General features: G+C 38.4%; 4 protein-coding genes and 1 long non-coding RNA gene across 12 annotated transcripts in view; 3 read left to right on the top strand and 2 right to left on the bottom strand.

Annotated features, from left to right (window-relative positions):
- The window catches only part of LOC140225307 (uncharacterized), a 197936-nt gene extending 179616 nt beyond the window's left edge, over positions 1–18320 (top strand). Inside the window, exon 2 of the long non-coding RNA XR_011900429.1 lies at positions 17489–18320. This is a non-coding gene — a long non-coding RNA (uncharacterized lncRNA). The remainder of the gene's footprint in view (positions 1–17488) is intronic.
- Positions 4522–18272, top strand: LOC140225306 (uncharacterized). Its single transcript, XM_072303750.1, has 6 exons — positions 4522–4815; positions 6315–6538; positions 7772–7986; positions 9115–9402; positions 11030–11363; positions 12796–18272. The coding sequence occupies exons 2-6, from the start codon at positions 6323–6325 to the stop codon at positions 14347–14349; spliced, it is 2607 nt and encodes an 868-aa protein (XP_072159851.1). The 5' UTR covers positions 4522–4815; positions 6315–6322; the 3' UTR covers positions 14350–18272.
- Positions 18321–18914: 594 nt separating the features above from the next.
- LOC109037956 (116 kDa U5 small nuclear ribonucleoprotein component) lies at positions 18915–39761 on the bottom strand. Its single transcript, XM_072303749.1, has 16 exons — positions 39630–39761; positions 37405–37532; positions 35419–35639; positions 34280–34551; positions 32833–32957; positions 31710–31834; positions 30471–30662; positions 28912–29138; positions 28006–28133; positions 24137–24330; positions 23112–23278; positions 22759–22938; positions 22186–22363; positions 21546–21717; positions 20861–20972; positions 18915–19518 (listed from the first exon to the last, which is right to left on the bottom strand). The coding sequence occupies exons 2-16, from the start codon at positions 37522–37524 to the stop codon at positions 19016–19018; spliced, it is 2916 nt and encodes a 971-aa protein (XP_072159850.1). The 5' UTR covers positions 37525–37532; positions 39630–39761; the 3' UTR covers positions 18915–19015.
- Positions 39762–62173: 22412 nt separating this feature from the next.
- Septin4 (septin 4) lies at positions 62174–124227 on the bottom strand. 7 transcript variants are annotated; one of them, XM_019045071.2, is made up of 11 exons: positions 124077–124227; positions 123777–123940; positions 108878–109225; positions 75379–75555; positions 74759–74851; positions 72772–72937; positions 71726–71876; positions 68040–68205; positions 66600–66753; positions 64424–64505; positions 62174–63739 (listed from the first exon to the last, which is right to left on the bottom strand). In XM_019045071.2, the coding sequence occupies exons 2-11, from the start codon at positions 123919–123921 to the stop codon at positions 63620–63622; spliced, it is 1602 nt and encodes a 533-aa protein (XP_018900616.2). In that variant the 5' UTR covers positions 123922–123940; positions 124077–124227; the 3' UTR covers positions 62174–63619. The 7 variants fall into 7 exon arrangements, with proteins under 7 accessions (XP_018900616.2, XP_018900617.2, XP_072159852.1 ...); XM_019045072.2 differs by having other exon boundaries at positions 124073–124197; XM_072303751.1 differs by lacking the exon at positions 108878–109225 and having other exon boundaries at positions 124077–124225.
- Positions 124228–125046: 819 nt separating this feature from the next.
- Positions 125047–137642, top strand: LOC109032778 (ketosamine-3-kinase). 2 transcript variants are annotated; one of them, XM_019045068.2, is made up of 7 exons: positions 125047–125204; positions 125485–125657; positions 127943–128248; positions 128993–129046; positions 130806–130962; positions 132415–132589; positions 137287–137642. In XM_019045068.2, exons 2-7 carry the CDS (start codon positions 125499–125501, stop codon positions 137357–137359), a joined length of 924 nt encoding a protein of 307 aa, XP_018900613.2. In that variant the 5' UTR covers positions 125047–125204; positions 125485–125498; the 3' UTR covers positions 137360–137642. The 2 variants fall into 2 exon arrangements, with proteins under 2 accessions (XP_018900613.2, XP_018900614.2); XM_019045069.2 differs by lacking the exon at positions 125047–125204 and having other exon boundaries at positions 125411–125657.
- The last annotated feature ends 2517 nt before the right edge of the window (positions 137643–140159 follow it).

Raw genomic sequence — 140159 nt, 5'->3', positions numbered from 1 at the left:
TATTGCACAGTATCAGACGGAATTGAAGGCGCACTAACGTATGTAAATTCACTGGCATCCGTAGAGTCCTGTAGATCGTACGATAAGCGACTCCTGTTGGATGTGGAATAAAAAAGAAATGACATGAATAATTTTAAAAAAACAAAACAACGATTCATTTCATAACGGTTGAAGAGCGAGCCGATTAGTTAATGCTTTGAATAGCTGACAAAATTTGGAAGAAAATGGTATATAAATATGCTAGGATTGCTCACAAATTGAAGAACATCGGATCTCGGAACTTTGGAACGCTTTCGGAACTTGGCTGACCGCGACGAGCCGGATCGCGCGTTGACGGGTGCGCCGCGAAAACGTGAATGGGCGCGATGTTCACGATGCTGTGTCTTCCTCAGTTTTTAAGCAAATGTAGCATATGTATACACCATTTTCTTCCTAATTATGTCAGCTATTCAAAAACATTAACTAAATCCGGGACTTTCTCTCATGCGTAGCCGCTACATCAAAAAAACCGCAAAAAAGGCCTTTTTACGCCATTTTTTCAAAATGGTGGAAAATGCTCACCAGTTACGCGGTAGGAAACTTCAGATTCGGATTTAGCGACCCAAAAAACATATAGTAAGCCAAAAAAATCGCTGTGTACCCGAAATTCCAGGTAGCCTCATTTTTAGCTACCAGGCGCCTGGACTATAATATTGAAGTAGCGTCCCGGTGTGGTTTTTCGGCTTTCACGTGCCACTACTGCAGTTTCGACCGTGAAGGCCGGAGTGTAAGGGCGCTAAAGCCGGGATTGTACTTCGCAAAAAGATAATTTTTGCAGAATCATTAAAAATTAAGAAGCAGGAATATTTTGAGTAAATAAGTAAAGGAACTAAAATCTACAATATAATGCAAAACAATTTGGAAAATCTCGTCATGTAAATACAGAAGATTCGCAAACGCCTTCAATTGAAGCGTGATACCTCACGCGTTCCGGAGTGTTCAAATAGTTGTATCCCTGCGCCTTAACAAGGCGATAGAAGTTTAATATTGAGGCAACGTCCCCGCGTTGTTTTTCGGTTTTCCTGTGCCGCTACTGTAGTTTCGACTTTTAAGGCCGTGGTATAAGGGCGCTAAAGCCAGGTTTGTATTTCGCAAGTGGAGAGCCAAGTTCCGAAGCGTTCCAAAGTTCCGAGATCCGAGGTTCCTCAATTTTTGAGCAATCCTAGCATATTTATAAACCATTTCCTTTCAAATTTTGTCAGCTATTCAAAGCATTAACTAAATCCGGGACTTTTTCTCATGCGTAGCCGCTATATCAAAAATACCGCAAAAAAGGCCTTTTTAGGCCATTTTTTCAAAATGACGGAAAAATGCTCACCAGATACGCGGTAGGATACTTCAGATTCGGATTCAGCGACCCAAAAAACATAAAGTAAGCCAAAAAAATCGCTGTGTACCCAAAATTCCAGGTAGACTTACCAGGCACCTGGACTATTTAGACAATAGACGTAAATGAAACATTCAAATTGAACAATCGAACTGTCATTATCAGTTCGTTAGCAGCACATTCAAATAATATATTTTATTGTATCTTGGAAAAATCATGGCAGATTTGAAAGTGTTCATATTCGTTTACTGGTTCAAAATAGGCAGTGAAAAAGTTGCAACGTCGCAAATTGAGGTATGGATATTTTTTATTTCACCGTCGGTGATGAGGAAATGTGTAACTAGGTACGCACGCGTTTGAGTGTAATATCAGCGGCAATCGTGGTCTTCTGCCGTCAAGTCGAGTCGATACTCTTGAAGGCGCTCTGAGCAACTATATCACCTCGGAAGTATTGCACAGTATCAGACTAGATTGAAGGCGCACTAACGTAGAAATCTGCCATGCTGAGGAAGAACGCCATACAAGCATCCAGGCGTTTCCATATTTCCTCCAATTAAAAACTTTACTGAAAATATCCCAAATATTTTGCCTTCAATTTTTCAGACAATTTTGTCAGCAATTTGATCTAAAATATCTAAAAATTTCAAGGAAAAATATGAATAACATTCTTAAAAAATACACGTTTTCCTTGAATTAATTTGGCAACTTTCGAATGTTCATATGGCGTTTTTCCGTAGCACGGCAGAAATGCTAACCAATCGCAGCTCTCGCTCACTGTGAAAGAGGCTTCAGATGAAGAAATACAAGGGAATCAGTCAGAAAGAAAAACCACTGAAATACATCAACCAAGATAACCTTTTCGTTCATCTCAAATAGAATGCCATGCGACACTCTTAACCAACTGGACCGCGTTTAGCAGGAAGGAACCAAGCCACATCAGCTATTGCTGAATTTGCCTGGGGAATTAAATTTTGTACAAGAGAAGATTTGTGCGGATTCCTATGAAAATTATGAGTAATTTGCTTTGTACTCTACAAAAAATTTACTGAAATCTACATAAAAATACGCACAACCGGTTTCATGTAAAAAAAAATAAACGGTGCAGTTAAATTTAGCAATAGCTAATGTGGCTTGGTTCCTTTCTGCTTTACGCGGTCCAATTAACCCTTAGATGCCCAAGACAAGCCGGGTCAAATTAACCCGATGCTTGCTAAAAACACGTGCCCAGTGAGATTTATAGGGTCGATACAAAGGAGCTTCAGATGTAGGTCTATAAATACATCCTAAAAAAAGAATCAGACATCAAATATAAGATACGAAAAAATCACAACCGAGGATGGGAGAGACGTATTTTGGCCTCGTTTCGTAACTTTTCTCCCGACTTTGAGCGACACCTAATAGAGCGGAGCATTGAGAGTTCACGCCTCGCGCTATAGAGCCTTCAATTTTGGAGATGCAACACGGACATCCATTAAGCACGAATAGTTGTATCTCTACGCCGTGACCGACGCGCGTCTTTTCCCCTGTGCTCTTGTCATATTGTGTTTATTTTCGTTTGTCTTAGTTGGTAGTAATTTTGTAGTGGTGCTCCAAGGGCTACGCGAGCAACACGGTCAAAGATAGGAGAATCGTATTCGGGCCTCGTTTTTAACTTTCCTTCCAAATCAGGACGATATACCTCATCGACAGCAAAGAGCGGAGCATTGCGAGTTCACGCTTCACGCCTTGCGCCATCGCGCCTTCAATTTTGGAGATGCAACACGGACAATCGGACATCCATCGGGCACGAATAGTTGTATCTCTGCGCCGTTACCAACGTGCGTTGAGGTGTCTCTCATTTATGAAATTTGAGATAAGTGAAGGTCAAGTTTGCTCCAAATATGCTATGATGTGTCCATATCTTTACTCATTTAGCGATAAAAAAGAAAAGAAAAATTGTTTAAAGGTCTCTCGAGCCTTCTAAAGAGCACACGTCAGAAATTGTTATTTTGGATAGAGTTGTGTCTTGTTAGTGATTTTTTATTTTTTTAAAAAATGTTTTTGTTTTGTTTTGACAACCACCCATAGAAATCCAAAACCGGGCCAGATTAACCCCACGGTGAAAATACCAGACCACTTCCTCGGTCTCTGACATCGCAGACTATCCCGTCATAGTTTATTTTTAAAATGGAAAACTGCTCAAAATCAATTCATGAGAACTTCCGTGATTTTTCTTTTCTGCGCGAACAACTGTAAATTGTTTGAGGAATGATACTGATTGTTCTTCGTAATTTGGCAAGAAAATTGGCAAGGCCATTAAATTAAATTCAAATATGAGCGAAAAAAAGAATATTTGAAGCACTAAATTAAAAAATGTTTCTATTTTAAGAAAGAATATAGTTGAAAAGAGAATTTGCGAGAAATACAAGTAAAAAAATTAACATCGAGGTCATTACTTAAATGGTAATTAAAATATAATACATTTTGAAGAAAGCAGGAAATAAAAAGGAAAACAATGCTCAAAAGTCAGATAAAAACATAAATTACAAAATATTTCAAATCCAAATCATATACAGGGTGTCCCAGACTCTCCGTAAAAGTCTTTTTTCTCAGTTATTTCAGGTCGGATGAAGTCGTGGAGACCGCGAGGTCGAATAGGAAATCGACTCCGAAGAATCTAAATTTCACGGCCTCGCAGCCCCCTCCCCCTCCCCCGGCTCCTCTTAAAAGTAAAAGAGATGTCGTGATTTTTAAAGGTAGGGTTCCCGGCAAAATTTTGAAATTATTGCATCTAATTCAGAAAGCATGGGAAATTTTACCCAAAATTGATACCATGCACAAAGATTAATCCAACCACAAGGAATTCGAATTCGATAGCCCCGGAGCCCTCCAAATATCAATTGCTGATCGATCCAGAGGGGCTCTGAACTTGGAAAATTTAAAAAATCACGGACCCCGTGTACCTATTTTTATTTGTTTGTTTTCTCCAAACGAAACTGGGACTAGATCGTGCTGCGCGAGTTTCGCGGTTAAAATTTGAACACAGATTGATGTTTCATGAACCAACCGTCAGATCGCAGCAGCTGTAAGAAAAGAATGGAAAGCGCAAGAGGAGGGAAGAGAAGAAATGTAAATACTAGCAGCTGATTGGCCTGGAAATTCCTTCTCCTCCTTTCCAGTACTTTTGTGGCAAAGCAAAGTTGTGATGAAGAAGAATGAAGATGAAGTAAAAATGGCGATACTGCTATCAGTGTACCATGTCAGCGATTAATTTTTAGAATAAAAGTTTTTCCCGTTGATTTCGTTCTTGGTGTTTGTGGCGTAACAAATTGTGTTAACCTACCGTTTATGACTCTTCAAGTATGCGTAACCATGTCTGTTTCGAACAAATCCTTCACCCCAAATTGGTCTTCGTTCTGAGAGGAAAAAGTCTTTGAGAATTCCTGTCATTTTCTTGGTTCTCAATCCAGGTATGATTGTATTACATTTGCATCTTTTTAACGCACTTGTACATTATCTTCTTGGATGTTCTGCCTGCTTTTTCGTCTATCCTTGTACTCGTTTCTTATGTTTTATTAAGGAGCTCTTCTTTCCCAGGTTAGAGACCTATATTTTTTAATTAAGGAACGAATCCTGTAAACTTACTTATCACCAGCCAGGTGTTCCCTGGGATTTCCCCATACCACTCGCAGTTTATGATCTTATGATCTACCACTAAGCCAATCTACTCATATCAGGCCTCTCTACGCACTTAACTCATACTCAGACTCGCCTATTGCCAGTCCAAAATTGATGCGCTGTGGAGTAAAATCACAATTGCTGTAGGAGTGGAACGGGCTCTTTGTACATCAAGTCCAAAGTCAGATCTTGCTTACATAAACATTTAATGGTAATGAGGCCATCCTAATGTTCAAGTTCTTGCGTGGAGCTGATCCCAAATCAATCCTAAATGTTTTTAGTTTCTGCAGCTGATGAGTGTACATAAGAATGTAGTTGTTGTGGGTACAAATCTCTCCACCAAATCGCCCAACTGTCTCATACCACCCGGGGTGACCCGAATTTTGCCTTGTTGTTTGATAAATGCTTCCAAGCGTGGATCGAATGCGGTAATTTTATAATTGATTTGGGGATCAGCCTCTTGAACTGAATCAGTTCCAATATGTATCCCAGAATACCTTCTTAAGCTCTTCCTAGTTGTAGGTATCCTTTACCGTCAATGTTGGAAGTGTAGTGAATTTGACATTGGGTGTCCAATGTGTTTCAATACAACTGAGTCATTTTCATAGTGTTTCTGGGCCCCCTGCAACATCCAATTGAACGTATTTCTATCCAACGGAACTATGTGCATTAAGACATGAGCCCTGAGACCCACAAGAATATGTGCATAACAGAGCTCACATTATAATGCCCATAGTTCCGTTAAATTGAAATATGTCCAATTGCAAGTTGTGCCCACCCAACCAGAGGTCGTTTCGCAAATTAAATGGTACCTTACTGTTTTATTTTGGACTTGAGCAATTCAAGGTTTAGCTGGATGCTCCTTACGTTTCTTTCAGGAGGAACCTAGTCTTGAACTTCCTCAGATTATCTATCATCTGCTATTTTTCAAACATGACCATACCAGATGAGCTTCTTGGTCATAATCTTATTAATAATGATCAGCTCGGCAACTCTATATCTGCACTCTTTTATTTCCTGAGTGAGCCTCTCAAGATTCCCACTAATCTTTGCAAGGATCCCTCCCGGTAGTTTTAAGAATCCTCTAGGTGTAGATTTTCATCGGTTATACTTCACTGCCTCAAGTCAGAATTTTATGTGACCACTCCTTGTTATGCCTTTTAGGGGATCTTCCATGACTCCTAGGAGCCTGTTTAATGAAAGCAATCCTACCCTTTTGCCATACCCTAGCCTTGCTCAATTTGAATATTAATTTTTTTCTTCTGATTAATCTTGTCTCATTGTTTTACAGCAGCCACGATGGCAGAAAAAGCAACTGCAGCCATTGACGATATACCCGTTTCTCCAGAGGCCGTAAAGACGGAGGAGTCTGGAAGAGATGGGGCCTCATCTGCAGAACGCCCCAGCTCACCAGAACCTAATTGTGCTATATGTCTATCCGGTCCCAAGAACAAATCTTTCACTGACAGCTGTTGTCACCAATTCTGTTTTACATGTCTTCTCGAGTGGTCCAAAGTACGTATGAATATCTCAATTCTCTTTTACTTCCTATGTAAAGTTGGAGCCTCCATCCAGTTCTCAAGTCCTAATTTCATCACATAGTTTTACAAACCATTTAGTGAACAATCCTAATTCTTAGGAGCAAAACACAATATATTTTGACAATGGAACATGAAATATAATGGGCGCAAGAGGTATAAAAGCAGCTTAAAGAATTGCTCAGCTCAGTTTATTTTTAGATACCAAACCGTGATTTTTCGGGGGGTTTTTTTTAATGCTTGGTGGTTGGTGAAGTTACATTGGTTGTTTAAAAAATGATAGCTACAAATTTCTTTTTCAAATTTTTTGTTCCTCTCGTTCAGATGATAGGTAGGTACAACCAGATTTGCTCAACTCATGTGTACTGATAACAGATGCAGCCCAACATGTGAGATGAAGCCTCCTACTTGCGAGGCTAGCCAAACTCAGATTAGAGACTTAGATATTAGTGAAAGGCAGACTCCATATTCAAGAGAGCAGACCTTTGATATTGAATTGAGGAAAATGATTCTATTAAAAGAATAAAGCGAAAACTTGCAGTAGCCTTTGCACTTAAGGAACACCTCATTTTTAAGATCTTTCTCAAGGAAAAGTGAAAGAAGACTCGAGCTACGTCAGCTTTTGCCTGATAAAATTGGCCCCCTATTAAGCTTTGGCCTGGCTAGTTTCTAGTGAGGAATCCGTGAGTTTCTTAGTAAGCCAAGAGTTATTCTCTTTATGGCATCATATTGTGCAACCAATATTTTCCATTTTTTGTGCCATTTTTAGTTTTTTTGGTAAAGCGCTGCTTAACTTTTGAGAATCTCGGTTGAGTAGGGGTTCTTTGCCCACACTGAACTATATCTAACCGAGACTATCTAAAGTAAATCAGTGCTTTACCGAAAGATCTAAAAAATGGCAAGCTTAAGAAGAGTGAAAAATATCAGTCCTGTGAGTTTTTAATTCCAGTCTGATGCAAGTCATAAGAACGTTCATTTCCTGATTATAGAAATTCTGAAATGCTCTTAAAATTTTCTCTAAACCAAACTTTCAAGTTTCTTTTCATTTTAAATATAAAGTAAAAGCTGCCACTCATGATAAACCTGACACTTAAGTTACAAACACATGCACAGCTTAGCTCATTAACAGTTCTAATCCAAAATGAGTCTAAACATCTAATGATCTGTAAACTAATTCTCTTACCAACTCCTTTTTGAATATTTTTTCTAGGTGAAGGCAGAGTGTCCATTATGTAAACAGGTTTTCAGTTTCATTATCCACAACATCAGGTCGATGGATGACTATGATAAATATCTGGTCCAGTCAAATCCACCACCCGACCATTTACCCTTCATTCCGATGCCGAATCCTCGGTTTCCGATGCCTTCAGATATATTCGGCGATGGATATGCCACGATTGACCAATCGGAACGTTTTCGCTACAGGTAGGTCTTATTAAAATTTCTCTGTGGTATGATGTGGCTGTTGAGAAAGGTAAAGACTTGAAAGATTTTGGCTGTTTAAAACCTCAAACAGATTTATTTTTTGCTGATGGGACTGTCACCATACTGTGTAGTACAATTAGCACTGATGAATGAATCTTGAAATTGCCCTTGAAATTTTTCACTTGAAATTTCAAAAAGTTTCTGTCATTATGTGAAAAATAGCCTGAAATTTCAAATTATTAAAATTTTACATGAAAATTGCATGAAGTTTCATCCTTGAATTTTCAAAATCTTATTTTTCATGAAATTTTCAATCTCAGAAATGAATCTACTGAGAAATTGATTCCTCTTTAATTTAGTAGTTACCCCTCTGGAATCCTTACATACTCAGGAGAGCCATGATGGCCGTTTTTATGACTTTTAGGTTCTCATCTTCAGTGGAGAAAAACTAAAACGTCCTATTAGACCTCCTGACTAAAATTATGTAGACATAGAAAGGCACCACTCATTGACTTATTTGAAATCTCAAAAATTGACCCTCCGGTCTTTTAAAAATGATTACCATCTTGGATTTGGGGCATCCAATTTGACCAGGGGGCATACTTTATTTCATATCTAAAATCTACAACTAAAATGCTGAGGGAATTTTATCTTGCATGGCACCATGTGCAGATTTTGAAACTCCGAAATACCGGATTCGCAGCCCAGGGTATCTACAAGTTCGGAATTTCTGGAAAGTCCGGAAATAGTACTGATTTTTTAAAGCCGGTCCAGAAGTACTGAAAAAGTGCGGAAATTCCCCACCAAAGTCCGAAATTTTTAATTTTTGTCACATTTGAGCTAGAAATTAAAATTTTTGAAATTTTTCGAATTTTGTCAAATACTTGGAGGTACTGAAAAAGTACTGAATTTTTCAGTTGAGAAGGTAGTAAATTTCTTGGGAATGTACTGAAAAAGTACTGTTAAAGTACTGATTTTCGGCCAGCCTGTTTCAGTAGACACCCTAGCAGCCATATCATAACTATTAGGCATATAAAGAGGATACCAGGGTCAAACCTTGGTGAAATTTTTATATGATGTACAGGAGGACTGTTTCATTCTTTTTTTTCTTTTTCTTTTTTTTTCCAGAACAACCATGGTCAACTCTCTCCCTTCTTCGCATCCTTTTCATGAAAACGTACAACAACTTATCGATGCCCTTCATAACCACCAAACTCGGGATGCCCTTCGTACCGCGGTTCAACAGAGCTATAATCCAAACAATTATGTGCTACCAACAACTAGATCGTCCAGGAGACGCAACGCTTTGTCTGGCACCAGTGATTTTAGAAGGAATATTTATAGACAGAATCTTTGGGTGCGCCCACAACCTGATGTGACTGGCCGTTTCAGAGAATCTACTCCTGAGTTTTACAGGTATATCATAATGAATGTTTGCCTTTGGGTCTCTCTAATTTAGCTAAGAAATGATAAAAAGTGAGATTGAAGGGGTATTTACTGGTAAATTTTGATCAAAGCAATCCCAAAAATGGAGGTCTCAAATAATTTCTCTCCTTTCCTGAGCATATTCATTTTCATGCACTTGATGGTGCCACCATCAGTCTTCTGAAGCATGAGGGTTGCAGATAGTTTAATCTTCCCATTCTTCAAACTGGCCCTCCCATTTTATAAACCGCCTTTTTTCCCAAATTTTTCGAAGCTCTGAGGTTTTTTTTCTTTGTTCACAAGTTGCTGCAAATTTTACTGTGTTTCTAAACATAATTTCACTGAGGTTTTTGGAAGAAATAGTCGATTTTAACACAATCACGAGTTGGCTCCCCTAGTTTCTACAGCCTTTCCATTTTTTTATGCAATTAGCCTTACCATCATGATCTGGTAATCGGAAAGTTTTATGCACCCCTAAAAAAAATGTGGTAAATGTGGTTGCTGAAAATCAAGTATGCTAGAATTTTTCTTTTACTAATGAATTTTCCTCTCTGAGTATGCGCTATGTTTTATCAAATTCATATCACGTCTTTCTGTTCAGCTATATTTGCAGCAACAGCTAAATGCTAAAATACTGTGCCATCATTGGCTGTAACAATAGGGCTGTTGCACATTTTTTTTAAAATTCATTTTTGTAAAGTACATAAAAAATAAAGGAACAGATTTTGTGATCTCACAAGGATCATTGACCGCCATGTACATTTCACCTGCGATTGTTTATGTACATTCTGGTCGTACAGATACATCAGATACATCGTATGATACATCAGATTCTCGGTGGTGAAACCATGGGTATTACCCATTCTGCCGTGCTAAGGAAAACCCCGCATGAGCCGTCAGGCGTTGCCAAATTTCCTCCAGCAAATCACTTATTTTGAGGAAAATTTTTGAATACTTTTCTGCCAATTTCTCAGATAATTTTGTTTGTAATTTGATCTAACGTGATTGAAAATTTCAAGGAAAAATATTTATAATTTTCCTCCAAAATATAAAATTTTATCGAACAAAATTTAGCAGCTCTGGAATTTTCATACGGCATTCTTCCTTAGCTCGGCAGTATTATGGTTTTATAAGGAGAAAGCCAATGAGAGACGTTCTTCTCATCACCACAACTGTAAGCTCCTTTTTGCCCGTCAAAAAAGCTGTTTGAGCTTTTTAAAGTTCAGAAACGTGTTTCTCGCTAAAATTGACATTTTTATCAAGCAATTCCAGGATCATGCAACAGTCCCTTTATATTCCCACATTCATGAGAGTCAGGGAATTCTTTATCCCGGAGTGTTGCAAATGAAATCGCATTGCATTAATGAATAGTTACAGACATGGTCTTTATTTTATTTTCAACTCAGGGGAGTTTGGAATATGAAAGACTTTTTTTTTTGCAATAGGAAAATCAAGAAGTTAGAGTTTTTTAGCATAAGCTGGTCAGTATTTATTTGAATAAGCAAGGGTTGTCAGGAAATTTTGTCACATATAGTCAAGGAGTATTGGAATTTTACTAAATTTGCAACCTTAATTTAAATTTTTGAGCCTGTCTCACATTTTTTTCTTTCAATTTCAGGTTGAATGAAGCAGCAACTCATCGTTTAGTGCCGTGGTTAAACCGTGAGCTGAATGTCCTGGTACCAAACGCAGAGCAGTCAGCAAGAGTATTGGACTTGATTTTGCGTGAGATCAGGCGACATTCAATTCGTAGTACCGAATTTAATCGTATGCTCACGCCATTTATCGGTTCTCACACGCGCCATTTTCTCCACGAATTTTACTCTTTCGCCATCTCTACGTTTGACATGATCGGCTATGATTTGCAGGCTCAATATGTCTCCTACCCTGAACTTGGTCATGATCCGGATGTCGGATTAGAAATATCCTCTGACAACGACAGTGACGTACAGGTGAGAAAATAATAAATATAATATCCTTGAAACTTGTGCAAGATAAAAAATAGAGCACTAAAAATTCTTGAATAAGAATAAAGACCAAGCAAAATGCGTCGTAAATTTGAGGGAACGACTAGGAAACTGAATATAAAATATAGCAATGAACCAGAGTCCATAACATATCTATAAATTACAGTTTTCCCAAATATTAGAGAGAATCAAATCATGCACCGAGTTCAGTTTTTACAATTAAGAAGATAGATCTTGAAATAAACAAATCAATTGCTCCTAGGACACCACAACAAGTCATTGTCAGTGAGTAATGGATACATTGAAAACAGGGAAAAACACAGGACTGGCATGTGAAATGTTTTGCCACACTTACTCCGTTTTTAAAATAGAGATACCTACTAGTAAGACAACAAACTTCTTCAGTTTTCCCTTGATCGAGCGGTTTTCATATTAATTCTTGCTCATGTTCAGAGGCAAATAAAGTAAAAGCTCGATCAAAAGACCTTCATCTAAACAACTTTTTTTGTTACCCCTGTCTCGAAGCTGCTTCAGTAACAATTTGTTTTGGGAATATGTAGTAACCAACCTGGATTCAATCAACGAAAATTTTGTTGGCCGATGATTGAGAAAACTACTCTTTTTTGGAAATTTAGAAAACATTCCAAATTGGTTTCTGTCATGATTATGTTAGGAATTGAATGCTGTACTGTCAAGCGCATTAAATCCAGCTGTCAGCAACGTGCTAAAGCAAAAAGGGAGATACATACCTGAAGCTGCAAGGCGCAGCTGCCTAGGGGTTGTCTTTTCTGTCTTTCACACATGCTTACACATTTCCATATCTTCAAAAATCAAACAGTTTTTTTGTTATTATTGTCTTTGTCAAAAGTTGTGTGCATTTAGCTCCCCACCCAACACAGAGATTTATATCTTTATAATGGAGAATTTGCAGGTGCCTGAAATGTGATAAATTTAGTGTTAAATTGAACTGAACACAAGGATATCCTTGGTTCATTAATCAAACAATTATTGGAGGAGATATGACAAAATAACCAGATTTGCTAAAAACATGAGTTTGAATGGGAAATACTGCCAGAGGATGTCACCAGGAGGTACATTTTCTCACTTTTCAATCTATTTTTTTTATTATTTTTAATTTCAGAAAAATTTGTGAAATCAGCTCTGTAAGCATTCTCAGATGAAGCGATAAAAAATTCTCGTGCAAATTCTCCACTCTGTACATCAGTGTATTTTTCGTGCCATCAAGAGAGGCCATTCAGAGGAAGAGGTCCTTCCTTTTCTATAATTTAGAAATCTTTCCAGAATTTTGCTGCGAATAATCAGTACCTCTTTCTAGTAGTATTATTCATATTTAAAATCATCAGAAAGTTGTGACGCATGTAATAAATAAATAAATAAAAAATACTTTTTCTTGCAGATCGTGGAAATGCCAAGCCAGCCAAGAAATGAGGATGGTAATGCTAGTAGCTTCTTGAACCAAAGCTCTACGGTCGTCGATGATGGAAACGATTCGGATTGCATCGTTGTGGAGGAGGTCAACGCAGCTAACCGCCCAATTGAACTGATCGACGTTCTCAGCGATGGAGAGAGCGAAGCCGATGGCACTGTTGAATCCCTACCAAACCCCGAATCAATTACTGTTAATGTCAGCAGCCTATCGAGTGATGATGGCTTCCTCTTTATCGATGAATTCCCTCAAGTTAAAAACACAACTATCCCAAAATTAAAGTTGCGTGATCTACGGGAATTACAGGACAATCCCTTTCTACCATCAACATCAAGAGAGCACACTCGCAGCATTCCTAAGAAGTCTCGTGTCAGGAAATCCCGGGTCAGGAGCCTAAGCTTAGATACATCCTCATTTCACTCGGATAGTAGCGAAGAATGGCGCCCAGCTGGAAATAAAATGAAAAGGAAGAAGAAGAAGAAGAAAACCAAATCATGCTGCTGTGAGAAGCTTAAGAAGCATTGGAAGAAAGAGTGTCTGTCGACATTCAACAGTAACAGTGATTCGGATACCGCATCAAACTTAATTAGCGATTCAGATTCGGGTAGTGTCCAGCACCGAAGATGCCATCCGAAGTTAGTTCAGAATAGCATCCGCTGTAAGTCCGGTAGCAACCCAAAACGGAAGTCTACAATCAAAAAGAAATCCAAGCAACGGTTGAGCTGTGATCAAGATTTTCCCGCATCGTTTGTCAACTCGGACGTGTCCCTCTCAGATAGTAGTTGTTATTCTGGCGATGAAAATGAGTGTCCGCCAAGGCAACTCAGGAACAAATCTAAAAAATCTACTGCCAATAGTGAGAAAAAATGTGGAAAGAGTTCAAAACGGAAGACTGCATCGCTTCGAAATTCTGGTAAAAATAAAAGTAGGAAACACTCAAAAGTACAAGGCAGTTATGAAACGTCGTCACTGTTCCTGAGTAGCGAGTCCTGTAACGACTATGAGCCCACATCACCCATCAGTAGCACAGAATCAGAAGAGTGGATTCCTGCACAGCGCAAAAGCACGTGTTCGCGAAGCACTTCACTTGAGTCGGAAGGAAAATCTAAGAAGAAAAAGAGCAAATCCTCGGGTAAAAAAACTCATCAGGTCCGAAAATCAGTTATTACCCCGCTAAATTCAGTGATCAATGGCAGTGATATAGATCTAACCCCAAAAAATGACAGAACAGTTTTGATTGATGAGTCGCCTAGTTATTTTGTACCTAAAATTGAATCGTGTTCGTCACTTGCTGCAAATCCAGACAGCGACTTAGAATCGAATCATTCCTCCAGCGGAAGGCCCCGTCTGAAGAGTGTGGTACGAGTTGTGAACCCCGCTAGAAGGAATTCTGATTCTGTACCTCACTATGAGATTGTTTCCTCTTCTTTATGTGAGCCCTGTCCGGGCCCCTCAACCTCTAGGTCCTCTGAAAATTCTCCTGTAGTCTCTATCATCAAATCACTTCTAAAAAAGAAAACCTGAACTAAACACGATAATGTAAGGTGATCTTAATCATTAGTTCCTACAGACATCTTTCCATAGCATTATTATTGCAATTGGATTTTCTGTAAGGTTAATGGAAATCATTGTCATTTTTTAATCTGTCTTTATACTCCGAATGAGACTCGCATGTCTTCTTCAACCCATGTCCTCATACGTGAATAGTCTTCGCAACTTCTAGGTAATAAGCACGCACTTTTGCTTGGTACAAAATTCACCTTCAAAGCTTTTATTATGGTCAGCATTTTATCGTTAATGCCAAAATTTCTTTTTCTCATCGTTTCAATCGTGGTGTGTTACTACCGTAAGACATTGAATTAAATCGTGCTAGTTGAAATCGTACTTTTAAAGGAATGTCTCATTTAAGTAGCTGTGTAGTTTTATTGAAATTGCACGGATGAATGTACCTACTTGCCTCCAGTGTTCAAAATTTACAAATCATTTTGATTCCAATTATTAAAGACTATCAAGAGCCCATTCTTAAAGGGATTGTTTTGAAAATGCAATGTTCATCTGTAAGTGCCCTCAATTAGTAATCGGCAATAGTTAGGGGTCTTCAGTGATTAGTTAATGCTGAACAGTCGTTGCAGAATACATATTTCAACGCGTATCCGCTTTGACAAGTAATTAACTGTTTTTGAATAAAAGACTGCCCATGGAATACTTAGAACTTTTAGACTTGCTAAATTTCTAGATTTTTTTATCAATTTTCCCTACAGTCTCACGAGTAAGATAAGATTTTAAGTCGAACTTTATTCGTACCAATCTCAACAAAATCAGGCACGTTTTTTGGTAGTTTCACAAGCATGATCAAGTGGTAAAATGTAGGTGCTCCAGGAGTAACCCTCTTTTTCTTCCTCTCGTGCTGGCAAGGAAATACGACAGCTTATAAATTCAGCTCAAAACTACATACTCAGTGACAGTGCCACTTCCCTACATGAGAACATATGTTAAATTCCCGAAAAATGCAATTTTTAGACCCAATCTAATAAAAATTGGCTTGTCAAAAGTTTGATTTTAAAAGCTCATCTTACTCAGGAGATTGTAAGGGATATCCTATCATAGAATCTCGAACTTTAGTCGATAGTGAATTTCTCCGTATTCCGTGCAAGGTCCTTTCATTCTTTCCGCAGCACCTGGATCAGAATTACTTGAACATCTCCAAGTTGTCTGTTTGAAATTTTCAGTTCTAGCGCAAGAACAGAATTGTATTTAGGTTTCAGTTGCTTGATACTCAATAGTCAGTCCAGTAACATTTGCTGCCCCAGTTATTATTTCACACATAGGTACTAAGATTTTTTCCTATCTCCAATAACAAAGCGTAAATATTATAATATTTCAAGTAAAATTCAAGGAACTGCAAGGAGTTTCAATACTGATGTAATGCTTCTCATAATTTTTTTTAGATCCTTTCTCATTAGAAATGCAGTGCAGGACAACTTTCCTTCCTGTATTTTTATACTCAATTTTTTAGATCTGATAAGCCAAAAATCTTCATCTTTCCTGTTAAGTGCCATTTTTATAAGCTTGACAGTATTGGAGCATTGATATTGATCCCCTTCCTAATCCTCTATGGTATGAATTGGGGTACTAATCTCTGTCGCAGCTTTCGTAACAACAGTCACAAAATTTTGATAATCATTCTTTCAAAAAAAAATACTTAAAAAAATTTGCAACGTCATACCACAAAGGAACAGTTCAATTTTGAGAAAACCAAAAAATGCGTGGTTGCAAATAAGTAGCATCATGCCATAGAGGGTTGAGGGTATTATGTAATTTTTGAACACCCCCTCTCCCTCCGTTTGTCAGTTTTTATCTGTTCTCTCTCTGTTCATGTATCAACAGGTTTAACCTTTATTTTCAGTTTTTACCGTTCGAGCTTTATTTATTGTACATGCTTTCACCCTTAACACAATATCTTCAAAAGATTTGATATGCTTCTCATTACTCATCAGCCTTCCGGGTATCTGCTTTAAAAAAAGATTTTTTTTTTTTTCATCACGAGAAATATGTTCTGGTTGAATTTTTTGTTTGTTTGAATTTAACACACATGTTATTATTAGAATGACTTACTTAGGCTTGTTAATTTTTCATATTTTTGCTGAGCAATCAAATTGCATATGCATAGCAGAGGATCTGCTGTGTGGTTCTGTCAAACGCAAAAACATTGAATCACGTAGACCGTGCATCCTGTGTTACGGAAGACGAGACAACTTTTAAAAACCCGCAAGCCCATGAGTGTTAGCACTGACCCGCATCGATGAGCTCAAGTGTCCCAGTTGCACACATCTGCATATGCGTATTAGCGGCTCCAGTGAAGTTTTGTCGTATTGAGGCTTTTTTCTAGGTTAATAATTAGTTCAGAAAAATGAAACATTGCTACATGTTTGGTTGTAAAATTATATGTCCTAAAACTTTTCTTCTTAGGAATTTTGTCTGAAAATGGACTCCAAATGAGATATTCGTGAAAAACCGAGCACAGGAATGAATTCTTCATTGCCTCTCTGCAGTTTTTTCGAGCGATAGGAACTTCTCTGCCCACCCATCATGAGACTCCAAGAGACTTGTCTCGCTCCGCCTGTACTAAACCTAGCCGGACACACGGTCTACGTGATGCAATGTCTTTTTTCAAGCGTAATAAAATTAGAATCTTACTTTTTGACTGATAATCAAGTAATTTACTTCGACTACATACAATTAAGCTGTTGTGGGTATCATTCAAAGAAAAGAGAAAGGAAATATTAGTTTTTCTACTTTTTTTTTAAATTCAGTATTACCAATGCAAGGGACCAAGGATCATTCGACCGAAAAACAGGCATCAGTAACTCTGAGACTGTTCGTTATCCCGTAATAGACAGAATATGTTCAGTTCTGCCAGCTGATCCAACAACTCTCTTTCTTTATGAAGCTTCTTTTAGCTGGACTCAATTCATATGAACCAGCTGCTGAGAAGAAGTCCTACGTCTTACACGGTGTTTCAGCATTGCAGTGGTCTTCTCGCTCTCCAACAGAGATTAATAAGTTCGAACCCCTTAAAAAGTGTCTAATTATTTTGGCAGAACTTTAAATTAAATTATTCTACATTTCCAACAACTTGAACCAACTTTTGTCTGCAAGGTAGATTGAAATCGCCCTTGCAAATTCCGAAACACTGAATTGGACATCCGACGTTTTCGCACAAGCTGATTCAAATGGAACATTACTGTCTCCTAATTTGTTTTAGGTTCTATCATGAAGTCTTGCTTGGTCTATTTTCATTGGTTTTTGTAACTGGCAGTTTTTTTTTTTCAATAAGGAAAATGCATTGACCTCAGTGCCTCAGCATGAGTCGCCTTCACTCCACATTTTTTGTTCATCAAAAACAGCATAATTTACTCGTTAATATGCAGCTAGAGAACTTCAAACATGTAATTGGTCGAAAATAATTTTGCCACCGTACCATTATCACTTAGTGTTATTTTATGTCTTTCTCTCAGTCTACATTCACATGTGTGCAATCGTCGTACGTAACTTTCCTGCTTGATTTTTTAGTTTATTTCTTTCAACACACTGGCCATCTTCCTTTTCTATTCATTTTATCACTTCAAAACTGTACAGTTAGTTGTAAGAGCCAAAATTTCATGAAACTCCTGAAATTTCCTTCTTTCCGTCATCTCCTGTAATCATAGTAATTGAAAAGACGGTTTAGTGAAACCAATTTTTATTTTTATACTCTGTTTCCTGTGCGTTCAGGACAAACGTAGACGGATATCAGTTTAAAAGGCATCATGTAGATTTTTGTGTATATTGTGTACGTATTCAAGCGCTAGTTGTGTATAAATTGGTATTAGTGACTTGTTAGAATTGTTAATTTTGTTTTCTGTAAAATTATTTTATTAAAATCAATCGTGAATCTGCTTTTTAAACCTGTTTCTTTTTTCCATGAGAAAAAAAGTCCAGCTTAAATATTTTAATTATTTTTATTTTTCCTCCAATTTCAGTGCCTCTCATATTAAAGTACAGGGTTTCCGGCGGTCTAGAAAACTTGGAACGCCAGGGAATTCTACAAGCAACATTTAGCAGAAATCAGCGTAATGTAAAGGAGAATAAAAATCTGACCAGAAGTTTTGTCCAAAAGTCAGGGAAAATCAGGAAGTTTGAAAATATCGGAGTCAGCGTAAATCAAAAAGACTCCTGACCGGACAGGGAATTAGACTATGAGAAAATTATGGAAACCTAAAATCGACTCTCTTTGCCTGTTCACTTGGAACCTAACTCTAATTTTGTAAAAAGTCACTCATATACCATAATTGCTCAAGATAAATATAAATAATTTGAAAAAAATTATGCATTGAGACTTTGGATGGAGGCTGTTATTAATAAACGAGAAATCAACAACATTTGGTCTCCGACAAACTGATAAATATTCCTCTTACTTCTCATCTAATGAAAGTGATATAGGAAGACACTTCTCATTAATTGATATTCATGGCGTGATCATAAGAATACAAAAAAATAATGTAATATTCATGATCTAGGATGTTTCGTTTGGAAATAAACAAAATTGGTTCTTTAAGTAAAAAAAGAGAATTTATGGCTCTATTTTTATAGTACACATACATTTCTATTTACAAGGAACATCTGTAAATTTAGATTCAATGGGTAAGATTTACATGGGGTAGTTGAGCAAGACATCTTGTCTCGCCAATTCTAACAACATAGGATCGTCGAAGAATTTGTTGATCGAGACATCTTCACTGAGTCCTTTCCGCCGACGAGTTTTGATCATGAATTCTCGAGCTAAATGTGTTGCTGGCTGTGGCTCTAGGGGTCGGATCAAAATACTCTTGTCCAGCGGATCTCCGGGGACAATTTGCCAGTGATGAAATACAGACAGACAGAAGGCTTGACCCTGGGTGTGAGTTCTCAAATCTGTTTCAAAGCCAAAGGAATCAATCGCTGGAATGAAGGCTTTGATCGTGTATAGCGGTGACCCAGGGACGGGAGCATCTTGCGTCACATGACCTCTTCGCTTTGCAAGGACAGTGTAGACGGCTGAAACGCAATCGGCTGGTGCTTGGACTTCTACAAAGAGATACGGCTCCATCAAACGAGGGGTGGCCATCAGGAAGGCAGAATAAGCGACTCTTCTTGCTGTTGGGATAATCTGACCTGAATCGGGTAGAAATAAGTTTATACATGGTAAGGAAAGTGCTAGATAAAGACGTCCCTAGTAGTAGCATAGGAACTGCAAAAAAATCTCTTAAAAAACTTGTAAATTGTAATTAAAAAACTCATAATGAAACAATGAAGATTTACAAAGAAGGAAACCCTTTTTGGAATTTTTTTAGGTACAATTTATGAGAGGTCAAATTTAAGTACAATAATTATCTTTAAAAAACCCTTAGATAACTCTTAAAATTGATACACTGGTTTTTAAACACTTTTTTGCGTAAATTTTACTTTATAAAATTGTTTTAGCAAATCACGTTTTTTAAAAGAGTCATTTAACACTTATTTAGTTACATTTCGCCTCTTGTGAATTTTACATTAACAAAATCCCAAAAAGGGTTTCCTTCTTCCTGAATTTTGACAGTTTCTTAAAAACAAATTTTAACGGCAGTTGCTAGTAGGGTTTTTTCATCAAAAAATTTTGGTAAAGAGGATTTTTTCCAAGGATTCCTTGGAGCATTTCTAGAAAAGTACTTCTGCGAATTGGAAAGTTCTCCCTCAATCCTAAATTATGACTTGGTGGCAAAAGTTCCATACCATTGTAGGTGTACGAAAAGTAGACAAGTAACAAGATCCTGCTTTTACACAATGCTGCTTTTTTTAAAAAATGAAATGCTCTTTACACATAGTATGAGTCACTCATTCCCAGGAGTGCTCACTGACACAGTGCGGCATCTTTATGGACGATGCGGACAAAAATTGGTAAAAGACACTTAACTTTAAATAATGAAGATAGTAGCACCGACATTGGAAAAGTTTTTGGCACTATCAAAGCAAAACACTCGAGGAATAAAAAATGAACCATCTCATGATTTTTTGCATATTTTTCGAGAAAAATTTATTTGAAGTTGGCAATCTTGTATCAGCCCTAAGTTAACAATGTAAAAGCGACGTAAAACACCCGAACTTCAACTTCAAATATCTCTGATAGTCACAAGATCTCTTTGGAAGAATTGAAGTTGGATACCTGAGGATTAAGAAAATGTCAACCACCCAAAGAATTTTGCGTTTCAAGCGAGAATTCTTCATTTGAAGTTGACATCTTCTTCCCGTGTATTTCTTATGGACCAGTGATTCTCGACCCATTTCCGCGGCCACATTCTACCCAAATTTGAACTGTTTTTCAGTGAAAAATTTGAAAATGAACCATCATTGTGAGTCAGAAATATCTTTAAGATGAGAAACTCCGAAAAAAAAAATTCAGATGTCGAGTTGTGAATTTTTTATTTTTGTCCACAGAGGGCCGCACCGTGTGACGGGTCCGATGAGAAAAAATACATACCTCCTCCTCTATGCAGTGGTTCAGAGGCTACGACAGCGTCTAAAATTTTGAATTTGACATTTCTGATTGGCTCCTCACATAGTGGACCTTCTCTCGTGCCCCACTGAAAACCCTGTAACATAGAAAAGATGGAAGTTGAGAAAGCGGATCATAAGTCTGCGGAGAACACAATTAGGGCCTAGGTAGCTCCTGTTCATCAGCTTATTGAACAGATAAACAAATTCATTTATCGTAAACACACTTTTGGTAAAAGAGAGACATGATTTTTTATAAAAAGGTGAATATATATGTTAATAATTAATATGTCTGCTACACGCATCAAAATTCATAATTCCCTCCTTCATGACATCCATCCTTTAAGCTCAGATGATCCAATTGTAGTTACCGAAATTTTAAAACTCTTTAACCAATTAAATTAAAAAATTTAAGGTTTCCTGGTCCCCGACGTAAATAGCCTGGATGCTGATCGTCGTAAATTAACTAACTAACTAACTAACTATCTGTATTGGCTCACACATAAAACGCGATTCTAAGAGATTTATGAATCGTTCCTCAACAATATTTTGTGAACTCGCGAGATTAAAATCATGAATACAATTTTGTTTTCTTTCAACACTAAATAGCACTAAAAATAAAAAAGAAAAGAGGAGATGCATTGGATAATAGGTATTAATGCTATACTTACTTGAACGATGGAATCTTTCACTGAGCCAAGCAGTGCCTTGTCTACTTCTGAGGGTAAGGTGTCATCCACAAGGATATTTGGTCCTGTCGTATCAGGTCCAAAAGCCCAAATCGAACGAGCAGCTAGCAAATCCCAGTCGTATTTAGACTGGAAAAATTCTCCGATACGTTTCCTGATAAAAGAAAACACAGGAAAAGTTTGGTGAGGAAAAAATGATACTTTATTGATGGGATAGGCAGAAAAAGAACCATAATTAAGGCTTATAATATTCCGCTTAGCAAAAGCCTTCACATCGATCCGTATACAATTAGAGGTTTAGATGGATACAGCATCTTTACACTGTTTGTCAAGGATTTTTTTTTTAAAGGATAAGAAAGGCATAGAAAGAGAAAGGAAGATATTATTACAGGTATTGAAATCATTATTCAAAGATTTAAAATTGAATTTGTACAAAATCTGGCCATGACAGCCATCCATGTGGATAATTTCTTCTACAATGTTTTTGAGGCAATGTGCAGTTCGGTTTGATAGCCTATAAATTATGCAAATCAGAATAGAGGTGTTTTCAGTCCTAAGTATGTTTTCACGAAAAAAAGAAAAGATGATGGATCGTGAAATAAGATTTTAAGAGGGTACTTACTTGTTCCAATTAATATTTACAACTTGATTTTCAATATCCTCCGCTAAGCCTTTTTCAAGAGGTTCAGCAATCATTGTAATTTTATTTCGTTTATTTGGAGTTTCAGCAAAACATTTCAATGAGGACGTTTCGACTACAGTTTCACAAAAAACTACAACAGGATCAGCTACTTTGATATCTGTGGGGAAAGAAAGAACAATTTGAGAACAATGTTGAGGTATATCAATGCAAACTTCTTTGGATTATTCATAATGATTTCAGTTGAAAACTGGGATAATTTGCAGTATCCATTTGGATTAGAGATTGCGCATGAATGCTTTAAAAGCGGCAAAAATATTATACCTCCGCTCATCTAAGGGCAGAAATGTATTTTGGCATGAGCTTTGAAACCTGAAATAAGATAGATTGTTTTAACTTCGAGCACTTCTCTAGATGCCTCAGATTTTGGACTTATTAATTGGTCAATCAACTATTGAATGGTTCTTATCGCAATCGTGGATTCGCCTTACATATTACAGAATGATTTGTCATACTGTGACACTATTCCTAGAACATATGATTCAAGAAACTTACCAATTTCAGAGTACATATTCCGGAGGTCATGCATCACACAATCCAAATACAATTCTCCAGTGCCGAGGACTACATGTTCACCCGATTCTTCAACTTTGGTGCCGAGGAGAGGGTAAGACTTATTCACTTTTCGCAACCCTTCTAACATTTTCGGTAACTCTGAAGGGTTTCCAGGCTCCACTAAAACATAAAAAAAATATTAGCTGGTTGGATATAATGAAATACAAGGGAGGTAAACTTGATAAGAATTCGAATTGAAATTAACATGAGGTTAGATAATATAAATCACACAAACTTGGGGGCTAGGAATATACATAGAGGTTACATACTAATTCTGCAAGATTATTTCTTACCTGCAATTTTAATGACAGATTGCGTGTTGAATTTGAGAGGTTTGAAAATATACACATCTTCTCTTGTGTTGATGTCCGTGATTGTTGATGTTTTGACGATGGGCTGATCGATTCCTTCGATTAAAACCCAATTTCCGGCTGGTACCCTGTTCAGCTCAACTTTGTATCTATCAAAAAGAAAAAAAAAAGGTTTTCATCAAATAATGATGGGATTTCATTTTCCACTCGAAACATTGATTGAAACATGTTTATTTTCACCGTACAGTTTTCCTAGGGAAGACCTGGATTGCATTTTGCAAGAAGGAACCAAAAGTATTCCAATGTCGCTAAGATTGTGCAACGTTTTTGACCTTGCGAGTATAAACTGATCATTTCAGCAAGCTTTATTTTTACTCCCAACTATGAATTCAAGACAAAAATTTGCTTTGTAAATATAATTGTTTGCATGATTTCAGTTATTTTTTAAAAAGAATGTAAGTTACACAATCCTAGCAACATTGGAATGCTCTTGGTTCCTTTTTGCAAAATGCAATCCACTTATATATCAGTGAATACTGATATTAATCAGTAATATCAATACTGATATCATGATCAGTGAATACAGTGAATAACTGAGGTGAATGTGATATGATAACTCGATTAAAATTCAAATAAGAAAAATGTTAAGACATGGATAAACCTCAGGCTTCAATGTATAAACCTGCACAGAACCTCAGTCCACAGGGTCAAAATTTTCGAAATTTTTGACCAGTTGGATGGACAAACTGGATTTTAAAATTTTAACAGAAAATGTTTTTCACTGTCTTAAAGTATAAATTGTGAGAAATCAAGACCAAAGGTCAAAAACTTCCATAGATGTCTTTAGAATTTGTCAGGTCAGAAATAGCAAGAAGGTAGTGCAAATTTTCATGGCATGATCTAAAATACCAAAACCCAGTCATTCCCTGGGCCAAATTTTTTTCCTCAGTCCACGATAGATTACTCTCAATAAACATTACTTCCTTGCTTTCCGAGAAAAAACTAACCTGGCTTCGTATATCCACAGCCTTCCCACTGTTAAAATTCGAGAATCCTCTTCATCTGTCAAAGTGTAATTTTCTCCAAGGATTCTGACTTCTTGACCTGCATGCAAAGTGCCGCTCATCACTCTTGCTAGAACTTGGAAGAATGTGCATTCATCCGTCGGGTACATCTTTGTACTGTGCACCATTAGAGTTCCCTAAAAGCAAGCAGATGAAAATTATTTCAAATAGATGACAGATCTCTGTTGTTCCTACCGATTGAAAAATCCTGACTAGAAAAATCTGATAGATCTAATTATACTACACATTTCAAACAACAATTTACACAGGGACTTTTAAAAACAAATCATCGGTTTTGTACTTATTCACTTTAAATAACTCCAAGAAATTAGCCTTGACAACTACTGATCCATTTGCATGAAGAAGAGTGTTGACAGGAAAGGTAAAAATGTCATTGGTTGATTATTTTTACGTCAAGATAAATCCAAAAAGAGATGGAGACATGGAGGTACTGTGGTTCTTTTGGCTTACATGTGTGGTGTGGTTATTGTTGAAAAGATTTCTAGAATTTATAAATTTTACTTAAGACTTATCTGAACCTTAATCTTGGTTATTTTATTTGTTCAAATTATTAAATCTAATTTTATTTATTTTTCTATTTTTATTTCAATTTTTAAAATTAACTACTATGAATTTTATTTTGTTTTTAAAGAGGGTTATTCAAAATCGGCGATTTTACCCTACGCTTGGATTTTGCCCGGAGTTGGATATGTTGTTCCCTATCACAAGACACGCCTTTTTCCGGCATTGGCAAGTTCACCCGAAATTTTTCCCGCGCGCTACAGCGTTGCCAAGTTGAAAACAGGCAAATTCCGTAAGTGGCATCAAAATTGAGCTATGAAGTTGCGGTTTTAACGAAAATTCTCTAAAAATTACGCACTTTTAGGAAATGACCATGTTTTTAATGTCGCATTAATTTTAACATGCATTATTGCCAAATTTCCGATTTTTAAATTCGACAAATGTTACATATCCGCAAATACCCAAAAAAGCTATCTTCAAATTTGAATAAAAAGTTGTCTAATCGATAGTTCGTTCGATTCCGCATCCATCGATATATTATAGCTCGCTGGGAAACTTTTGGTTCGCGAGATATCATCATTTTTGTGAACAGCTTTATGGAGCGACGACGCTTTTTGAGTCCGGGCGGATAGAAATTTTAGCCTCCAAAAACACCGGGTAGCATTAATTCCATGGTTTCCTATGTAATTTTTGGCGCTGAATCCGAATTTGACCATTTCATAAAAAAATTGTCACCAAGATGTTGCCAAATTTGGCAAAAATTGCTTAAAATCGGCCTTTTTGGCGGATTATAGCCTGTGACTTGCCAGGAGTTGATCAGACGACAAAATTGGTTATTTCCACAGTTAAAACTCGTTAAACTATCTACAAGCTGAGTCAAATTCTTTCTGCTCACGGTAAAATTAAACGCGCGACAAGCAGCAAACTGAAAAAAAGACACCAAAATTGGCGCTTTTTGCGGTTTTTGTCGTAAGTTTCTTGTTTTCCGATTAAGAGAATGTTTCTTGACTATACTAATGAACAACATGAGCAGAATTTAATAAAATTGAACAATAAAATAAGATCGAACATATTCCAATGTTGCCAAGCTTAAACAAAATACTTTAATTTTCGCTGGTTTTTTCGATATTATTGTCCTATATTCTTTGTTCACCTCTTATTTTTAAATTTTATAAATGTATCTCTCTTGCAAAATAATACACTTCTGTAGAATAATTTAATTTTCAACTTAGATATATACTAATAACTAGGGTATTTAGTTCAGAGAGGAAAAATTCATAAAATAGTGAGTTTTATCGAATCGTGTCAATAAACCACATTTTGAAACAATAATGGAAAATTTTCTGCTAAAAATTAATGAATAAAATGTACTCCTCAGACTGACTTCATTAAAACAAGACAAGACGCATTGCAATATTGCCAAAATTACGTACAAATCGTTGAATTTTGGCGGTATTTGACCGTTATTATTCATTACCCTATATTTAGTATACAATTTTATTTTATAATTCTGAGATAATGGAGTTTAATAGAAAAAAGTAACGACACCAAACTGAAGAAGACGCCCAGGAAAGGACAATAAGGGGCTTAAAAAGGAACAAGGGCGCTCCAAATTACTGAGGACCTGTGGGTGGACAAGGGACTATGGCGGTTAGGCGTCGCGGGGCCCGAGAGACCGCTGTTAAAGCGGCTCTTTATCTATATATGTAACAATACAATAGTTTGTCGTTACACTCGGCGTAATTCAGATTTTCCTAAGAAACATTCTCTTAATCGGAAAACAAGAAACTTACGACAAAAACCGCAAAAAGCGCCAATTTTGGTGTCTTTTTTTCAGTTTGCTGCTTGTCGCGCGTTTAATTTTACCGTGAGCAGAAAGAATTTGACTCAGCTTGTAGATAGTTTAACGAGTTTTAACTGTGGAAATAACCAATTTTGTCGTCTGATCAACTCCTGGCAAGTCACAGGCTATAATCCGCCAAAAAGGCCGATTTTAAGCAATTTTTGCCAAATTTGGCAACATCTTGGTGACAATTTTTTTATGAAATGGTCAAATTCGGATTCAGCGCCAAAAATTACATAGGAAACCATGGAATTAATGCTACCCGGTGTTTTTGGAGGCTAAAATTTCTATCCGCCCGGACTCAAAAAGCGTCGTCGCTCCATAAAGCTGTTCACAAAAATGATGATATCCCGCGAACCAAAAGTTTCCCAGCGAGCTATAATATATCGATGGATGCGGAATCGAACGAACTATCGATTAGACAACTTTTTATTCAAATTTGAAGATAGCTTTTTTGGGTATTTGCGGATATGTAACATTTGTCGAATTTAAAAATCGGAAATTTGGCAATAATGCATGTTAAAATTAATGCGACATTAAAAACATGGTCATTTCCTAAAAGTGCGTAATTTTTAGAGAATTTTCGTTAAAACCGCAACTTCATAGCTCAATTTTGATGCCACTTACGGAATTTGCCTGTTTTCAACTTGGCAACGCTGTAGCGCGCGGGAAAAATTTCGGGTGAACTTGCCAATGCCGGAAAAAGGCGATGTCTTGTGATAGGGAACAACATATCCAACTCCGGGCAAAATCCAAGCGTAGGGTAAAATCGCCGATTTTGAATAACCCTCTTTATGTTGGTTCCTTTTAGCATATTTTCATTTTTTCTTATCTTTTATCTTTTGCTTTGTTTATTGATTATTTATGAAATTATTAAAAAGTGATGGCTTCCTGAAAATTTTTTGATAGATTAAAATGGCAGTTATGTGTTGTATAGTGCCCTAGTGCGCTGTAAAATCAAGTGGTACACACATACATAAATGCTGCCATTAAAACCAGGAATTTTGAACTTCTTGAGAACAATTCTTTTGATCAGTTCAATAACTTCTACATTTACAGAATTATTGTATCGACCAGAATGCTTCACAAAAAAATGAGAAAAAAGACATCATCAGATTCAGAGGGATGTATGATATGCAGAACCTTGAGATCCTAGATAAAGGATCCTTTTTTGGATGGTTCGGAAAAATTCAGACAAATGTAACCTCAGCCCTTTTTTTTTTCCAAATATGAGGCATGGTTACAATTCTTTAGGCATTCCCTTGAATTGAATTTAATTTTGTTCAAATTGTTTGTCTGAAAAATGTCCAAAACTTTTTCTCAGGATTTGGTAAAACCTGAAAAGGAATTTTTTTTAAGTTCTGAGGCTATGTAAGTAGAATAATACAAGTTGAAATTTATAAAGTAAATGCAGGAAACTTTGAAGGTTCGAAAGGTCATAACTCACATTTGGATCACATGCTATCATATCTTCTGCTAGAGGAGTGTCAGTTGGACCTGTGTAAACTGAATTCACTTTGTTTGCGGCATTGGCAACGGGAGATGGTATATGTTGAACGCACATTTCCACAAAACCTGCAGCAGAAAAGTTTGCATTGATGTTAAAGGCTAATTTTCTAAAATAATTTAAAACTTAATACAAATGCTCAACTTGGTCACAACGTTTAAAGATGGTGAAAAAAGTTTAGGTTTAGAAGCAATGCTGATCGAAAAGAACAAACTTTCAAAAGATCACTGACACATAGAATTTTACACTGGTTTGAACTGTTCATCCAAAGCTTAGGAAAAAGAAACGGTGAATTTTGGTCTAGAGTAAGATCAGCTTCAACTTTTAAGTAAACAGCCTGGAGGCACATTAAGTATAGATGTCTATGCTTGAAAAACTCTTCCAATATTCTTGAAATGAAGCTGAAATGACCCCAAAATTTGTGTGGATTGTGAAAAAAACATGAATACTGAAAAAGACTCATTATCAAGATTTTTTGGAACAAATTCTGTGCAAGCAATTTCGGTTGAGTAACTGATTTTTGGTCAATACATGTTGCTTACATGTTACAAAGATCTTGAAATTAAGATTTGAATATATGACAACTCGCCGTTTCCCTCGCGAAAGAACGTAACTTCATTTCAATGTTGCCAAATTTCCTCTCGCAAATTGCATGTTAACGAGGAGAATCTTGGGCATTCCCAATTGAAAATTTCATGGATTTTCCCTCGATTTCATGCAAAAATCGGAAGAAATTTTGATAAAAATTGCAAAGGTGTAACTTTGTAAAATAAATTAATTGTTTCAGTCGGTTTGGCAACCTTGGAATGGAGTTAGGTTCCTTCGTACGGGAGACGACGAACTTACCACTGAAATCTTGCAAAAATCGTCCACAAACTAGCCGCAAAAGAGGTCTAATATTGATTTTCATTTCTTCTTTGGTGAGTCGGATCCCTAATTCATCTAAAACTCCAGGTAAAGTGGTGTCCACATCTCCCACAACTTGTGCAAACAATTTGTATAAAGGCTCCAAAATAAATTCTACAAAACTCCTCTGCGCACTCCCATGGGGAGGTTTCTTCGAGAACTTTCGCCTGAAAAACATAAGGATATTGGTGCATAATTCCAAGTAGTGAGAGACTTGAATCTATAATTGAGAATTTGATTCAGCCGGCAAACAGTCTGCACAGAATCTGGTTCTTAACTCAAAAATTAGAAAGTTGGGGGGGGGGGGGGAGGAAGCCCCAGTATAAAACTTAATAGAGTTCGATTTGAACATCATTTTGTGATGTAGGTTAAAAAGAACCAAGGTGTTGCGGTTAAAACTTTTTGATCACGGGATATCTTTTGGCTTACGCCATCATCAGAGCTTTAATATCTTTTAGAAACATAAACAAAATCACATTTTTCTGTTTTAAACGATACTTCACATCACGGATATTGTGGTGGTTTCCAGGATCTTTCAGCGAAAGATTCTGGAAACTCCATGAAACACCCTCCAACCAACCTTGTAGGAAGGCTCCACTGCGTCGTGGGTGGTATGCTCGGACGACGAACAGCAAGCCAGAGGCAGGCTGAAAGTGGGTCGCGCGGGCATTACACCCGTGCAAATGCTGAGGATTGCATGATGTGACTTGTTCTTACATCAAATTAAGCGGATAGAATGTCTGATCGTGGCCGTCTTCTGCCCAAAAAAGTGACGATTGTTCGGCCAAAATTGCTGACCAATCAATCGTCGGGTTTTCCGGCTTAGAGTGCGAGGACCGCCCCAGGCAAGTTTTCCAGAGTTAGTTGCGTTTTGAATCCGGGTGAAGCGTGGTTCTGGTCTTAGCTGAAGTTGGTGTTTGGCCCGTTTCTCCCCCCGCAACCCCTACAATATACTTAAGATATTACCAAAATATGACGTTCCCTTAATTTTGACAATATCACAAGTATATTCTTGATGTAAAGTATCGTTAAGAACTGAAAAATGTGCTAATGCTTATGTTTCAAAAAGTTATAAAAGCCCTGATGATGACGTAAGTTGAAAGATATCTTGGTAATTAAAAAGTTTTCACCACAACACCTTGGTTCTTTTTCACTTACACTGTATAAAACTGTTCGAAAACTCTTCTTATCCAACTTCCTTTGTAAAATTGAATTAGAGAGAGAGAGAGAAAACAAGGAAGAAAGAAAAAAAAAATCCTGTAAGCTCCACTTACTGAGCACTTTTGTACGAGTCAATACTATTCTTGCAAATTTTTTAATCAAAATAGACAATAAGTGCTATTAAAGGGAATAAGTGTGGCATTGTTAATTTTTTATTCTACCGAGATTTAAATACGGACGACACATTTTGGTTGGAGATCGAAACAGAGGACTTTAAGCTGTAATGGCAGAAAACTTAATTCGTGATTTACTGAAAGACAGTTGCATTTTCTACTTACGTTTTTGGGTTGAAATACATATCACCCCAGAGACGTCTCGCGAACTCCTTTGGATTTACGCTCGGGTAGGACTGGGCGTAGAGACTAGCAAATGAATGAAGGGTGAAGCAAACTGCATACTGGGTGGATGCAAAACAGACATTACCGACCAATGGAGAAATGGTGAGAGGATTTTCTGGGTCTGTGTACAAGCTAGAGAAACATACCATAAACAAATTGAACGAGAACTTATAACAAAAACACTAGACAAATAACTTAACCATGATAGACTTTGCCCTTACAGTAGAGCGTTTAGCACCTAGAATTTAATAATCAAGTATGCTCCATTGTTTGGCACACATTTTCCAGGTCTTCCCTCCTTGTCTGCAGAGTTTTTCCCATATTTTTAACTTTTCAACTGCATTTTCAATCATCCTGCATTTGGCAGATCTCTGCCACAAGTTGCTTGCTTACTTGAAAATTGTGCACTATAGCAAAACTTTTGAGCATTTTTAACTGAAGCTTTCACTGATTTTCATACTTATTCCATTTAAAAATCAGCACAATTTTGTTCAGAAACTGTGCAATTATATTCTTACAAAAATGTTGAGTTGTTCAGATAGGTTCTTCGCCTTGGAAACAATAATTTCTCCTTGACAAATTATCTATTTTCAGATGAAAGAGCATGACCCTATTCCAATAATGCCAAATTTACTTACAATCAGCTCTCTACAGCAGGAATGAATTTTGGGATTTGGAACCTGGGAGACACTCATTTATGCTGTAGCTTAGTTCAGTTCTTAAAAAACCAAAAAATGAGGGGTTGCAATCGATGCCATAGGGGATTAAACGAGTCAAATTTTTGTAGGAATATGACTGTACAATTTCTGAATAAAATTTTGCTGATTTTTTGCAAGGAATCAGGAAAAAAAATCAGTGATATTTTCAGTTAAAAACGCTTGAAAGTTTCATAATCAACGTGCTTTCTGTCTGCATTGTCCCATTCAATGCTCACCCGTCCATGTTTGGAAAGATCTCATTATTTCTTGCTGATGCATAATCTAAAATCATCAAAACACAGTTCTGTGATTAAAGCAACTGACCCATTTTGTAGAGTTCGGAAGGTTTAAAAAAGACTAAAGGTAAACAAATCATGAAAGGTTAAAATCTCGGTTTTTGAAATTTTACTAACTTTCTCAGAGGATAAGAAAAAAAGTAAACAAAAGCTCTTGAAAAAATTTTAGAGAGAGAAGTAATTACCTGATAAGACCACTGACTTCGTCCACAATGTGTTTGATTTTGTAGTAAGCATCTGCTGGGGGAAGTTTCAATTCAAGCATTAACCGGTCTATTTTATTGATGCAAAGAGTGATGGCCATCTTTTCCTGTTAGAGAAAAAGGACATTTCAGCATTAGTGGACATATATAGATATTTTCACTTGATATTGCAATGGATCACTTGCAATTTCCGGGGAAATTGTGTGCGTCCTTTGTACCAAGAGTTTTGGGTTTTGGATTGCAGCGAGTGATGTCTCATGGCCGGCTTTCAGGACCGGAGCTAAGTTCGGCCAGCTTCAGCTTTGACTCTGGGCAGTCGGCTGCACGTTTTGGAAGAGCGTACATTTGCCGAGGTCCGATGCCCTAAGCACTCTGAGATTGGCCTGCTTAGTTGTGTGGAGTGCATTTTTGTGGTCACAAAAATCGTGTGTTCATCCGTGTTCTGTTACTTCATAGAGGGAATAAAGTGTGATCCCCATCAGAGACGTGTTAGTGGTTATTTCCCCTATATAGAGCTACGCTGCGCTCCCAAGGCAGACAGGCTCAGGGCTCCGGGACCCAACACCCAACTCACCCTGGGTCCAATACAATATTCAGAATATTCTAAATTAAAAAATTGCTGACCAGTACATGTTTAGCGAATATTGAAACCTCAACTGAAAAAAAGCAATGCTTGCTGAATAAACTTTTTTTTGGAGAAATAGAAGTAGGTAATAAAGCGAAGGAAAAATCTGACAAATTTTTGAAAACCGTTTTTATCCATCTATATCACCTCAAAGAAAGAGGATACATAGTTAAACAGTAAAACCTTGTTGCCATCTCATTTTTCAGACTATTCCTTCATCCACCGCTTCCTAATGTTCCATTCTTCGTTGATATTCATTATTCCTTTGACCGTATTCCTCCCCCTTCAAATATATGTGAAACCTAAGAAAAGCAATTTCATCAATTTTGCTACAGTTGAAACAGTTCCACTTTTAAAGTAATCACTTCTGCTTTAGGATTTAAATAAATCGATATCATCACAATATTCAATGAGATTTTTCATTCTGCACACTTGCAAAACTGTAGAAAGGCTTGAGCTACGTTTCAAAGGTGCACTTACCTGAAGTGCATGCTTGATTAACCGTTCAGTATTTAACATGACACCCTCAGCAGCATCCACAAAAATTACGACACCATCACAAAGTCGCATCGCGGCAGTCACCTCATCCGAAAAGTTAACATGTCCTGTAATCAATTAAATTACGTTGAAGAGTTATTACTGCAAGTGCAGACTAAGAGAGTTCTTTTACTCAAAAGCTTACATTCTGGGGAATTAGAGGAGTAGTAAATCTTGTAAAAGGATACAAATTTTGAAAACTGACGAGTGCCGGTCATGGTTACAATGTGCTTTTACCTTTGCTTTCAACTTTATTACCTTGAGTCACACGATCAAACTGAACCTATTAATCTATCAATGTTAGATTTTCAGGATTCTGATTGGTCTTGCTATAGGCACCAAAAGCCTAGATTCTGAAGTTCATGCCCCATCCACCCAATGAAAACATGATGCTCTATCAAACTGAAGTGACGCGCGTCAATTTGATGGCTGTGCGCACAGGCTCTGATTGGTAGGCAAACAACCAATAGCAACAGCGACCTGGTTGAATTGATAAGCTTAATTTGGTCACAGGACCCAGGCTCTTAAGTGGGCAAAAGCGGCTCCAATATAAGTTACAGTGATCAATTTCATAAGAGTTGCAAATTCACAGGCTCATATTCATATGGCTCTTTAAAAGAGAGGCATCAATATTAGATACATTATCTGTTTTATTTCTTCTTTATTTTTCTCACCTTAAAATACTTTGAGGACTAACCTGCTACGATAGAGTACATATAGTCGTAATGTAAGTGGGAGAGCTGGCGCCACTTTTAAGTATTTTCCAGGTCTCGAATTTTGAGACTCCTGTGTGACACACTCCTGTGTTTTTCGATACATTATCGATTTTTTGCGAAACACGGGTACCCGGCCATCGGATGTAAACAAACAAGATAGGAATTACCACGTATTCCATATCACCATTTTGGATCGAATATGTATCGAAAAAGTGACCCGAGCTCAGCGCACACCAGGCTCGGAACTCGTCGAGCAGAACATGGGGCCAGCTCTCCCATTTACATTAAGACTATGTATTCTATGCCTGCTACTTGAATTCTGTCCCCTAATTGCTTCTCAGCTGCCAGCCTTAGGCTACCCTTAATTGAGGTCATCTAGCTCCAGCCTTCTTGGTCAGGATAAGAGCTATAACCATGGGACCACAAAACATTGAACACTTCTTATTTTTAATTTTACTTTTTGTTGATGCAGTGTTTATTTCAATTTATATTTTCTACTGATTATTGCTTTAATGAAAATAGAGAGCTTTCCCTAGGTTTAGCACAGGACACTATCTTAAGTCAGTTTCCATTAGAGGCATCTGGCATAGAGAAAAGATCAAGAGCTGTGCATAGGAGGAAAAACTCAATGCAAGAACTCAACATTCTAGATAGGTAAAATTTAAGTAAAGTACCTGGAGTGTCAAATAGATTCATCAAGAAGGATTTTTGTTTGACGTCAGGTAAGACAAGCGTTACAGGCGTAGCTTTTATGCTGACGCCTCTTTCAGATTCGGTGAAAAGGGTATCTGTATAACGTAGGTTTTTCTCATCTTTCAAGTCTTGGAATCTGGGATGCGTTTGACGGATCAAGCAATCGATGAGTGTAGTTTTGCCATGGTGAAGGTGACCAACAAGAGCTACATTACGGATCAAATCAGGCGTATCCATCATATCCGCTAAAAATCTGGTTTAAAAAAAAAAAAAAAAAAATTATTACCTCATGTGGTATGGAAATTGACAGAAATAAATTTCATTTATTTAAGAGAGGAATCAGGATTTTAGGAGAATATCCAGACAACCTAAGAGTAATTTATTGAGGACCTAGATCTAAAAGTTCAAAAATACTTAAGTACCTAAATTCACAAAGCGATTTCCATGGTTTCCCCTTGGACTGTGGCAGGTATCAAAACTTACATCGATTTTCATTAGTTACATTCCGAAATAATTGTATGGGCAATAATTTAATCACATTTTTTTAAGTTCATGTGAAATAACAAGGAATTTTCTTTGATGTAGGCTACTCCTATTGTGTACGAAATCAGGGAAAATATGGAAGAAAATACAAAAAAAATGCCCCAGATTACAGGAAAGGGATTAAAATTTAGCACTTCACATGGTCTAAACTTGGTACACTAAACTGAGCTTCTTTTTGATAACCCAGTTATTCAATACTTCAGTATTCTAATCCAGTCAGAATTGAGTTTTTGAGAAAGGAAAGAAAAATTGACAAAAAGTGGTTTCTAAAAGAATATTGAATATGTAAGTGGTTATTGAGTTATTTTTCCAATTCAATGACAATGTTTCACAAATACAACAGAAACTTGGCCAAGCTTGAGCATCTTGGTTACTAACAGAGCCTACAACTAAATTTTTTTCAATCTCTTCTTAGTGGTTTTGATTGTTCGACTATTTCGATATCCGATGCAGCCCTTCCCACAAATTATTATATAATCAGGGTATTAATATAAGTTTAAAATGATGAATGATGGCATGCAGATTTATCTTTTTCCAATATTTTGACTCCATTTTCATAATGATTCTTATAACTTACTCCATGTTGTAGACAGTTTCTGGTAACTCTTGTTCTTTCAGTTGAAATTTTTTCTTTTTCACGGGCGCTACGAGTGGAACACTTAGAGCCTGCGTATCTTCTTCCTGCACTATTGTTTCAACTTCTGGCCCAAATACTTCTACTGCAGATGGATAGTACCGTTTATCTTCATGAAGCACAACAGCCATTGAGTTCTCATTCTCTTCATCTCTGTCTTCATCCTAGAGGTAAAACAAGATTATAGAAAAATTGAGGATTCTAAGAAAGAAAATATAATAGCAAGGAGGACGGACAAATTCCATCTTCTACCGGAAAAATGATTGCTGGAGCAATTACCTTGGCGCTACAAAGTTTGTTCTAAAAGAAAGACTCATGACAAAAAATTGGTTAAGGATTTGAAGAAAGAGAAAGGTAGATCCAGGAAAATATGTTCAATGCTCTAAGGGTTAATAAAAAATTGTAATTCATCAGTTGGAAAAAGTACTTTTTGCGTTGTTCCATTGGCGATAAAATTGGGATTTAAAACGGGAACCGTTCTTTTTTCCCATAAACCTACTATAAAGGGGCCGCGTTTAACAGAAAGGAACCGAGCCACATCAGCTATTGCCAAATTTTATTGGGCAATTTAATTTTTTACAAGAGAACGTTTCTATGGATTCCTTTGAAAATTTTAAGGAATTTGCTTCGTACTGTGGAGAAAATTCGCTGAAATTTGCACGAAAATCCGCACAACCGTTTTCATGTAAGAAATTGAATTGCCAAATTATATAGGCTGTCCAAAAAGTACCGAGACTGGTTCCATAACTCAAAAACCAAGATAGCTAGAGGCTTGATCTTGGTCTCATTTGAAAGATCAACTCAATTTCTATCGATTGAGACCAAAATCAAAACTTTCGGTCAAGTATTTCAAAAGTTACAACACTGTTTGTAAAAAAAATATCTGGACCCCCTACCGTTTTTAATGACTATTTTCTTTTGCCGGGAACACTCTCTAAATTATTAATGATCAGTGCACAGTTCTTTTGAAACTAATCATGGCAAAACCTGATTGATTTGGAAACACTGTCAAGCCGTCGTCGTCCGACTACGGGTATAAGGGTTCAAAGTCCACAGGGAAAGAATCAACCGTCGGTCAGCCATCCCTAAAAACCCGGGAAATTTTCGGCAGTTGTTGACAGTTCACAGTGCGTGCGTGGTCTACGCTGCAGATAGTGAGTGATTTTGTTTCTGTGTTCTAAATTTTTGATACCATCATGGAAAGAGATGAAGCAGTGGTATCAAAAATTTCGAACACAGAAACAAAATCACTCACTATCTGCAGCGTAGACCTTGCACGCACTGTGAACTGTCAACAACTGCCGAAAATTTCCCGGGTTTTTAGGGGTGGCTGACCGATGGTTGATTCTTTCCCTGTGGACTTTGAACCCTTATACCCGTAGTCGGACGACGACGGCTTGACAGTGTTTCCAAATCAATCAGGTTTTGCCATGATTAGTTTCAAAAGAACTGTGCACTGATCATTAATAATTTAGAGAGTGTTCCCGGCAAAAGAAAATAGTCATTAAAAACGGTAGGGGGTCCAGATATTTTTTTTACAAACAGTGTTGTAACTTTTGAAATACTTGACCGAAAGTTTTGATTTTGGTCTCAATCGATAGAAATTGAGTTGATCTTTCAAATGAGACCAAGATCAAGCCTCTAGCTATCTTGGTTTTTGAGTTATGGAACCAGCCTTGGTACTTTTTGGACAGCCTTTGTAAATTTGGCAATAGCTGATGTGGCTTGGTTCCTTTCTGTTCAACGCGGTCCAAATTCTATTGCCTTTAAAAACCAGCTGAGACCTACACTTGATAGGAATAATTTGTTTTCTCTCACCTAAGAAGTTTGTTCCTTAAGTTAAGGCATGTTTTTTTCCAGGATGTCTACTCACATGAAAAATTACATTGCTTAAAAAAAAAAGGGATTACCTACTTGAAATATACTTACATCATAATCTCGTCCATCATTCACTTCCATACGCTCTTCTTCTTCCTCCTCTTCTTCATCATCTGATTCCAATTCTGGACCAATATAGTTTCCAAATTCATCATACAAATCAGCGTCCATGATTAAAACTGTTAAACAATAGAATTACAGCTTTTAGTAAAATTCGGTGAGCAAAAATCAAGGGAGATAAACATTATTTTCAGTCACAGCACATGCAAAAATAAAATATAAATTGGAGTTTACACCAAAGTAGGGATTGAGAATATGACATGCAAATCCAGAGCAAAATCTAGACGACAGTGCATAAGACTGACTTGGTGGCTGCTCTGCACTACGCATAACAAAACTTCCTGATCAACTCTGATTAAACACGCAATTGCTCCGTGTGCGGTAGAAATGCACATTTCGCCCCTCATCACAACTCTTTGTATTACCTCTATGATATTGATTCGTCATAAGTATTTGTCTCATACAGGTTGAATTCGCAAATAAATCATTTTATAAGCTTCGGCTCAAAGAAACGCATATCTCATGGAACGCAATGGATGATTTGCAATTATTACTTTAATTAAGAACAATAAATGTGACAACCAAGATGAAAGATCCCTTATCTTCCGACTCGTTAGTCAACTTATTTGGCATTTGGGAGAATCTCTGTCATCGACAAGCTCTCCATTTATGTTGAATCTTTTGATTGTACTTGTAGCGGAACAAGCTACCTTTGAGCTTAAGAAGATTAGAAAAAAGATAAGATTAATTAATGAAGTAGTTTTAAAGTGTGCGACATGAGTTTTAGAGGAGTACTAGTGTTTTAACTTGCGCTGAAGAAGGCTGTAGGGCTTTTTTTTTATGCAGATCGGAGTGGAACGCGGTGGATCGCGACAAACATCGGTATTTTTTTATTCCGTTCCTCAGCATGATCCAAGCGTTTCAGGTGGATCAGGGTGGAACGCTGGATCGCTCTTCCGAGGTGGGGCGAGCTCGCGATCCACTGTGATCCTAACCTAATGCGAGGAAGTTGCCGTCCCCAAAAAATCAAAACAATAACAAATCGAACCAAATTCCAAGTTTGGATTTTAGGGCTTTTTTTTTATGCGGATTGCAGTGGATCGCGATGAACATCGGTATTTTTTTATTCCGTTCCTCAGCGTGATCCAAGCGTTCCAGGTGGGGACCTAGGTGGATCAGGGTGGAACGCTGGATCGCTCTTCCGAGGTGGGGCGAGCTCGCGATCCACTGTGATCCTAACCTAATGCGAGGAAGTTGCCGTCCTCAAAAAATCAAAACAATAACAAATCGAACCAAATTCCAAGTTTGGATTTTTTTATCACTTGGAACACTTGGATCGGTCCGGATTGCTCAGGATTCCGATCCAGTGCGTTCCACTGCGATCCACCCTGATCCGCGATAAAAAAAAAGCCCTTTTTTTATCACTTGGAACACTTGGATCGGTCCGAATCGCTCAGAGGGCTTTTTTTTTTATCGCGGATCAGGGTGGATCACAGTGGAACGCACTGGATCGGAATCCTGAGCGATCCGGACCGATCCGAGTGTTCCAAGTGATAAAAAATCCAAACTTGGAATTCGGTTCGATTTGTTATTGTTTTGATTTTTTGGGGACGGCAACTTCCTCGCATTAGGTTAGGATCACAGTGGATCACGAGCTCGCCCCACCTCGGAAGAGCGATCCAGCGTTCCACCCTGATCCACCTGGAACGCTTGGATCACGCTGAGGATCGGAATAAAAAAATACCGACGTTCATCGCGATCCACCGTGATCCACTGCGATCCACTGCGATCCGCATAAAAAAAAAGCCCTCAGGATTCCGATCCAGTGCGTTCCACTGCGATCCACCCTGATCCGCAATAAAAAAAAAGCCTTTATGCATCTACCTAATCAGATGGTAGAGACAAATTTTTTTTATATTGTATTGACGGGTTACAATTTAGTTGCCACCAACATTAGGATGCAGAGAATCACCATGATTTATGAAACCTGACTAGAAGGAAAAATCCCGAGCTGAATTTCTGATTTCACTCAGGGGAAAAACTAAGTGTTAGCCGGCGAAATCACGGAAAGACGCACACGGGAAGCACGTTTTGGGGTTTTCAACTCGATGGAAATACTACATAAGATAAAAAACTTTAAATAAATAATCAATCTAAGTGCAATTGAAAACTTAAAAGAAAGATACAAACTTTCACAATTGATAAATTGAACTTACAAAGTTAAATATAACGATTAGAAACGTCTAAAAAACACAAGCAAACATCGATTTTGTAAACATAACCTTCAAAACAACGCGCTGCCCTTAGCGACACCTAGCGGATTTTTCCAATACTCACTTGTTTATCTAACTTCTGCTAGAGTGCAATAGTGCACTTGTGATAAACTCAAAAAATTATGAGTAACTTCCTAGGGAACAACCCCCCCCCCCTCCAAAAGGTAATCTTTTACAGGTGTCCCATAAGTCCGTACCCCCCCTCCCCCCTCGTAACTTTTGAACGGTTATTTAGATATTGAGCTGCGGTTTGCGCCAAAATTCTTAGGTTTTTTATGTTCTTTCTAATAATGTATCACAAGATAGGGGTTACCATTAGAAAAAAAAAAGTTGGGGGCCCCCCCGCAACCCCTGAGGGAGGGCCAAAAATTTGAACCCCCCTAAAAGATGGTCCCCTTTGAGATAGAAACATCCCCAAAGTTTCGTTTTTCTATCTCTAAAGGGCCGATTTTATCTCTCAGTGTCAGGACGGCGCTAACACCGGTGTCAGGTAACACCCGTTTTAGCTTGACACGGCCGCTGACACCAAGACCGATTTTAACTCCCCGAATTCAGCCTGTTTCACAGGACACGCTCTCGCTAAAGACCTTCCTGCGTAAATTCGAGGTTTCGTTGGAAAATCGTGTCTGTTCACATAGTTTCTGCTGGGTTTGTTGAGGTTTGAGGTTAGTTCGTGTCATTATCAACCGTGTTTATTACTATTGTTGGGTTTGAGGTTAATCACGTATACTTCCTTATGCCTTGCTTGGGCGTGATGTTAGTTTTGCGTAGTTTCTCATTTTCCTTGAAACCTTTCAATATTAGAGGAAAATGGGACCTTTTGCAAAGGCCGTAAAATTTTCTATCGGTTCATTTCAAAAAAATTACAAAACAAAAAATTCTTGTGACAAAAAAGATGGGTTTAAAAAAAGCCGCGGCTAAAATTCTCACGATCAGCGACCATTTTCCTCATTTTCCTTTAAACATTTCAATCTTAGAGGAAAATGTTATAGGACCTTTTATGAAGGCCGTAAAATTTCCTATCGGTTGATTACACAAAATTTTCGAAAAAATAATTTTTGAGACCAAAAATAACGGTTTTAGGTAAAAAGGGTGGAGACAAAAATTCGTATGATCAGTGACCTTTTTACTCATTTTTATTTTAAACCCTTGACTTTAGGGGAAAATTTTATACGACCTTTTTATAAGAGCGTACAAATTCCTATCAGCTCATTACAAAACAATTCCAAAAATCTTTAATCTTCACTCTGAAACTTGGCTGGAACACGTTCAGATCAGACTTGTCTAGCACCGAGCAGAGCCGCGATGCAATTCTTTGTCGTGAACCCACCCGGGATCAGCTAAACACCGGTGTCAAGGCCTGGAACACAGCTCCGGAGGCGTGTCAGCCAAACACCGACGCGCACCCCCAAACACGGGTTTGACACGCAGCGAGAATCGACATAAAATCGAGGTTTGAGCCAACACCGGTGTCAGACGCTGATACGGCTCTGACACCGTCTTGACACGGGGAGATAAAATCGGCCCTAATTTTTGACCGAGTTATGATAGGTCAAAGGTCAAATTTGACCTATTTTCAAAAAATCATGACTCCGGTTCAAATTATCGTAGAGAAGAAAATAAAAAGGGATAATGGAGCAAATTGTAAGCACTTTGAAGTAAAAATTACAGAAATCACCTCTAACTAATTTTAGGGGGGGGGGGGGGGGGTCGGACCCCTAAATACGTCATATCGAAGGTCATACAATTTTCCCACGAAATGAACGAATATTCCCCAACATTGCCTCAACATCACCACGGCAAGTTCAAAATTAGTTCAACGTTGCGTTTTCAAGTCCTCCTATCTCGGGAAAAGTTAAAAAAAAAAAAACCAAATTTAAACCATCAAATTTAATCACCTTAGTTTTCGTTTTTTTAAAACTTTTCCCGAGATTGGACGACTTGAAAACGCACCGTTGAACTTATTTTGAACTTGCCGTGGTGATATTGAGACAATGTAGGGGAAAATTCGCTCATTTCGCGGGAAAATTGTATGACCTTTACACTGACTTATTTGAGGGTTCGAGCCCCCCTTAAAATTAGTTAGAGGTAATTTCTGTAATTTTTACTTAAAAGTGCTTACAATTTGCTACATTTCACGTTTTATTTTCTTCGGGTTCAACTGTATGTAACAAGGGGGGGGGGGGGGCAGCCCTTGGGCAGGGCCTCTTGGTTGCCAGGGGGTCAAAAATTGGTCCCAAAAGCTCGTCTTGACCAGTTTTTGACTGTTTCTCGGCTCAGGAAGTCTCGCCGAGAGTCGAGACCGTACGGAATCGATTCTACGCCTCCAAATACGTAGGAGTCGACTGAAATCTCGAATTTTTTTTCTCAGTCCAAAATCGAGGAAAATCGACAGTTGTTACATGGACTAAATTTTTAGCGTCAAAATTGAAAGTTCGTCGATCGAGCAAAAAGCAAGCTAGGCCGCTTGGAATTGACTAGCTGAGTTCGATTTTCGAGTCGGCAAAGTTCCGCGAGTCCCTCACTTCGAGCTATCCGCTAAAAACGCTCTAGAGAAAGAGTCAAAAAGTGGTCAGAAAAGCTCGTTTTTGACCAGATTTTGACTGTTTCTCGGCTTCGGAAGTCTTGCCGAGAGTCGGAACTGTGCGGAATCGATTCTACGCCTCCAACTACGTAGGATCCGACTGTAATCTCGAAATTTTTTTCTCAGTCCAAAATCGAGAAAAATTGACATGGGTTCCGTGGACTAAAATTTTTCTGGTCAAAATCGAAAGTTCGCCCATCGGGCCAAAACTAAGTAAGCTCGCTTGGAATTGATCCGCTGAGTGGGATTTTCTAGTCGGTTCCAGAGGGGGGACGGAAAAAGCTATTTTTGCATCAAGCTCTTTTAGTCCATGAAACCCCAGTCGATTTTTCCCGATTCATTCCGATGAAAGAGAATAATCCGAGATTAGTATCAAATCCCATGTAGGTACTTGGAGGCGTAGAATCGATTCCGCATGGCCTCGAGGCTCGCCGGAGCTTCCTGAACCGAGAAACAGTAAAAAACGAGTGTTACTTTCTTGACGTTTCGGGCATGGTCGAATATCCGCGATTGTCAAGTCTGATCGACTCGTGAAGCATTTTGGACCGGAAATTCGGACTCCTCGACTCATTTTATGGGGGACGAGCTTCATTTCAGCCCGATCTGAGAACTTTCGATTTTGACCCGAAAAGTAAAACTTGCATGGTTACCCGACAAACACAAAATTTCAACAACGAAGCTGCTGAGAGTAAGGTAAGTCTCTAAAGTATAGGAAATCTAAGTAGTCCTTGAACGATGAACTTTTTTACAGGTTTGTAGAATCTTTTGGGATTTTGCAGTGCTTCCGCAGGGCCGGATTTATACCCACTTGCCGCCCGTGGGCCGCCCCCTTTTCATTTGTTTTGAAATATCAATACAAACCATCAAGTGAACAAGCCGGAGTAGGAGGGGTGCATAAGACGTGTTTGTTCGTGTTGGGCACATTTTTTTGCGAAAGCCCTGTCAACACTAGCCAAAGTTCACGGAACATAGCGCGAAAGTTAAGTTCTGTAAACCTACCTCTGTGTGGTCCAGGCCTTCCATTTATAAGAAATGAACGAACAAATTATGAAAGAATAAATATGAATGTGGTTTAATAATTTTAATTTCCGCCACCGCGCTAACCGCACTGTTTTTGACGAAATGCATTAAGTATTCATACAGTCTTGTAGGCACTATGAGTCTCACGCCAACCGCTGCTGACCGCACTGCGTTTGACGCAATGCGTGAGGTATTCGGGGAGTCTTGTAGGCGCTAAATGTGTTTCATGCTGACTGGCGCGGCGCACGAAGGGCTTCTCCTTTTCAACTCAAATCCTCGTCATCCTTGCTCTTATTTGCGCCACGCCGCTCCAGGCCGAACTGCGTGTTTGGTTTCTCTCTCAACTATACCAATGAAAGGCGCTGTCTCTTGTATCGCTGAAAGACGAACGAATTCAACGCAAAAAATTCATCACTATATGTATACTTTAACTCTCAGGAAATGAGAGATTTTATCGCCTTTTCTCGTTTTTAATTTTTTTTTCTGAATCCGTTTTTTTTTTATACCTAAATTTGAAATTTGCAAAATTTGCCGCCCCCTAAAATTGCCGCCATGGGCCGCGGCCCATGTGACCACCCCCTAAATCCGGCCCTGGATTAGGGACTGAGGAGGAACATTTTGACGATGAAACTCCTAAGCCACGTACATCGTTTGCGGTATTCAAAAATCTCCGCTCCCATTTTACTTTGTGGCGGAGAGCAAAGCAATTTCATTCCTTGGATTTTCCACACAGTTTTCTTCACGCAGACGAAAAATCCCGGGGTTTTAAAAAATTGACGTTGAATGGTTTTCATGATAAAATAATGTACCTATGACAGGAGGTCTGCAACGTTACAAACTGAGATACGTGGCCTCGTAGTTTCACCGTCTATTTGGGTTCATTACTACGCAGATCGATGTTAATGTCAACCTGCGATAACTATGAGAGATGAACAAATTTTCACTTTGAGTGCGTCGTTTTTCCAACTTTTTAATCCATGAAATCGAAAAAAAAAAAAAAAAAAAAAAAAACATTTACCATCCAATTTTTGTTGTTACAGAGAGGTTACTTGTTGGCAGCCCATGTTTTGCCGTTACGCATTTATTATCTCTATTACGCATTAAAAGAGATACATCTAGTAGCTTTCAGTTTGAACCGGGTTTCAGGTTTGAAGTTTCATTTATTCATAAAACTTAGGTAATGTTAAATGTGAAGTTTAACGTGCTTTCAGACTTAAAAATGTTTTCTCGACTTTGAATTTTAGCCAGGACACGATGTAAGACTATTTGTATTAAACTACCCCAAACTCTTCTCTTTGCAAAATGCGGCATAGTAACTGGTAAGTTCCTGCTGAACTTGGTCGAATTCGTTGCTCCTATGGCGTAAGGGTGTATCTCAAATTCCGCATGAGTCCCGGCACAGTGGTTTTGAAGCAAAAAAAAAAAAAAAAAAAAAAAAAAAAAAAAAAAAAAAAAAAAAAAAAAAAAAAAAATGCGACAAAAATGCGACAAAAATGTACCCAAAAATGGTTTGCTCGGGGTGAGTCCATGGTACGTGCACACTTAAAATCGCGAAAAAATCAAAATCTTGGCTAGTGCTATTTTTGAAATACGCGCTTTGAAATTTTCATAGTAAATGGAACTTCTCTACTGATCTTGATCCACTTTTTATTTATTTGTACATTGAATCGGTGTTGATCGGTTCACGTTCTTATTTTTTGTTCGAATCAAGTCGATCGAATACATGCCCCCTCTTTACACGCACACTTCCTTTCATACTCTTTTATTTAACCGAAAAATTCGCCTTCTGCTGCGTCTGCGGCAATTGTTGTTACGAGAATGCGGTGCGTGCTGATTTCAGGTAGTTACATACTCGACTCTTTGAAGGCGTTTTGTGTGAGAGAGCAATTCGCCAAGTCTCCAACAGGGTGCGCCACTTGCGCACATAAAACGCCTTCAGAGAGTCGAGTATGTAATGACCTGAAACCAGCACGCACAACATATTCGTAACAACAATTGCTGCAGACGCAGCTGAAGGCGAATTGCTCTCGCACATAAAACGCCCTCAGAGATTCGTGTAAGTAATGACCTGAAACCAGCACGCACAACATATTCGTAACAACAATTGCCGCAGACGCAGCTGAAGACGAATTTTTCAGTTAAAAAAAAAAAGGGTATGAAAGGAAGTGTGCGTGTAACGAGAGGGTCTGTATGAGCGACATGAATCGAACGAAAAATGAAAACGTTAACCGATCAACACCGATTCAGTGTACAAATAAATAAAAATCGGATCAAAATCAGTGGAAAAGTTGCATTTACTATGAAAATCTCAAATCGCGTATTTCGAAAAAAGGATCAGTTAAGATTTTGATTTTTAGCAATTTTACGTGTACGCGTACCATAGACTCGCCCCCTGCAAACCATTTTTGGATACAATTTTGTAGCCTTTTTTTTATCTTTTAGATAAGAAATCTCGGCAGATTTTGAATTTTCAGCAAAGAAAGGACGATAGCCCCTGCGCATGAGTCTAAAGAATCATTCTAAACCCAAAAATCGGCATGTTTGAATTCAAAGCATAATAATCCCTATTTCCAATCTCGTTATTTCACTTTAAAACTATTAAATTTGTTGATTAAACACGAATAGATTGCAATTTGCCGGCGATTGCTAATTGCCTGCAACATAGATACCTGAGAATTTTTGTAAAGAAATTAATGAGAAAAAAAAATTACTGACTGAACAATCATAATCACTGCCTATGGAAATGTTAATTAAACGATACTAAAGCACTTTATAGATGGTGAAAGTGCAGAAGTGCGAATCTCGGAAAACACGATTTTCCAGGAGAGTAAAAAAACTGTATGCATTCCTCTTTATTGTCGGCAGAAGGGATTAACCTTCTACCTTTCTTATTAATAATTCTTGAGGATGGCAATAATAAGATGTTTTTTCAAACTCCATCAGCAGTTTCAACAAAACTCCATCAGCAGTTTCAATAATTTCTCGAACTGTTAGAAAATACGGCAGAAATGCCGAGATTCGCGTTTTTGGCACTAAGAATCGACCCTTCATCAGTAGATTCGCATTTTTGCACTTGGTGTTTTAAACTTGTTGGTGGATTTGTATCATTTAAAGACGGAAAAAAGGGTTTCACACTTAAATTTCCTTATCAGATAAGATTTAGTTGGTCATCGATGCTCCATTAATCCATGCTTTACGCTTTCCTAATGGACGAGTGGACAAAGTACTTTTTCTTCAATTATGATTATTCACAGTTAAAAAGAAAACTCATTTTATCCGTGCGAGACTATTTAAATTCACGACCGCTTTTGAGTGAGTTGCGATCTTGTAAACGGCGACTCTTTCAGTTTCACTTCAGAATACGATGACCGAACCAAGGGACTTAAAATACACAATCTGATCCAGTCGCCTGCGCTCTCTTCATTTAAAAAGGACGTAGATACCAAAAATAATCTTAATATTATTTCAAAATAATATTCCTCGGCATTTTCCCAATATGCAACTCGATTTAAACACCCAAAATTATGAACTTTTTGGTCAACATCATTGTACAAGGCCACTCATAATGGATACAGAAGAGCGCCTTCAAATCAATCCGTAAACTTAATGTAAAATTCTGATACCACTATTCGTGCGTCACGGCAGTCATTTTGCATACCCGGCCATTTGAAGGCGTCTCGTTGACTTCAGGCAAACTGGTCAAAAACGAGTGTTTCTGGCCACTTTTTGAGTTTCTCTCTGGATCGTCTTCCGCGGATAGCTCGAAGCGAGGGACTCGCGGACCTTTCCGGACTCGAAAATCGAACTCAGTGGGTTAATACCAAGCGAGCTTACTTTGATCCGACCCGATCGGGGAACTATCTATTTTGACGCTAAAAATTTAGTCCAAGTAATCCTAGTCGATTTTCCTCCATTTGGGACTGAGAAATGAATTTCGAGATGTCAGTCGCATCCTACGTAGTTGGAGGCGTAGAATCAATTCCGCACGGTCCCGACTCTCGGCGAGGCTCTCTGAGCCAAGAAACAGTCAGAAACTGGTCAAAAACGAGCATTTCCGACCACTTTTTGACTCTTTCTCTTGAGCGTTTTCAGCGGATGGCTCGAAGCGAGGGAGTCGCGGACCTTTTCCGACTCGAAAATTGCACTCAGCGGGTCAATTCAAAGTTACCTTAGGTACTTGGTGTCGGTCCGATTGGCGAACTTTTGATTTCGTCGAGCCGAGAACCAGTCAAAAACAGGTCAAAAACGAGTATTTCTGACCACTTTTTGATCCTTTCTCTTGAGCGTTTTCAGCAGATAGCTCTAAGCGAGGACTCGCGGAGCTTCCCGTACTCAAAAATCGCACTCAGCGGGTCATTTCCAAGCGACCTTACTTGGTTTCTGCCCGATCAGCGAAATTTCGATTTTGATGCTAAAAATTTAGTCCATGTAACCCCTGTCGATTTTCTCGATTTGGGACTGAGAAAAAAATTTCGAGATTTCAGTCGCATCCTACGTAGTTGAAGGCGAAGAACTGATTCCGCACGGTCCCGACACTCGGCGAGGCTCCCTGAGCTAAGAAACAGTAAAAAAAATCGTCCAAAACTAGCTTTTCTGACCACTTTTTGTCTCTTTCTTCGGAGCATTTTCAACGGATAACTCGTTGCGAGGGACTCGAGGAGCTTTCCCCGACTGGGAAATCCACTCAGCGGGTCAATTCCAAGCGAGCTTTCTTGGTTCCGACCCGATCGGCGAACTATCGATTGTGACGCTAAAAATTTAGTCCATGTAACCCTGTCGATTTTTCTCGATTTGGAACTGAGAAAAACATTTCAAGATTTCAGTCGCATCATATAAAGTTAAAGGCGTAGAATTGTTTCCGCACAGTCTTGGCTCTCTGCGAGGTTTCCTCAGCCGAAAAACAGTCAAAAACGAGCTCTTCTGACCAATTTATGACTCTCTGTCTAGAGCGTTTTTCAGCGGATAGCCCGAAGCGAGGGACTCGCGGAGCTTTTCAGACTGGAGAATCGCACTTAGCGGGTAAATTCCAAGCGAGCTTCTTTGGTTTCAGCCTGATCGGCTAACTTTCGATTTTGACCCCGAATATTTAGTCCGTGGTTCGTACCCCTACAGATTTTTCTCGATTTGGGACTGAGAAAAAAATTTCAAGATTTCAGTTGCATCCTCTGTAGTCGGTGGCGTAGAATCGATTCCGCACGCTCCCGACACTCGGCGAGGCTTCCTGAGTCGAGAAACAGTCAAAAGCTGGTCAAAAAGGAGCTTTTTTGACCACTTTTTGCCTGTTTCTCTGGATCGTTTTCAGCGGATAGCTCAAAGCGAGGGACTCGCGGAGCTTTTCCAACTCGATAATCGAACTCAGCGGGTCAATTCCAAGCGAGCTCAGATCCAAAGGAGTCAACGTCACGAGATAATCGAATGGCTTGGAGGACAAGGCGCACATGGCGCACAAGTGCAGTTTCTCCTATTTCAAGAAATACGTGTTTGAAGTTTCGAAATTATACATGGATCGTTATGGCGGAATAAAAGTTCAAACTGACATTTTGATGCTTAAAAATTGGAATTTGGGAGCGAATTTTTCACGGAACATGCATCAAGACTAGTTTTACTTGAAATTAAAACTGGCGGTACATGGACTAAATTTTTAGCGTCAAAATCGAAAGTTCGCCAATTGAGCCGAGAGCAAGCTTGGCCAATTGGAAATGACCCGCTGAGTGCAATTTTCTAGTCAGAAAAGCTCCGCGAGTCCCGAGCTTTGAGCTATCCGCTGAACACGCTCCAGAGAAAGTCAAAAATTGGTCTGAAAGCTCGTGTTTGACCAGTTATTGACTGTTTCTCGGCTCAGGAAATCTCGCCGAGAGTCGAGACCGTGCGGAATTGATTCTACGCCTCCAAATAATTAGGGTGCGACTGAAATCTCGATTTATTTTCTCAGTCATAAATCGAGGAAAATCGACAGGCGTTACATGGACTAAATTTTTAGCGTCCAAATCGAAAGTTCGCCGATCGAGCCGAAAGCAAGCTTGGCCGCATGGAAATGACCTGCTGAGTGCGATTTTCCAGTCGGAAAAGCTCCGCAAGTCCCTCGCTTTGAGCTATCCGCTGAAACGCTCCAGAGAAAGAGTCAAAAATTGGGCTGAAAAACTCGTTTTTGACCAGTTTATGACCTTTTCCCGGCTCAGGAAGTCTCGCCAAGAGTCGGGACCGTGCGGAATCGAGTCTACGCCTCCAAATAATTAGGGTGCGACTGAAATCTCGATTTATTTTCTCAGTCATAAATCGAGGAAAATCGACAGGCGTTACATGGACTAAATTTTTCGGGTCAAAGACGAATGTTCGCGGATCGGGCCGAAAGCAAGCTTGGCCGCATGGAAATGACCTGCTGAGTGCGATTTTCCAGTCGGAAAAGCTCCACGAGTACCTCGCTTAGAGCTATCCGCTTAAAACGCTCTAGAGAACGAGTCAAAAAGTGGTCAGAAAAGCTCGTTTTTGACCAGATTTTGACTGTTTCTCGGCTTCGGAAGTCTCGCCGAGAATCGGAACTGTGCGTTTGCGGTATTCAAAAATCTCCGCTCCCATTTTACTTTTTGGCGGAGAGCAAAGCAATTTTATTCCTTGGATTTTTCACACAGTTTTCTTCACGCAGACGAAAAATCCCGGGGTTTTAAAAAATTGACGTTGAATGGTTTTCATGATAAAATAATGTACCTATGACAGGAAGTCTGCAACGTTACAAACTGAGATACGTGGCCTCGTAGTTTCACCGTCTATTTGGGTTCATTACTACGCAGATCGATGTTAATGTCAACCTGCGATAACTATGAGAGATGAACAAAGAGCCTCGCCAAGTTTCGCCCCTTTTTTTATACCCGAGTTGGTCAACCGGACAGTGCTCAAATGAAAGCCTATGGTAAGGCAAACTTCCATGCAAAGTTTCAACTTGAAGTGACCCCTGGTTTAGGCTGTACAGCGTTGCCAATTTTCCAGTTTCATGTGCTAAAATCAAGGATATTGGACTATTAGTCCGGTGCATAAGTAGACTAGTACACCCAAGTTGGTCAACGGGACAGGGCTCAAACGAAAGCTTATGGTAAGGCAAACTTCTGGGAAAAGTTTCAACTTGAAGTGAAACCTCGTTTAGGCTGTACAGCGTTGCCAATTTTCAATTTTTATGCGCTAAACTCACGAAATACTGAATCGTCATGGTTCAACAGACTATTTTACCCGAGTTGGTCAACGAGACAAGGCTCAAACGAAAGCTTATGGTAAGGCAAACTTCCAGGAAAAGTTTCAACTTGAAGTGACCCCTGGTTTAGGCTGTACAGCGTAGCCAATTTTCCATTTTTATGCACTAAACTCACGAAATACTGAATCGTCATGGTTCAACAGACTATTATACCCGAGTTGGTCAACGAGACAAGGCTCAAACGAAAGCTTATGGTAAGGCAAACTTCCAGGAAAAGTTTCAACTTGAAGTGAAAACTCGTTTAGGCTGTACAGCGTTGCCAATTTTCCATTTTTATGCGCTAAACTCACGAAATACTGAATCGTCATGGTTCAACAGACTATAATACCCGAGTTGGTCAACGAGACAAGGCTCAAACGAAAGCTTATGGTAAGGCAAACTTCTGGGAAAAGTTTCAACTTGAAGTGAAACCTCGTTTAGGCTGTACAGCGTCGCCAATTTTCCATTTTTATGCGCTAAACTCACGAAATACTGAATCATTGCGTTCAGAATTCAATTTTCTCCGTCTGTAGCGTTCATTTACTATCGAGTCGTAATGTTTAGCCCATACTCATCAAAGTTATAGCCCATGAAGGTACGTTTCCCCCAAAAATCTCGGAAAAACCCTAATTTTATGTTAAGAAAATTAATAATAAATTGGCAACACTGCTTCGAAAAGTTTACGATGGCCTTTAGTTGTGCTTCTATTCGATCTCAGGGTAGTATTCAGCTCGTAGACCGATGAACTAGTTTGTTCAATTATGATGCATTGGACTATTAGTCCCGAATTTCTTCATTTTGGCACATAAAAATAGAAAATTGGCAACGCTGTACAGCCTAAACGAGGTTTCACTTCAAGTTGAAACTTTTCCTGGAAGTTTGCCTTACCATTAGCTTTCGTTTGAGGCCTGTCTCGTTGACCAACTCGGGTATAATAGTCTGTTGAACCATGATGATTCAGTATTTCGTGAGTTTAGCGCATAAAAATGGAAAATTGGCGACGCTGTACAGCCTAAACGAGTTTTCACTTCAAGTTGAAACTTTTCCCAGAAGTTTGCCTTACCATAAGCTTTCGTTTGAGCCTTGTCTCGTTGACCAACTCGGGTATAATAGTCTGTTGAACCATGATGATTCAGTATTTCGTGAGTTTAGCGCATAAAAATGGAAAATTGGCGACGCTGTACAGCCTAAACGAGGTTTCACTTCAAGTTGAAACTTTTCCTGGAAGTTTGCCTTACCATAAGCTTTCGTTTGAGCCTTGTCTCGTTGACCAACTCGGGTATAATAGTCTGTTGAACCATGACGATTCAGTATTTCGTGAGTTTAGCGCATAAAAATGGAAAATTGGCAACGCTGTGCAGCCTAAACGAGGTTTCACTTCAAGTTGAAACTTTTTCCGGAAGTTTGCCTTACCATAAGCTTTCGTTTGAGCCTTGTCTCGTTGACCAACTCGGGTATACTAGTCTGTTGAACCATGATGATTCAGTATTTCGTGTGTTTAGCGCATAAAAATGGAAAATTGGCAACGCTGTACAGCCTAAACGAGGTTTCACTTCAAGTTGAAACTTTTCCCAGAAGTTTGCCTTACCATAAACTTTCGTTTGAGCCTTGTCTCGTTGACCAACTCGGGTATAATAGTCTGTTGAACCATGATGATTCAGTATTTCGTGAGTTTAGCGCATAAAAATGGAAAATTGGCGACGCTGTACAGCCTAAACGAGGTTTCACTTCAAGTTGAAACTTTTCCTGGAAGTTTGCCTTACCATAAGCTTTCGTTTGAGCCTTGTCTCGTTGACCAACTCGGGTATAATAGTCTGTTGAACCATGATGATTCAGTATTTCGTGAGTTTAGCGCATAAAAATGGAAAATTGGCGACGCTGTACAGCCTAAACGAGGTTTCACTTCAAGTTGAAACTTTTCCTGGAAGTTTGCCTTACCATAAGCTTTCGTTTGAGCCTTGTCTCGTTGACCAACTCGGGTATAATAGTCTGTTGAACCATGACGATTCAGTATTTCGTGAGTTTAGCGCATAAAAATGGAAAATTGGCAACGCTGTGCAGCCTAAACGAGGTTTCACTTCAAGTTGAAACTTTTTCCGGAAGTTTGCCTTACCATAAGCTTTCGTTTGAGCCTTGTCTCGTTGACCAACTCGGGTATACTAGTCTGTTGAACCATGATGATTCAGTATTTCGTGAGTTTAGTGCATAAAAATGGAAAATTGGCGACGCTGTACAGCCTAAACGAGGTTTCACTTCAAGTTGAAACTTTTCCTGGAAGTTTGCCTTACCATAAGCTTTCGTTTGAGCCTTGTCTCGTTGACCAACTCGGGTATAATAGTCTGTTGAACCATGACGATTCAGTATTTCGTGAGTTTAGCGCATAAAAATTGAAAATTGGCAACGCTGTACAGCCTAAACGAGGTTTCACTTCAAGTTGAAACTTTTCCCAGAAGTTTGCCTTACCATAAGCTTTCGTTTGAGCCCTGTCCCGTTGACCAACTTGGGTGTACTAGTCTACTTATGCACCGGACTAATAGTCCAATATCCTTGATTTTAGCACATGAAACTGGAAAATTGGCAACGCTGTACAGCCTAAACCAGGGGTCACTTCAAGTTGAAACTTTGCATGGAAGTTTGCCTTACCATAGGCTTTCATTTGAGCACCGTCCGGTTGACCAACTCGGGTATAAAAAAAGGGGCGAAAAAACACCACTTTTTGGCGAGGCTCTTTTCACTTTGAGTGCGTCGTTTTTCCAACTTTTTAATCCATGAAATCGAAAAAAAAAAAAAAAAAAAAAAAAAAAAAAAAAAAAAAAAAAAACATTTACCATCCAATTTTTGTTGTTACAGAGAGGTTACTTGTTGGCAGCCCATGTTTTGCCGTTACGCATTTATTATCTCTATTACGCATTAAAAGAGATACATCTAGTAGCTTTCAGTTTGAACCGGGTTTCAGGTTTGAAGTTTCATTTATTCATAAAACTTAGGTAATGTTAAATGTGAAGTTTAACGTGCTTTCAGGCTTAAAAATGTTTTCTCGACTTTGAATTTTAGCCAGGACACGATGTAAGACTATTTGTATTAAACTACCCCAAACTCTTCTCTTTGCAAAATGCGGCATAGTAACTGGTAAGTTCCTGCTGAACTTGGTCGAATTCGTTGCTCCTATGGCGTAAGGGTGTATCTCAAATTCCGCATGAGTCCCGGCACAGTGGTTTTGAAGCAAAAAAAAAAAAAAAAAAAAAAAAAAAAAATGCGACAAAAATGTACCCAAAAATGGTTTGCTCGGGGTGAGTCCATGGTACGTGCACACTTAAAATCGCGAAAAAATCAAAATCTTGGCTAGTGCTATTTTTGAAATACGCGCTTTGAAATTTTCATAGTAAATGGAACTTCTCTACTGACCTTGATCCACTTTTTATTTATTTGTACATTGAATCGGTGTTGATCGGTTCACGTTTTTATTTTTTGTTCGAATCAAGTCGATCGAATACATGCCCCCTCTTTACATGCACACTTCCTTTCATACTCTTTTATTTAACGGAAAAATTCGCCTTCTGCTGCGTCTGCGGCAATTGTTGTTACGAGAATGCGGTGCGTGCTGATTTCAGGTAGTTACATACTCGACTTTTTGAAGGCGTTTTGTGTGCGAGAGCAATTCGCCAAGTCTCCAACAGGGTGCGCCACTTCCGCACATAAAACGCCTTCAGAGAGTCGAGTATGTAATGACCTGAAACCAACACGCACAACATATTCGTAACAACAATTGCTGCAGACGCAGCTGAAGGCGAATTGCTCTCGCACATAAAACGCCCTCAGAGATTCGTGTAAGTAATGACCTGAAACCAGCACGCACAACATATTCGTAACAACAATTGCCGCAGACGCAGCTGAAGACGAATTTTTCAGTTAAAAAAAAAAGGGTATGAAAGGAAGTGTGCGTGTAACGAGAGGGTCTGTATGAGCGACATGAATCGAACGAAAAATGAAAACGTTAACCGATCAACACCGATTCAGTGTACAAATAAATAAAAAATCGGATCAAAATCAGTGGAAAAGTTGCATTTACTATGAAAATCTCAAATCGCGTATTTCGGAAAAAGGATCAGTCAAGATTTTGATTTTTAGCAATTTTACGTGTACACGTACCATAGACTCGCCCCCTGCAAACCATTTTTGGATACAATTTTGTAGCCTTTTTTTTATCTTTTAGATAAGAAATCTCGGCAGATTTTGAATTTTCAGCAAAGAAAGGACGATAGCCCCTGCGCATGAGTCTAATGAATCATTCTCAACCCAAAAATCGGCATGTTTGAATTCAAAGCATAATAATCCCTACTTCCAATCTCGTTATTTCACTTTACAACTATTAAATTTGTTGATTAAACACGAATAGATTGCAATTTGCCGGCGATTGCTAATTGCCTGCAACATAGATACCTGAGAATTTTTGTAAAGAAATTAATGAGAAAAAAAAATTACTGACTGAACAATCATAATCACTGCCTATGGAAATGTTAATTAAACGATACTAAAGCACTTTATAGATGGTGAAAGTGCAGAAGTGCGAATCTCGGAAAACACGATTTTCCAGGAGAGTAAAAAAACTGTATGCATTCCTCTTTATTGTCGGCAGAAGGGATTAACCTTCTACCCTTCTTATTAATAATTCTTGAGGATGGCAATAATAAGATGTTTTTTCAAACTCCATCAGCAGTTTCAACAAACTCCATCAGCAGTTTCAATAATTTCTCGAACTGTTAGAAAATACGGCAGAAATGCCGAGATTCGCGTTTTTGGCACTAAGAATCGACCCTTCATCAGTAGATTCGCATTTTTGCATTTGGTGTTTTAAACTTGTTGGTGGATTTGGATCATTTAAAGACGGAAAAAAGGGTTTCACACTTAAATTTCCTTATCAGATAAGATTTAGTTGGTCATCGATGCTCCATTAATCCATGCTTTACGCTTTCCTAATGGACGAGTGGACAAAGTACTTTTTCTTCAATTATGATTATTCACAGTTAATCAAAGAAAACTCATTTTATCCGTGCGAAACTATTTAAATTAACGACCGCTTTTGAGTGAGTTGCGATCTTGTAAACGGCGACTCTTTCAGTTTCACTTCAGAATACGATGACCGAACCAAGGGACTTAAAATACACAATCTGATCCAGTCGCCTGCGCTCTCTTCATTTAAAAAGGACGTAGATACCAAAAATAATCTTAATATTATTTCAAAATAATATTCCTCGGCATTTTTCCCAATATGCAACTCGATTTAAACACCCAAAATTATGAACTTTTTGGTCAACATCATTGTACAAGGCCACTCATAATGGATACAGAAGAGCGCCTTCAAATCAATCCGTAAACTTAATGTAAAATTCTGATACCACTATTCGTGCGTCACGGCAGTCATTTTGCATACCCGACCATTTGAAGGCGTCTCGTTGACTTCAGGCAATCTGGTCAAAAACGAGTGTTTCTGGCCACTTTTTGAGTTTCTCTCTGGATCGTCTTCCGCGGATAGCTCGAAGCGAGGGACTCGCGGACCTTTCCGGACTCGAAAATCGAACTCAGTGGGTTAATACCAAGCGAGCTTACTTTGATCCGACCCGATCGGGGAACTATCTATTTTGACGCTAAAAATTTAGTCCAAGTAATCCTAGTCGATTTTCCTCCATTTGGGACTGAGAAATGAATTTCGAGATATCAGTCGCATCCTACGTAGTTGGAGGCGTAGAATCAATTCCGCACGGTCCCGACTCTCGGCGAGGCTCTCTGAGCCAAGAAACAGTCAGAAACTGGTCAAAAACGAGCATTTCCGACCACTTTTTGACTCTTTCTCTTGAGCGTTTTCAGCAGATAGCTCGAAGCGAGGGAGTCGCGGACCTTTTCCGACTCGAAAATTGCACTCAGCGGGTCAATTCAAAGTTACCTTAGGTACTTGGTGTCGGTCCGATTGGCGAACTTTTGATTTCGTCGAGCCGAGAACCAGTCAAAAAACAGGTCAAAAACGAGTATTTCTGACCACTTTTTGATCCTTTCTCTTGAGCGTTTTCAGCAGATAGCTCTAAGCGAGGGACTCGCGGAGCTTCCCGTACTCAAAAATCGCACTCAGCGGGTCATTTCCAAGCGACCTTACTTGGTTTCTGCCCGATCAGCGAAATTTCGATTTTGATGCTAAAAATTTAGTCCATGTAACCCCTGTCGATTTTTCTCGATTTGGGACTGAGAAAAAAATTTCGAGATTTCAGTCGCATCCTACGTAGTTGAAGGCGAAGAACTGATTCCGCACGGTCCCGACACTCGGCGAGGCTCCCTGAGCTAAGAAACAGTAAAAAATTCGTCCAAAACTAGCTTTTCTGACCACTTTTTGTCTCTTTCTTCGGAGCGTTTTCAACGGATAACTCGTTGCGAGGGACTCGAGGAGCTTTCCCGACTGGGAAATCCACTCAGCGGGTCAATTCCAAGCGAGCTTTCTTGGTTCCGACCCGATCGGCGAACTATCGATTGTGACGCTAAAAATTTAGTCCATGTAACCCCTGTCGATTTTTCTCGATTTGGAACTGAGAAAAACATTTCAAGATTTCAGTCGCATCATATAAAGTTAAAGGCGTAGAATTGTTTCCGCACAGTCTTGGCTCTCTGCGAGGTTTCCTCAGCCGAAAAACAGTCAAAAACGAGCTCTTCTGACCAATTTATGACTCTTTGTCTAGAGCGTTTTCAGCGGACAGCCCGAAGCGAGGGACTCGCGGAGCTTTTCAGACTGGAGAATCGCACTTAGCGGGTCAATTCCAAGCGAGCTTCCTTGGTTTCAGCCTGATCGGCTAACTTTCGATTTTGACCCCGAATATTTAGTCCGTGGTTCGTACCCCTACAGATTTTTCTCGATTTGGGACTGAGAAAAAAATTTCAAGATTTCAGTTGCATCCTCTGTAGTCGGTGGCGTAGAATCGATTCCGCACGCTCCCGACACTCGGCGAGGCTTCCTGAGTCGAGAAACAGTCAAAAGCTGGTCAAAAAGGAGCTTTTTTGACCACTTTTTGCCTGTTTCTCTGGATCGTTTTCAGCGGATAGCTCAAAGCGAGGGACTCGCGGAGCTTTTCCAACTCGATAATCGAACTCAGCGGGTCAATTCCAAGCGAGCTCAGATCCAAAGGAGTCAACGTCACGAGATAATCGAATGGCTTGGAGGACAAGGCGCACATGGCGCACAAGTGCAGTTTCTCCTATTTCAAGAAATACGTGTTTGAAGTTTCGAAATTATACATGGATCGTTATGGCGGAATAAAAGTTCAAACTGACATTTTGATGCTTAAAAATTGGAATTTAGCGAATTTTTCACGGAACATGCATCAAGACTAGTTTTACTTAAAATTAAAACTGGCGGTACAAGGACTAAATTTTTAGCGTCAAAATCGAAAGTTCGCCAATTGAGCCGAGAGCAAGCTTGGCCAATTGGAAATGACCCGCTGAGTACGATTTTCTAGTCAGAAAAGCTCCGCGAGTCCCGAGCTTTGAGCTATACGCTGAACACGCTCCAGAGAAAGTCAAAAATTGGTCTGAAAGCTCGTGTTTGACCAGTTATTGACTGTTTCTCGGCTCAGGAAGTCTCGCCAAGAGTCGGGACCGTGCGGAATCGAGTCTACGCCTATAAATACGAAGGATGCGACTGAAATCCCGAAATTTTTTCTCAGTCCAAAAAAAGAGAAAAATCGACATATGGATTACATCGACTAAATTTTTCGGGTCAGAGGCGAATGTTTGCGGATCGGGCCGAAACCAAGGAAGCTCGCTTGGAATTGACCCGTTCAGTGCGATTTTCCAGTCGGAAAAGTTCCACGAGTACCTCGCTTAGAGCTATCCGCTTAAAACGCTCTGGAGAACGAGTCAAAAAGTGGTCAGAAAAGTTCGTTTTTGACCGGATTTTGACTGTTTCTCGGCTTCGGAAGTCTCGCCGAGAATCGGAACTGTGCGTTTGCGGTATTCAAAAATCTCCGCTCCCATTTTACTTTTTGGCGGAGAGCAAAGCAATTTCATTCCTTGGATTTTCCACACAGTTTTCTTCACGCAGAAGAAAAATCCCGGGGTTTTAAAAAATTGACGTTGAATGGTTTTCATGATAAAATAAAATAATGTACCTATGACAGGAAGTCTGCAACGTTACAAACTGAGATACGTGGCCTCGTAGTTTCACCGTCTATTTGGGTTCATTACTACGCAGATCGATGTTAATGTCAACCTGCGATAACTATGAGAGATGAACAAATTTTCACTTTGTGTGCGTCGTTTTTCCAACTTTTTAATCCATGAAATCGAAAAAAAAAAAAAAAAAAAAAACATTTACCATCCAATTTTTGTTGTTACAGAGAGGTTACTTGTTGGCAGCCCATGTTTTGCCGTTACGCATTCATTATTCTTCAAGAACTCAGAGATCAGCAAATTTTTTTCACATTTCAAATCGTTTCTTTTGGCTGAATCCTTTCAAGATCTCTCTGAGTTTTTCACCACTGCTTAACTTCCTAACTTAATGTTCTAGTATTGATAACTCACGGTATTCACTCTCTCTGTTTTCCAACTTGCTGTTATTGCAGGTTATAAATTTATTATAAGATAAATTTGTTTTAACGTCTTTTTTGTAACTAAATAACATGTTGACTAGTACAATAGCCCCATATGGTGGCTTTATGTATGTTTTGTAAAAATAAAATAAAATAAAATAAAATTATCTCTATTACGCATTAATAGAGATACATCTAGTCGCTTTCAGTTTGAACCAGGTTTCAGGTTTGAAGTTTCATTTATTCATAAAACTTAGGTAATGTTAAATGTGAAGTTTAACGTGCTTTCAGGCTTAAAAATGTTTTCTCGACTTTGAATTTTAGCCAGGACACGATGTAAGACTATTTGTATTAAACTAACTCAAACTCTTCTCTTTTCAAAATGCGGCATAGTAACTGGTAAGTTCCTGCTGAACTTGGTCCAATTCGTTACTCCTATGGCGTAAGGGTGTATCTCAAATTCCGCATGAGTCCCGGCACAGTGGTTTTGAAGCAAAAAAAAAAAAAAAAAAAAGAAAAAAAAATGCGACAAAAATGTACCCAAAAATGGTTTGCTCGGGGTGAGTCCATGGTACGTGCACACTTAAAATCGCGAAAAAATCAATATCTTGGCTAGTGCTATTTTCGAAATACGCGCTATGAAATTTTCATAGTAAATGGAACTTTTCTACTGATCTTGATCCACTTTTTATTTATTTGTACATTGAATCGGTGTTGATCGGTTCACGTTTTTATTTTTTGTTCGAATCAAGTCGATCGAATACATGCCCTCTCTTTACACGCACACTTCCTTTCATACTCTTTTTTTTAACCGAAAAATTCGCCTTCTGCTGCGTCTGCGGCAATTGTTGTTACGAGAATGCGATGCGTGCTGATTTCAGGTAGTTACATACTCGACTTTTTGAAGGCGTTTTGTGTGCGAGAGCAATTCGCAAAGTCTCCAACAGGGTGCGCCACTTGCGCACATAAAACGCCTTCAGAGAGTCGAGTATGTAATGACCTGAAACCAACACGCACAACATATTCGTAACAACAATTGCTGCAGACGCAGCTGAAGGCGAATTGCTCTCGCACATAAAAAGCCTTCAGAGATTCGTGTAAGTAATGACCTGAAACCAGCACGCACAACATATTCGTAACAACAATTGCCGCAGACGCAGCTGAAGACGAATTTTTCAGTTAAAAAAAAGGGTATGAAAGGAAGTGTGCGTGTAACGAGAGGGTCTGTATGAGCGACATGAATCGAACGAAAAATGAAAACGTTAACCGATCAACACCGATTCAGTGTACAAATAAATAAAAAATCGGATCAAAATCAGTGGAAAAGTTGCATTTACTATGAAAATCTCAAATCGCGTATTTCGAAAAAAGGATCAGTCAAGATTTTGATTTTTAGTAATTTTACGTGTACACGTACCATAGACTCGCCCCTGCAAACCATTTTTGGATACAATTTTGTCGCCTTTTTTTTTTATCTTTTAGATACGTCTTAGATATGTCTTGTACGGATACTCATTGGAGCTCAACATTTTTTACTGTAAATAAAGTATTTGAACCTTTTCACCTTGTCTCCCTGCAAAATAGGGTGGATCCAGCACTTCTTTACCACCTTCCTTTCAACTTTAGAGAGTGTAAAGAAAAGGAAGTGCAGCTATACAATCAAATATTAAAACGTCACGCATGTGATTATGTAAACTGAGTAAAATATAAAAGTAATGGAAGATTGAAATTTTTTAACGAATAAGTTGTGACTGTCCACAGAAAAAGATGCCTTACTCCAGGAAATCTCAAAGCTTATTTTTCAAATCTTATTTTTTAAAGTAAGGAATGAGAACTAGGTATTAATGTTTCTTTTATAGTGCTCACATTCTTCCTTTTCTGCCCGATGTGAATTAATTAGAACTATTGAATAGAACTATTAATATTCTAATTGAAATAGAAAAGTCTAATAAATGGTCCAGAATATTCTTGAATATTATAGTCGAATTGAATAGGACTGTTAATATTTAAAAAAATGTAACAATCGCAGTCATCAAAAATAATAAGTTATCACGTTACAAACATTTTCGAAGAGTTTCATTCTTTTCTCTTACTTTTTAAAAGTCAGCAATTCTTCAAGAAAAAATGAAGAGAGAAAATTTTAAAGAAGGTGAATTGTATTAAATTATTTTTAAAAAGATTAAAAATTAATATAAGATGGGAAAGAAAAAAAATATAAACATAAAAAAAGTATGTTGGAATTTTTTTCGCTAACGTGCGTTAAAAAACTCAGCATTTAGCTGAATATTCTCACTACAGAGGGAATAACTCCTTTGGAGTACTGGATTCCCTCAAAGAGATATGCTGTTTGGTGCAACACTAGTTATGCCTGCCCAAGTCTCGGGCTGGTTTTCACGACCTCTCGAGCTTGGTAACAGGAAATTCAGGAGGCTGCACTGCACTGAGGATTGGCCCAACAAGGCCGAAACGCGTCTGCAGTTGCCTTCCTGAATGGACGTAACTAGTGTTGCACCAAACAGCATATCTCTTTGAGGGAATCCAGTACTCCAAAGGAGTTATTCCCTCTGTAGTGAGAATATTCAGCTAAATGCTGAGTTTTTTAACGCACGTTCGCGAAAAAAATTCCAACATACTAACGACTCATGCGTCCACCGCAATCAGTTTGTATAAAAAAAGTGACGACAGTAACACGCGTATTTCTTTTTTGCTCCAAATTCATCTTTTTGGGTTCAAAAAATCTTAACCCATCAGGTCTCATGCATATTCACTATCACAATAATGGTGAGAGCCTAAGTCAATGACTTATATACTGTAAATTCGCCCAAAGGAGACACAAGCCCCGATGGCTAAGTAGGTAGGGTGTTAGGATCATAAACTGTAGGTCCCAGGTTCAAAGCCCAATAGGTAGGCCAAAATTTGCAGGTCGGCACTTGCCATGTCCAATCTTCGACACTTGCAGATATGTAATTGAATAATTCTTTTCATCAAAAATTCGATATATTAATCCATTTTTTGCAATTATTGATTAATGATGATTTCATCATTAAAATACATGAGTGAACGAGAATGAGTTAAAAGAGTAACAAATAAGAAAAATCTTTGAAACTTTTTATTCTGTAAGTCGTACGTCACTTACATACAATATTGATATATTTATTGTTTAATAAATAAAAAAAATTTAACCTAACTACCGAAAGACTAAGAAAACGAAGAGTCAAAATTAACTAGGTAGGATAAATTATTGATCGAGGAATACTTACTTTGGCTTGATTTAAGTTTGTAAAAAAGAGGATGGAAAGATACATTTTCGTGTACCAAAGAGTATACAATTATCTTCTAAAATAAGGACGTGCAAATACAATTTTATGTCCTTCCAATAGCAGACAATCAAAGCGACATAATACCTGCAGAATTCTAGAGTTATCTAAATGGAAAAAAAATCACTCAATGATTGCTTTTGAGCAACTTGCAGATAAATTACTGTGAGATCAGACACTTTGTTGCATGGCTGGCGTTGGGGCGAAACTACACTTACAGATGAGCCCGAGAAAACGATGAGTTATACAGACTAACAGAGTTCATCGCGAAGTGCGGCTACAGCCCTACCTATATCAGGAAGGCAAGGATTTGCAAGATAGAGGAAGGAACTCTACAGAGAGATTATGGGTATATTTGTTTTCAGAGCCTATACATGATACGGTGTACTACCAATTGTAATTGACTGTGGTTGAACTGATTTCGGCCAATGCGGCATGACTTGATTCTTAGTTATTTCATTTTTCAGTTCGCCATTATGACTTCCGAACTGCAATTTTTTGCAGTTTAACTCTTGAACCGGAAAAACATATAATCTCTGTTACCCAAATCTGCAGGAAACAGGAAGTCACTGATAGGTGCGATAGGCGGCTTTCTGTTTCAATCATCCATTTATTACTGAATGTTTTGCATCCTTTCAATCATCTAAAAAATCAATGTCATAGACATGCATTGAAATATAGCCTGTGATGTGATTGAGTCTGTCCTTAAGACCTTCAATTGGGCTGTTATCCTCAACCTTAAACCTGTTTATTACAAAACTCATGATGGCTAAGAGGATGAGGGTACCTAATCTAAAGTTTCTTTGGCATGAAGTTCATATGAGGCTGGATTAAAGCGAAGTATTGCCTAACATTTAAAAGAAGGAAACACAGCCTTAAGATTTGAAACATATTTTGAACAATAGGTAATGTTTCTTTAAGAACTAAAACACTTAAATATAATTAGATGAAACCCTGAGGCGTTTGTGCGTTAAAATTACACAACTGTTGTACCTGTCCACGGAAGAAATAATGGAGTCTTGAGCCGGAATTTTAACACGCACCTTGAAATCTAAAGTAACTCAATGACAGCCGGAGGTTTGGCTACTTTCCCATTTACAATCAGAAAAAACTGCACAATAAAAGAAACATTTACGTACACCGGTCATGTGATGAGAGAAATATAAAGACCCAATTTCAAAGGTATTTTACAACATGCAAACAGAGCTTTCGACAAATATCGATTATACATTTATGATACTTTCACGATTCTCTTGAGATGATGTAAAGATGTCATCGTTACTTTTCCCAGATGATTTCAATTGCTGCTGCATCTGTGACAACATTTCTTGCATTCTTCTTATCTGTAAAAAAAATAAATAAATAAATATAAATAAAATAAAAAATATAACAAGCAACAAAAATTGATGGAACTTTAGGAATTATTGGTAAAGATATACCTACTTACTTTCTGAAGAGAAAAGCAAAAGTCGAAAATTTGTCAGACTAATACTGAAACACTCTTCTAGCACAGATAAGTACACAACAATAAGGTGGGAATTTGTATTTTACATTTTATCATGGTTGACATTCTCAAGCTGAAGAAATTATGGTTAGATCTCACCTTCCGGCCAAAGTATCACAAGCGCCACTTTGCCAACTTTTCAGGAGACACAAAAAACTGATTTGCGACTGCACCTCAGCACCTATTTTATTTTTTTGAAGGAAAATAAATCATTCCATGTAATTTTCAGAGTTTTATTCATACAGAGAAGAAAAATCAAGGAACTTTTAAAGAATTTAACTTCCGTAGTTTTCCATTTAAAAAATGAAATATGACACAAAGTTTACATTGCCGCAAATCAAGGCCTATTTTGGGAGAAAAAAGGATTGTTGATAATGGAAGGTCAAATTCCAAAAAATGAAAAAAGTCAAAAACTTCATGCATTGTGACTTATTGTCTTGAGCTAAACAAAGTCACCAGCCCCAAAACAATTTGATTTACATGGATTCCACTGCTTAATGACAGAGAGAATAAAAAGTCATACCTCTTCATCCTTCTGAAGTAAGAGACGATCGGTTTCCGTGATCACACCCTCAAATTGTGGCCCAGAGTCTCGCTTCAGTTTCCTACAGAGAAAGAAAAATAAATATGTTACAATTCAGCAGAAACAAAAAGACCAAATTTCAAGGTTTCAGACAGTCAGACAGTAAAATATTTGATTTCTTATTGGTGAGCTGATTAGTGAAATTTTCCGTTTAAGATGGGACAACATTGTGAACAATTAGACTTTTTAAAAGTGCCTTCATAAGAGTTAGCAGGGTGTCTACTAAAATTCAGATAGGATTTTTTTTATATTCTTGATGGTTTTTCCTGATTTTCTATGCCAAAAAAGTGATACATGTTTGATACTACAAGCCAACGTTTTTGATGTAATGAATCAAATGTTTCACTTTTGCATGCGCTAAACCGTATGCAGTTGAAAAATGCTAGACAAACTCGGAATTTCCTGATGCGTGGACGATTTTTCAGATATTTTCCTGATATTTCCTGGTTTTTACTGACAACAAACATCCCAGTAGGCTGATAAACTGGGCAATAATCACTGAGGGAAATGCTACTATAGCTTGCTCATTCATTAATGACGAAAGAAGCATTTCGACACCGGCAGTGCCTACCCACAGTGTTAGCTAACGGTACTGTTGTGCTTAGGAAGACTGGCTTTGGACGTTGTCAAATTTCCTTTGATAAAAAACGAATTTACTGGGAAAATTAAGAATATTTTTCTTAAAAGTTTTCAAACAATTTTCTTCTCAATCTCATCAGAAAATTCAAGGAAAAATATGATCAACATTCCTCAAAAAATACATGTTTTATTTCAGGAAATTTGGCAACTATCGAAAGTTAAAGCAGCGTTTTTCTTTAGCACAAAGAAGTAGCAGAATATGCCTGAAGATTTATGTCTCAGTCTTGCATGAACACTAGCAAGGCCCTGTCCACACAAGCGCGGTTCGAGGAACTTATTTGACGAACTGCTCAGTTCCCGGAACTTATTCCTTGAAACGAGGCATGCTGTCCACACGAGTTCGCCCGAACTGAAACCGGAACTTCAATAAAACTATAGAATTATTGCAAAATAATAGATTATTACGGCTGCCAAAGTAACAAAAATAAATGTCAAGACATGTAAAGGACGTAAAAAACAAAAACAAACAAATTCACATCAAAAGAAACATATATAGAAGCTCGGAGTACGGGGGAAGTTCTGGGTTTTGGAGGAATAAGTTTTTAGCTCAGCTAGTTCTGGGAACAAATTCCTCGAAATAAGTTCCGCAAACCGCCCTCGTGTGGACAAGGTCCAACAATCAAAGACACAGTTTTCTTTTTTTTCCAGTTGAAATTGAGGTTGTAATTAATTCGAAACGTCCAGGTTTTTAACTTGATGTTGTGTATTTGATCTTTTATACTTAGCAGCAACTTTTTTCTTGATTTAGTTGTTATTTCACATAAGAGAAGCCATCATTTTGTTCAACTTCTCATTACCAATGTGCAATTCTATTTGTTTACGGCAATGAAAAATGCGATGCATAAACTACATCTTCTGTGACTAGGAAGATTAGGCTGAATGCTCTTCTGCCAAATCAAAATAAATTTATGGTCATGGAATGTAAAAATCTTCAAATAAAATGGGAGTTTTACTAGAGAATTACTTTGTCACGGGATTTCGTTGTATTTGGACTCTTTCGCTAGTTTTCTGAAAGTTCAAAAGAAACCTGAATTCTTTCATCATATCGAAACTACCAGATCATGTATGTCCGTTTGCAACGTTGCAGACTTCCTGTCTCCCTTCATTTTTTCTAATAGAAAACTACTCAACATCAATTCTTGAAAACGTCAGTGATTCATCCTCTCTGTGCGAGGAAAGTTCTGTAAAAACTTCAAGGAATGATATTGATTCGCCTCCAAAAAAAAAAAAATATAATGGGAGCAAAGCTTTTTAAACACTGCAAACAAGTTACCTTGTCAGGTATTTTCACAGCCAATATACTTATAGGATTTTGTTATGTTAGAGTTCATTAACTGAATGTTGTGTTTTGAAGCCCACTTGAAACGATGCTCAGCTAATTTTCCAACGGAAGAAAAGCGAAAAATTAAAAAAGATTTCCATTTTCATCTGCCGTTGAATTGAATCAATTCAAAATAAAATGAAGAGTCAAGCTTACCCTCTTTCTTGATTGGCTCTAGAGATCTGAGAGATGCATTGAGCTCTAAAATTTTCATAGTGAACATCCTCTGTGACGTCCTTCAGATCTTGCATATGAGTTGAGATTAGCATGTTGCGTAGTTTACTAAAATCACTATGTTTCGGGTTTTCCACTGAAACAGGGAAAAGAAAATATTATTAATTTTGCAAGAAACAGAAAAAACCGATGAAATAAGCAATAGATGGACCAGGAAGATGGAGGAGGATGGACAATCTTCCAACTTGTAGGAAAATCGTTTTGAGAACGTTTCAGAAGTTGATGACAGACATGGAAGCTTAGTAAAATGTACACTTTTCAATTTTTTGAAGCTTTCTTCAATAATGCACATGATTTTCTGGAAAAATCAACCAATTATAGATCATGATACTATTTGGAGGTAATATACGTGACTTTTAGATTGAAAGAGCCCAGGAAATATCAAACTTTGAGAATTAAAGTCAACATAGATCCACTTTGGTTTGCCATTTTTAAGCGTACTTTAGAGGGTAATAGATGAGCAAAATACTACTCTGAGGAATGGTGCTAAAATCTCAATTTTCAGATTCTCGGTTACTAGAGTTGATGTTCTTGTGGACTATTACGAGCAAGAATCAATTAATGAAGATAACACAGTTTGCAGTTTTAAAATAAAATTTAGTAATATGAGTTAATTGTCAAACGACAGGAACATTAGTAATAGTAGTTAACCATGAAATAAAAATATTTAAATAGAACAGCAGTCTTCATACTTGAAAGATCTAATATGAAGTACAGCATGAGCTCAACAGTGACAAAGATTATGCAAGTCATTAAATGGAGATTGATGACTTTTCTAGCTGACTCAGTGTGAATGATCAGCAAAAGAACAATTGAAAAAGGGAGAAAAGCACAAAACTGTTTGACAGAAAAGGTTTCTCCCTATAGCTTGTTTAAGGTGATTCATCAAGCTCAAGTGACGTGGTCGAACTGGCATGGGATATATTGCATTGACTAGATCAAAAATCTCGGCAGATTTTGAATTTTTAGCAAAAAAAAGGACGATAGCCCCTGCGCATGAGCTTAAAGAATCATTCTAAACCCAAAAATTGGCAAAGTCAGAGAAATGAAAGCAGAATAGAGCTTGGAAAAAAATCTCACATTCGATTCAGCTATTGATTTCTGTATCAAATGCAAGGTTTTTTTCCAAACACTATTCTGCTTTAATTTCTCTGAATTTGGCCAATTTTTGGGTTTAGAATGATTCTTCAGGCTCATGCGCAGAAGCTATAGTCTTTTTTTTACTAAAAATTCAAAATCCGTCGAGATTTTTTACCTAATCGATGCGATACATCGCATGCCAGTTCGACCACGTCACTTGAGCTTGACGAATCACCTTAATGAGCCCCAGACGAACTTCAGAGATAAATTAAAGAAACTCACCTTCAACAACACCCCAAGGATACTGGCGGCCACGCACTTTGCAACCACCAACTTCTATCACAGTGTTGCTTCCGACGACAGCAAACGGAACGCACGCTTTCAGCTCTCTGTCTTGCTGTTTGAAGTCTTCGTCCTCATCGCTATCACACTCCGGGAATTGATAAATCTAATTGCAGTACAAACGATGCAGAAGTATCAGCCAAGGTGTCCACTATCTTGTGAAATTAAATTAGAGTGAGAGTAGGTACAGGAATTCTTTAAAAATGACATTTTCATTACCAGGCATTAGGCATACCGTGTTTGAAAATTGAGATGAATCCAGGCAAAATCAAGGTGTCTGTTAAATTTCATTTTGGGTTTTCCTACATAGGGTGTTCAAAAAGTTTTGCACACTTCCAGATTTTGAGCGAACGAAAGCAGCTATCGATTTGCGGTTTATGAGTGCTTAAAGTAGACTTAATTACCAATAAAACAAGACCAAGAACAACTCTCTAGCTTCAAAAATGACAGAAATACAGGGTTTTGAAAACGACATGTAGCATAACCGCCTCCAGGATTTTTAGCTACAAATGTGTTTATCAAGGGGAAAAAAGTTAAATGAGAATTGAGTGTTTTTATTGAAAAAACTTATAAAATCTTACGGAAAATGACGAACTTCAAGTTTCTTCATCGGATGACACGGATGACTCAACATTCGGCTGTTTTTCGAAGTATTTCCCACCACTTTGAACACAAAGCTTCAGCCGCTCTGTCCAATTCACAAGGATCGTCTTTTGGAAGTCTTCTTGACAGAGGGTTTTGAAGCATTTTCGAACAGCGGTTTTGATCTAGGCTTTGGAATAGCTCTTTCCTGAGTTGAAGACATTTCTGAGAGGCACACGGTTTGATTCCATAGCTTAGATCAAAACCGCTGTTCGAAAATGCTTCAAAACCCTCTGTCAAGAAGACTTCCAAAAGACGATCCTTGTGAATTGGACAGAGCGGCTGAAGCTTTGTGTTCAAAGTGGTGGGAAATACTTCGAAAAACAGCCGAATGTTGAGTCATCCGTGTCATCCGATGAAGAAACTTGAAGTTCGTCATTTTCCGTAAGATTTTATAAGTTTTTTCAATAAAAACACTCAATTCTCATTTAACTTTTTTCCCCTTGATAAACACATTTGTAGCTAAAAATCCTGGAGGCGGCTATGCTACATGTCATTTTCAAAACCCTGTATTTCTGTCATTTTTGAAGCTAGAGAAATGATCTTGGTCTTGTTTTATTGGTAATTAAGTCTACGTTAAGCACTCATAAACCGCAAATCGATAGCTGCTTTTGTTTACTCAAAATCCGGAAGTGTGCAAAACTTTTTGAACACCCTAAAATTTTAAATGGTGTTTTTTAATTTTTGCACAAATACTTTTACATTCATTTGATTTTACAAACCAACTCATTTAATAAATTGAATAATTTTGCTTGCCGCACTTGGAATTCTCGGATCCATGGCCGACTTCCCTGATGACATTAATTTCCAAGCAAACAATTTCCAGTATGTGTAAAAATGTAACTTGTGTCAAAATTAGCCATCCTCTGATTGTAATAATAAAAGAAGAAAATTGAGCCAAAAATCCAAATTTTAATTTTCATGGTGGGAGCTCAAAGTGATTGTTTCCAAAAAACGAAACAATTTGTCTCCGTATACGACATTTTAAACTTCCTGTTATACTTTATTCTTTCGGTGGAAAACAAGTTTATGTAGGTTATTGAAAACTTCCTTGGTTTTTTTTCTCTGTTAGCAGAGTATTCCGTAGAAATTGGAAGCTATAAAGTTGGCTTGTTTCTCTTAGAAGAAGAAGAAAAAAAATAATAGGAGCAGAAATGTTGAGACATTGCGATAGAGATACGTGGTTTTACACAATGGCAACCAATTTGTACAGAGGTCCAGTTACACAACCAAATTGAGCCATCAAATTGCGCTTCTCATTGGTTGCATCCTCACCTCAGGTCTTTTTCCACCAATCAGAGCTTCAGTTTGATGGCTCAATTTGATCAAGTAACTGGACCTTAATACTAAAAGTAACAAGTGATTGAAATGAACCTTGCCTACAGCTAAGAACAGCGCTAGCCCTACCTTGGTTCAGCTGAGAGGACATCGGCCATATGTTCATTTAAGAGGGTAGGTAAAGTTATGAATTCGATTTTTCTCAGTGCACATTAATGAAATTTAAATTGTAAGTCATTTTAAATTCAGTGAAAATTTTTGAAGATACAAGATAAACAGATTCTTTGTATTGATGCTGAAACAGACTTATGCCCATAGAGTTATCTCAAAACTGGGACTGTACTTTTCTCACTTTAATGATTCTCTGCTTTCAAACTTTTTCAGATACTTTCAAAGCGTCAAATTTTGGATGTTCTTTGCACCAAATGATACAGAAATAACCCCCCCAAGTAGCAGTGATCATGATAAATTGCAATTTAATCGGAGAATGTATCGCGATTTTATCAACGTCGCAATTTATTGCAATATTATCCGATAAAAACCGGGATAAATTGCAATAAAATCGCTATTTTATCGCCGGCGATTCATCGCAATATTATCGGGAGAAAAGTTGCTATAAATTGAAATAAAATTTCGATTTTATCGAACGCAATTTTATAGAGATAAAATTGCAATTTTTCATCAACGCCCACCAACCCACGAATGACCCTTAGGAAAGATGTGTCTATGCTGCCGCCGCCGTCATTTTTAACAAGGTCCGTTGGTAACTTAACCGCATCTCTTTTTTTTACCAATTATTGGTAATGTTACCAAGACAGACTGGTAAGCTTACATAAAAACCAGTATTTTTACTGATTTTTTTCAGGTAAGAATACCACTTGTATTGGTAATCAATTCCCGGCGACTTAACCATTTTATCTCGGTAATCCTACCACAGTCGATAAAAAATATTGGCGGTTTTACCAAGGTCCATCGGTAAATTTGCAATCTCACTATTATTGGTAATTTTACCGAGACAGAATGATGAAATTACCAATAGAACCTTATTTTACCAACCGTATTTCAAGGTATGAAATAAAATACAGAGGAGGGAAAATAAAAATAATTCCAATGAAAACTCAGTGTCAGTCTACGCAATGACAAAAGTTGTAATGTTGCGAAGCGCGGATCCATCTGAGAGGCTTCAATTCGCACATATTAATCATGGAGTGGCCATAGTCTAGTGACAATGTGCTGGCCTGCTGCCGCTACGACTCGGGTTCGAATCCCTGCGGAGGGTCCGGGGATTTTACGCTCATCCTCGTAAAAGGACCTGACGAATGAACCTGACGGAAGTCGGCTGACAGTGCCAACCCCATTTTTTGGCGATTTTATCGGCGATAAAATCAGGATCATCAACATCTGAGCGATTATACTCGATCTTACCGCGATAAAATCGCAATTTTTTCGGGCGATAAAATTGCAATAAAATCGCGAAAAGATCGAGGATAATTGTTAAGGATCCTAGCAATTTTATCGCCAATTAAATCCTGAAAAATCGCAATTTAATTTCGAAATATCGCAATTTTTCCGTTGAAAAATGCTACTTGGGCCTCTAGGATAATTCATGATCATCTCATTTCTCTTTTTTTCGATTTGAATGTTCAGCCTGAAAAAAAGGGTCATCTTCCATTGGCGAGAAATGAAGGGGGGGGGGGGCAACAAACCTGAATGTTATGCTCATCAATATCGGAAAGAACTTTTTCTTTCAACTTCTTGACTTCTGATGCTGTCAAAGTATCAGCTTTGGCAATAACGGGGACTATGTTCACTTTTTGGTGCAGTCTTCTTAAAACCTCGAAATCCATTTGCCTTAACCTGTAAAAATAATAAAAATAACATGTTTCAATATGACAACCAAGACAAAAAAATCACTTTTCAACCCTGCTCAGCTGGAGACTGGCACAAAGAAAGTTTGATTTTGAAAATTCATCATACTCCGAAAGTTGCAACGAGCACCGTGTCAAATAATATCGAAATTTAATCGTGCAAAATTTATGGGTATTATGTGCTATCGTGCAAAATTTATTGGTATTATGTGCTAAGTCTTTTGCCATCAAAAAGAGAGCTCTTACATGTTGTGAATTATCATATGTATAGCGCCCGCCCACACACAAACTGGAGGCTTCAAAGAGGCTCATCAATGGAATTTTTAACTGATGCCATTTAGAAATCATCAGCCCAATGATTTTTGAAGGTAGCGGATGTGTTTTGGACACACCATAGATCGGATCTTGTTATTTTCACGGAATTTTGAGCAGAAATAGCTGAGAAATTATAGTAATAGGGCCGATAATTGAGCCCTATTTGTGAGTGGGACAGATGCTTATGTCCTAGAGATTTACATCCCTGCAATGAGGTCCAAGGAGGTCAATTTTTTGTGAATTAAGTATTGTATCATTGAGTGAAAAAATAATACTTTAAGTTTTGATTGAAAGCTTTTCAGGGCAGTGTCCTGTGGCAAAGATTACCAATAAAGACTTGCATAATGGTCCAAAAAGTTTGAATCCAAAACGCTGTAAGTTGAAACTTAACGTGGCTCTTCCTGAAAACTACTTTTCGGACTGCTAACTTTAAACTGTCATAGATTCGGATCTCTTTGGCAGTTTTGCATTTTTCCCCCAAAATAACACACCGTTAGACAGTGGAGGTGTGACTAATGTCTCAATCTTGAGTCTACCAGAGCAGACATTCAAACATTATTGTATCTTACCCATGCCCATATGGCGGAATGAAGTATAAGCAGCAATGAACCCGGTTGTCGACAATATTCTTTCGATTTAATCCACTTTCGTCGGTGAAGTACTGCCTGAATTGATCGTCTATGTAATTACAGCAAGCTCTCCAGCTCTCTTCACACTTCAACCCATCACCAAAGCCTGTTAAAAAATTCAGAAAAATGAAAAACTTTAACCACTTTGTTTTGTGGAGGTGCTTGGTGGACAAAACAAACAAACAAATAAAATATAACATACTTGCATTTAATCGTTAATATTTAGCCTTAGTTTTTATTTTCGTCTTCTCAGTCACCTATTTATATTAATGTATTTTGACGGTGAGACTCCCAAACGACGTATCTCGGTTTGCAACATTGCAGACTTCCTGTCATATTTTTTTTTTTAAACAGGAAACCGCTCAACAACAATTTTTAAAAACTGCCATGATTTTTCTTCTACGTGCAAAGAAAATTCTGTAAAAACTTCAAGGAATGCTGTTGATTTGTTTGCATTTAAAAAATTAAAATAGAAGCGGAGATTTTCAAACACCGCTAGCAAGATATGTGGTTTGGGAGTTTCACTGTCAATTTGCCAATGTTTTTACATTTTTACTTTCTGTTTTTTGTGGTTTTGGATTCTGTCAATTGGACACATTGGACGTATTTATGCTAAAAGGAACTATGTTGCATGCAAACCTTATGCACATAATTCTTTTTAGCATAAATACGTCCAATTATTTGCTTGATTTGTGTATACCTGCATGATGCTTCTTTCATGCTTACTAAGTCAAAGATGATGGAGAACAGTTCTGCTGTGCTAAGGAAGAACGCCGCACAAGCCTTCAAACGTTGCCAAACCTCATTTGACAACACTCGAATTTTCTGGAAAATTTTTAGATACTTTCCCTCCAAATTTTCGGGGAATTTCATTCGTAATTTGATCTTAAGCATCTGAAAGTTTCAATGAAAAATATGCATAAGTATCCTCAAGAATAAATATTTTCTGCAAGTAAATTTGGCAATATTCGAATGTTCATACGGCGTATTGCCTCAGCACAGCAGTGTTGGACCGAGTTTAACAGAAATGCACCAAGTTGAATTAAGTTTGAAACAAGAGAGGAGGGTTGGCAGTATTATTCCTAAATGAGACTCGATATCAAGAACAGAGTTTAAGTTATATTCAGGTTAAAAATTAGTTTTTTTTAGACTTTGATTTTTTACAGTGGAGAATTCACGAGTAAATGAACTTCAAATAATTCCAGACTCATTTTTTTCCAAAATGCGACTTTCTGCGTTTCTATAAAACTCACTTTTGTTGGTAAGGCTTTCTGCAGTTTTAATTTATGTATAAAAACAAGGATCAGTCTGAATTAATATGAGTTTTGATTATTTTTGAGAATTTCCTTTCTTCTTAATAATGAACAAATTGAAGTGCAGCACTGAAATGTTCATCTTTTTCAGACATTAACTAATCGCCAAAACAGAAGTATTTGTTCAAGTCTTCTTGCTATTGGTTGCATTTCTACGAAGGTTTCACTTTAAATATGTTTTATTTTAGGGAGACCTACACGGGCTTATGTATAGACAGAACTTAATTCTTTCATCATTTTTTTTTTTTTTTTGGGGGGGGGGGGAGGGGAGAATCAAGATACAATTTTGTTATTTTTGAAAACTTAGTAGAATTGTTTTCCTTCAGCACAAATCGATGATGAATCTGTAGAAACATGAACCTCAATTTGCGACACTGCATATTTTCAAATGAAAAAATACTCAATGTCATTTCCTAAAAACAATCCTGGTTTTTCTATTCTGTGTGAAGAATTTTCTGAGAAAATTTTAAGCAATAGCATAACTTCGTTGTTAGTGTTGTCTTTAGATAAAATAAATATTTGAACCAAGATAAGTACATTTAAACTGAATGAAATTGAAAGAAAGAGAAGAAATGATGTTTGCCTTTGTTTTTTCACTGATTAATGATATATACCTGGAGTATCAACGACAGTTAGTCTCAACTTCACGCCTCTTTCCTCAATATCCATACTTTTTTTTTCGATTGATGTTGTTTTTTCCAATCGTTCTGAAACACAAGTTGTAACAAATTAAATTACATATTACATACATGATAAAACCAGGAAAGGGTAAAGCACTAATTTTTTTAGAAAAAGAGGTTTATCATTTTACCCCTTATTTAATGAATTGATTGATTCTTGATCTTTTTATCTTTACGGTAATTTCTTTCCTCAAAATTGACTTAGCTTTTGCAATTGTAAATGCAATATATTGAGGGTTTGAAACCCTACACACTCACCTTTTGACACCTTTAAACTTTAAGTAAATGAAGAAAAAAAGAATGTGTCATTGATTCTGTGCCAAAAAAATGAGTATTAATGCAAAATTATACATCCGACTTTTACTTTGACCAACAAAGAAGCTGGTTTGGGTCAAAATTAGTTAAAAATATTCGATTCGATTCGAAATTGAAATTTTTCAAATTGTTCGATCCGATTTGATATGAAAAAAAAAAAAAAAAAAAACTGCACAGCCCTACTTTTTCCAGATCTTTCAATAAGATATGTTTCAATCGCTTAATCTCATCAGACTCACCATTGACATTGGGGATTTTGCGATCTTGATAGAGATCGCTGAGGAAGAGACTGTTGATGAGGGTTGATTTTCCAAGTCCAGAGTCACCCACCACCATCAGGGTGAAGTCGAAGCCTCTCTTGACGGATTTGCGATGAACTTGTTCCGGGAGGGTGGCGAACCCAATATAGTCCCTGTCTTCCTGAAACAAAGCCGAATCAACCATTAAACGACTGCTCCAAGGCTTTTGTAACTTTTAGTGCAGAATAAAACCAGATTTTGGTACTTGAAGTCAAGTGACACAAAACTTCCCCTCTTACGATCCTACGCAGCACTTGACTAGACAAGCACTTGAGAGTGCTCGTAAAGACGAGATGAGGGGCTTAAGTGCAGTTTCTGCTATTTCGAGAAATACGTGTTTGAAGTCTCGAAATTACATGGATCCTTATGGGGGAAAGCAAGTTTAAACTGACTTTTTGATGCTTAAAAATTGGAATTTGGGGGCGAATTTTTCTCAAAATATGCATTAAGGCTAGTTTCACTTGAAATCATTGATACCTCAATTTTTCCAAAAACTGCACTTATGCGCCTCGTCTTCCAAGCCCCTCAGATGATGTTGAGGAAAAAATAATTTGGGGCGAAGGAAGCATTACTCTTCCTCTATCTTCCTTTATTTCAACGAAAATAGACGGGATATTGCCACTTCATTCCTTTTGGAAGGTGTTAGCTTCTTCGCAAAATTATTCTTTCTACTTGCTCGACTCTGGATGAGATACACAACAAGCTGAAATATCTTCGACTGTTAGCTAGTCAAGATGACAAATTATCTTAGATATCAAAATTCCCCGACCTTTCCCCGATTTTTCAAGATTTTGGAACATCAAATTGTCTGGTATTTCCATGATTTCTCAATGTTTTTAAGGGCATGATTTCTCATGAAAATGTTTACATTAAAACGTTTACAGCGCAACTTCTCATAATTATTTCGAAATAAAAATCTGAAATTTAAACCTTAATGCAGAAGTTCTGATACCCGCCATTAGATCCTGTGAGCGCGGCAGAAAATAATCGAATTTGTTGGGTGGAAGAAAGAAATTTCAAGATTCCACAGCGAAATTGCCTGATTTTTCAGGTTTTCGATGACTTTTTAGGAACTTGTCACCCGGCTGGTGAAAGTTCACTTGAAGGATTTAGAGGACAAGACGCATGGGGGCAGTTTTTGCTATTTCGAGAAGTACGTGTTCGAAGTTTCGAAATTACATGGATCCTTACGGCGGAGAGAAAGTTTGGACTGACTTTTTGAAGCTTAAAAATTGGAATTTGGGAGCGAATTTTTCATAGAATATGCATTAAGGTGATTCGACGGTTGTCATTTCTTCTTTCGGAGCGACGTGAGATATATCGCATCAATTCGTTCCATAAATTCAGTTCCATAATTTACTTGTCATTATCTTCGAATTTTGAGATCGCACTTCTGTTGTCATAAGACTAAAGAATTCATGTACCAAATTTGACAAATAAATTCAACGTAATGAGGGCAGGAGTTTTTCAGACGTAAAATATCGCATTCGAGTGCAGTTCCGATATCAGTATCGAATGCGATACTTTTAATCTAAAAAAACCCTGCCTTTAATACGTTGAATTTCTTTGTCAAATTTGGTACGTGAATTCTTTACGCAGGGCCGGATTCACCTACTTGCCGCCCATGGGCCGCCTGTATTTTGCCGCCCCCTTCTCATTCTTTTTGAAACATCAATAAAAACCATCAAGTGAACGTGCCAGCGGGGGTGGGGTGCAAAAGACGCGTTTACACGTGTTGGAAACATTTTTTGGGAAAGCCCTGTCAACACTACTAGCAAAAATTCACCGAACTTTGCGCGAACGTTAAGTTTCGTAAACCTATCTCTGCGTGGACAAGGCCTTCCATTCATAAGGAATGAACGAAAAAATTATGAAGGAACAAACATACATGTGGTTTAATGATTTTAACTTCCGCCGCCGCGCCCCGCAGACCGCACCGTGTTTGGAGCAATGCGTGAAGTACCCCGACAGTTTTGTAGGCGCTATGAGTTTCACGCCGACGACCGCTGCTGAACGCACTGTGTTTGACGCAATTCGTGAGTCTTGTAGGCGCTACGCGCGACGACCGCTGCTGAACGCACTGTGTTTGACGCAATTCGTGAGTCTTGTAGGCGCTATGCGTTTCACGCTGACCGCACTGTGTTTGGCGCAATGCGTGAAGTATTCACGCAATCTTGTAGGCGCTATCCATTTCACGCTGACCGAAGTGACCGCACTTTGTTTGATGCAATGCGTGAAGTATTCGTGCAGTCTTGTAGGCGCTAATATGTGTGACATGCCGACCGCCGCGCCGAGGGCTTCTCCTTATCATCTCAAGTACTCGTCATCATTTCTCTCTCAGTCGCGCCGTTCCTGGCCAAATTGCGTATTTGGTCTCTCTCTTAACTCGATTTATTAAAGGAGTTGTCTCTTGTATCACCGAAAGACGACAAAATTAGAAATTACTATACTCTCAGGAAATGAGAGATTTTGTTTGTAATTTTTTTTCTAAATCCGATTTTTCCTTATACCTATACATTTAAAAAAATGCAAACTTTGCCGCCTCCTAGATTTGCCGCCATGGGTCGCGGTCCATGTGGCCGCCCCCTTAATCCGGCCCTGGTCTCATGACAACAGAAGTGCGATCTCAAAATTCGAAAAAAATGACAAGTAGCTGAAGTTATGGAACGAATTGATGCGATATATCCCACGTCGCTCTAACACAACAATGGACCACTAGACAAGGTACGAATTTCAGCATTCTGATACATGTTTCTCAACCAAAATTTCACGTAAAACACGATGCACACAACGAAAATTACAAAAACCAACTTCTTACGAAGCTATTTAGTGATTCTTGATGCGTGAATTCAAACCACCCGCTCATGAAAACTCAATGCTCTACGTGATTCACATCGCTCATAAACGTTATCATGAACGTCTCTGCGAATAAAAAAATCTGGCAACTTCAATCTTGACACTTTGGCTCAGCTATAGCAAATTACTTATAGTTTGAAAAACACATGGTGGAAATGAACATTGCTCGATTGAGAAGATTGATGAAACCGTTGTAGTGCGCGATTTGACTCAAGTAGAGTTTTGAGTTTCTTGTGAGCGGGCAGTTCAAATTCCTCGTAACCAATGAGAAAAAAAATGTTAATAGCTTCGTTAGGAGTTGTTTTCAGTAATTTTCGCTGCGCGAATCGTGTTCTACGTGAAATTGGTTAAGATACATGAATCAGAATGCTTAAATTCGTACCTTGTCTAGTGGTCCATTGGCAACCGTCGAAGCAGCTTAAGACTAGTTTTACTTGAAATCATTAATATCTCGATATTTTGAAAACTGCACTTATGCGCCTCGTAAGCCCCTCATTTAAAGAGTTAACGAAAGTAGGTATGGTAAGGAACCGTTCATAAAATACCAATGGCGTGGCGTGAAGGATCGATTATCGATATTTCTCCATTTGAAGCTGTAGTAAAGAATCGATTAAGGTGTTCGTTGCGAACACCTTGATATTCGATTCTTTTCCATAGACTTAAATGGCAGATCAATCGATATATTGAAAAGCACGCTACACCACTGTAAAGTATGTAGGGAAGAGTCGAGGTAAGCGTTAAGTCATTTGGACTACATTTTGCAATCTGGAACTATAAATTCTAGCCCGGTTTGTAAACAATGTATGTGCCATTAATTTCCCTATGCGCATAAGTGTTTTTACAGATGAGCCAGAATTTATAGTTCCAAATTGCAAAATGCAGTCCATCTTGTTTTGGCACGTTAAAGTATAGGGCTTTCTGTCACAGAAGCGTCAGGGGGTGGAAGAAAGTTCAACAAATCCGAAATTCAGCGTGAAAAGTTTCATTATCGGCCCGAAAAATGAGAGAAAAGTGACAAGACTTACTCTGCGAAGTTTTTCTCTTGTTTTGATGGTGGTAATTTGAGAAAACTTCAATTCCGCAGGGGGGCACTTGAGGCAGTAAAAACTGTTTCGGGCTGGGAGCGGGCTCTTTTTTCGCGGCGACGAGGGGGTGCTTTTGACGCCTTCGATATGAGCCCTGCTCGATGGGCTCCCCAGCAATTCCTTGCCGGATCCGTGCTTTCATGTTCAACCACGCGCATATTGGACTTGGCGAGCTTCGTAAATCGTTTTCCTTCATTTTCCCAGCCAACAACTCCCTGATAGAGTCCACGCCAAATACAGGGTCGCCACAAAATTTAGAAAATACAATTCCCTCACATTTTTCTGATTTCCCTCACACATTTGAGTAAAAGCCCCTGGCAATTGAAGATATGTCGTGAGGCCAAAAAGACATCATTTGAAATAGTTTTCAGGTTAAATTTGTTGTCCGAAACGTCAAATGCATTTTAAAAAGCCAATAAACACTGGGGGAAAAAGTCGCTTGGATCTTGAGTCCAGACTCTTAAAAATACTGACAAGAAAAAATAAGCTTGATTCAACCGGATTTCTGCTTGAATTAAAAGGAAATCCGCTTGAATTGAGAGGCTTGGCTCTTCGAGTCAAGAAAAATCCGATTAGTTAAGAGTATTTTTTCTTGTCAATGTTATTAAGGACTCTAGATCCAAGCGACTTTTTTTTCCAGGGAAGGTGAATCAACAGTTGATCCTTGACACTTTCGTCATTTTTCCTGACATTTCTAGGTTTTCCCTGACTTTTTAAAATTCCTTGACATTTCTTGGTATTCCATGACTGTGGCAACGCTGCAAATAATTTTTACGCACTCCTAGACTACGACAAAGGATCCACCATCTTGCATCTCGCATTTACTTTACATGTAAAAGTGATGTCAGACGATGTCAGAGTTCTTCCGCAGTCTAAACGGCGTAAGCTTATTTGGCGTGGACTCTAGCACACTACGTTTCACAAATGCTATAAAAAATGGGTCAATTGCGCTGGTCTCAAAATCGTGTTTTGAGGCTTGATTATTATAGATTAGCTAAAAATAATAAGATCTGGCCAAACAGCAACCCTCTACGTTCAATATTAACCGAGATATCGTGCTTTGAAAAACTCGGTTTATGACATCATCCACCGCGATAGTGACACCCTTAGTTTCTGCCACCTTGCTTTCATCCGAGTTTCACGTTGAGTAACCAGTGAAAATATTTGTCTCCCTGACGAATAAAGCAAGAAGGAAGAAACCAAGAATGTCACTATCGCGGTGAATGACATCATAAACCGATTTTTTTAAACACGATATCTCGTTTAATATTGACCGTAGAAAGTTGCTGTTGAGGCAGATCTTATCACTTTTAGCTGATGTAAAAGAATCAAGCATCAAAACACGATTCTGAGACCAGCGCAACTGACCCATTGACCCTGACACCTCTTATTTTTAAAACGCAACAAAAATGCAACCAAAAACCAAAAGCGCAACAAGTCGTAGACACGACGTTCATAGTGGCAGTAAAAATTTAGTGGCGCAGCGGTGATATAAACGGTTTGGATACTTTCACTCGTAAACTCATACAAAACTTGCGAGTTGGATGTTGCTTCGGATATTCGAGAACCCCTTTTTTGGTATAATCGGCTTTTTCAGAGTAATTCACTTTCATCTTCATCTCAGCTCGAATTTCTTGGAGCGTTCCACGCCTAATCCTGATTCTACACCTGCAGAACTAACATTGATGACAACATCCAGTGACGGGCAAAATGCGCTGAAAACGAAACTGCAACGCGCATCTCTTTCTTCCATTCTTTCTTTTTCCAACTTCAATGTGATCTGTTTCTAACTTTTCATTGAGGTCCCCCGAGTAATTGGACGTATTTCTATTAAACGGAACTATGTGCATTATGACGTGAGCCCTGTTATGCATGTATTTTTATGGGTCTCAGGGCTCATGTCTAAATGCACATAGTTCTGTTTGGCAGAAATACGTCCAATTGTAATAATTAAAAATGTATTATTATAAATTAAAAATTTTCGCACGGGTTTTGTTCAGTTCCTTATTCACTTATGTATGTATTTATTTATTTATTTTATGAAAAAATAAGCGACATGATCGATGCCTTGAAATTTTCTGCGGACTGCACTCAGATTGTAATCATACAATAAAAAATGCCAAATCAGAATACTGCCATATTTTCTTATAAAAAATTAGCGCACGAGGGAAAATTGGGCAACATCTGGTGTAGATAGGCTGATTCTGGCTGTATTCGTCCAACTGTACCATATTTTACAATTAAGGACTAAAATTTTGGGCTCCGTTAAAAAACATCGTATGTATCATTTATTTTCCTAGAGACATATCTATTTTAACGTATGAACCTAATTGTCCCTAATTACAAAATGTAGTCCAATTATCACCGCACTATTAATTCCTGAGACGAAGGGGTGAGTCACGAAATTTCACCGATTCAAAGTGGTAAATGAATTACTACAATATCTGGCTCCATTTAAAACAACGTATGTATCACTTGGTTCCCTATGGCCACATGTGTTTTTGCATGTAAGCCTAAAATTGCCGTTCTTAATTACAAAATACAGCCCAATAATTATCACCGCAATATCAGTTCCTAAGAAGAATTGGAAAATCTCTAGATTCCACCGATTCAAAATGAAAAATGAAATGGAGTGTCTCTGGGCGCAGAGAAACTTGAACAAGAGAAAGCACCGATCACTGAAAAACGTTGACACCGTTGTTAGGCCGAAAACGAACTGCTCCTATTTGAGTCTTCCAAACGGGGACCCAAGGCACCAAAGAAGAAGAAGAAGAAGAAGAAGAAGAGGAGGAAGAAGAAACAGAAGAAAGGAACTTCCGAAGGCTCCATTTCATTATTCCTGGGCCCTCTCGTTTAATTTCCTAATGTCAATCTGTTATCAGTCCAGGTTTTGACAAACTTCCGCCGAAGGGCACCCGCGTTTCACCTGCACTCAGTAAAACTAATATTTACTCGGGCTTCGTCGCCAAGTTTCCTTGATGAATGACGTTATTTAACAGAAGGAGCACAGGGCCCAAGTAAATTACGCAGCTAATTTTAGTTGAGACTAACCCAAAAATATAGGTGAGCTTTTTTTCAAATGGGGGTTTGTTTGGGAGGGGCTAGTATGGGATCTAAATGTAGTATTTTCTTATTCTCCCTTCGGGATAGGAATTTGGTTTTGGTCATTTGTTTTGAAATGATCGTAATAACTCACTTTTCAGTGCGATATGATAGCACTCAAATTTGGAAAAGTTTCCTTTTGAATCAATTTATTCCAAGCAGCGGACCGATTTTTAAAATTTATAGACAGAGCTATAGAAAAAGAAGACAAAAGTGATACGGAGAGAAAAGATTGGTGGAAGCGGGTGGTTGCAATAGACGAAGAAGGTAGGTAACAGACGAACTAACGGCAACTCACTAGAGACCCTATAGTCCATCATTTTCTACCTTAGTCTATAAGTGCCACCCAGTTCAACCAATAGGATCGCTCCATACTCCCTATGTCTTCTTTGTCTATCACTGGGTCTATGAATTTCAATAATCAGCCCCCAGGGGCGCAGAAAGTTCTCTGGAATACAGGGCCGGATTCACCTACTTGCCGCCCATGGGCCGCCTGTATTTTGCCGCCCTCTTCTCATTCGTTTTGAAACTCGATAAAAACCATCAAGTGAACGTGCCAGCAGGGGAGGGGTGCATAAGACGCATTTACTCGTGTTGAACACATTTTTTGGGAAAACCCTGTCAACACTACTAGCATAAGTTTACAGAACTTTGCGCGAAAGTTAAGTTTCGTAAACCTACCTCTGTGTGGACAAGGTCTTCCATTCATACGAAATGAACGGAAAAATTATGAAAGAACAAACATAAATGTGGTTCAATGATTTTAACTTCCGCCGCTGCGCCGCGCAGACCGCACCGTGTTTGTCGTAATGCGTGAAGTATTCCGACAGTCTTGTAGGCGCTATGCGTTTCACGCCGACCACTGCTAAACGCACTGTGTTGGACGCAATGCGTGAAGTATTCACGCAGTCTTGTAGGCATTATGCGTTTCACGCTAACCGCACTGTGTTTGGCGCAATGCGTGGAGTATTCATGCATTCTTGTAGGCGCTATGCGTTTCACGCCGACCGCTGCTGACCACACTGTGTTTGATGCAATGCGTGAAGTATTCGTGCAGTCTTGTAGGCGCTAATATGTGTTACATGCCGATCGCCGCGCTGAAGGCTCCTCCTTTTCATATCAAGTCCCCGTCATCATTTCCCTCTGAGTCGCGCCGTTCCGGGCCAAATTGCATGTTTGAATTCTCTCTTAACGCGACTAATTAAAGATGCTGTCTCTTGTATCACTCAGAGACGACAAAATTAGAAATTACTATACTCTCAGGAAATGAGAGATTTTGTCGCCTTTTCTCGTTTGTAATTTTTTTTTCTAAATCCGATTTTTTTTATACCTGCACTTAAAAAAATTGCAAATTTTTGCCGCCTCTTAGATTTGCCGCCATGGGCCGCGGCCCATGTGGCCACTCCCTTAATCCGGCCCTGCTGGAATAAAAACCATTAGTAGTTACTATGAACTTGGGTTCAGATTTCACTGACTAAGGAACCTTTAAAGTTAAATGTTACTTTAATGGAGGAACTTCGTATACATATTAAATTGACTGGATTTTGCAATTTGGAACAACTGTTTCTGGCTCATTTTAGAGGGAACATTTGTGCCATTAGTTTTCTTATGCAGATAGGAGATTTCTTGGATAGGCCTGGATTTTTAGCTCCTGATTGGATGCCTCTAAGTCAGAAGGACAATATCCTGTGTGACGTGAGCCCTTTTATGCGTGTATTCTGATGGATCTCAGGGCTCTTGTCAGAATGAATGAGGTTCCTTTTGATTTAAATAAAATACGTCCAATTGCAAAATGTGGTCCAACTTTCAGTCTAAGTTTTCAAAATAACTCTAATTTATAAGAGGCACATTTGTGATGTTATGGTGATCTAAAACATGATCTTTTTCCGTAGGATGCTTAAAAAAAGAAGAAAATAGAAATTGCATTTGACGATTTCAATCAATCCCGCGTATTCCTTAGAGAGATACAGCCGAGATACAAGTTCAATTGCCAGAACCCGATTTGATAACCGGCTCGACTGACGTGCTATTTTAGTTGTTGAAAACTCACAAACCGTCGCTCCTCTGCAGTAAGGACTTATCTCGATTCCCGCCTGAGCCCCGAAAAGCATGGATTCATACGTAAAACAGGACTCACGTGGAGGTGACATACGCTCTTATGTCAGAGGGGCGATGGCACAAATACTCTGGTCTTGGGCCTTCTTTATTGGGCCTAATAATTTTCTAACAGCTCGCAAAATTCACGCAACCGATGGTGCTTCTGGGATTCGGGCCTTGTGATTTTTGATCTAGAGAAGAGATTGTGGCGGAAGTTGTTGAGCCATTCGGACGTATTTCGTCGTCTCCTGCGGGTCGATGGTTGAATCGTTATCGAATGCTTCTGATCGATAAATCCCTATCTTAACAATGCTATATATCGATCAAGGTCATTCGATATCGATTCAACAATCGAGGAGCTGGACGAGAGAACGTAACTCCATTTCAATGTTGCCAACTTTCCCTCGCAAATTGCCATTAATCAAGAGAATCTTGGGCATTTCTGACTGAAAAATTCCCTGATTTTTCTCTGGATTTTAAGCAGAGAGCAGACGATTTTGGATAAAAATTGCTTACGTACATTTTTGTAAAATATATTAATTGTTCGAGTCGATTTGGCAACCTTGGAATGGAGTGACGTTCCTTCGTGCTGGAAACGACGATTTATGCTAAAAGGAAGTATAAGCATAGGGTTTGCGCGAGACATAAGTCCTTTTAGCATAAATACGTCCATTTGTTCATTCACGTTTCTGAAACACGTCGCACGGTGGATCGAGTTAATAGGAGACCTCGGACAAAATTTGGAAACTTCAAAAGCTTAAAACTCCGTTTATACAAAACTTTGAGGTTCTAAAAGTGGTTTCATTGGTTTTTTCGTGAAATTTACTTTCAAAACAACCCTGAAAATTTGAAATCTGACGAAATAAACGTCAAAATTTGCAGTTCTAGTAAAAAATTTCATGTCCAACCTCTCCAATTGACTCGACCCACCGTGCGTCGAGTGCGAGCGTGTAAGGAAATCAACTTTGATACTGCCGTGCTAAGGAAAAACGCCGTAAGAGCCTTCAGACGTTGCTAAATCTCCCCCGATAAACTATTTATTTTTGAGAAAAGTTACGCTTATTTTTTCTTGAAATTTTCTGATATTTTAGATCAAATTACGAGCATAATTCACTAGAAAATTGAAGGATAAATACTTTGCGAATTTTCCCGCAAATAAATGTTTTGTCAAAGGAAATTTGGAAACGTCTGAAGGCTCGTACGGCGTTTCTTCTTATCACAGCAGAATAATCCGAGTGTGACCGGTGTGGCCTGTTCTGCCGTGCTAAGGAAAAACGCCGTATGAACCTTCAGGCGTTGCCAAATTTCCTTTGATAAAAAACGAATTTCCTGTTAAACTTATGAACGTTTTCCTTCCAATTTTTCAGATAATTTTGTTCACAATTTCACCTAAAGCCCCTGAAAATTTCAAGGAAGAATATTCAAAATTTTCCTTAAAAACAAACGTTTTATGCAAGGAAATTTGGCAACTCTCGAATGTTCATACTGCGTTTTTCCCTAGCACGGCAAAATTCCTATTTGAAGAGTGAAAGTAATCCGTTGGTAATCAAAAACTAACTTAGCTGTGCCTCGTGGAATTTTTTAATCGCCAACTTAAATTAACCCTACTTAATTTGATTTTTTATATCCGAAAACCCCGTTTCTTTGATACTTTATATATTTGTGCTGATGAAAAACCTCTTCGCGTCGGGGAATTGATTTATTTTGCAAAATAACATGTCAGTTGTCAAGACGAAAACTTTCTCATCATAATTCATAATGCATTTAGAATTAAGTCGAGGCAACTAAAATGTGACTGGATTCGTGAGAAGGGGCCTCATCTTCTAGGAAAAAATTTCCCTTATTTTCTTTTTTTTTTAAACTTACACCGCGTTAATCTAAAACCTTAGAATTTTATCTTGAAACTTCAGGACTCGCATCTCTTACGATTTTTGAGCTTTCCAAAATTTCTAGATCTTCTTCCTTCACGCATTGGTAAGAAATTAAAGGAAATATTCTCCAGGGAGGTAAGGTCCATTTTCACCGATTCGGTCACAAACACTTGGTTTCTTGGACGCAGAAAATTGTTCCTCAGCACAACAATAAACCGTTGAGGGACCTGTTTTCTTTGTTGTAGTAAATCCAATTTTTTCCAGTATATTTTGCAACTTTCTGAAATTGATTCTCATGACAAACCCCTGTTCCGAACGGATGAAACAATAAAGAAGCGCAAAATTCGGTCCGTGCTCAGTAGCACGGCTGCGAGCACGCCAGAAATCCAGAACCCACGATAATTACCATTATCAGCGTGGGGGCATAAATTAGAGAAGGGGGGGGGGGGGCTGAGTGGGTGCCCCTTAAAAGACGACCATACGTGCAATAATCTGTCGTCGTCAAAGCAGTCCCCAGAGATCAAACGTCACATGTTGCTGGGCGTTAGTAATAATGCTCCTTTTTTAGCTATCATAAAAAAGGTTAATCATTTTAGAGACCCGGCACAGTGTGGCCTAGCGGCAAAAAAATATGAAATCGTCTAACGGGAAAGAGATCTAACATAGGCTGTTCCAAAAGGACTGGTCCTGTCGTTTCCAAACTATGATAGGTATTGACACGATCTTGGAGTCATTTGAAAGATCAACTCATAATCTATCGATTAAGACTAAAATTGTCTAAGTTATGCCAAGTTTGTCCGATTTAGCAGATCTTGGTCTTAATCGAAAGATAATGAGTTGATCTTTCAAATGACTTTAAGATCATGTCAATACCTATTATAGTTTAGAAACTACGGGACCAGTCCCGGTTCTTTTTGAACACCCTATGTGTTTTGAAGAAAAGTTACAACGACTTGTAACACCGAGTGCGTACTTTGCGTCTGGTCTGCTTTACCCAATCATGCAAGCGTAATGAATGAATATTTACAGCCTGGTAAACGGGAAACAGTCTTAACTCGACACATCAAAGAAACTGGACGTGTGCGTAAACTCGCGGTTTACATGGACCACATTTTGCGATGAGGAATGACTATTTTTGGCTCACTTGAGAAACAACATACATGCAATTGATTTCCCTATGCAGATAGGTGCTTTTACGGAAGAGCCAGAAATAGTACAGTTCCTTATTGCAAAATGTAATCTAAATTCTCGGAAATTTTACACTGAATGGGATCCGCCTCATGGGTGGTTTCACGATAACTCGAATAGTTTTGTCGCCGTAACAGACAACACATTTTTCGGTCATGTTTTTAATAGAAATGAAAATCACTCAAATTTTGTCGCATTAATCTTCAAAGGGTTACGTATTGTAACGCTTTCTAATGATTTATTGCTCTACTTCTCAATTAATAATATGTAAATTCCGAAAATGTGCTGTCTGTTACGCGGTAAAAAGTCAGCGTAACAGACAGCACATTTTCGGCCATTCATGCATTAAAATTGAAAATTAGAGCGATAAATCTTTGAAAAGCGTTATAACACGTAACTCTGGGTCTATAAATGCAAAAAAATTCAAGTGATTATCATTACTACTAAAAATCTGAGCGAAAAATGTGTTTTCTGTTACGGCGACAAAACTATTCCAGTTATCGTGAAACCACCCTCATACTACGGAGTGTGACGGATCGAAGTTTAACAACCAGTGGCGAGGTGTGAATGACCTATTATCGATATTTCCCCATTTGAAGCTATGGTGAAGAGTCGATTATTCTCTTTCTTGATCCTTTTCCGTAGGTTTAAATGGCAGATCAATCGATAAGTCACAAAACACGCCACACCACTGGACCTACTACAAAAAGTGGCAGATTGAAGTTTAGCAACCAGTGGCGAGGCGTGAATGACCTATTATTATCGATATTTCCTAACCAGCCTAAACCATTTCGTAACCAGCGCTACATAAAATCATTAATTTCTTGGTTTGGAGTTGGTTTTGGTTTCAGTAATTTCCGTTGCGTGAATTGTGTTCTACGTGAAATTTTGAAAAGAATACATCCATCAGAATGTTCAAATACGTATGCCTTGTCAAGGGGTCAATTCCGCCAATCTTTGGTGGAAACTTCAGTTTTTAAGGCTCCAACCCTCAAACCTCAAAATTATCTCCGCATTGGATGCTGAAACAAGTGTTTAGTCAATTTTTTGACAAAAATAATAATTGTTTCATAAGTATGTATCGCGATATACAAAACATAGAGCTGGACACTATCATAAAATGCACTGTATCGTCCGTTCAGTTGCAGCAAAATAATACCAATCAACGTGCTCTAAGGCCGAGAAATTGCCTATACTCGTGAAAATTAAAGTGAAATTCAAACGCAGGACACTATGCTGTTTCAACACGGTGCGATGATACAAATCAACGTTCTCCTAGGTCAAGAAATTGCCTATTCGTAAAAATTGAAGGGGTTTAGTAAAACGCGGCGAAATAATGCTCATATTTTGAAGTATCGATTCTCGAATAGACGGATAGAACAGCAGAATTTGGACTACTGGCATAGTTCAAGGTATGTCGGAAAGCAGTAAGTGCGCAGAAATTGACGTCATTTCCTACAAAACAGTAGTGAGTCCAAATTGTCTGCAAACGCACGGACCTCGACACCACCATGAATTTTGAAGGTCCTTCCTTCAGCGGAGGAAAACAGCACGGTGAAATGAATATGTCTATGTCGAAGGCAAATAGTCAAATCAGGCATTGTATAAAATCCCTAGGCAAATATATTCTTACTTAGATTGAAATTTTAATTTTTTACCACAATTTTAGACAAAATAATTCGTTGCTCCGGTGGGAAAGAATTCTTTGTAAAAATATGCAGCATACAATAGTTTTTTAAACGATTTTAAGATCCTGAATGCACATTTATCATGAAATTTTTGGAACGTCATTAAACATAGAATTTTTAAAATTTTAACACTTAAATGTACTGGAGGCATGTGAAAAGGAAGGAACGAGGAGAGTTTGCGGATTTGAAGAGTTATTTTTCCCTAAATATTAAAAACCCGTGAACTCCTCGCCATTTTCCAGAATTCCGTAAACTGTCAAAATTTGACTACCGGCCTGGGCATTTAATAAAATGCCTGATTTGACTATTTGCCTTCGACAGATACAAATCAACGTGCTCCTAGGTGAAGAAATTATTTACCCGGGAAAACTGAAGGCGCGTGTTCAAACGCGGTGACAGTATGCTCTCATTTTAAAGTGTTGATTCTAGTATGCTCTCATTTTAAATCGTTGATTTTTTAATTAATAGCGCTAAAAGCAATTTTCGCAAATCAAATTGAGTGCTACGGTAAGACATACACTGCATTTTGCAACTCAAAACTTCAATTTATAGCTCAATTTAGGAACGACGTATCAACCATTAGTTTCCCTGTGGACTTAAGTTTTTTTATACATATAGATGGGCTAGAAATTGCAGTTCCTAATTGCAAAATGCAGTCCATGTATCAGAGAGCTTATATTCGTACCCTGTTTAGTGGTCCATGTTGCGAGATAAAAGGTTACTGAATAAGGGTTGCCACAGAATTTAGAAAATGAAATTCCCTGACATTTCCCTGATTTCCTTGACACATTTTGGTGAAATTCCCTGACAATTGAAGATCTGACGAATGGTTAAGAGAGCATAATTGAAAATCGTTTTCAGGCAAAATTTATTGTTCGAAACCTTAAACTCATTTTAGAAAGCAAATAAAGGTGATTTAACAAATTTTCCCTGAAATTTTCGTCATTTTCCCTGAAATTTCCCCGTTTTACCTGACTTTTTAAAATTCCCTGACATTTCCCGGTTTTCCCTGACTGGCACCCCTGCTAAGTGATTTGGCATGTTTGATCAGGCTGAGGATTGTCGAACTATGCTATATGTGTCCTCTGATCGCATAGAAAATGAACTATCTCTCTAAAAAAACTTATTTTTTCGGGCAGTAGAGAGAGCTTTCCTTAAGAAATAAAATCCAATATTTCTACTGCACACGTACACAATTGACAAAAATGGCTTCGTGAGTGAAGGTTTTTTATCCATGGAAATCATAGACTCATTCCGCATATCTAAATATTTTCGAATTAAGTCGTGGGCGTCAGAAATTCTGAAATCTAAACCGTTGGGAATGTTGCTTACTAGTAGAGTTATTGTTGAGAGTAGCAAATCTAAATCCCCCCTTCTCTTCCCGGTTGAGTTTGATTGGACGGATTCGCACGAGTATTTTTTACACTACTTTTTCTGGAGCACAGAAAGGCAATGGAGATGTTGCATGTGTGAGGAATTTGCGATTTGACTATTGATTTTCATGTAAAAGTTCGCGAGAAACACGATAGTGCCACTATGTTTTCTCTGAAATCAACTCCCAAGCTCAAAAAACGCTATCAAAGTTAAAGCTGTAATGGAGGAACATCCCACGCTATCCTGAGAGTCTACCTCTACACCAAGACAAACTCTCCATGCAAAGATAGGGAGCAAATACATTAGCAGGGTTGCCGTGTTTTCAGTTTTAGAGTCCTCAAATAAAGTGGCAGCCCTGTCAATGTATTTGCTTCCAATCTTTGCATAGAGAGTTTGTCTCGATGTAACGGTGGACTCTCAGGATAGCGTGGGATATCCCCTCCATTACGCCCTCAATTTTGAGAGCTTTTTTTGAGCTTGGGAGTTGATTTCAGGGAATACCAGTGGCACTATCGTGTTTCTCGCCAAATTTTACATTAGAATCAATGGTCATATCGCGAATCCCTCACACATGCAACATCTCCATTTTACACGAAGATAGTGACAAGGAAATGCCGCAAAGCTGTTAGGAGAGATTTTGACTCGCCTAATTTTCCTAATTTACTTAATGCGTTTTCCACGCTCCAGTGCTCCTAATGCGCTCATCACCTTGAACCTTACGTTCGTATAAAACCAACCATCCCACCGGATAAACAGCGCAGTAATATCACCTATGATTCATCAGATTCCTTAGTCTATTGTGAGGAATCTCAAGTGCAGCTTTTCAGAATAAGCACCTCATGATACCCATTCGCATTGAAATTATCGAGCAAAGCATTTGCTTACAAGCTGGAAACGTTTGAGGAGTTTTCTGAAGTTTTCATGAAGTTGTTGACAGAACTGAAGGTAGATAGAGCAGAGAAAACTAACATGAAAGACAATAATACATTTGTTTTATTAAAAATTAATTATTGGGACTCCTTTCAGAATTTCATTAATTTTCCCGAGACAGGAAACAGACCAAAAACCCTACCTTTAAAATAATATACTTTTTTAAAAAAAATTCTGGGTTCTTTTTGGTGCGTCAGCATGACCCGAGGCTTCCAGGACTTTATGTCCACCTACCTTTCGTCCATTAAATAAATGTCCACCGATATTTATGTCCACTAAACGTTAAGTCCAGTCTTTATTAAGTCCACATGATTTAATGTCCAACCATGAATATGTCCAAAATCGTCCAAATTGTGGACATGTTATGTCCACATTTTTTTTTCTCATTTAAATGACAGGATCAAAAAAACCCTCAAAAATAAATGCATACTGCTACTAGTTAGTTGGTTAGTATATTTTGAGACGTTCAACGTCACAGGCTATTAACGTCTTTACAGAGAATTTTGAAAATGGGAGTATATACGAAAATTTAGATTTTTAAATTAAGAGAGGTGAAGAAATCCTTCATTCTTAAAAACATTTCATTCATGAATCAAGTCATGAAAGAGAACAGACTCTAAGAGCAGATAAAAACATATGTTCATGTGTACACTGTACGGATATGATAAGATGAAAACCAAAGCGGGAGCCCAGGAAACGCTCTAATGCCAAATTAAACATTTTTCAGTAACAGATGCAGTCAAAATTGAAAGTCCTCTTTCACTAGTTATTTCGTGCGCCTTCAATCTTGTAGGATACTGTGCAACGCCTCTGACGCGAAATAGTTGCTTAAAGCGTTGCGGCGCGGCAGGAAACCAGCGTGACACGCGCATAGGCGCCTACAAACCTAACGGGATACTTCACGCGTTGCGCAATGCGTGAAGTATCCCGTTAGGTTTGTAGGCGTCAGTGCGCGTTCTGCGCTGCTAACACGCCGCTCCGCTCTGTGTTAGGCTCTAATATTTAAACTCGCGGAGTCAGCGTTTCTCAACCCATAATTTTGAAATGTTTGAAAACTCTGCATGAATCATTCTTATTTAAATTGATGAAAAAGAAATATGTACTACTGGAAAATGTAATCTTTTTTTGTAAATATAATAGTCGTTCCGTGTCAAATTTAATAATTTCCAAAGCATTCAAATTTATTCTTTTATGTTTTGGGCTTTTACTGTGCTGCAGCGTGGTGTAAGCGCAACTAGACGCTCAAAATTGGACGTATTTGACTCAAGAAGGTCGATGTACAAATAAGTTAAAAACAAAAAATTGCGTGCTTCTTAGTTTTTCTCCTCTTTTATTAATTTTTGTATAGTTTCTTTCATCACAACTACGGCTCATTGAGATTCATATCGATGCCATCGCTCGGAAAAGGTTTTACAAATATTTACCACGTTTTAAAAATGTAAATGTTTTTAAAATGAAGTAATCAATTTCATTACAAAAAAGAATGTGCATTTAAGGCATATTTTATACCGGAAACAAGGATAGAAATGAAATCAAGTATTTACAAAGACAATTTGAAAAGATGAATCAAAAGAAAAAATTAACATTTCATTTAAAATATGAGTTACGATAACAACACCTCATTATCTCTTAATTTTCTCATTTCGGTATTGTCAATATAATTTTACACACGGACTAAAATATGACGCTTGAATTTGATTTTAGTGGACTTTACATTTGTGGACTTAACTTAGTGGACGTTTAAGTAATGGACTTGACAATAGTGTGGGCTTTAGAACTGTGGGAAAAAATTGTGGACGAAAAGTCTGTGGACGTAAAAAAAGTGGACATAAAGTCCGTGTACCGACCTGAGGGGGTAACTTTGGCATTGATTTTAGTTAGGCATCCTGTCAAAAATTTTCTGTTTCTCAAACAGAATTTTCTGGCCGTGCTGATAAGTTATCTTTCAGTTCCACCATTCGTCCTACTGTGTTTCCCGGTACAATTTTAGTGTTCAAATGTTCCTCCAGTTCCTCTTTTTCTTTTAAATTTCAGGGATAGGGAGACTGTGTTTTCAGCCCCATCTATCTCATCTTTTGCAACGGAACATCTTGCTGCATCTTCTGCAGAAATGTTTCCAAACACATAATACAACGAAAAAAGTAATGCAGCTCACAAGAAACTGCGTGATGTAGAAGTCTGGGCACTCATTAGCTCCATAGCTCCACTCCTGAAAATTTTTACTGTCCGGTCAATTGTTTTCTTACACAAAGATTCATTGTTGACCTTGAACCAATAAATATCTTTAAATCAAAGACAATTTTTTCTCTCTCTACCTTTTCTTTTACCTATCAGATTTTCTTTTCACCATGTTCATCAGTGAAATCAACGAAGAGGGGGCAAATATTTAACTGACAAAGATGAGTGAAATTAAGAGGGCTTGATGCAGTCGGTTTAAGCCGAGGCTAACGGCCGGACTGTTAATGAGCTGGTCTGGGCCGGTGTAATGGCCGACGCTTGCTGCAGCTCCAGCTTATGTGCTTTTAAGTGACAAACAATTGCTTCCTTTAAGTACCTACACCCACCAGATTTGTCTCCATCGTTGTCCAACTTCGAAAAAAAAATATCCTATTTCATTTTGTCCAAATATGATCATCTACGGTAAAAGGGACTCAATTACTGCTGTGCTAGGAAAACACGTCGTATGAGCCCTCAGGCGTTGCCAAGTTTCCGAAGATAATAATCGAATTTACTGGAAAAATTGTGAATTTTCCAAAATTTTCAGACTATTTTGTACGCAATTTAATCTAATTTATTTGAAAATTTCAAGGAAACAATGTTTCCAAAAGTACATGTTTTATCAAGGGAAATTTGGCAACTCTCGAATGTTCATACGGCGTTCTTCCTTAGCACGGCGGATTATTAGGAGGCCGAGAAACTGAAACTAGAGTCAGAGGAATGTTTGGCGGGTGTTCTACCACAACGAGGCTCCAAAACTGTCGAACCGAACTGAGGTTCTGACACTTTACTCTTTGAGAAGGACCACTCAAGTTGTAGGTATGCTCGGAGCTTAGAATTTCCGATCAGAAATTAAACTTGACAAATCGATTCTTCACCTTGTAGCTGATTGAAATTTGAAAGACCCCAAAGTTCACGCAAGACCGAGCCCCCTTTCCCTTAGAATGCTGACGCCACAGAAATGCAAAGCTGCTCAAACTTTAGAGAGTGAAATTTTATTATTTCTTTAAGTATCATTTCCATGAGTCGTAAATTTAATGTTTCTCCATGAAATTTCGTGATGTTCTGTTTAAAACTCTGCAATAGATTCAGCATGCCCGCGAAACGCACGGAAACAGTACAATTTGAATTTTTATACATTTGACAGAGATAAAATAATCAGTCTAATGAAGTCCCTTCTCAAATTCTCGAGGCATTTTCTCGGGTTACACATTAAGCTTCTGAAAAATCGTTGAAATTCCATGAAAAATAAATTTCACTATGCATCAAAATGAAAATTCGTTTTGCATCCCTGTGACGTCATCTTCAAGGATGACCTCTGAGAGGTTTACTGTTGTCCACAGCAAAAGCGCTTGTCGTTTTCTTCCACACACACAGCTCCGTTTCAGGAAAAAGTCGCGCAAAAATACGTTATTTTTTTCGTTTTGAGTATGTTATGGTACGTGATCAAAAAATGATAGTTTTTTTGTTAGAGCAGCATCAGCATCATGTCCAGGGTGTCTACCAAAACAGTCTGACCAAAAATCATTACTTTTACGGTACTTTTTCAGTGCATCCCCAAGAAATTCAGTACCTCCTCAACAGAAAAATTCAGCACGTTTTCAGTACTTTCATTTGACGAAATTCGAAAAATTTCAGAAATTTGAATGTCTCGCTCAAATTACGACAAAAATGACAAAAGTTCCGGACCTTCGTGCGGAATTTCCGTACTATTAGAGTACTTCCAGACCGCCCTTAAAAATCAGTACTATTTCCGGAAATTCCGGACTTGTAGACACCCGGAGCATTGTTTCAGAAAACAATTGAGAAAATATAAAGAGGAGTTACGGCGTTTTTCCTCGGACGGCGGTTTAAACTTGCATCATTAACACTTGGAAAATGCGAATGTAGAACCGTGGCCAAAAATAAAACGTCTAAAACCGCCGCAGATATCGTAGGTGAACCGATGCACCATCGATATATTTAAACTTGTGCAGAACAATCGACTTCTCTATCCGCTCCTGCGCTTAACTTAGCTACAGGACTTGCGGCCGCCCAACGCCTCATCGCACAGTGGATTGAGTCAACGGGAGAAGTCGGACAACATTTGAGAACTTTAAAAGCTTTTAACTCCGTTTATACGAAAATTTGAGGTTCTAAAAGTGGTTTCATTCGTTTCCTCGTGAAATTTTTTGCCTTTAGCAGCCCATACATTTTAAAATCTTTATGTTTCAGGTGTTCCCAGGACCAACTTAAGTTCCTGTTTCCATCTCAGCCGATAAATATTTACCGCGGCCTGGCCTGGGACACCTGGAACAATTAAACTGTACATTCTAACTCTGCCTCAGAGTTCGACTCACCCATAGGATTTAATAATCCACAAGTTAAAATGTATATATAGCCTAATTTAAGTGTACTTCTAAAATGTAAATTACGTAATACTCTATGTAGGCGTAATTCAAGAATAAATTTAAAAAAAAAAAAAAAAAAAAAAACACTTTAATATGATGTGACGAAATGAACATCAAAGTTGGCAGTTATAGTCGAGAATTTCATGTCCGATCTCTCTCACTGACTCGATCCACTGCGCGTCGCGCCAACACTACCATGTGCCATGTGTTAGCAGCACGACTGTTAAATCGATATCGAATGATCGATAGAAAACATTGCTAAGATTGGGATTTATCGATTAGGAACATTCAATAACGGTTCAAGAATGGACCCGCTGCGGCTCGATTATTGATTCGATATCGAATGATCTTGATCGATAAAAAGCATTGTTAAGATGGGAACTTATCGATTAGGATCATTCGATGACGATTCAACAACAGTGGCTGGCGTGCTTTGCGTTACATCGATTGATCTGCCATTTAAACCTATGAAAAAGGAGCCATATACAGAGTGCCCCCAACGAACACCTTAATAATACTGCCGTGCTAAGGAAAAACGCCGCGTGAGCCTGCAGGCGTTGCCAAATTTCCTTGGATAAAACGCGAATTTCCTGGGAAACTTATGAATATTTTCCTTCCAATTTTTCGGATAATTTTCTTCGCAATTTCACACAGAGTTCCTGAAAATTTAAAGGATTAATATTCATAACTTTCCTCAAAAATCAATATTTTATCGCAGAAAATTGGACAACTCTCCGATGTTCATACGACGTTCTTCCTCAGCAAGGCAGAATAGATTCTGTGCCACAGCTTCAAACGAGGAAATATCGAAAATCGATCATTCGCGACTCGCCGCTGTTAACGATCTGGAGGACGAGTGTAAGAATCGTGCCGCACCTTGGTTCCCAGCGAAAAACGCTACTTTCAGAATCATAACAGACCAATTTAAATCAAGGAAACTATATCTGTCGCAGGCAAATAGTGAAATCAGGCATTTTGTCAAATGCCTAGGCAGATAGTCAAATTTTGACGGTCTATAAAATTTTGTGAATTTATGGCGAGGAGCTTAGGATTTTTCACTATTTTTGGAAAAATAACTCTTCAAACCCACGAACTCTTTTTGTCTCTTCCTCTTCAATTGTTTCTCATATTTGTAAGTGTTGAAATTCCGAAAATTCTGTATTTTATGACATGCTAAAAATGTCAAGATCAGTGTCTTTTCAGGAACTAAAAGTCGTTTAAAATACTATTGTGTGGTGCAATTTTTTACTGAGATTTTTTTCTTGCTGGAGCAATGCATTATTTTGTCTGAAATTAGGAAAAGAATCAGAATTTCAATCTAAGTTAGAATATTTTACTATTTGCCTAGGCATTTGACAAAATGCCTGATTTTACTATTTGCCTGCGACATATCCATTGCGCCATGGGCCGTGTCAGGCATATATTCTTGGGGAGTTCACGGCTCATGTCAGAACGTACATAATTCCTTTTGATTTAAACACGTCAGAGTAGGTAGCTGGTGACCGCAGCTCTCGGTTGAGTCACTGCGGCACAGGCGTAAGCTCCAAAGGGGCGGGGGACGAATAGGGGTGAGATAGTACTACCCCTCCATGCCCCGTCCACCACGTCCCGTGGTGCGGAGGATCGGGCGGGGTTGTCACGTGGAGGGGTTCGACAGGGTGGAATCAACTCAAGGCCAGTTCCTAGATGACGTCACGATGGAAAACCTCCAGTCGACGCACTTGACTTCCTCTATTTCAACTGGCCAATCGCTCACCTCAAGCTGATATAAATTAAAGTGCCTTTATGGACATATTAAGCGAATTTTCGCGATCGAATATCATTCACCGTTGAATGATATTCGACGATCGTGCATTTTTTTTCAATGATATTCGACTTCTTCGTTGGTCTCACCAGAGACCGTTGAAATCCATCAATTTGAAATTTCGAATTCACCTCGGGACTTGAATTCGATTTTTGAATTGATGCAATCGATGTCAGAAACTTCATCACTCACCAAAATTTTCGTTCTGTCATCTCTTTCTGTTGTTGTGTTTTGTCAATTCAAGTCTGCTGTTTTCGCAATTTCTGTGTTCTAGTGTTTCGTGTTTTCTTATTTTCTTCTGAATTTCATTTAGGAAAAAACCTGAGCTCTGATTGGCTCTTGACATCACCGATCATCGGCATCGCTCAGCACTCATCAATTCGTTTGATGAATGACATTCGATCGCGAAAATTCGCTTAGTATGGTCATGCGTACCTTTTTACTACAGGAAAACTGTGCCACTTTCTAATTGGTCAACGAATTTTTAGGCTTCATGATGCTCTTACGGCCGTAAATAAACAAACAAGATGGCGACTCATCGTAACATTGATAAGAAGCTAAAATTTGACGAAAAATTGCAATTATACGGCAGTTACAATTTAAACTAGCATATCTACGAATAACAGATGAAAAACACATGAAAACACTGTTTAATCGCATTTCGTCTTTTTCACAGGAGGCTGTAAGATGTGCATGACCTCAAACTTGCTTGCTGATAGCAGCCATCTCGTTTGTTTATTTACGGCCGTAAGAACATCGTGTCAGCCTATTTGCTCGCGACCAATGAAAAACCGACAAAGAAATGACCATACTGTGTCTATAAAGGTACTCTAATATAAATAGACTATTTAGGACTAAAATTCTGGATCAGTTTGGAATCAATGTACGCACTATTAGTTTACCTATGCACATGAGTATTTTTACGGCTGAGCCAGAGATCATAGTTCCTAATTTCAAAACATGAACCACGTGTGCTTATAATTGGACAAGGGAACAACTGACATGCTTAGGTAAATGGGGTAATGGCGTTTGCAGGGCAAGGTGCCCTCGCCCACAAGCACTCAAAATTGAGTTAGCGACACTGGTGTACAGAGGAAGTTTCAACGAATATGTTGAAACAAGATGCGCAAAAATGTCATTGCGACCGAACAGCATTTTAAATTTCGCAGTTTAAAGAAAAATAGTTCCAAACTACGACGCTACGCTTCCTGGCCCAAATTTCATCACCATACTCTATAAATAAATAAAAAAATAAACAAAAATGCAAATTTTCGAGGCTACACTTTAAATTTCGTCGCGAAAACCTTGAAATTTCTTTCCACAATAAATCTAAGCGCTTTCCTCTGCGAAACTTTCAAAATCCGTGCTTTTTCGGCGCACCCATCGGCTGATTATTAAAATTTGATAGAAGACAAATGGGAAATGGGACGATTCTACTGGTGGGAAGTACATGGCTGCAATGAACTAAGGAGGTAAGTAACTGACTAACTAACAGGAACCCACAAAGAAACCTAGTCCATCACATTCCCTCTTAGCCTGACAACCACCCGATTCGACCCTTGGCACAGTGGCGTGGCATGCTTTGCGATATATCGATTGTTACGCCATTTAAACCTGTGGAAAAGGATCGATAAACAGGGTGCTCGCAGCGAACACCTTAATAATCGATTCTTTACCATAGGATTGAACGGCATAACAATCGATATATCGCAATTCACGCCACGCCACTGCCTTGGCATCCCGTCGTCTTCTTTGCCGATCACTTTTTCTATCAATATCAATTGACATTTTCCTTCTACACGAAGAAAAAAACTTCGTGCATGGGACCCGAAGTCGAGGTCGTATGGATCTCTGAAGTTTTCTGATCACGCATCCGATAACTTGAGGTCGAGCTCCCAAAGTTCGGATCAGACCTCGAGGCATTTCGGTAAGTACCGGAGTACTTCAGATGTGTGACCCGAACCCTTCGGTATACATCCAAGTACTTCAGACGTCTGACCCGAACTTTGGCAGCTCGACCTCAAGTTTTTAGATACGTGATCCGAAAACTTCAGAGATCCGTATGACCTCAACTTCAGGTCCCACGCACGAAGTTTTTTTCTCCGTGTAAGTGACACCCTGTGCGGGTAATCGGAGAAATATTTCCTAATTTGGTAACACTGCCTCGGGCGCGTGCTGATTGTGAGCGTAGGAAGGGGTGGCTCTGGGACAGCGCTGGGGAGATAGGACATTAAAACGGGCTTTGTTCACCCGGTTGGAGGGTAGGACGCTAACACATAACTCCTTGTTGACGCCGCCAATCGACTCGATGGAGCGCAAACTCACCCAAGTTCACGGCAAGTAAACTCACCGATGAGCTTAACTCTTCCGTAAATATGACGTCATCCCGCGGAGGAGACAAACCACGAGTGTCGGCTGGAACTAGAAAAACATGGGTGCTATCTTCAATTTGTAAGAATCTTCGGGCAGACACTGTTGAAAATCGAGGAGAGGAATTCAGGGTTGCCACAGAATTTGTAAAAATAAAATTCCCTAACAGTTCCCTGATTTCCCTGACACATTTAGACGAAATTCCCTGTCAATTGAAGATGTGACGGATGCTTAAGAAGGCATAATGGAAAATAATTTTGAGGCAAAATGTGTTGTTCGAAACCTCAAATCAATTCAAGAAAGCAAATGAAGTTGATTTAACAAATTTCCCCCGTCATTTTCGTCGTTTTCCCTGACTTCTTAAAATTCCCTGACATTTCCCGGTTTTCCCTGACTGTGGCAACCCTGAGAATTTGGTGGAGTCTGTACAGCGCCCAAAAACCCCGAGTGATGTGAATGCCAAGAGAACTTGTGAAAAAAATTGGTGACAAAATTTTGCTCAGTTCTAAAAAATAGTACCTGCTATTGAAGCTACGCACAAAATTAGCTCCAATTTATGTGTTCAACATAAAACGCAAAAATTTTAGGTAAAATTTTTTATGTGCTTACTTAAGTGAAGTAATAAAAAAACTTGTAGATGTTCATCGTACATTCTTACGTAAAAACTGGCAAAAAAATGTCTTCAAACTGGGATATTTTGACAATTTTTTTTAAAAAAAATTCTCTCTGAACTTAAGCAGTTCTTCTTTTATTTAAAAGCCAATGCTACAAAGAGTTGTAGTCAATACACTGATAAAGCTTGAGGAAACAATTTTTGGCCGGAGTCTATACACCGCCCGAAAACCCCGAATGGTAAGAATGCCAAGTGTGTTTAGCATCATAAAGGCGTATGATACTCCGAAAAAAGCGTAAATTCTGCTCCGTAATAGTGCAAATCGCCCCAAGGAAAATAGATTCCGATCCGCATTCATATCACTCGCGGGTTTTGGGCGCTAAGTAGACTTCGGCACAAAATTTCATTCCGAAATTTTTAACAGTATATTTACAGTCGATCCATGAACAGTTTCTCTACTTAGGAGGCCGCATATAGTTTTGACTGTGATTTAGGGAGTTTTAAGGACTTGAGGGGACCCTCAATATGACGTCATAAAAAGGACAATTTTCAACGAGTTGAAGTTACAAGTTGAGTAGATTATCTACGCATGAGTGTAGAGTGTTCTCGATCACGCGATCAAGATCGCGTAGCCGCTCGCGTGAAAATTAGGGAAGCCTTTCTTCTTTTTTTGTCTGATCTCGATTGGTTTCGCAGACAACTTGCGTAGAAACGCAAATGGGATGGGGCGTCAGGCTGTTTTATGAGGTGGAAGTCTTTCGAACGCGCTTCTTTTGGGGAGAGAACTGTAGAGCGCGTTTTTATGTAGAGTCGCAATTGAAGCGTTGGGTGTAGAAAGGGCATGTCTTGTTTGTGGCGTTTCAGAATTTCCGCTGTTAATTTTTATTTTAGAGAGGAAACTATTGGGTTGGTTTTGGGCAATTGTTTAGTTTTCAGCATTGTAAAATCATGAAGAAAATTCACTGTAAGTTTTAGCGAATAAAGAATTTGCACGCGACTTTTTTATTGCTTCATCTGAAAGTACCTAAAGAGCCGATTTCCCAGTATTTTTTATAATTTTTTTCTGATGCGGGAAATAGTATAAAAATATATTTAAAAGTGAGAAAATGCACCGCCTAGTGACGTCATCTGGCGGCATTTCCCGTTTAACCCCACGTATTTTAGCAGATTGGATCATTTTGTCATATCCTCTCCAATAATTGTGTTCAATTCATGAACCAAGGGTACCTATCCTCGTGTTCAGTTCACTGCGTAGTTTCCACTTAAGCACGAAATTTATCAAATTTCAGACACCTGCAAATTCTCTATTCCATGCATTTGCTTTAATTATAGTGGATGAAACGTTAACGGAGATTTTGAGGCACCGCGACCAAAAACTGCCCTTTTTGCACCCAGCGCTTCAACAATAGCAAAACATCGAATTTTGGGGAAGGCAGATTATAAGTGAGGGCAGGCTGAGAACTTTCTGCACCCCTGTATAATATATCGCTCCTTCTTAGGACATTATTTTAGAAGTGCTACTCACAACTAAAGGGTCGAATCCGATTTTAAGACACGTGTCTACGAAAAGTTAGCTAAGAAACATATAAGCTTGAAAAATAGTTGATGCGAAAGATTCAAACAACGAGCGGTTGTTCAGTTAGACCAAACGTGAGAATAAATTCCTAACCTTCCGTTTGTGAATCACATCCTTGGCATTATTATTTCTGGTCTTTGAACTTGAAGGCGAGAGAGTAGCATCATTAGAGCTAATTAAACGGTCAAATTACCTCGTTTCCTCCAAATGTTTATTACTTCAGTACACCTACTGCATACGATTCAAGAAGCGCTTCCGTTTGTGGAGTGGTAGAGAAAAAAAAATTCCTTTTTTGATACGTTAAAAAATCTCCCTAAAAGATCTGTATACTCCATAACGAATAGGTTGATTTGAAGGTCTACGGCAGAGAAATAATTGGTGAAATTTTTGAAAAATATGTGCTACTGAATACTTTAAATAATGCTGGTCTCAACATATTTAATGTAAAAATAACTCATTGGAATTCAAAGCTCGATTTTCAGTTTCAGAATACCAGTTCAGAGCTTCCAATTGCAAAAGTACTCAGCAAACATTACTTACGGAAAATTCTTCATTTACTAAATTACAAATTAAGGAATTCTTGTGTCTTTCAGTCAGTGTTTAAGGGAAGGGATAGGCAATCCTAACTACAGAAGAAGGTTGCTTCGAATTGGTGATGGCTACATGATACGATGATCATTGATTTGCTGGGTCACACCCTCAACACTACACCTTCGCTGGAGAACCAGCATGCCACCCCTCGGTGTGCAAACACCTGCATCCCTGTCACTCCAAACCACCCCTTAAAACCACCCCACATACAACCTGCGATATCCAAACGAACAAAAACACTCACACCATGCTAAACCAACATAAGATTTGAACGTGAGTGACCTTAAACTGCTCCAACAACACACCCAGGACTTATTCACTTTCATACTGAAAAAGTGCAAATCCTGGCGTCATTGACGGACGACCCTTACTTACATTAAGCCATTTGGACCAAGTTTGGCAGAAAGGAACCAAGCCACATCGGCTACTGCCAAATCTAACTGGGCAACTTAATTTTTTACGAGAGAGCGTTTGTGCGGACTTTTTTGAACATTTTAAGGAATTTGCTTCGTATTATGTAGAAAATTCACTGGAATTTACACAAAAATCCGCAGAACCGTAACGTGTAAAAAATTAAATTGCCCAATTAAATTTGGCGATAGCTGATGATGCTCAGTTCCTTTCTGCTTAACGCGGACCAATTGAAGAGCGTATGTGCGTATTTAAATCAAAAGGAACTACATCCAATTTAACATGAGCTCTGAGATTCGTAAGAATGCATGCATGGCAGGGCTCATATCACAATGGACATACTTCCTTTAGATTTGAATGGATTCGTATTGTCTCTAAATGTACTTTAGCAGCGGCCCGATTATTGAATCTATGTCGAAAGGACAAGACATAGCCCAATCTTAACCAGTCAATATATCACAATTCGATATCGTATCGGGCTACTTCAGAAGCGGCCCGCAAGTCCTTACATGATTTTTTTAATCTTATAAGGTCGAAAAGTTCTTTCTGCTTGAGGACGTCTAAATGAAATGAAAGAGACTTTGAAGGGAGAGACTTAGTTCAAACCTTGTTCATGGAAGATTTTTTTAAAGGTTTGAAGAGAGTGCGAAGTTAGGATGAAAATGTTACGATTGGAGAAAACACAAAACTACTCCAATGCCGACAGACAAAATTTTAGTATCTGACGTTCGGAATATGATCTGGTAAACGAAAAATCTAGTCAAATTAAAATGCTCTGAACAAACGTAAGATTAATAACCGAGCATTGTCTTCAAACTGCAGAATTTGTTAATCTACTTACAACGTCGGAGAAACAATGGAAAGAAGAACACACAAAACAAAAAGAAAAAATCTCAGACATGGTATACTGCAATCATACCTTTAACTGGATTCTACGACTCATAATTCGAGAATTTAGTTTTCGGTACAGTCACATTTCAGAAATTGAAGAACTTTGACGTCAGAGTCAATTGGCTCAACTAAAACGAAATTTTATGATTGAGTCGGTTAAGGTGCCCAAGAAATTTTGGTACGATCAAAAGAACTTCGTTGAGAGTACAGAGTAAATGGAGAGCAAATTACATGATTTTGATGAGTAAAAAGAAAAAAAAAACCACTCAAAGAATGTGCTAGGTAGCAAATTATTTGATGTGTATTCTGGTGCAATCAAAGAATTCGTTTTGTAATAAGCCTTATGTTCGCCTCACAATTTCACTTGACATAATTTGTACCTTATCATTTTTACTCGTTCAGATTGAAATCGTCCTGACCGTTGCGTTTTGATGAATTGCCCTGTTTTCTTCAAAGGTTTTGGGGTAAAATTCTTGCCGGACTATTACTAGTTCCCCGGTTCTGCGAACACTTATATAAATGACCAAAAGAGGACCTGATTTTTCTCAGATCACATTTTCACTCGACAGGAAGACAAGGTTGCTTCAATTACGAAGTTCTCTGATTTTTCCAGTGTTTCTGCGGCATGATATCTCATGAAAATGTTTTTCACACATTATTTTCAAAAAAAAAAACAAATTTCGGCCCGGGGAGAGAATTTCAAGGCTTTGCAGCAAAATTCACCAATATACTTTTCTCAGTGTTGCCACAGAATTTAGAAAATAAAATTCCCTGACATTTCCCTAATTTCCCTGACACATTTTGGCAAAATTTCCTGACAATTAAAGATGTGGTGGATGGTTTAGAAGTCATAATTGAAAATAGTTTTCAGGCAAAATTTCTTGTTGAAAACCCCAAACCCATTTATAAAAGCAAATCGAGGTGATATAACAAATTTTCCCTGACATTTTCGTTATTTTCCCTGTCATTTCCCGGTTTTCCGTGACTTTTTGAAATTCCCTAACATTTCCCAGTTTTCCCTAACATTTTCCAGTTTTCCCTGACTGTGACAACCCTGTGAATATAATAAAGTTAATGATATTTAAAAATAAACAAAATTCCGCCCGGGGAGGGAATTCCAAAGCCTTGCAGCAAAGTTCACCGATGTACTTTTCAGGGTTGAGCGGAATCTCTAACCCTCCAAGAACTTGTCATTGTCCACAAGAACTTCAACTGTGACGGTTTTGGTGCAGAGGTGAAATTGCGAGGTAAACTCGGTGCTTTTGAAAGCTCAACGATACGCACCTGACATGTCGGCGACGAGGTAAACTCCTGGGCGGAAGCTATGAGCGACACAGGACCCCGAAAAAGGGGCCGGGGACAGGTGGAGAGGGGACCGGACACTAGTTTTGTATTGGTAAACAAACGGAGCGGTCAAACACGGGCGCGACGAAAAGACGACGTCCGCCTACAGATGCCTGCGTCGCGACGCTGACGATACGCACGCGCCGAGGACCCCGGCTCACTGACACCGCTCTCGCCGAGTCGATCGATACGCCAGTAGTATTTTTCGACGCCCTGCGTAACCCCCCCCCCCCCCCCCCCCCCGCCGCGCCCGGGTGGGGTCGACGCACGGCACGCGAGTAGCGGGGGAGAGGGTGAGGGTAGGGCCTCGTGCCCGAGGGTGAGTTCTTCGCAATGGGTTCGCGCAGCCCCATTTCGAATCTCCCGCCGCGCCGTGAGGCGCTCCACTCAAAGCACTAGTTATCTGCGAAGAGTCCCTTTATGCTGAAGGTCAAGACAATGTGAATCCATTTCTGATTGGTTCCCGTATTTTAGAGTACCTGTATAGCGAGAGTATGGACAGATGTGAAACTCCGAAAATCCATCAGGCCTTCACCGATGCTTCTGCGAATAAAGTTAGGGCCCAGAAATGCAGCCAACCTATGAATTTCAAGTATCCAGAGCGATTTACTGATACTATTGTTACGAACCGTCCTTTATTAAGCACGTGTTCGACTCAGTTTTTGCATAAATTTACTCAATTTCGCGGAAGAACGCTCATTTCTGTACATTTTTGGCTATCTTGGTTAGAATTGGAATCTGCAGACTGGCAGTGAAATTTTGTGCGTTAGAAGTTGGTTATAAGGGTGGCTGCACTTTTGGGCCCTAAGCCCTCCATGAAGCGATCTTTCCATACTCCCGCTATATAGGTACTCTACCGTATTTTAGGCCTTCACAGTGTCACAAACGGGAATACAGATTACATTTTCACCGATTGCAAAGATTATAATCTGGAATGGACCAGGGAATTACGGGTTCATATGGTGTTCTTCTTTAGTGTGGCAGAATGTGCTATCAGTCAGTAAGTTTTTGTCGCGCATTGTCTTTTGGTTCCGTTAATTTTTTGGGGCAAGATTTTAGTTCTGTAGCACTTCGAAAAAATATTTCTTTACGAAACGAATTTTATTAATTAGTTCATTTCTTGAGAAATTTGAGAGTTCTTGACATTTCCAAGCAAATTACAAAGCATCATCACCTGTAATGCATCAGGTATTGGTACACAAAATCTAACAAAGGAAAATTTTAATTAGCCTCAGAAGTACGTCACGGGCGAATAACGCAAATCAAAAAGCAAAATGATTTGCGATATTCACTCGAGGTGTCCTTTCGAAGTTATTCCAAGATAAACCTCTGTCAAAGTGTGTGTGCACTAATACCTGACGTACTACAGCGTAATGTGATGCTCGTAACTTCTAGTGAAAGTACCTAAAATATTAAAATGTAAATGCTAAAGGACTACCTTCATCCTTCATCTCATTTCATATATTGTTTGACGACAGAGAGAAAAAGGAGCGATCCTATTGGTGAACGCGGATAATTGGGATGGACTATGGGGGTAAGTAAGGCCTTGTCTCCACGGGCCGTTTCACGGGATTTGTCCCAGGGAAAAATCCCACTTACGAAGTTGGGAAAAATATTGAGTTAATCAATCTTTTTCCCAGTACCAAGTATAAACCTTTTACCCTTGGGACCCACTAAGAGAAGAAGAAGAAGTGTAAACGAATTATGAGATGTTTTGTTGAAAACTCCATTGTTCCATTGTTAAAATAATGTGTCAAATTGTCAATTGAGTGCACTTTTTATTTTAATCCATGTTAAATACTCGACTTAAACCAAGTTATCTTCCCGCGCAAACTAGTCGCAGGACTGTATGAGCCCCGTCCCGTGGAGACGGCAACTGGGAAAAATTCCAGAAGTTTCATTCCTGTGATTCGAACTTGGGACAAATCCCATGAAAACGTCCCGTGGAGACAAGGCCTAATAGACTGTAACAATCGGTAACTCACGAGAGATCCTTTAGTTTAATTCCATCATTTTTCCCTTTAGTATACAACAATTATCAGTTTCAACCAATAAAATCCCTTCATTTTCCCTTTGTCTTCTTTGTACATCACGTCGCCTATCAATTTCAATTATCAGCTCGCAGTGGTTTCACACAGCCCCCTCTTGGCAAATATGTTCGAACTTTTTCAGTGGCTGCTCGAAGCGACGACGAAGGCGCGATCCCGGAGTCGGAGAATGGCTGAAAACCCGCGAAGCGCGTCGGTGGCGTCGCGACGCGGCCGGCGCGCGGCAGGTCGGGCGTCGAGCGTCGTCGTCACTTGACATGGACACCGAATCCATGAGCGGGCTTGCGGTTTTCGATGGAGAAACGCCCGGCGCGCTGAACAGCTGCGGCATGCAGCACCACCACATGGAACCGAGCTCTTGCATCCGAGAACCCGAGTACGCTCGGAATACGCGGAATAGATTTTAAAACGTGGATGAGACACGTGTCGTCCGTCTGAACGTAGAGAAAATTAAGATGATAAAAAAAAAAAATAAAAAAGAAGAAACAAAAATTATAAGGAATAACGCTAATGAATCAATAACTCATGGAGATAGCGCTCGTCATATCGTCACCTCCCGGCCAAGGATCAAGCGCCATGCGACGTTTCAAAATTTCCACCGGCATTCAATCTTCTACAGAGAAATTGTTGATTGAATCTGTTTGAAAATTTCACGGAATTTTATCGGCAGCACGAAGAATATTCGGTGAAATTTTCGGACAGCTTCGTGGAACAATTGGACTACATTTTGCAATTTGGAACTATAAATTCTAGCCCGGTTTAAAAACAACGTAAGTGCCATTATTTTCCCAATGCACATAAGTGTTTTTCCAGAAGAGCTAGAATTTATAGTTCCAAATTGCAAAATGCAGTCCAATTACTCTGTAAAGAAATAAAATGGCAGCGGAATTTTTTAAACGTCTCATGACGCTTGTGATACTTTGGCCGGAATTCTCCGGAAAAGTCTTAAATTTAACAGTAAGTAAACATCATTTCGTTTCAATTCTTACTTACTTGGAATTGGAAGCAGGTCCTCCTCACAATCAGCGTCATCCGCCGTCCGGAATTCTTCAGACAGAACGTGGAATTCTGCACCTTGTTGCATCCCGAACCTGAACCCCATTTTAGTCCTACGATCTGATCGGGGTGGACTTGTGATATGTTTTCTGAAGCTGAGTTTCATGCAAATATGGGAGGAGTGAGCGCCTTGCTCGCAATCGCAAACGGCAGCTGCATTGCCGAAGGGGATCCAGGCCGCAGTAGCAGAATTCCCAGCCTCGGCGATATTCAATATGTTGTTGTAGACGGCGTGATATAGGCATTCGGGAAAGTTACAGAAACATCGCCGGGTTGTTGGATCATCTACTCAGAGAAAAAATCGTGGTATGATCATCAGGAATTTGTCAGGGCTTCTGATTAACATTATCACCTGAAGCTCTGGAGAATTTCAAGAAAAAATATTCATGTATTTCATTGAAAATGAAAATGGAGTATTACATGTGTGAGGAATTTGCGATTGGATCATCTAAACAGAGAAAAGTTCGTGGTTTGATCATCAGAAATTAGTCAGGGCTTCTGATTAACATTATCACCTAAAGCTCAGGAGAATTTCAAGAAAAAATATTCATATATTTCATTGAAAATGAAAATGGAGTATTGCATGTGTGAGAAATTTGCGATTTGACCATTGATTCTTATGTAAAAGTTCGCGAGAAACACGATGGTCCCACTGGTTTTCTCTGAAATCATCTCCCAAGCTCAAAAAAAAGCTCTCAAGTTGAGGCCAAAATGGAGGGGATATCCCACCCTACCCTGAGAGTCCACTTCTACATCAAGAAAGACTCTCCATGCAAAGATAGGGAGCAAATACATTGACAGGGCTCCCACTTTATTTGGGGACTCCAAAACTGAACACACGGCAACCCTGCTAATGTATTTGCTCCCTATCTTTGCATGGAGAGTTTTTCTTGATGTAGAGGTGGACTCGCAGGGTATAGGGTGGGATATCCCCTCCATATTGGCCTCAACTTGAGAGCTTTTTTTGAGCTTGGGAGTTGATTTCAGAGAAAACCAGTGGCACCATCGTGTTTCTCGCGAACTTTTACATAAGAATCAACAGTCAAATGGCAAATTCCTCACACATGCAACATCTCCATTTCAGTGAGGGAAACTTGGCAACTCTGGAATGTTCATACGGCGTTCTTTCTTAGCACGGGAGATGGAGTCAACCGCAAATCGTCCGCGCGTGAACCCGAAATCGCTGAGTGAGGCGCCGCGCGCCGCGACGCGGTATGACGATCCAAGAGGATCGAATGCTCATCTTACAGGATACCGTGCAAAGTCGTGAAATAAGACAGGGTTTAAGACGGCTTATCAGAACTAAATCCTAAGACCTCAAGGGCTTAGAAAAACAAATTGTGTTCCAAAATTATAATTGAAAAATATCGCGAGAGCCTTAAACTTCCAACCATAAAAGCATATTTGCTGTGAAAATCATGACTGTTTTCGAACTAGCTGTTAGCTTGGTTCCATTGAACTGATTTTTGTTGGCAACTTCAGTGCAGGGCGTATCTACGCCTAATAACGGTGCAATTTTTGAAGGGTTTCGGTGTAAAAAACTAGATAAAATAGTCTGCATGCAGCGATTTTACGGCAAAATGTTAAGAAAATTACAAAAAAATAAGGTAAGCATGCAATTATTATCGAAGGTAGTTACAGAAATAAGATAACTTTGAAAATTTGTAAGTTTTGGAAGAGAAAAATGTGGAAAAGTAATGAGAGAGGGTAGAATCGTCTTTAAAAACAATTTTTCACATTAGAGTCAGGGCTCAGTTTTCTTTCGGAGGCCCTTAAAGAGCCCTTCCCCCCCCCCTCCACGTGAGATTTGAAGGGACTTACACTTTACCGAGGTTTTAGACTCTAAGTTAGTTCGGACGAATCCGTTCACTTTTCTCTCATCAGTCTCATCTGTAAATTTCAACGATTCAATCGCGGCTCTGCGTTCGGTTTTTGCTCATTCTGCCGTGTTAAGGAAAAACGCCGTATGAGCCTTCAGGCGTTGCCTAATTTCTTTCGATAAAATAAAAATTATCGGGAGAATCCGTGCATATTTTTGTCCCAATTTTTCAGAGAATTTCACTCTCAATGTAATCTACAGTACCTGAAAATTTCGATGAAAAATGTTCATAAAATCCGTCAAAAATGAACGTTTCACAGGGAGAAATTTGGCAACGTCCGGATATTCATACGTCGTTTTTTCTCAGCAAGACACCGCAGCATTGCGCGGTGGCCGCTGCGAGGACAACCGCGACAAATTTCGATTAGTTTCGCGCGCGGCCGATGACCGCCGCGACGCGTCTTCACTTTCGGTCAGGGTTGCCACGTTGAGCGGTTAAACGTGGATATTCCGCGTGGGTTAAATTGGACGAGTGGTGATTATTCAGCTTTATGCGGCATCGATGCTTTCGGTGAGGCGCATCGCGACGCCAAGCGCGGGACTCGAGTCGTCGGCGTCGCACGACAACACTTGGATCGGCCGCCGCTTTCGTCGCCTCCAGTGCATCTATCCGCGAACGGCATCACCGAACCGGTCCCATAACCGCCTCATGAATGAAAGTCACCAGTGTCTAGCCGGGAATGGGTCAGTTGCGCTAGTCGCAAAATCGTGTACGGATGATTTCGGCAAAAATGATAAGATCTACCAAAATACCAAGTTTTGGCGTCCAATATTAACGAAAATACCGCCAGGGTCTGAATTGCAATGAAAAAAAAATTCTCGGCGTTTTTACCAAGGTCCGTTGGTACCTTTACCATCTCACTTTTCTTACCAATTATTGGTAATTTTACCAAGACAGACTATTAAGCTTACCTAAAAACCGGTATTTTTCCTGTTTTTTTCAGGTAAGAATACCACTTTTATTAGTAATCAATTCCCCGTAACTTTGCCGTTTTATCTCGGTAATTCTACCACAGTCGATAGAAAATAGCGGCGTTTTTACCAAGGTCCAGTAAAATTACCGAGAAAGTTCAATAATTTTACCGAGATTTCTCGGCAAAATTACCAATTCCATAAATGGTAATTTTACCAAGAAAAAATTGGGATCAAATAGAACCCTGAATTCTTGGTAATTTTACCCGTTTCTTCGTAAATACACCGAGATTTTTCAGTGCGCCACCTTAAGGCCAAAGTATCACAAACGCCGCGCCGTGCGATGCTTAAAGTGTTCGCCGCCATTTAATTTGATCACAGAAAGATTTTTTAACGTAGCGGTTTGAAACTTTCACTGAATTTATTTGTGCTGCCGATAAAATTCAGCGAAATTTTCAAACAGATTCGACCAACAATATTTCTCTGTAGAAAAATAAAACGACATGCAGCGGAACTTTTTAAAAGTCGCATGCCGCTTGTGATACTGTGGCCGGAAGTTGACGATATTCTAAATTCGAACAACTGTGGGCAAGTTGAGCTTTTTTCACAGCAGAGTCAAGCCACAACGGTGCGCAAACCATTAATCAGTGACCGAATAACAAAGTCAACATGTTCCCCTCAACTTGTGGCCGACCGTAACTCTGCCAACAAGATTCGGGCCAAGATCTGCCCAAACACCGAATGTTGATGTCAAATAGTAACGAAAATATCGCCCAGGGGTGCAGAAAGTTTTCCAGCCCACACAATTGGGAGCGACCAGGGGTTCAGCCGACGCTTTAAGAGATTTAGAGAGATTTTTTGTTCGCAGTAGTTTTCACCAAAAAATAGCGCGTAAGCCGTCATTTTTTAAAAAAGTAACGTTTACGCAATGAAGTTCTCAAAAATGTAACGCTCTTGCAGTACTTTCTTCAATTATTCAACACTTAAGCAATAATTTTCAAAAAATACGACGTACTGACGCAGTAATTTTCTAAAAAAAAGTCAGCATTTTCCCACTAGTGTGATAAAAATCAGTGTGATAGCACCAATTTTTACAAAATGTGAACATCCTTGTCATAAGTTTTTGTAAAAAGCAGTGCGTTGACCATACACTCTTTCGGATAAAATCGAACTTGTGATAGGTATGACCGAACTTTCGGTGAATGTAACCAAACTTCCTTCATCAGTTCTTTTAACCGCATCAGTTCTTTTAATCTCATCAGTTCAGTTATACGAATCGAACGTTCGGTTATATGAACTGAAAGTTGGGTTTGACAAATTAGAGGAGATGATACAGAACACCATGTTTTCAATAATTTTGTGGATATGTAATCCCATCTCCTTGCATGGAAATCGAAATCGTTGTACCGCTCGTTTCGCCCCATCCAACTTTTCTACTCCTGCGTTAAAGTATCTGAGTCGGCCGAAAAGATATTATCCTTCATTTCTTTGATATGCAATTTTACCTGCTTGGAAGGCAAAACAGTTGTATCACACGTTTCGCTCGATCCAACTTTCCTACACCTGCGTTAAAATCTCTAAGTCGGCGGAGAGGAGACCGAGCTCTTTTTCATTTTATTGGATATGCGAAAAAGCCTTGCTGCTTCATAATCATGACCAGTTCTGTGAAAATGGACCTCATCTCCCGGAAACACATTGCCGAAACTCTGAACTTGGCGCGAAAAACGATCGCGGGAGGCGCCTGCAAAACTGTGAGGATATTTCAAGCATCGCGCAATCTCTACCCGATCTCTAATCTCGCTCCCGGCTCCTGACGCGCAAATCGCGCTAAGCTCGAGATGCGTTCACTATTCTGCCATGCTTAGGAAAACGCCGTATGAACCTTCAAGCGTTGCCAAATTGCCTTTGGTAAATCACGAATTTTCGGGAAAATTTGTAAATATTTTCCCTTCAACGTTTCAGACAATTTTGTTCGAAATTTCCTAAAGTTCCTGAAAGTGTCAAGAAAAAATATTCATAACTTTCTTCAAAAATAACTATTTTCTGAGAGGAAATTTGGCAACTCTCGAATGTTCATATGGCGTTTTTCCTTAGCAAGGCAGTATTTGCACATGCACGAGGTAGCGCGTGTGTACAACTGCCAAGTGGGCAAAAATGGAACGCAATTTGATCAAAAGGGAATGAAGTGTTTATCGTCTATTACGAAAGGTCGCAGCCTACACCATTTTCTCACTACTTATGCAGTTTGCGACCGATAGATTGGTCGTCCATTCGTGAACTTCGTGCAAAATTCCAGATACGAGTATCGACTTTTTTTCATCTTTCTTTGTTAGTCGATTTTTTGGCGCACATTCAAAAGTAACCCGGAGAATTCATGTTTTTCGGAAGAAAATCGGCCTATCCTTTGAATACTCCGTTTTTCCTTAGGATATCAGTATGAGGCGCCAGTTTGTGCCTTTTTTCGACAAATCCGTTCAATTATTCGTTTATCAGTCCTCGCGCAAGGAAAAAACGCAAGTGCAGTTGTGCACGCTTCAGAACGCCTTCAATCTCTTTACTCGGCAACTTTTCTTGCTTGATTGCAAGTTTCATAAAGGAAGCAGTTTGCCAGAATCGTGGAATTTTTTCATCAGGTGCTTTTTACTCTCTGCAAAGGCAATTTATCAAGATCCCTCTGAAGGTTCCGTTTTCGGTCCTAAGTGTTAAGAAGTGCAGTGTATTCACTGTGTAAAACAATAAAACATGAAAGAAAATTAGTGTTTTTCCTCAGCACCAGTGGCGATTTTGCAAGTTTGCAATAATGTTGTTCATTTTAATGGTGCGATTTTTGGACCATTAAAAATCGAAAAATTGCTATAAATTCGCAGTTAGTACAATTTGATTTTACTTTTTATTACAAGTACAAGAAGATCTTTTGGTAATTTTTCTTTTAAGAAAAATTCAACTGAATTCGATGATCCGTTCAAAAATTGAGTCGGTTTCTATTAGACGGTCGCAAAAGCAAAAACTGATGAGCCCTAGCGTCCTGTGTGATCGACGAAAGCCAGGGCTCATGATTCTTTGGACCTACACCCGTCTAACAAAAACCGATTCTATTAAGGGGAGGTAAAGGTTTTGCCTTGGACCGTGGATCCCCTACAGCTTCTCTGAGAACGGGCCTTCCCTCCAAAAAATCTGCCATGATCGGGAATTTCATTTGCTACTGTATCGCCCCTAAGAGGATAGCTCATATTCGATAGGGGACCAAATTTAATGGAGAATGACGAAAATACTTACGTAAAGGGGGAGGACTAAGAAAAGAGGGAAAATCATAAAGGGACTGCATTTTGCAATTGGGAGCTATACATTGCAGCCCGGTTTAAAACAACGTATGTGCCATAAGTTTCCCTAAGCGCACAAGTGTTTTTTCAGATGAGCCAGAATTTATAGCTCCAAATGCAAAATGCAGTTCAAATTAACTACGCTGTCTTAAAAAAAAGCTTCTATCCGTTGTTTAATGTTTCTCTCGTTCATCACATCATTAAACAATGAAATTCTCAGGACAACGCAATGCATTTACAGATTTTCTCTCTCTCTCCCCCCCTCCCCCTTTACAGTGAAGTGTTTTTTTTTTCTATTTCAAATTGTTACGGATTTCTCCCAGAAATAATTCCTTTCCGTGTTCCTTTTCCTTGTTTCCATTGTTTTACAGTACCGAAGTTTCTAGAAAAAAATAGGGAATTTCCATGCCCTAAATACGATGCAAAGCTTTCATTGTTTTGGACACGTGAGGTCCCTCTACCTCAATTAACAATGGACCCTTACGCCCACCTGGCTAATGATGTTGACGAGGGAATGCCCCTTCCTAAAGTTCCGTAAAACTCGGGTTTTCTGGGAAACAGTCAATAGATTAAAAAATACGTCTTAATTGCAAGAAGGGTCAGCGCGGGCGGGGGGGGGGGTGTTGTTAGTGGTGGTTACAGCCCAACGGGATACGAGCTTATAAAAGAAAGATCCCACCCCTAGAATTCAGTCAGTGTGGGATTAGTAGGCGTAGGGGCTCAATGGGTCAACAAGTTTAGTGATGTAGTGGTTAAGGAGTGCAGTGGTTCAATGGTGCAGTCAGCATGCGGAATCGCAACATTCGTAGAGGCACAACATGATTTGGACTACATTCTGCAATAAGGCCTGGGGCTGAATAAATTCCGGCCCGGTTTAAAAACAACGTATGTGCCATTAGTTTCCGTATGCACTTAAGTGTTTTTTCAGATCAGCCAGAATTTATAGGTCCAAATTTCAAAATGCAGTCCATTTAAGCTTCTAATACGTGAGTACGCCAATAATCTGATTCATACCTATTAACTTTTTAAACTCTTTTTTGAAATTTGTATTTTTAAAATTTTACACCTTAATGTTTATACATTATCAAGTTTCATATTTTAAATTTTTAAGATTCAAATTTTCTTTCAAAGTTTTAATTTGTTTCTATTTAATAGATTTTTTATTTTTTAAATTTTCCTTTTTTAAATGTTTTATTTTTTAAATTTTAGGTACATATATCCTAATTTAATTCATTATAATCACGGTTATACCACGAGCCAGCTTCATATTTTTATTGATCAAGATAGGTACTCGTAAAAAAATTGCTCGCAAATTATACATTTAATTTACATTGGATTTTTACTAGTTTTGCTTTCTTTATTTTTCTTCTTTTTTCAGATCGGCAAGAGACAACTTGATGCATTGAGAATCTTAAGAGAATAGATTGATGAAGTCAAAAAATGCGCAACTCGCCCACCACAGAGTCTGAAAATATTCGATGGCGTTTGAACGATAGTGTTTGGTGATGGTGGTGAAAAGAGAAGTAACCGACGTATCTCCTTCAAATTCTCCGTGAATATTTTGGAGTACTTGATGGCGATTCTCAGAAATTTAAATTAGAAACTGCTGAATCGTTCTGGTTTAGAAGAATAAAACATGAGCGGCTATTTGTAAGATCACAATCAAAGGTAAGGATTTTTAATCTTTAGCAATCAATATGCTACTTCTTGTTAAATTTTAAATTAAAATAAAATTGGGCATAGGCTGCACTTTAAATTTAGGTGCATTGGATCTTCACTATGCTTTTTTAATTTCCTTTTTTTTTCCAGATCGGCATGAAATTAATACAGCTTCCAGCATTCTGTGAGTAAAATTATTTCAAATCACTTTCTTGGAATAGATGATTTTCCTTTTCAAACGCTTCATCCTAATTTTTTACCATTTTAAATTTTCTACTGTGCTAAATGCCTTTCTAAACTGAAAACGAGACTGGGTCAGAGTAGAAACTGCTTTCAAGTATCTTTATCTGCTCAATAAATTCAATTAATTTATATAACTTCAAAAGTATAAGTTCAATAACTCAAACTGACAAATTTTATCTAAACTTACTTTCCTACTACTTACTTTTGTAGTTGAAATTGATTTTTTTCTCTTAAATATCATACTGCTCATCTTTCTGTGTTGTTCTTTTATCTTTGTTCATTTTTTCTCGAACAGGCAAGAAGCAAACACAGTGAAAGTTGTCTTGCCTTATTTTACATACGATGTTTTTTGTTTCGTATGTTTCATACTAATTTTCCTTTTTTTGCATTTTTTAAACAGATAAAAAATGAACCCTTGGAAAACTATTTTACTTCATTTCATTTTTCTTTTTATACCTATTACACCTGAAACTAATTTTCTTTTGTTTGTCTTTTTTCAGATCGGCAAGAAACGAGCACAGTGAAAGTTGTTTTACTCAATTGCATTTTGGTTTTGCTTCATTTGCAATTTGGTTTTGCTTCATTTGCATTTTGGTTTTGCTTCATACTAATTATTTTCTTTATCTAGTCCCTTTTTTATCTTTTATTAGCGTTCCCTTCCACTACATTCGCAGTTGGACTGCATTTTATAATTGGAAACTACTAATTCAGACTCTCCAATGAGAGAACCTATCTGCATAGGGAAACTAATGATACATACGTTGTATCTGACATGAGACAGAATTAGCGATTCTTTATTGCAAAATGCAGTCCAACTGTAAGCATCCGGAAGTCGCATTTTAATTTTTGAATTGCAGATTAATTAATTTGAATGTTGTAAAATTTAACAGGGATTTTGGCATAATTTACAAGAAAGTACTGGGGCAGTTTTAGTTATTCTGCATTGGAAAAGCACATATTAAGGTGATTCGATGGATGCCATATTTTGTGTCAAAGCGACATGCGATATATTGCATCGGTTGGTTCCATTTTTCAACTACTCATTATTTTTCTCGAACTTTGAGATCGCAATTCTGATGTCAGGAGAATAAAGAATTCACTTACCAACTTTGACAAACAAATTCAACATAATAAATGCGTGGTTTTTTTAGAGGAAAAATATCGCTTTCGATACTGATATCAAAATTGCACTCAAATGCGATAATTTTCCTCTAAAAAAACCACGCCATTATTACCTTGAAATTTACTTGTCAAAATTGGTAGGTTAATTTTTTAGTCTCCTGACAACAGAATTGCGATCTCAAAATTCGAGAAAAGTGATGAGTAGCTGAAAAAATGGAACTGATCGATGCGATATATTGCATCCTGTTCTGACACAAAATATGGCATCCATCGAATCACCTTAATGACTAATTAGTAGCTCATTTGATAAATAGTGAAGAAAAATGACATTAAAAACAATTGCCTTAAATTCCATATAAGTAATGAACTTTGCATTGAAAAAGCAGTAGAAAGTATCGATTCCAACAAATTAATGTGGCAAGAACAGAATAATTTTTCCACTTGAGTGTTTATTTTTAAGTTAGGTTAAGCTCCGACTAATTCTTCTTTTTTTTGGTTCTTAGTTTGTTTCAGGTCTGCAAGAAACGAAGAGAACGCTCCGCACGATAAGTCGTTGAGGACGGAAGTAGTGCCCTCCACAATTGATCTAATCCTTTTTAATTAGTTTAATTAGTAAAAGCTATGAAAATAATTATATTCTAAACATATTATCCTGAACTTGAAAGCCCTCAGTTGTTCAAAGAAATTTTAAAATTATTCGAAATGGAGCTGTAGCACATGTGAGGAATTTGCAATTTAAGCACTGATTCCTACGCAGAATTTAGCAATAAATTTGATGGTGCCACTGGTTTTTTCTGAAATCAACTCCCAAGCTCAAAAAAATCTCTCAAAGTTGAGGCCGTGTTGGAGGGGATAATCCACGCTATATTGGAAGTCTACTTCTACATTAAGTCGCACTCTCTATGTAAAAATAGGGAGCGAATACACTAGCAGGGTTGCAATGTTTTCAATTTTGAACTCCCCAAACAGAGTGGTAGCCCTGCTGGTGTATTTTCTTCCTATCTTTGCATAGAGAATGCGACTTAATATAAGGGTAGACTTCCAACATAGCGTGGGATATCCCCTCTATTACGGCCTCAACTTTGATAGCTTTTCTTGAGCTTGAGAGTTGATTTCAGAGAAACCCAGTGGCACCATTGTGTTTCTTGGATAATTCAAAATAAGAATCAGTACGTAAGTCGCAAATCCCTCGCACATGCAACAGCTCCATTCTCTTCAGTTCTGTTATAATTCTAGTGTATAATACCACCAAACAATATTGCATTCAACTGGAAGTATCTAGACTGCATTACGCAAGAAGAAATTATCTTTTTCTATTCACTGTAGAAAATACATAATTACCACAATTTTTACACATAAATAGGTGATTTTTAAAGAGCAAGAAAAATTAGTTCCTTTTTGCGTTATGCAGTTCAGCTACTACAACTGACTTGTGATTGATGCAGCATGATGTAGTCCAAAGAAAATATGAAACCGCTACTCAAATTAAAATTTGAAGACAAAATACCTAAATTTGATTAATTTTGGCATGGTGCCCTGACTTAAATATGAGCGTATTTATGCTAAAAGGAACTATGTTGAATGCGATTAATCCCATGCACATAATTCCTTTTGGCTTGAATACAACCATTCTGGATGATAATGGAAGAGAGCTTTCAACTATATCGAGGGCTTAAATAGAGATCTAGAAGCCAGTCTGTCACCTGTTTCAAACCATGCTAATAATTCTTGATTTTCCTTGTTTGTTTCAGGGTGCGGGACGAAGGAAGAAGACGCGGCTGAAGAAGCAGGGGCTTGGGGGGAGGACTCGCTAAGGGGGGTGGTTCCCAGGGAAAGGGGGGTTCGTGGGGTTGGGAAGGATCGCGGAGTAAGGATTCCCAGGGGGGAGAATCCCGGGGAAAGGGGGGCCCGTGGGGTTGGGCGTGGCATCGCGGAGTAGGATTTCCCAAGGGGGTTCCCGGGGAGAGGGGGGTCCGTAGGGTTTAAGTAGGATCGCGGAGTAGGGTTTCCAAGGGGGAAGGGATCGCGGAGCAGGATCACGGGGGGAGGAGTAGGATTTTTTTTTTTTTTTTTTTTTTTTTCCCTTGCGACTGGCTTGCTGAGATCCTCCGGGGCGTTACGTCCCGGGGTCCGCCGTCGCCGGCAGGGGCGCCCGTCGGGACCCCGTGGGTCCGTTGGGCGCCCCCACCCCCGACCCCCCGCGAGGGGGGTCAAAAAGCCCCCCCTTGCGGGGGGCAAAGTGACCCCCCTCGCGGGGGGTCGGGGGCAGGGGCACCCAACGGACCCACGGGGTCCCGACGGGCGCCCCTGCCGGCGACGGCGGACCCCGGACGTAACGCCCCGGAGGATCTCAGCAAGCCAGTCGCAAGGGAAAAAAAAAAAAAAAAAAAAAAAATCCTACTCCTCCCCCCGTGATCCTGCTCCGCGATCCCTTCCCCCTTGGAAACCCTACTCCGCGATCCTACTTAAACCCTACGGACCCCCCTCTCCCCGGGAACCCCCTTGGGAAATCCTACTCCGCGATGCCACGCCCAACCCCACGGGCCCCCCTTTCCCCGGGATTCTCCCCCCTGGGAATCCTTACTCCGCGATCCTTCCCAACCCCACGAACCCCCCTTTCCCTGGGAACCACCCCCCTTAGCGAGTCCTCCCCCCAAGCCCCTGCTTCTTCAGCCGCGTCTTCTTCCTTCGTCCCGCACCCTGAAACAAACAAGGAAAATCAAGAATTATTAGCATGGTTTGAAACAGGTGACAGACTGGCTTCTAGATCTCTATTTAAGCCCTCGATATAGTTGAAAGCTCTCTTCCATTATCATCCAGAATGGTTGTATTCAAGCCAAAAGGAATTATGTGCATGGGATTAATCGCATTCAACATAGTTCCTTTTAGCATAAATACGCTCATATTTAAGTCAGGGCACCATGCCAAAATTAATCAAATTTAGGTATTTTGTCTTCAAATTTTAATTTGAGTAGCGGTTTCATATTTTCTTTGGACTACATCATGCTGCATCAATCACAAGTCAGTTGTAGTAGCTGAACTGCATAACGCAAAAAGGAACTAATTTTTCTTGCTCTTTAAAAATCACCTATTTATGTGTAAAAATTGTGGTAATTATGTATTTTCTACAGTGAATAGAAAAAGATAATTTCTTCTTGCGTAATGCAGTCTAGATACTTCCAGTTGAATGCAATATTGTTTGGTGGTATTATACACTAGAATTATAACAGAACTGAAGAGAATGGAGCTGTTGCATGTGCGAGGGATTTGCGACTTACGTACTGATTCTTATTTTGAATTATCCAAGAAACACAATGGTGCCACTGGGTTTCTCTGAAATCAACTCTCAAGCTCAAGAAAAGCTATCAAAGTTGAGGCCGTAATAGAGGGGATATCCCACGCTATGTTGGAAGTCTACCCTTATATTAAGTCGCATTCTCTATGCAAAGATAGGAAGAAAATACACCAGCAGGGCTACCACTCTGTTTGGGGAGTTCAAAATTGAAAACATTGCAACCCTGCTAGTGTATTCGCTCCCTATTTTTACATAGAGAGTGCGACTTAATGTAGAAGTAGACTTCCAATATAGCGTGGATTATCCCCTCCAACACGGCCTCAACTTTGAGAGATTTTTTTGAGCTTGGGAGTTGATTTCAGAAAAAACCAGTGGCACCATCAAATTTATTGCTAAATTCTGCGTAGGAATCAGTGCTTAAATTGCAAATTCCTCACATGTGCTACAGCTCCATTTCGAATAATTTTAAAATTTCTTTGAACAACTGAGGGCTTTCAAGTTCAGGATAATATGTTTAGAATATAATTATTTTCATAGCTTTTACTAATTAAACTAATTAAAAAGGATTAGATCAATTGTGGAGGGCACTACTTCCGTCCTCAACGACTTATCGTGCGGAGCGTTCTCTTCGTTTCTTGCAGACCTGAAACAAACTAAGAACCAAAAAAAAGAAGAATTAGTCGGAGCTTAACCTAACTTAAAAATAAACACTCAAGTGGAAAAATTATTCTGTTCTTGCCACATTAATTTGTTGGAATCGATACTTTCTACTGCTTTTTCAATGCAAAGTTCATTACTTATATGGAATTTAAGGCAATTGTTTTTAATGTCATTTTTCTTCACTATTTATCAAATGAGCTACTAATTAGTCATTAAGGTGATTCGATGGATGCCATATTTTGTGTCAGAACAGGATGCAATATATCGCATCGATCAGTTCCATTTTTTCAGCTACTCATCACTTTTCTCGAATTTTGAGATCGCAATTCTGTTGTCAGGAGACTAAAAAATTAACCTACCAATTTTGACAAGTAAATTTCAAGGTAATAATGGCGTGGTTTTTTTAGAGGAAAATTATCGCATTTGAGTGCAATTTTGATATCAGTATCGAAAGCGATATTTTTCCTCTAAAAAAACCACGCATTTATTATGTTGAATTTGTTTGTCAAAGTTGGTAAGTGAATTCTTTATTCTCCTGACATCAGAATTGCGATCTCAAAGTTCGAGAAAAATAATGAGTAGTTGAAAAATGGAACCAACCGATGCAATATATCGCATGTCGCTTTGACACAAAATATGGCATCCATCGAATCACCTTAATATGTGCTTTTCCAATGCAGAATAACTAAAACTGCCCCAGTACTTTCTTGTAAATTATGCCAAAATCCCTGTTAAATTTTACAACATTCAAATTAATTAATCTGCAATTCAAAAATTAAAATGCGACTTCCGGATGCTTACAGTTGGACTGCATTTTGCAATAAAGAATCGCTAATTCTGTCTCATGTCAGATACAACGTATGTATCATTAGTTTCCCTATGCAGATAGGTTCTCTCATTGGAGAGTCTGAATTAGTAGTTTCCAATTATAAAATGCAGTCCAACTGCGAATGTAGTGGAAGGGAACGCTAATAAAAGATAAAAAAGGGACTAGATAAAAAAAAAAAAAAAAAAAAGGGAGGAGGCGGGCAAGGAACCTGGAAGCTTGAAGCCAGGGTTGGGGGAGGCCGCCAGCGTACCAGGATCGTCGTACCGGGATCGTCGTACCGGGATCGTCGTACCGGGATCGTCGTACCAGGATCGTCGTACCGGGATCGTCGAATTTTTTTTTTTTTTTTTTTTTTTTTTTTTTTCCAGGTGCTGCTGCTGTTCCCGCAACCAAAGGTAAGATACCGTTTTAAATCTCCTTGATAATCAGTTGTGGAGGGCACTACTTTCGTCTTCTGCAGGCATGGAGGAAGGTCAGATGGGGCTGCGTCACCGTTGGTAAGTGTTTTATTTTAGTTTCCCTCCCCCTTTTCTCTTCCCTTCTCTGTGGATTAGGGCTCTTGGCGATACCACATTAAAAAAAACGCGCCGAAAGCTCTACCTCCAGGAGCAGCACCGTATCTCTGCATGATCGGGCTTTCCTAAGGTGGTGTGGAAACGAGCGTGTCAAAAGGAGTTTTCCTATTCCGATTACAGATCCTGGCAACACAATAGATGTTTTTTCTTATTACATAAAAAGGGGAAATTCAAAACCTGGTGAGTGCTAGTAGGTCTTACTATGATCGGGTAACAGCTGCTATTGTACCAAATTTAGAGAAAAGGTCCTCATAAAAATTTAATTAAATTTGATCCATTTAGGCCCACTAGGTTTTGAATTTCCACTCATCATGCATCATTCCATTTTAACAATTCAATTACCTGGAAGATGCTTCCTTGAGAGGTTGAATTGATTTGGAGATAGTGATGGGTAACCATGTTTCCGTTTCAGATTGGTTGAACCGACGGAGGTGGCCAGAGGAGGCCTTGTCATCATCACAGGAAGGCAGGGAGGAAACGATGCCATAGACAATGTGTTGGGTTAACTGGAAGCAGAAAGAGCGAGTTAGTGAGGCAAGCCTTCAATTTTAATGCTAGATTAGAGGCAAGATGTTTCCTGCTTCACTAGAAAAGGCAGACCACAGATTTGGCATAACATCTACTGAGCAACTAAATACCTACTGATTGGGCGGCAGGACAAGGGTGTTTTCAGTTGAAACACTGAATCATGCAAACTACATAAAGTGAAATAAAACTGGAGTCAATGATGTCAGTAAGTAAACTCAAAGACATGAGACATGACACTGTAAACTAGAGTACGAGAGTCCATCATAAACAACAAATTTGGAAAAGTTTGGAGGTTAGGGCGGGAAACAAAACAATCAATAATAATAAATCACTTGGCAGCACTGCAGCGAGAAAACACCGGAAACGGATACGCCAAAACCGGAAACACCACCGTGAACCACACCGGAAACGATGCTGGGATAGTTTTTATGAGCTGGCTAAAACTTTCTCGGCCAAAAATTGGCCAAATAGAAATAAAAACAAGGATCTGGATCTATATAAAATCGGCAATAAGTTCCTGTGGGGTGCGGGCTGCTGATTCGTACCCATAATGAATAAAAGAAAAGAGGAGTATCAATATTTCGCAATAAAAGCTACATTCAGCCTAGTGCCCCCCCCCCCCCCCCCCGAATTTCAAGATACTTTGATATTTTGCGATCGATGTTTTATTGCTAAGAAATATTACCGTTCGTTTGTTGCTTTTAAGGGTTTCATCGTTGATAAAAAAACAAGAAGGTTAGAAGACTGAAAAACGAACAGCTAGCTTACCTAGCTAGTTCTGTCTAAAGATGAATTGGACTACACTTTGCAATTAAGAAAATATCTGGCAGCTGGCTCATCCGTTAAAACCCTCACGCATGTAGGGAAACTAAAGTTACCTACGATGTTTCTAAATTGAGCAAGAAATTTTAGTTCCGAATTGCAAAATGTAGTCCAATTCATAATTAAGATTGCCTGGACTTGTTTTCAGTACTTTTCAGTTCGCCTTCAATTTGCTATGCGGCAATTGTTATTGCGCGTGTGTTGTGTTTTGGAACGGCACCAATGAATGTGACCAATGACAACATTGGATTTTTAAAGGTTATGTTATGATTTTTGTCTGTCGCTAAGTTTTGAAAAACCTACAAGAACATATTTTTTCTGCAAATAGAATGTACTTTCAAACATGTTTTGTGAATAATATGACCACGAAAATTTTCTGAAAAAAAAATTCCTTGTAATGCAGTTACCTATACTTCTCATGTAAGTAAAGTATGACTCCAGTTAATTGAGTTAAGTTTATCATTGAACTATTGAAGACTGAAGATGTGGAAGCTCTGCTCACCCATATCTCTCATCAGTTTTGGGGGGTACCTACTGACAGTTAATTATATAATTCAAAAATACAAGCTGATAATGTTATCATCTAAATCTGGATATTTGTCAATTAGATTGATAACTCTGCTTGGGCACTCAGTGACTGTAGGTACTTGTGTTATTTGATACGGACAACCTCACTCATCAGTGTTTATCTTTTCTCCAGTTTTTGCAAACACAATGCCCTCTAAAGTGGAGTTACAGAAGGCAATACAGAAAGCATTGGGCACTAACACCTTCCACCCGACAGGCGCGTCAGGAGGTGGATGTATTAATGAAGGTTCTGTTTACGAGACTGATGATGGTCTAGTATATGTGAAGACTAACGATCGATGGCTGGTAATTAATTTATTTCTTCATCTCCTTGTTAGTCTAAATTTGGTGCTTATTTTCAGATTTTGTTCAGATATTTGGAACCACTCCATTTTCTTTCATATTATCTGTACAGTGGGTTATGATTGGTATGATTTGAATTACTGAATTAATCCACAGTAAAAAAGAAAAGCCACGGACCCTTAGGCGCGTCTGTCCGCAGCGTCCTGGACGCCGGCGGAAAACTCTGCAACCGAGTCGCGGGCGAGAAGACGCTCACATTTTGGAGCACGGCACCTTAGGAGCGGAATTCGTGGATTTTTTCCACTCTGTCCGCTGTCAATTTCTCGAATTTTCGTCGATCAGCCAGTATGCTTTAAGCTGCGGAAATGGCTGGACGCGCTTTTTTCAAGAGGGTATGGATTCGGTGGACAAGAATCGACCGAAAAGTAAAAACGTGAATCGATCAACACCGATTCGATGGACAAATTATTAAAAAAACGGTGTCGATTCGAACGACAAGAATCGATCGGATAAAAGCTTGAATCGATCGACGAGAAATGATTGAGTTAACCACAAAGTAAAACCAAAAAGTGAACCGATCGACGTAATTCGATCGACTCACAGCTTGGTCAATCGATTCACGGGTTTGTCGATCGACTCACTGGTTTGTCGATCGACTCACTGGTTTGTCGATCGACTCACTGGTTTGTCGATCGATTCACGGGTGAGTCGATCGATTCACAGGGTTGTTAATCGATTCACAGCTTTTGTCGATCAATTCACGGCTTTTGTGATCGATTCGCGGGTTTATCGAACTAAACACATTCGAAAATCGGTAGGAAAGGCAGCAGACTGAGCGGACTTTGTCGGCGTCTCTGCTCCGATCCGTCACCAAGAGAGTCCTCCATAGGCGTTTTCTGCAGCGTCTCTCTGCCGCTAAGGTGCCGTCCCCACGCAAAATCATCAGACAGATTTATCGGCGTCTCTCCACGGCGACCTGGACGCCGCGGACAGACGCGCCTAAGGTTCTGTACCTTAAGAGTATCAATGAAGTAAATGGTTCCTATTTCTCCCAGATTTCAGTTTCCTCTTGTACAGGAAAGCTTTTTCCACATATTTGAAAATAAAAAGCAATTGAATTTTGAGGAACCATAAATTATATGAACTTACTTAAACATACTTAATTCTAAAACTTTTGATGAGGAAAACATGATTTTTCAAGAGGACTTATGGACAAATCTGTGAACCTGCTTCCGAATTCAGATAGTCCATGGTATTCAACCTTGAATGTCAATCTTAATCTCATCTCCTGACTTTGATAAACATATTTTGATGGTGGAACTTCAAATATATGTATCTCGCGCGGTTAGGGTGTTATAAAACCTCCACTCTCATGTTATTTTTTAAGAGAAGACTGAACCAACATCATGACCTGAAATTTTCATCAAACATTCTCCATATCAAGAAGAAAAACTAAGGAAGTGTTCATGAAATGACATAGAGTATTTTTCCTCTCAAAAAATGAAGTTTGACAGAATGTCTGCAGCGCCACAAACCGAGGTACGCATTTCTGCAATTTCATTATCGATTCGCAGCTTTACCGTGCATTTCAATGTTGAAACTGCACAACCGTATCAGTTTGAAATATTGTATAATTCTTGTCATACTTAAGTTTTTAAATGGGAAAATATGCAATGTCATTTTTCATAAATTTTTCTGATTTTTCTCCTCTGTAGGTATGAAGAATAATTGGTGGAAATTTCAAAAAATAGTGTCTGTTTGTTTTCTTTCTGTAAAATAAAATGGGAGAGGAGAGTTTGGAACACTGTAAGCAAGATGTGCATTCCTACATTTTCACTTTTGATGAGCATTTAAGTGAATTTCTTATTTACTTACTTATGAGTTTTTCAAAAAGTCACTGAAAATGCCTAACCTTCTTGGGGAAGTGCTTTTTGGAAACGAAAATGAAAAGTTGAACAAATGGATTCTCTTTTACAAAAAAAGTCTTTCAGCTTCAAACTCAATTTTTCCTGTCAAGATTGGCGCCTGGAAACTATGATCCTGTTTTTCCTTACTTTACCTTAAAGTGTGTCATGATTATTTTATCCGATTGATGTAGTTCGACCCAAGTCTCTCTTTCCACAACTGGACTGTGGGACAAATCGTCTTGAGGAATAGTGTCCTGTATCCTGCTCATAAGGTTCATGTCATAGCTAACCATCATTTCTACAAGACCTAAAAATTGCATGTCTATCGCCTTGTCTATCTTATTTAAGAGGCATGAGTTGTAATAGATCTGTTCTGTACAGTCAAAAGAAGTGTTCGATGGAGAGATGGCTGGACTGATGGAGATAGCTAGCACAGGAACGATCCGGGTGCCTGAACCGAAGATCGTGGTGCAGAGTCCAAAGGGTAACGACTCGGCTCTGGTCATGGAGTACATCGACATGTCATCTTGCAGAAACCAGAACACATTGGGCACCCACCTTGCCAGAATGCATTTGCATAATCTTGGGCGAAAGGACGAAATGGACTATGTCACTCGATTCGGGTTCCACATTGATACTTCCTGTGGCTTCAACAAGCAGCCCAATGACTGGAACCGTGATTGGGTGGTATGTATGTGGGTAATTTTTCCATTTTCCAACGTTTGCGTCTTTTTAAATGGTATAAAGAAAAAGAGGAAGTGTATTATCTTGCCTGCAGATTTTTTTCGTGGTGTTGGATCTACTGTTCCTGTCTAGAGTGTAGTTTTTCAGATCTCAACGTACACTAAAAAGAAAACTTTTGGTGTTAAGAAAATAGATGTCCAACTACTATGACACGAGACTCAAGATTTTAAAGACGTCTATCGAAAGAGTCTAATCTGGTATCTCTTTGAAATATCCAACACGGATCCTCAATACTGATCTGAAATCTGAGGGGGGTTCTCAGTTTTAATTTACCCTGAAATTCTTCAAAAATCTATCTTTAAGATATGAGGAATAACTATCTCAAAGTTTAGGAATGATATCCAAGTGAGCCTCAACCGCTCAAATAAATGCTGAATTTTTCTCTTGAAATGTTGATGTGCATTGAATGCATGTGTGTTGAATTGCATTGATAGCACTATAAGTACCTATATCTAATTTCTTTGAGTGCATTGGAATGACCAAAGAAATCTTTATCAGTGCTTTCAGTTGAGAAAACTCGGATAGGTGACAAAATGCATATGATGAAGCATGCTGTAGCAAGAGGTGGGCATCAAAAAAATGATGTATTTTGCAAACCAGTTCATAGGTACTATAGGTAGAATAATTAAAAAAATCTAGCCCGCTCTAAAAGTGTAATTTAATTCCAACCCTTAATTTTTCTTACAGACGTTTTTTACGACTGAAAGGCTGGGTCATCAGTTTTTCTTACTTCAAAAAGAGGTAAGTCCTTTGCTAGAGATATGCAGTATCAAGCAGTTTTTTGTAGTACTTAAGAACCTAAAATTAAGGCAGAATGAAATCAGCCATTTTAAATATCAACCGCTATATCAAGGTGCCAAGTTTTCTGTGATTGAGTACCTTTTTATTTTCCTGCAAAACTCTAAATATTTTTTTGTTAAAATTTTCGGGTACATATGATTCAGTCTTGAACTATATTCCTCCGTTTATCCTGAGGAAAATATTTCCAAGTGTTCTGAGAATAAATATTTTGTAAACGAAAACTACTCAGACTATATGCATCAAACTCTACAAGAAGCTCTTACAAGAAACTTAGTTCACACAGAAAAGCATTGGAAGTTTCAAATTGAGAAAAAAAATTGGAACAATTAAATCCATCTTCTTTCCAAGCTACACTTATACAATTGAAATATACTTTCAAGTCAAAGGAAAAACACCATTAAGTAATCATCACAGCATTGCTTAATTTTCCTCATGTTGCGGTAGAGGTGAAACTTGAACAAAGAACTGAAGAGGCCACTCAAATCTTAAAATTAAAATTTAAGGCAGTACTTTTCAAAGAGATGTTTGTTGATTTGTGTTTCTTGTCAAGACAATAGCTTCTTTCAATCTTCAAGCCTTCAGCAGTGTTGGCCCCAAGTTTTAGACTTAGATCTCAATCCTAGAGTAAACTATCAGCCAAAAACCAAGTTATGTGTAAATATGGTGGAATATTTAAAATTCAAAATGCCCTGGAACCATCTAGGAGGAAGGGTTCACCGCATCTTAGACACAAATTGTCTGTCGGGGACTCTTCTGCCTTTTCAACTCTGAGAGATTTTTTTCCCCGCATTGTAAGAAAATTAGTGCCTCATGTTACTATTTATTTTACAGCAGTGATTTAATTTATTTCTTTTCTCATTGACTTTGTTTCTTCTTCTCAAAACTTTTTGCAAATTGAGTAGGCGTAATATTTTCAATGATTTTAATCATTTTGCATCAAGCAAGTCTTCGTAAAATGCTTCTTTCATTTGTGACAAAAAGCTATCCAGAAAATGAAAGATTGTTTTTTTGTTTTTTTTAATACCATTTTAATAAATTTAAATCTATTTTAAGGGGTCGTTTTCAACATAAGCTCCCACGCCAAATACCTTGTTTTCAAAAAGTGTTAAACTGCGATGCTTTGAAAATTTTAAGCACAATTTTTGCAATAGTCAACATCCGCCCATTTCACAAATTATGCCTCATTTATTGAAGTTCAAACTTTTATAACGAGGAAAATAATTATGTTTCTGTATCCTCCTTTATTGGGTTGTATCAGCATAGTACTCACTTTTCCTTTTTCGCCCAATGTGAAATTTCGATGTCAACTTAAAACTTAAAAAATGATGGCCATATTTTAGTTCGTTCTTCGTTTTTTATAATCACCTGATGATGGCTGATAAAGCCAAAATGGCCATCGTGTTTTAAGTTTTAGGTTGACGACCGAAATTTCACATCGGGCAAAACAGAAAATTGAGTACTAGGGAGAGAATTGTTGCTTTTAAATTTAAATGCAGTAGCTAAAAATCGGCGGTAGCTCAGGAGTTGATTTAGCAGAAAACCAGGACGTCAGCAACATCTGTTTTTCTCATAATCCTATAGCCCAGAATAGATCATGAAACTGGAAATTGCTGCTGCATGAATGAACTATACTTAAAGTCAAAATTGCATCAAGACTATTTCTGTGCAATAATTGCATTAAAATTGTTCTTTCTTCCAGGGACTGGGTGGAGATGCTGAGTATGAATTATGGTATGAACTAAAACACAGGATTCCATATTTTTTTGCTGGCATCTCTGAAATTATTCCTGCTCTTCTCCATGGAGACTTGTGGAGTGGAAACGTGGCGCAGACTAATGATTCCCAAAAGGTGCCAGGTGAGACACGATCAGTTCAAATCCAAAAAGAATGTTATACAGACAAAACAACTCTGAAGGCAATCAAATTTAAAAATGCATGTCAGTTTATGAATACTCTATGGAAATATCATCGTAATTTCAAATATTTTTAAAAGAGTGAGCCTTTGCAAATGAAAGGCACCATGGCATCCAAAGGACTACTTTTTTAGGGAAGTATTTTTCATTGAGTTTCAATGAGTCGAAAATAAAAAAACTGGACCTCTGACAAGAAACTTTAATCATTGCTTCAGTATCCTACAAATTCACAGCAGTGGTCTAATTTGGAAAGAATTTAACAGAAATGCTCCCACTCGCATAGTGTCTGAACTAAGAAAAAGTTTGATTCTTCCACAAAACTCAATGTTATGGATAATTTTTAACAATTATTTTCATGTTCAAAATATTTTTTCTCTAATTTGATTTTTGGCAGGAGAAAACTTATGACTAGTTGAATTAAAAACTACTTTCAAACTCATTTTACCCCCAAAACGCAACTTGATGCATTTTTTCAAATTTTGTCTGTTTATTTTTCTCAAAAGAGGGCAGGTAGTTGCATCCTAATCCAAAAATCCAAAGAGTTAGGTTTCCGTAGGTGATGTCTGGAATTGGTAAAGCAACACAATCATTAATGATCATTCAGAATTATCGTAGAGACAGCCAACAAGACAGTGTTCAGGAGAAAAATTTTTATACAACTTAAATCCATAAGTTAACAAATTGCTTGACTTCCACCACCACAACAAGCATGTGTATTCAGGTGCTCAAATCTGTGTTCGTATCATGAAAATTCGTTTCGCCATTGCTAATATTGTGTGTGTGACGTCCTTCAACTGAAAGAAGTAGGAGGATGAATCGACACTTGAAGCTCAAAAAAAGAAGTTTAAGTTTTAAGGCTACAAGAGTTAATCCTCCCTTGTGTGGGGCTCAAAAGTTGTTGGATCATAGTCTAAATTCGTGGTTTCTATCGGCTTAAAAATGAACTCATAAGCTTTCAAGCTACTAGTGAGGATTCTAGAGCAATTTTTCAATGGTAGGTGAACTTTAGTTTTTTTGACCCAACTTGGCAGAGTCCTTTTTCAAAAAATAAAATCGTTTGTTGAAAACTTCAGTAATTTTTCTTCTTTAAGTGAAAAATGTTGTGTGAAAATTTCAACTCATGATGTTGGCTCGTTCTTCTTTTAAAAAATAAAATTGAAGCAAAGTTTTTGAAACACTGCAACTGGGATATGCATGTTTGTAATTTTACTGTTAATATGTACTATAAAGCACTAAAATTTATGTGTTAACTAGACTCAAAGATTTTTAAATTGACTTTTTCTCTCAGCTTTTACTTTTGAATTCATTACATTCCATATTTTCTGGCAACAAATGAAACATGTCTAGCCATTCATTTTTATCAAATCTGCTTTCCTTATTTCTGTTTCCATGCAGTTATATTTGATCCAGCTTGCTTTTATGGTCACCATGAGTACGATCTCGGAATAACAGATATGTTCGGAGGTTTCAATTCAAGTTTCTACGATGCTTACCATGCAGTAATCCCCAAGGAACCGGGCTTCGAAAACCGTCATAAATTGTATCAACTGTTTCATTATCTGAATCACTGGTAGGTTATGTTTTCTCTTTAATTTTTTCTAGTTCAAGCACACTCATATCGATGGCCAAAGTGCGAAACCACTTACCTGCATTGCAATGTCTCAAAATTGCCGCTTCTATATTATTTTTTTAAAAAAAAAACAAATCAACTTTATGCCTTGACACTCATATAGAGTATTCTACTAACATAGAAAAAGTCAAGGAAGTTTTCAAGAAATTATGTTCATTAGTTTTCTACAAAAAAATTAATTTTACAGGAAGTCTGCAACATCGCAAACGGAGATACATGGTTATGCTCTTTGACTATTGATATAATTATGGTTTTTCCTCTTTCTTTTCCTTTTTTTTTATGAAACATCACTTTAGTTTTTAGTTTATGAATGTGCTGAGTATCTACGTTCAGACAGCAATTCATCTGAAGGCAAGGAAAATGCGAATATTGCATACTTAAATAAAAGCAAAAACAAGAGTTGTTGCTCGTTACAATAGCACAAAAACAATAAGTGCATCGACAAAGTCTAAAATTCACACTTTCCTTCACAATTTGTGTAAAAAAAGACCCTGCATGAAAAACCCAGGAATTCAGTGCTGGCTTAATTTTTTATTACTCAGTAGGATGTTCTATGCAATGCGGTGAGCATGATCAGCTTTTAAAACTGAACTTTCCTCATGCCAACGTTGAGGAAAGCAGGGTTGAAAAGTAAATTCTGCAGCACTCATAAATGTGTTTTTTTATTGAAATATGGGACTGTTGCTAGATTTGCATGGAGGGCGCACTTAATGATATTTATGCTATTATAATTCGTTGGAATTTGGTTCTGTTTACCTGTCTCATCTTCCCAGATGACAAGGAAACTAAAGCTCTGCAATCACCAATCATATATTGCAACATCTCTGAAAGGTATTGTGTTTAAAAATTCCACAAAAATTCACTTTTCACCCCTGCTTTCTCGAAATCTGCACTCAGAGTGTTAGATTTTTGAAGCCTACTGTACCAAGTAGCTTGTCAAGAAATCATATCAAATAATAATGAAATTAAGCTGGTGCTGGATTCCTTCATTTTCCATGCAGGGTCCTTTGTGCGTTTTTAAGCTTCCTCCTACTCAAAGTATACCACAGTGAAGACATAATTTACATCTTAACTCCTTGCAAAACTCCAGAAGTCCATCTTGCAATGCAGCAGCAATCTGTGCATCTTGAAGTGCTTGCTTTCTGGTGCAGTTCCTCAAAGAAAGATGAAGAATATCACTTTCATCTCTCATCCAACATCTTCATTTCCCTGTTTTCCTAGTTTCGTTTGATGAGAAACAGTGTTTTTGCTATTTGCTTTGCATTTAGAAACTGCATCATTTTTTTTTTTTTTTTTTTTTTTTTTTTTTTTTTTTTTTTTTTTTTTTTTTTTTTTTTTTTATTTTTTTTTTTTTTTTTTATTTTTTTTTTTATTTATCTATTTTTTTTTTTAACATTTATTTACAGAAAACATTAAACGAAGATTTTTACAAGCTGCTTCTATCAGAAACATTAAATAAAACAGGTAGCAAGTAAGAAAGGTGAATTTTAAATTAAGAGCAAAGGGCGGGGCTGAGATCGAGCCGACCTGACTAAACATAACATCCTCACGTTAGTCTGCCTGCACGGTTACTGCTGGAATCCGTCCCGAGGGACATTGGGTCGGCTGCTGCAGCACATCGTCTGTGCTGAGGAGGGGGCAACATAGGAGAGTTGCTGGTCGTTGGTAAATTAAACTGAAAGGGTGTAGATGAAGCAGAATTAGATAATTGTTAATTCGATTTTAAGTGAGCAATTTTTTTTTTTTTTTTGAGAATACTAGTTATTTATTGACGAATTATTTTCCAGTTATCTGGGGATTTAAGCATGAGTGGAACTATATTTTCAGGGAAGATTTGTTAACGGCAAGGTCAGATTCTAATTTAGATTTTAAAATTGCAAAATGCAGACAGGTAAAGAAGGTAACTGCATCATATAAAATTGTTCATTTTCAGTTTTGCATTAAATTTTGAGGCCAGGGTGATTCATAAGTCTTTAGACAGGGTATGGATCAAAGCGCTAAGTAGAATTCTCTCCTCAATATTTCACAAGGAAAACAAATCACACAATGGATAGTAAGGAAATCAACTCCTTGACAAGGATAAGTGTTTACCATGGACACTGGTTAAATGTTATATAAATAATATTTATGAAAATGATGTCATTTATATAATCTTACTACCATTTGGATCGCATTTAGCAAAAAGGAACCAGTGCTATTACCGTGTTTTCAAAATCGTGCAACTTCTTTTTTTCTTTCGAAAATCTATCTATACTAATAAAGCAGACTTCACGTTGATTGACTCACTCACTGACTGACTCACGTATCAGCGGATCTCGTGAACGGGAGGCCGTGTGACCCTGAGATTCCGCACTGGGATCCCTCTCTACCCCGAGGCGCCGGATAAGGGAGGATTTCGCGATCCGCCCGCCGGTTCGCGGGATATCGCGGTCCGCGCGGGTCGATTTTCCCGTAAGGACAACGGGTGTGAGAGAGAGTGCGAGCGAGATGGAGCGATTTCCGCGGCTCGCGCTCGAAGACAGCTGATAAATTTTACGTGTGTTCTTCTGGTGCGCGCAACGGGTGCGAGGAAGATGGAAGGAGTTCGGCGTCCAACGAGTGCGAGGAAGATGGAACGAGTTCTGCGTCACGCTGTTGGAAACGCCGCGCCATGATTTTTGCGAGCTCCGACTCGTGCATTCGTTGCCGGGCTACTATGTGAAAATCTGGAAAATCTGTCTATGCATCGGCATAGAATAAAGAGACTGAAGTAGTCTCTTCATTCTATGGCATTGGTTCGCGATTTTCGCGATTGGTTCGCGCATTGGTTCGAGTTTCCTTCCGTTTTTTTTTTTTGCAAGATTAGTGAAAAATGTGCTCCGCGGAACCTTTCGTTTCGTTTTGTTTTTTTTTTTTTGAAAAAATTTACCTGCTCAAATTCGAAAGTAAAAAAATTGTTGTGATTTAGTCTTCACGTCGCCTGGGGTTACTTTTTGTTACTTTTATCTTGTTTTGAAATGATTAAGGCAAATTCTCGGGAAATTTTGAGAGAAGCTGTTGCTTGGCTTCAAAAATAGAATAAATAAATAAAAATGGAACATAAAGACGGTGTGCAACGCTTCAATCGGAGGAGAAGCGGGGGTTTGACAGCAAGCAGAATTGAAGCGAGCAACTATTTGAACTCCGAAGTGGGTATGTGGTATCATACAAAATTGAAGGAAAATCATACGTTTTCGCCCATCTCAAGTAACAGATGTTTATGAGTTTTATGCGCACATGCGCGTCTTAATTCAGTCAGAAATTCGCGTGTAGGTATGCCACGATATTGATGTGAATAACGCGCAATTGTAATGATCTTAAAAATTCGCTGGGAACACGACGTATTTGCCGTGATACCGAGGTGATTATCGTGTAATTTCTAATTTGTTTTACAAAATCCCTGGATAAATCAAGTTTTCTCCGCGATGTAGATGACAAACCCGCCATTGCTGTGAATTAAACGAAACCGCTGGTTAAATCCCGTAATTTTCGCGGCTGAAACTCACCAGCTGACTTCAATTGAACATTGAACTGACAAAAGTAACAAATCTTCATGAAAATAACCAACTTTTGATTGGGTATTTTTCATTATTATAACTATCATGTGAGCTTATTGCAGAACGGACCAAAATAGCAGCATACTACGAATCTCTACTTTTTAATCAAACCAGTGCGTCTCGCCAATTTTGAAATAGTAGATAATAATTCAGAAACACAATTAGTAACTGATCACTAATCACAGTGATTGCTGATGGTGGGGTTTTCCTGTGCGTAGCACGGGTTTCCTGCTAGTACTTAATATATGTACAGTATTAAAATTTGCACGTTTATTTTCCTTAAAAATTAACTATTTTTGGTCGGAAGCAAGAACTATTTGCCGTTCTAAGAGACTTTATGGATACTTATGAAAAAGCAACTTGTTTACAACACTGTAATCGCGCTAGTTCCTGTTTGCTAAATGCGATCCATTTGATCTAAAATAAAAATACTCAACATCTTGTTCAGGAGTTGATTTCTGCTCTTTTTGAAGTGTGAATTGTTTTCTGTCTAAGATTTTGAAAGGAAAACATGCAACATTTTTTCTTAGTTCAGACCTTGTCCAGTGACCCATCATGTCTTTGAATTTAAGTGTTTTTCAAAGAAGGGAGTCCAAAAATACGCAAATTTTGATGCGAAAAGTAAATATCAGACTTTGCCAATGTATTCATCGGTACTTCTGAGGCAATTTTTATGAGGAACGAATCTTTTTATTGCTCTAGCTGAAGTTTGTACCTGACTAACTTTGAAAGTGTAGAAAAAGTCAGATACTTTATTTTAATAATTTATCCTGAAGCCTGAATTTTATAATTTTAGGTAGTTCAAGGTTGATTTTTGGATCATGGAATCTCTGAGTACCCAATAGGTCTTTTGCAGGGAGCAGCTCCAATTTTAACGAGTTCATCCATTTCATACGCTTGCACGTATACCATAACTGCAATCTGTGCAAGCAATTGAAAAGGTTGAACATATTTGAAAGGGGCTTTAACATTTTCAAGTTCCATGAAAGTCTGCTGGAAGGGGCTTGCGTAGGAAAAAGGACCTTTCCATACTAAAAGATTTTTCTCTTCTTTGTGTTTTAGGAATCATTTTGGAAGTGGTTACAAAGATCAGTCTATTCGCCTCACGAAGGAACTTATAAAAGCAGTTAAGTAAAAACTCAGTGTGTCAAGGAACATTTACATGCAAAGCACTATTCATATTACTTTATCAATCCTATTTGTTACTATTTATGGGGGCCATCCTATTTAATTCCATTTTATCTTTACCATTCTTCTCATTTTTATCTTGTTTTACACTTGTTATATATTTTTAAGCATTTGTTTCAGATGGATAATTTTATCTCTAGATTAAGAGAAATATTGATTCAGTTATAAGCACTACTAAAAGAAGTGTTTTTGTATTTTTGTTAAAAATAAAATCCTATTTTTGCACTTTTGTATTCTCAATAATATGCATCATCAAGTGCCTCTGTCAGAAACATACAATTCAAAAAGTATTCATCCATATTCCATATTATATCCATATTCCATGTTCCATATTTAAGAGGAATTAATTCATTTCCTGGTTAAAATTTATTATTTTAGAATAACTAAGTCTCAGACCTCTGCCAATGCTTTTTAAAAAAGGATGTTTATCATGCGACAAAAAAACTTCTCGATAAACATTGTAGGAGCATTAGAACAAATTGTGAAGATTTTAGCGGAAATTCATCAAAATATGGAGAGTTTGAAACTACGCACTACAATACATGTTCTAAGTATTTTGACCGAAATGTGATAACATGTATCTCCATTTGTGACGTTCCAGACTTCCTGTCGTACTTTATTTTTCTTTGGAAAACTAGTCTAAGTATTTTCTTGAAAATGTTCTTGATTTTTTTTTGCCAGTAGCATAATATTCTGCATAAATTTCAAGCTAAAAAGTTGGGCTGTTTTTATTGGAAAGATTAAGTAGGAGTGGAAATTTTGAAACATTGCAATGGAGATACATCGTTTCGCCCTTTGGCTATCAATAGGGAGGAACGGAGAAAGAACCAAGGCCCCTTTACCGATGATTTACGGTGGCTTTGAGCCGATTTGTAGAGTTGTCTGATCCAGCTTGAATGGATTTCAATTTTATAGGTACCTGTCCTTCATCCTAAAAATAAGAATAAAAATTGTTCCTAATTCACATTTTTGGTTTCTTTGAACAATTGTTGGGAAACATCTTAAGGGCTCTGTCCCCTGAAAATATCCCATATTATGTGAGCTGACGCTGCGATGGTCCATGTCTAAGACCAAGCATTTTAATCGGAAGTCAAAGATCACCTTCTTCATTTGAAATATTTCAAAATTTCTGTACATATTTTATTCTTTGAAAGAAACGGAAATCAGCGTCATAGCCTAAATTTTTCTCTCACATCTTATGAGGTTTCCTTTGGCTTTCCTGAAAATTTCAAGACATACCTAATGTTCATTTTGATTAATTTCCTTCCTAATAAATGAAACATTTAGGCACGGGAATTTTGAAAAGATGCAACGCAGATAAGTGATCTTAGAGCTTAACCATCGACTCATACAGTAAGGGATTTTTCATCTCTTGCAATTTTATAGATATTTTCCTTGTAATTCGACGAAAATTACAATTGAATTCCTTGGAATATTCAATGTAACATACCTACATACATCCTAAAATATGAGAACATGTTTTCACTTAAAATTTTGATAAGGTAAAATGCTATTCAGCTCGTGCAATTCTCACCTTTTTATTTTTTATCTCATCAAATAACTATCACATCAAACTTTTCTTTTTTTAAATTTTTGTGAAAGGAGCAAGAAAATGCTCGCTCAAAGGTTTCTATTCTTACTACTCTTCCCTTTTTAACGATAGCTGGCGAATGCATACAAATCGATGGTGAAAGTGCAAAAGCATATCTCGATTTTGAGTTAGCTGTATAAACGTATAGTTGAACATATCGTCTATCTGCCAGCAAGAGACTTTATTCGAAAAAAAAACCGGGAAGTCACCTAAAGCAGTAGAACTTTTTTCGCGTATCTCAGGCTTAATTTTTCTATGCCTAGATAGGGTAAATGAATTTTTTGTAACATTTCTTTACGTAGAAAGCTGGGAACAACAATTTGCATATTTCTACAGACTAACTCATCAAAAACACATAGTTGATTGGCCAGTATGGTTTTATACAACCAGGGGCTTCTTTTGAGTGTTCGGGCCAACCATTTATGGTAAATGATTTTATCAAGCTAAGGGTTTCATTTTTCTCAGTTTCAGACTGAAAAAGTGCATACTTTTCATCCTTTGTGATAGATCCTTTTGTGTAGATTGTCTTTGATCATGGATATTTCAATTTCAATTTCTTCATCGTTTAAATAGTTCTGCTCCATTAAATCTAAGATGATACAATTAACATCAATGGGATCATATGCTCTAGATGAAGTATCAGCAATTAGAAGTTGTTTGCCTGGTTTATACGTAACTACTATGTCAAAATTTTGTAACCTCAGTCGCATGCGTTGAAGGCGGAGGGGACATTTGTCAAGAGGCTTTTTGAATACACTTTCAAGGGGTTTGTGATCATTTTCTATTTGAACTGTTTTGCCAAGGTGGTGGCAAGGCAGCCATCTTGAAGATTTGCTGTGACGTAGAAAAGTACACGGACTGGCGCGGCGCTGTTAAAAAAAAAGTACATTTCATGCATTTCATGATGGAACCTATCTAAGGACCCACATCACCGCACAGACTAACATTGAAAGTCATATAATTGAACATTAGTCATAGTTCCTTTCCAATTTTTGCTTTTTTGCACACAGAACGCAGTTTAACATGGTTATACCTTTAATAAACGGGACGAGTCGAGATAAAATTTGTTATAAAATGAAATATATATTTTTAACTTACAAATTATTTTCATTTACAGTACTTACAGTCGAACATTGATAGAAAAACATATCGAAAC

This window comes from Bemisia tabaci, chromosome 8 (genome assembly GCF_918797505.1).
Source record: "Bemisia tabaci chromosome 8, PGI_BMITA_v3".
NCBI classification, from domain to species: domain Eukaryota; kingdom Metazoa; phylum Arthropoda; class Insecta; order Hemiptera; family Aleyrodidae; genus Bemisia; species Bemisia tabaci.
This window is presented reverse-complemented; position numbering and strand designations above follow the sequence as displayed.

What these genes read in the sequence shown, in the direction of transcription:
- LOC140225306 (XM_072303750.1), top strand. Translation starts at nt 6,323, where the DNA reads ATGGCAGAAAAAGCAACTGCAGCCATTGACGATATACCCGTTTCTCCA. An exon ending in TCGGAACGTTTTCGCTACAG is followed by an intron (nt 7,987 to 9,114) that starts GTAGGTCTTATT and finishes TTTTTTTTCCAG; the next exon opens with AACAACCATGGTCAACTCTC. An exon ending in TCTACTCCTGAGTTTTACAG is followed by an intron (nt 9,403 to 11,029) that starts GTATATCATAAT and finishes TTTCAATTTCAG; the next exon opens with GTTGAATGAAGCAGCAACTC.
- Septin4 (XM_019045071.2), bottom strand. Translation starts at nt 123,921, where the DNA reads ATGGCATCGTTTCCTCCCTGCCTTCCTGTGATGATGACAAGGCCTCCT. An exon ending in AACTGTCGTTGATACTCCAG is followed by an intron (nt 72,938 to 74,758) that starts GTATATATCATT and finishes ATTTTTTAACAG; the next exon opens with GCTTTGGTGATGGGTTGAAG. An exon ending in TACTTCAGAAGGATGAAGAG is followed by an intron (nt 63,740 to 64,423) that starts GTATGACTTTTT and finishes TTTTTTTTACAG; the next exon opens with ATAAGAAGAATGCAAGAAAT.
- LOC109032778 (XM_019045068.2), top strand. Translation starts at nt 125,499, where the DNA reads ATGCCCTCTAAAGTGGAGTTACAGAAGGCAATACAGAAAGCATTGGGC. An exon ending in ACTGGAACCGTGATTGGGTG is followed by an intron (nt 128,249 to 128,992) that starts GTATGTATGTGG and finishes TTTTTCTTACAG; the next exon opens with ACGTTTTTTACGACTGAAAG. An exon ending in TTTCATTATCTGAATCACTG is followed by an intron (nt 132,590 to 137,286) that starts GTAGGTTATGTT and finishes TTTGTGTTTTAG; the next exon opens with GAATCATTTTGGAAGTGGTT.
- LOC109037956 (XM_072303749.1), bottom strand. Translation starts at nt 37,524, where the DNA reads ATGGACGCTGATTTGTATGATGAATTTGGAAACTATATTGGTCCAGAA. An exon ending in ATTTTTGCAAGATTTCAGTG is followed by an intron (nt 28,134 to 28,911) that starts GTAAGTTCGTCG and finishes TTTCTGCTGCAG; the next exon opens with GTTTTGTGGAAATGTGCGTT. An exon ending in GTAAATATTAATTGGAACAA is followed by an intron (nt 21,718 to 22,185) that starts GTAAGTACCCTC and finishes TTCTTTTATCAG; the next exon opens with GAAACGTATCGGAGAATTTT.